At 45.6% G+C, this 121,896-nt stretch overlaps 5 protein-coding genes across 16 annotated transcripts in view; 2 read left to right on the top strand and 3 right to left on the bottom strand.

Annotated features, from left to right (window-relative positions):
- Positions 1-2,009, bottom strand: part of DRG2 (developmentally regulated GTP binding protein 2) — a 13,669-nt gene extending 11,660 nt beyond the window's left edge. For 2 of the 5 annotated variants that reach the window (XM_043493673.1, XM_043493672.1), the window contains exons 1-2: positions 1,676-1,870; positions 135-295 (exon numbers count right to left, since the gene is read on the bottom strand). In XM_043493673.1, the coding sequence (XP_043349608.1) occupies positions 135-295; positions 1,676-1,739 (225 nt within the window). In that variant the 5' untranslated portion in view covers positions 1,740-1,870. Of the gene's footprint in view, positions 1-134; positions 296-750; positions 872-1,675 lie in introns of those variants that run through there. The other 3 variants (XM_038420171.2, XM_038420173.2, XM_043493674.1) reach the window with 3 other exon arrangements.
- A 5,341-nt stretch (positions 2,010-7,350) lies between these two features.
- Positions 7,351-21,995, bottom strand: GID4 (GID complex subunit 4 homolog). The gene is given in 9 exon segments (XM_043493922.1): positions 7,351-8,204; positions 10,161-10,291; positions 11,066-11,169; positions 13,036-13,104; positions 13,107-13,140; positions 14,175-14,236; positions 21,646-21,747; positions 21,750-21,805; positions 21,889-21,995. Coding segments are annotated over 9 exon segments (729 nt in total). The 3' UTR covers positions 7,351-8,140.
- A 100-nt stretch (positions 21,996-22,095) lies between these two features.
- Positions 22,096-34,468, top strand: ATPAF2 (ATP synthase mitochondrial F1 complex assembly factor 2). Its single transcript, XM_038418585.2, has 8 exons — positions 22,096-22,844; positions 27,499-27,543; positions 27,959-28,104; positions 28,733-28,830; positions 30,498-30,578; positions 31,154-31,266; positions 32,963-33,078; positions 33,730-34,468. Exons 1-8 carry the CDS (start codon positions 22,715-22,717, stop codon positions 33,865-33,867), a joined length of 867 nt encoding a protein of 288 aa, XP_038274513.1. The 5' UTR covers positions 22,096-22,714; the 3' UTR covers positions 33,868-34,468.
- Positions 34,469-35,990: 1,522 nt separating this feature from the next.
- On the bottom strand, positions 35,991-55,080 carry DRC3 (dynein regulatory complex subunit 3). Of its 6 annotated transcripts, none has more exons than XM_038418583.2 (14): positions 54,789-55,080; positions 54,406-54,471; positions 53,836-54,012; positions 52,071-52,187; positions 49,312-49,478; positions 48,286-48,432; positions 47,828-47,947; positions 46,417-46,529; positions 44,778-44,952; positions 41,850-41,981; positions 40,599-40,669; positions 39,518-39,641; positions 36,540-36,671; positions 35,991-36,281 (listed from the first exon to the last, which is right to left on the bottom strand). In XM_038418583.2, the coding sequence occupies exons 3-14, from the start codon at positions 53,993-53,995 to the stop codon at positions 36,168-36,170; spliced, it is 1,572 nt and encodes a 523-aa protein (XP_038274511.1). In that variant the 5' UTR covers positions 53,996-54,012; positions 54,406-54,471; positions 54,789-55,080; the 3' UTR covers positions 35,991-36,167. The 6 variants fall into 6 exon arrangements, with proteins under 6 accessions (XP_038274511.1, XP_038274509.1, XP_043350333.1 ...); XM_038418581.2 differs by having other exon boundaries at positions 54,771-55,080; XM_043494398.1 differs by having other exon boundaries at positions 54,406-54,459; positions 54,765-55,080.
- A 291-nt stretch (positions 55,081-55,371) lies between these two features.
- Positions 55,372-121,582, top strand: TOM1L2 (target of myb1 like 2 membrane trafficking protein). 3 transcript variants are annotated; one of them, XM_038419475.2, is made up of 16 exons: positions 55,386-55,603; positions 79,513-79,597; positions 80,372-80,450; positions 82,599-82,748; positions 86,994-87,128; positions 88,258-88,416; positions 90,425-90,541; positions 93,228-93,361; positions 96,949-96,997; positions 97,531-97,654; positions 99,659-99,776; positions 102,374-102,449; positions 104,957-105,022; positions 111,176-111,235; positions 113,523-113,559; positions 115,718-121,582. In XM_038419475.2, exons 1-16 carry the CDS (start codon positions 55,552-55,554, stop codon positions 115,864-115,866), a joined length of 1,590 nt encoding a protein of 529 aa, XP_038275403.1. In that variant the 5' UTR covers positions 55,386-55,551; the 3' UTR covers positions 115,867-121,582. The 3 variants fall into 3 exon arrangements, with proteins under 3 accessions (XP_038275404.1, XP_038275403.1, XP_038275405.1); XM_038419476.2 differs by lacking the exon at positions 104,957-105,022 and having other exon boundaries at positions 55,372-55,603; XM_038419477.2 differs by lacking the exons at positions 104,957-105,022; positions 111,176-111,235 and having other exon boundaries at positions 55,406-55,603.
- The last annotated feature ends 314 nt before the right edge of the window (positions 121,583-121,896 follow it).

Raw genomic sequence — 121,896 nt, forward strand, 5'->3', positions numbered from 1 at the left:
TTTGGAAAACAAAAGTAGTGGAAATACAGAAAAAGCCAGAAACATTAGCAGTCAGATCACAAAAGCATATTTCAGAAGACCGAAAACAAACTTAGGAACTGCAAGTGCTAGAGTCAGCTCTGATAGTCACTGACCTTACCCACAGAGGGAAAGCCAATCAGTGCCACTCTGGCATCTCCAGATTTCATCACATCAAAACCTTCTCCTTTAGCAGCAGCAGATTTGGAGGGTTCTAGTAGCTGAGCTCTGTACTTGGCAAGCTTTGCCTTCAGTAGGCCAAGATGGTACTCGGTAGCTTAAACAAAACAGCAACAACAGTTAGTAACCAAATAGTCTGCAACAGCATCGGAACATACACCTATTTCCCTATTAGTTCAAGTGTCTTGTTTCTAGTTTAGGAATTGCAGCAATTAGGACATTATTACAAATTAACATTGTAGATCAAGTTTGGTGTTTTTAAGTATTTACTCTTTATGCCTGATGTGGCACAAAACACCGGAATAAAGGTAGCTCCTGCCTTAGGAGTGTCCACTCTGACAGAGAAGGGAGCGGATTCCTAGGGAGAGAAAACAACAGGGTTTTGTATTTTCTCCCCCCTTAATTTCGTTATTATACACTCCACTTGCATCTGATGAAGTGAGCTGTAGCTCACGAAAGCTTATGCTCCAATAAATGTGTTAGTCTCTAAGGTGCCACAAGTACTCCTTTTCTTTTTGCGAATACAGACTAACACGGCTGCTACTCTGAAACTTCTTGTGGTGTAAATTATGCCTTGACATTTAATCTACTTCCAGTAGCATATCAAGACACAGGTATAGACCACGCATGAGGTGCAAATGGCATTTCTTTGCCCCAATATGGCATCCTGAAGGTGTGTAGAACAGGCACCCAGTGAATTCTCTGGGGTGCAAATGGAGCCCCCCCAAAAAACAAAAAAAATCAGTGTAAGGGAAGAGGCTGACAGAATGGCCCCCTGCTTCCGGCCCCCCCGCACCCCACCTCTGCCCCACCTGCACCCCACCTCTGGCCCCCACCTCTCCCCGCTTCCGGCCCCCCCCCCGCACCCCACCTCTGGCCCCCCGCACCCCACCTCTGGCCCCCACCTCTCCCCGCTTCCGGCCCCCCCCCGCACCCCACCTCTGGCCCCCACCTCTCCCCGCTTCCGGCCCCCCCGCACCCCACCTCTGGCCCCCACCTCTCCCCGCTTCCGGCCCCCCCCCGCACCCCACCTCTGGCCCCCACACCCCACCTCTGGCACCCACCTCTCCCCGCTTCCGGCCCCCCCGCACCCCACCTCTGGCCCCACCTCTCCCCGCTTCCGGCCCCCCCGCACCCCACCTCTGGCCCCCCCTCTCCCCGCTTCCGGCCCCCCCGCACCCCACCTCTGGCCCCCACCTCTCCCCGCTTCCGGCCCCCCCGCACCCCACCTCTGGCCCCCACCTCTCCCCGCTTCCGGCCCCCCCCGCACCCCACCTCTGGCCCCCACCTCTCCCCGCTTCCGGCCCCCCCCGCACCCCACCTCTGGCCCCCACCTCTCCCCGCTTCCGGCCCCCCCCCCGCACCCCACCTCTGGCCCCCACCTCTCCCCGCTTCCGGCCCCCCCCCGCACCCCACCTCTGGCCCCCACCTCTCCCCGCTTCCGGCCCCCCCCACAGAAGGACGGGCCGCCCCTGACCTTTGTTCTTCTGGGTGCGCGCGATCTCCTTCTCGATCTCCGAGATCTTCTCCAGGATGCCCATGGCGCCGGCGGGCGGGGGCGCAGCCGGGCCCTGGGGGCTCCGAAGCGGGCGCCGGAGGCCTAACGCGCCGCCCTCAAGCCACCCCGGCTCCTCGCCCGGAAGCTGCCGCCGGCTCGTCCGCCGCACTAATCACCCCCTCGGCGTGACGGCGCGGCGGCCGGTGCCCTCGAGTTCCAGTCCGGCCGGGACACGCAGCGTGCCGGCCCCCGCTGCAAGGGTTCCGGGAGCACCAACGTCCCCTGCACAGTGGCCCTTGGAAAGCGCCGGGTCCCCCTCTCGCTCCCGAGGGGCTGGCCCCGCTCCTGCAGCACCCAGCCGGGGCTGGCCCCAGCAGTTCCCCCCCGCCGCGACACGTGGGGCAGCTGCTGTGGGGGGGGGGGGCAGGGGCAGCAGCCCCACCCCGTCATTAGCTCCCCCTGCCCGCGAGCAGCTGCCCTTCCCCCGGGAACGGAAAAGTTCTCGCTCTTGGGCTGCGTAACTAGCTGGGGTCTTGCAACGCCCTCCCCCGCACCGTCCCAGGGGGCGGCCTGTTCGCAGCCCCCACTTCGGAGCACGCCCAGGCCCCCAAGAGAAGGGAGACGGGGAGCGGACAAGCGAGGCAGGACTCGTTTAACTTCCACCGCTCCTCCTGCTCCAGCTCAGCCAGGGGTGACGCTCCCCTTACAGGGTTCAGAGGAGCAGCCGTGTTAGTCTGTATTCGCAAAAAGAAAAGGAGGACGTGTGGCACCTTAGAGACTAACACATTTATTAGAGCATAAGCTTTCGTGAGCTACAGCTCACTTCATCGGATGCATGCAGGCTGTAGCTCGCGAAAGCTTATGCTCTAATAAATGTGTTAGTCTCAAAGGTGCCACAAGTCCTCCTTTTCTTTTTAAGAATATCTGAGGAACAGTGGGGTTTCATGGTCTCTGTGTGTGTATATCAATCTCCCCTCTGTTTTTTCCACCAAATGCATCCGATGAAGTGAGCTGTAGCTCACGAAAGCTTATGCTCTAATAAATGTGTTAGTCTCTAAGGTGCCACAAGTCCTCCTTTTCTTTTTGCTCCTCTTACAGACATCGCCCAGGGAAAAGGCTGCCGCAGCAGTTTAGCTTGCCTTGCACGAGTCTTGCCTAATGCCAGGTTTCAGAGTCGCAGCCGTGTTTCCACCAAATGCATCCGATGAAGGGAGGTGTAGCTCACGAAAGCGTATGCTCTAATAAATTCGTTAGTCGCTAAGGTGCCACAAGTACTGCTTTTCTTCTTGCACGAGTCGCATCCCTTGGTCCCAAGGCCCGCCGGGGATGGCAGTTGGCGGCTCCTTCATGGAGCCGTGAGCACGGGCGTGTACTTGGCGGGGTTCACTTCAATCCCAGACACCTGCCCCTTTTGCGGCATGAGGGATACCCTGGCACATGTATACCTGGAGCGTGGCAGGCTGCAGCCCCTATTCCCGCTCCTCACCAATATTTTATTACGTTTTTGGTTACACTTCTCCCCTCACCTTCTCGTTTATGCACTCCCTGTTCGCGGCCCCAGAAAGCCACGGGAGCTCCTGGTCAACCTCCTCCTGGCCCTAGCTAAAATGGCCATCTACAAAACCAGAGTGAGGAGGTTGGCCGATGGAGTCTCCTGTGACTGTGGCGCCTATTTCCAATCCTCGGTCCATTCACGTATCCAGGCAGAGTTCCTCTGGGCGGTGTCCTCTGACTCCCTTGACGCCTTTGAGGAGCAGTGGGCGCTGTCCGAGGTTCTCTGCTCGGTGTCCCCGTCTGATTCCCTTCGTTTGACCCTTTGACCGCACTCCTGTCCCTGTTATTTCATTAGTTGTCCCCTGGAATTTTTTGGGTATCTAGGTCCTGTGGATCCCCCTTTTAGGCTGGGGGGGATCCTTTAGCGGTGGATGGGCTTTGCCCGCCCACTTCCCGGATCCCAATAAGACGAGTCGTATCCCCCCACCCTTGCTAAACCAGAAGTTTCCCAGTCTTATCAAGCAGAAAGCTCAGGCTTCTGCAGTGGTTTGTCCTTTTAAGGTGCAGGCTGATTTCCTTAGATGCATTGTTCCGTTTGCCATGCCCTTAGCTACAAGGGCTCTGCGATTCAGTCCACAGATTATTTTCAGACAAGAGAAATGGCCACTTAGGTTAATTATATAAAGCAGTGGTGATTTTTCATTTGTACAGTAGATAAAAGAACAGAAGGGGCATTTAAATAATTAGCACTTAAGCAGATACATCAAAGCCATTCCACAAAAAACTCTTCTTGCCCTAGTCTAGCACAGAGGAAGATACTTTTTATACAGACTAAGACTGATGATTACTAGAGGAAAAAAGTTGATTCTATATTATCTATTGGGGGAACGCCACAAAATGGTAACAAATCCTACCTCCTTTCCTAATGCACTAAGGTCAAAATATATACTCATGCCATTATTACCATATAGAGCCTGTAGCAAAAGTACAGATTGAGCATGCCAGGAAAGTTGATTACAAATATAACTACTTTGATTGTTGCTTACAACACTAAGCCTATTTAGATTTAGACTTGCCAAACATTAACCCCTATGTGTACATTGTCAGATGCGTCCTTCAAACAACATAGCTGTACTCCAATATGATGAGGCTATACAAGAACTAACCTGATTATGAATGCATTAAAATTAAGTCTTTTTTAACTGCTAAGGGTTTAGATGTTATCCCATTAACATCTGGATTCAGTCACAAAGCTCTGAAACCTTAAACAGGATGCCATGGTGGGGGAAAATCAACATTTATAGGAAAAAGAAAAGGAGTACTTGTGGCACGTTAGAGACTAACAAATTTATTTGAGCATAAGCTTTCGTGAGCTACAGCTCACTTCATCGGATGCTGAAGTGAGCTGTAGCTCATGAAAGCTTATGCTCAAATACATTTGTTAGTCTCTAAGGTGCCACAAGTACTCCTTTTCTTTTTGCGAATACAGACTAACACGGCTGCTACTCTGAAATTTGTAGGAAAGTGACCATGGGCTTCAAGAAGATAATTTGTTAGCACATCTCCCCACAACCACTAGAGAAACAGCAAACCAAACAGATTGATATTGTTATACTAGTCAGCAAACATGACTCCATTCCTAAGATGAAGGAAAAACAAAACAAAACAAAAGCCACCTATCCAGGCTTTCCAGGAAAGGGGAAAAAAAATATTTAAGCCAAAACAGCAAGACATGTAAACTAACCACAGAGCAGATTTTCCTGAAGTGGCCATGTTCCAGGTTTGATGTGTGGTGCTGTAAGAGCTGTGTTGTCAGTATTGTACCTTTAAGGCCTGGACCACGCTGTGTGGGAGGGGTCAACAGACTTTTCAGCTGCCAGTCAGCTGCTACTCTGAAACCAAGAAAGGAGGGGGCTTAGGTGCTCTGTCTAAAGCTAACAATCAGAAAGAGTTTTAGACAGAACTTTCTCATTATAATTTGATTGTTAGCTTATTTTCTGCTTGCCATTCTATTCCAATTAAAGCCAGGGTAATTCACTTAAGACAATCAGTAGCTTATTGGATTCTCCAGCCATAAAGCTTGATCAGCAAGATGCAACTTGCTGTTCCTATGAAACAAGAATTGCTTTGATTTACAAACACACACACAAGCGCTCCTTAAAATACATTTCTTTTTAATTTGGACGTTGATAGCTCTGCAAAATACTTCTCCCTTTTCCACAATTAATCATAAATATACTCACTCTGCACCCACATTAGGTTTTTTTTTTTTAAACTTTCACAAGACTCAAAGATCCACCCTCCAACTTACTCTCCCCAAGAAGTCTCACCTTGTTAGTTTTCTTTCACCACAATGAAACATAATTAAGAGCATTTCCTCTTAGTTTAAACAGTTTCAGAAGAAAAAAAAAACCCAAGCAAATCAAGGCATTAGAGAATAAAAGCTTCTTCTTTTCTGAATGTAAGACAATCCTTTAACATTTTTTCATTCCTTTGCAACTTTTGGATATCAGCTGAAATATGCTTTATGTGAGGGGGAAAGAAGCCCCTTCCGTCCCAAATCCCTCTCAAAAACATCAAGTCTCAGTGGTTTAGGAAACACATTAGGAGAGCTTCCTGATTATTAGATGACTCCAGGGACCTCCTGCAACCTGGTTTCTGCATGTGGCCACCACAATGTTTAGAAAGTTAAAGCCTAACCATAATTGTCACAAAAAAGTCATAGTGAGGGGTCGGGTATCAGTGACAATATTGCACACTGCTCCAGAGGCACAGAAACAACTAACAGATTAGAAGTATTTGCAAATTTAATTTTTGTTAAAAGGGTCTAAGGAGGCGTTAGCACAGATGGGCCTGATAAGTTTTAGTTTGGAAAACTGAGAAAAATGTTCCATTCATATTTTGTGGCCAGAACCACCACCTCTGAAATAGGACAAACCGATCCCAGTGCACAGGAGTGAGCCAGCAGCCCTTGTACTGCCAAGGTGCCTTATTCAAGTCATTGTGTCATCAGAATAGCAGACCTAGACAAGACACCTCTCACTTTCCCCGTCCTCTGGCTGTTATCGGAGATCATTTTGGCATTTGTCTTCTAGCCATTTTTTAACTCCATCATTGCTATCAATCAAAACCTATAAGAAGTTAAGTTCCCTCATCCTTCACCTTTTTTAATACACCGGTGGTTTCCCATCTAACCTTTAAGATGGAAACTGACTCCTTTCCTGTTTAGGCAACTTTTCCCAAATTTGTCTTCAAGATGAGGTACAGCTAGGATAAATAGGGCCACAGGACAAAGCTTTGAATACTATGTCATCGAGCAGACTAAACCGGTACATTTTCTTAAGCAAAATAAACCAAGTTCCCAATGTGGAATATACAAAGTGATCCCATTGAGACCTGAATGCTTTCCCATTAAGGCTTGAACAATCAACTCAGCCTCTGCAAAATACAATACGGACACTGTGAAAAGGAAAAGTTAGTTAAAAAAAACAGCTTAGCACTCAATAAGTGAAGGGCTTTGCTTTTTGATTGCAAGTGGCAAACATTCTTAAAAAATGATCTGCTCTCTTGGTACAAATCTCCCCTTAATAGCTTTTTTTTTTCTTCCATAAAACAGCCAGAAAAAAGCATGGTAAGTTGTCCCACAAAAGCCCTGCACGCATAGAGCGTCATATTAAATATACAACTGATGCCAACTTTTAAAATGTCTTTAAAAAGCCTCCCCCCACACATACACGCACACACTTTGGCACACAAGCCTTAAGTTATTTCACTTGAACGTTTCAAAGTTGTAGGACAGCCACTGTTCTTTTTGTTGTTTTTTTCGTTTTGCCTGGTATAAAGGTAGCAAGCAGTGATGTTGATGGAGCACGAAGAGTAGGTACAAATGCTAAACAGTTTACTAGCATCATTTCTGCAATGCTGCTAAACACTTGTACCAGGATGATTTTTCCAAAGCTGCTGGTTGAATACATTATAATTATATATATATATATATATATATATATATATATATATATATATATATATATATATATATATATATATATATAAACAACTAATGTAGACATTCACTGTTTTCAATGTGAAAACAGTAAAATGTAATTCTGAATAATTGTGCATTTGCCATAGGGTCCTTGGGAAGAGGAACCATAAAAATATTTTTTTTTATTAAAAGTCTTTTTTATTTTTTTACCCTTAAGTAAAGAGCAAATATACACTTAGTAAGCAGAGCTCAGATCCACTTCTACTGAGGGCCTGGAAGTCTTTACATTTAATCTATTCCCCATGGCATATCGAGACAAAGGAACAGCTTGCAGCTCAGGAGTGGCTAGTGTTCCTGAGAGATCTGCAGCTCCGGCTAACCTCATTAGCCAGTACGAGCTGGAGATTCATTAGGTCTTCAAGACTTGTCTGTTTCAGCCAAATGCTTCTGTAGACGACTCTCCAGATCAGCAGTTCTCTCCGCTAGGCAAAACCTTACTAATGCATCGACACGCCCAGGTTCTGGAAGTGGCAGAGCGACAAATGTGAACGGCCACAGTTCTTTATATTTCAATCCATACTAGGACGTAACACGAAACCAAAAGTGCTGAGCTTATGTTTTCTTATTACTCAGATGAAAAGGTCTTGATTCCAGCTAGGACCAAACTTCCAGAAGGGGGTCAGGAGGAATTTCAGTGATAAAGAAACTAGCTGTGCAAAAAGAAAGTGCATTTAAAGGTAGCTTTAAAATCAGATTAAAGATCAAATTGCCACTTGGCAGGAGGGAGACTCCAGCTCCTGCAGCCATGCTCCTCGGATGGGCTGACATTCATGCTTTCTTTCACAAGTCCGTTGGGCACAAGAGAAGCGCGTGTCGCCCCCACTGCGACAGGGACACATCTCTTGTGGCAGATCACGCTCTCTCCTGCCCGTGTTGTTTTCACTTGGTATCATTCTGTCCACCTGTCATCGGAACTCATAAATGGGTGCACTGTGCTCAGGGACATGAGTTAGATTCAGAGACTGATACCTGAGAGGAAGGAAAAGAGGGAGATAATGACAAGACACAATGAGCCATTTCCCCTTCTGACCTTTCCCTGAACCTGGCATCTGTTCAGCTGGTTACACGTTTTAAGGATCTGACCATTCGACTTTCAGAATGGAAGCAAGCTCTAAAATGTGCCTCTTCGATTTAATCCTAATTTTCAGCCCCATCACTTTGGATTGTCTACAGCTGGTTGTATTTTGCTGCAATTCACAAAACGCTTTTAAATTAACATCTGATGCATTCATTATATCCAGAGAGAAAAAGCTGCATCCGCATCAAGGTCTCTCAAACTCTTAGACCGTTCCATTCATCGCTGTGCACACTTCCCACCCATTCACAATCACTTAACTGCTCTGGCCATTGCTTGCTTTCTTAATATTGCTAAAAATACAGGGCTAATAGTCTTTTCAAGCTATCTAGCAAAGGAGAGCCAGCACTCTTGGACGCACCATGGGTCCTTGGCAGAGGCTCTGCAGACTGGGAAGCACCGACCTGAATGAAACCTGACTGAAGGTTGTAACAGCAGAACTGTGAGTTACGAGAACACTCTTCGCTCTCTTTTCAAAAGGTCCTCCTCCACAGATGCCTGCTTTGCAGTTCGTCCCACACAGGGCAGATGATGAGTGTTGGGTGCATGGAAGCTCAAGTTAGAGGAGACTAGCAGAACAAGAAGTATAGGAGAGGCCAATTCTGCAGTGGTGTTACTGTACTACTGTTCCCCACTCACACCGCCCCCCCACTCCCCAACCTCTTTTACCCTAGCTTGGGAGCAAGTATGCAAGAGGCTTGTGACTTGCTAGTGCCAAGGACACAATCTGACCGAGCCCACAGGCAGCCTCTGCCCCACTGCTCAGGAGAGCACCTTACTCTGCACCTTGCTAGAAGCACAGTGGACCAAGGCCACAGCAGTGCAGCACAGGCATGGCCAGCAGTTTGGCTCCGGAAAGAGCCCCTTGCACAGTGGTTCCTCTATTCCTTCCTCATGAGCTACAGAGATTTCTTGATAGTAAAGATGGAGGGGGGCTAGCTGTTCAGGAAGCCCACACCTGCTGTATGCGTGGAATTACTGAAGGGGTCAAGTTAGCAGCTACTCACCACCAGGCTTGACATCAGTTATTGGGATGATGTTACCAAGATGGGGGTATTAATGTAGGGACAGCTCTATAGCCAGTAAGAAAACCCTATTCACAGTACCTAACTGTGCCCCCAAAGCCTCAGCACTGAGCAAGAGCCAAGTCCAGGAAGCAGCCATGAGCCCACGATTTTGACCTGCTGGTGAGCCTGCAACTAAGTGACCAACACTGGGCTTCAGCACATCATGCTAACAGGGCAAGTGGGGAAGGGAAAACATCCAAAAAGTCAATCCTGAAGAGGTTAAAAGTGAATCGCCAGCATCACCAAGATAGTATTTTAATCTCAAGATGCCAAGTGTTCTTTGCTATACTATCATGCGTAATACAAGTCATGGCTTCCTCTCAACAGCCGGCAGCTGAAGAATGAGTCACTTGTGTAGCATACAGTAAGTATGAAACAAGCAGAAAGAGGGAAAGAAAAGCTTTTGACATGTAGCAATAGTACTTAGCAGCAATTCACCAGCAGCTGCCTGACGTCTCCACTTCAGATCTTTTGACCTCGATTTTACCATGCTCCATGGCTAGTGACAGGTATGTGAACAGGCAGAGCTGTCAGACAGAGCAACAAATGTGACGCTATTTTTGGTGCTGGCACCTACAGCTGACCTAACCACACACTGTATAGAAACTCTCTCTCCACGCCAGCCTGAATTTCAGATGCCAGGGGCTGTGAGTAGGGCTGGTGGAACATTGTTCTTTCATAGCACAGTAAGGTCCCACATCCAATCCCAGGGCTGTGAAGTGACAGAAGCCCAGACACCGCTAGTATCCTTCAGCCTGTAGAAGGGAAGGAAGCTCCCCTTACCATTCTGAACTCCTGTGGTAGTAATAGCCCTCTATAGATGCTGCAGACTTCTGGAAGCTGATGTAATAAAACCCAGCAAAGGAAGCACCACTGATGTCTTTGATCGTGTGATCTGGGACTAGGAACTGCTCCTGCACAAAAGGTAACAAGGGTTTGTATTTAAAATGGGTTTGAACCTTTGCCTCCCAGAAGTCCTGGGGTGCCGATTTGCACTTGTTATAAGTCAGAGGGGTCAAGCTCTGGAAACTCAATAGAGAAAGATGTCAAGTGAGTATTTTATAGCTGTGAACTCATGTTAGTCATACCAATGTGGACCAAAAGGACTATTCAGCAGGTATATAGTGACCATTGTACCCTTTCAGAAGATCTCCACTACAACGGTCTTAAAGGGACATTGTCCATTTGCAACCCAACCTTTTTTAAAGAGCACATTAGAAGTCATTTCAGCTTTCACCTGCCAATTTGTGGTTTGACAATCACAATTTGTGGTTTCCTATTTTTAAAGACAGTGGTTTTCTCCCCCTGTAACAGCATGAAAGACCCACATAAATGGGAAGAAACAGATTTAGCTACCCAGTGGAAACAATGAAATTGGCTATACAGTGCGTCAAAAAAAACAAAAACAAAAACAAAAACAAAACACAGCCCAAAAAGTCTCTCTTATTCCTTCCAGCTACCTACATGTGCGAGTGGTGCAGATACTCAACAGAAGTGCCATTTTAAAGATGTTTAGGTCTCTCTCAAGCAAGGAGGGACAATCCTTAGTGCCGCTACAGACACCCCCTTCCCGGAATCTCATTCTGTATGCAGTGCCCATGCATTTCATGTTCTAAGTGTTGGCAGTTTCAGACCAGCTGGCTGGGGAGGGGGGTGGGAGGAAACACATCCACAGGGAGTTTTTTTACCTTCCACCTCATGAAGACATAGTCCCCATTCTTCAAATCCTCGTAATCAAAATCATCCGAGTTAAATGTTTTCGCATATTGGTAAAAGGCCTGGAATTTTCCCCTGAAAGCACAGGAAAAACAAAAATCAATTCCTAGAGCACAGCTGGCTTCAGTTAGCAGAGTTTATGAAGGGAAAAACATGTTAGCAGGTAAGAATCTCTGGGAACTGCACCCTGCATTGTCAGAATAGGAATTGGATGATCCAGTAGGATTTTTGTTTTATCTCCAAGTTTGGCAACTTATGATTTCTACGCTATTGTGTGATAGATTCAAGCCAGACTAACTAGCCAGCTTTCCTTTTTCCAGGGCAGGTATCCATATCAAAAGCCACCACTGCTACTGGGCCCTCTGCTGGCAAGTCACAGCAGAGGCACGAGGGATGGAATGGGCCATGGAATCTGAACTCCCCGTGCTTTCTCTCAGAGGTGGCTGAAGATCGTACCCCTACAGCTACTCCTGTAACTGTTCTGTTATTAAAGCAGTGGTCCCCAAACCTTTCAGGGTCAATAGCCCCCTTGCCCCTGTCTGACTCCCACCCCAGCCAGAGATAGATAGGAGTGGGGCCACAGTTTCCAGGGTGGGGGAGGAACATGTACAGGGGTAAGGGGGCTGAGGCTGGGGGCAGGAGCAGGGCTGTGGCCTGGGCTGAGGGCAAGGCCAGGTGCGGAGCCACACCCTGGCGCAGGGCAGAGTAGGGCTGCGTGGCGCTTTCTCCCTACAGTCTGTGTGGGCTGGCCTGGGCCCCGCCGCTCCACCCCAAACATTCCTCCACACCCCCCAGTTTTGGGGGACCTCTGTATTAAAGGTTCTCAGTTTCCAGGTCTCTAGTCAAGCCAGCATCTATTCATCAACAATTGAGAATATTTTTAATGGAAGAGTTAAGGACAAAACTCAAAAAATACTTGACTGCAGAATTCCAACGTCCCTTCATACCGCCTACAGGGGACAAGCAGCTCCAAGTCTAAGGCCTGCCACTGTTTGTGAAATTACTTCAATGACCCTGCAAGTGAGACTTGGGGGTATAACCAGCTTTGGCTGCGAAACACACAGCCACTCCTTATACTCGTTGGGTAGAGACATGCCACTCGCTGCCATGAAGACGGTAAGGGATTGGTGCCCAAGAGAGGTACACCAGCATACATGTGAAATCCACGCTCGGTGAGGAGAGAGAAGCCTCCCCACACAGTAGAAATCCCCTATCCTAGCTCTCCCTCAGCACAAGTACTATGTTCCATTAGGAACCGAGAGGCAGAAATTCATCCTACTCAACAGGTATCTGTGTTGGCCTCTTCCACTCCACTCCCCCTCCCTCCAGGTGTGGCCCCATCAACCCAGAAGATCATATCATTTGTTCTCAGGAACAGATCAGAGATTTTGACTGGCAGCACCTGTAAAGTCTGCAAAGAAATCCTCTAGCCAAGCCACGGAAGGTCAGAACTGACATTCCTGATCTATGGGATTGTCTATGTGGGTGATTCTTGCATGAACATAGCAGCACAGAGGTCACTGAGGGGGGGGGGGGGGGGGGCATTGGCTGTAAATCACTAGTGCTGCACTTGGGTAAAGAGTGACTTGTGCCAGAGGAGCTTCCCTAGTTTCAAACCAGCTGAGTCATGCTGGTGCCAGTCACTTTTTTCACCAGTACAGTGTGTGCACACCAGGGCTTTGCACTGGTGCAGCAACATCAGTGAAGCTACATTAGTAGGGGTGAAAAAAAGCAAAGGAAAGAATCCTACAGGAGAAAGCAACCAGGAGAAAAGCCAAAAGAGAAACTTTCCAGGCTGTCTTTGTATATCAACAACAAAGATATACCACAACAAGCCTTAATTGTTTCTTTTTTAAAAACCCTCCGCATATCCCCTTTAAACAGGTAATGTGTTTGGGGTGGTTTTAGATCTCTAGTTGGTTGCCAATATGTTTAATTACCCAGTGTTTACGATCGACGTCTTCATCTGCATCCCATTTCCGCGTTAAGAAGGGGTGCTTTTTACTGATATTTCCCCCTCAAAGAAAGTGGTAAGGTCGGGTTATTCCTAGGAGGAGGGGTAAAAAGGTTAAAGATTAAGAAATTTTGCCAACAAAAAAACCAAAAACCTGGGCCTTGTATAGGAGAGGACCACGCAATCAGATACTGTGCTAGCAATTTTCAGCAAACAATGACACATCAGCACCAAACCCCCCCAAAGTGTCGGAGAGTTCCGGTCTGATGTCCCCCCCCTCTCTGCTTTGCACCTTATTTTATCCCATTCCATACCGTCTAATGGGTTTGCCCCCTTCCCATCTCTCTCCCATAGCCCATTTCTTCCCTTCATCTCTCCTACATTGGTCCCCTTGCCTGCAATCTGTCTGCTGACTCCCCAACACCTTTAATTTGTTCCTTGAGAAGGGAGCAGAGGCTATGGTGAAATTAAAGAAAAAAGGTGACAGATCAGCCAAAGACATACAGAAGAATTAGGCTGGATGGGCTTTCCTTGCTTGCGTACATTGAAACTATGATCTATTTAGAGTTCCACTGCGTGGAAACACTCAGTAAGCCTCTACAACAGTGGAGAGCCATCGTGTATCATCAGCTGAAAATAAGGAGCCTGTGTCAGCAGAAGCTTGTGAGGAAAGGAATGCAGAGGTAGAAAGAAACCTGACGATCTGCATGTTAAACCAGTCATCTTGCTTGAATGCCTGAGAGGTCAGCTGTTAATACAGGCAGGGTCCTACAATGAAAGTGTGGAAAGAAGAACTTCAGGAAGATCCTGGCCTTGTCTGGAGGTTTGGGGCATAAGATACACGCATAGCCAATTAACTGGTGATGGCAAACTCAGGGCCGCTTCAGCTCAGCCCTTATAGCGCTGTGATCAAGTTAAAACAATGTTTATAATTAAAATTGGCTTACAAACCCATTTATGATATTGGTTTACACTGTCGTGTAAAAAAAAACAAAACACAAACATAAGGAAAGGGATGAAGGTACCAACGGTCCTCTTAATTATGGGCTCAACTCACAGACCTTCATACTTTTAGCCAGAAATAGGAGAAAGGAGTATAGAAAAGGAGTTTAGTAACAAGTGCTCACCTCTGTAAGGCCTTTAATCTTCAAGTATCCACAAAGATAGGAGTTTTCCATATCTACGTGCTAGGATGGAGAGCACAAAAATCTGTAAGTGTGTGTATCCAGAGACAAGATACCCAAATTGGCCCAATGCACTTTTGTGCATTGGGCCTTAAAGTCTCAGCTCTGTTAAGGACGATACAGAACTGCATTGCCCAGCTTTGTTCATAGGTCATTTGTGTTGATCACACAGTGGTATCTGGACTCAGGAGAGAATCATTTAGAGGTATCCACTTTACCTTTTCTGAAAGCAGGCTGGGGAATGTCTCGTGTGCTTTCAGCTAATTAATAATATGTTCTACTTGTATAGCACCTTTCACCCAAGGATCTCAAAATGTTTTATGAAGATGGGTAAGCATCCCCGTTTTACAGAAGGGGAAGTTGAGTTGCAAGTTAAGTGATTTGCCCAAGATCACAGCACATCAACAGAGCCAGATCTCCTGATTTGTCTGTCACCTGTTCTAACCACATGCTACAAGCAATCTAGACATCTGCGAGTGACAAGAACAGAGGGAACATCCTCAAACAATCAGATCTTTCTCCCTCTCCACCTGAAACTCTGGTTTCATCCTTGGCTTTGAGGACAACTGTTTGTAAATCTGTCTCCCACCACTTCCATAACATGACCTACCCCAATGAGTTCTCTCTACTTATCTGGCACTAAGGCCTGGTCCCTTCTAAACAACTCCATCACTGCTGCACACAAGAGTCTTCTCTGGAACGTTTGCCATCTGGAAAAGTCTGCGTGTACCTCTCTTTAAACTGTATCTAACAGATATCTGTCTCCCAATGCCTTTGTTTCTCCCCCACCCTTTTTTTGGGCTTCTGACAGAATGTTCCATTTACTTGCCATGCAGTGTCTAATCACTGGGATACTTCCATTTCTAGAAACTTCTGCTCAGAAACCCACCAATCATCAGATCAGCTCTCAAAACCAAACAAAGAGTTTGAAAAACCCAGACATCAAAGGTAAAGATGCATCTTTCCCATCTGTAGCAAATTAAGTGCAATCTTTCACTGCGCTTATGCAGAATAATTGTAGTTAATACCACCTTTCAGATGACATGCAAAACGTCAGGGTTTAAGCTAAAAGACTGGGTAGTCTTTGGGGGAAGAAGAGCTGTAATGAAGCTGATCACCCATAGGAGGACTCCACTGACACTAGCTGTTCCAGGTGCTCTTGTGCTGTTGACAAATGTAGCACTGTACGTGAAGACCGACAGTGTGGTTTAAATGCTACTCATGTCTGCTGACCTTAGGACTTTGACATTGTTCCACAACACTGATCAATGCGTCAGGCTTCATCATCAAAAGCCTCCAGATCTTTTGCAATCCAGCTGGAAACAGAGCTGTAACATGCAGGATGTTTTATAGCAAGAGTGTATCAGATATCTGGCTTGCCACTTATACACGACCCTACATCTCGCAGCTCTGTCCAAAGTGATCATGCCAGTGCCTACAACTAAAAATAAAGCACAGAGAAACAATCACTCTAAATAAGAATGGGAGGGCTGCAGAGACAAGTACTCAGTTAAAGAGATCCCTGCAGCACAGCTGGGCCCAACAGCTGCTCTTGCTTCATTCTGTTCCAGGACCAATTGCTTGGATTTGCTCTAATGCCTGGTCTACACTTACAATTTATCAACCTAGCTACCTCACTGAGAGCTGTGAAGGAATCACCCCTGAGCACCGTAGTTTAGCTGACCTAGTTCCCAGTACAGAAGCAGCTAGGCTGACAGAAAAATTCTTCTGTCGGCTTAGGCTATGCCTATACTTAAACCACTACAGTGGTATGTTGCACTGTTTCACTGTAGACACTCACTACATCGATGGGAGGGTTCAATCCACCTCCCTGAGTGGCAGTAGCTAGGTCAATGGAAGAATACTTCCATTGACCTAGCACTGGGGATTTGGTCAGCTTAACTACATCTCTCAGGTGTGTGGATTTTTCACACCCCTAAGCAACACAGCTGGGTTGACCTAACTTTTACTATAGCCCTGGCCTCAGCTACCGCTGCCCGCAGAGGTGGATTAACTACAGCAACAGAAAACACCTGTCGGTCGCAGTAGGAAGGGCCAACACTCTAGCACAACGGCACAGCTGCAGCGCTGGAGCTGTGCCGTTGAAGTGTCAGTAGACACGGCTGTTGTTCCCTCGTCAGCATGAGATCCAAAGGCTTCAGAGCCAGGAACTAGACATGCACGGATTGTGAATCTCAGGGCTGGAGAGCTAAAGTCCCAGCGTGAGCCCCTCAGGGACAAACCACCTGTGGTGGCTGGAAAACCTGATGTCTGGGGCATCTTACGCCCAGATGACTAGTATGGAGTAGTTTCCTCCCCAGCCTTCCTCATGCAGGCTGGCCTGCCATGCAACTACCCACTCAGCCTATTACCCACCCACCTAGCCAATCCCAGCTGCTTGCTTCTTCCTCGACTGAAGCTGAGGGAAGAGCCTCCAGACTAGCAAAGGGTTTTGTTCATTTACTACTAGTTCTACCCCACTGCTCCATGAAGGATGAGGGGAGACATCATTTGCTGAGCAGATTTGCTCTAGCTCATGCCGGGGCAATCTGGGTTGGGGACCTGGTGGGTCCCAAGAGAGGTCTCACCTGCCTCACCCAGCTCAGAGGCTGTTCTTGTCTGCATTACAGCTGCCCTTGTGTTGCAGGCCTGGATTGGGGGAGCCACCTGCATCACCTCCACCTCGCAGATGCTGCTGGCCCAAGGTACATTTAGAGCCATGAAGACCTTCCCAGGGTGGGAAGGGTCCCTAACCTCCCCTGGACATCCACCTCACAGGCACTGCCAGTGCTATTTGGCCTGGGGTCCCCTCCTGATCTCTGAGAATGAAGAGTCCTACAGGCAGGGGGCTTCATGCAGAGGTCTCAGGAGGCAGTAGGTCCAGATCTGAGGAAAGGGGTGCCCTGGGAGGGGGGAGTCGCATGGGTGCATGAGTGTGTGTGTTTTGGGGACAAGGTAGATCCCAGTCTCTCCTAGAGAAGGCATATGAGAGAAAGGGGTCCCTGTGGAGATCTCAGGGAGCGGGGGTCCCCATCTAAGAGAGGGAGGTTCTTGAAGAGCAGATATTGCATATATAGATGTTGGATCCTGATCTCTGTGAAATGGGGGGATTAGGGAAAGAGATCCCCATGGCGTCTTTGGGGGAGGGTTCTCAGGGGGCAGTGGGTGCCTGGGCTCAGGGGGCTAAGGTGCATGGGGGTCCACACTCTGGGGGACAGGCATCATTCTAGGGAGGCCCTGGTGGGGCAGGGTGCTCAAGATCCCCAAGAGGTGGTCTAGGAGAACAGGAAGGATCTCAGGAGAAAGAACCCTAAGAGGCAAGACAGAGTACCAGGGCAGATCCTGGGGGCAGGCGCTCAGGAGGGTATATGGGGGCACTCTAGGGTGAAGTGAGGGGCCCCAAAAGGATGATCCCAGGGGCGCTCTCAGGAAGAGGTCTCTGGGAGGGGCAGAGGGTGCTCTGGGGGACCCCTGTGGGGAGGACCTCAAAGAGTGCTATGAGGGATCCCAGAGAGGGGGCACTGTAGGAGGACCCAGGGGAGGACCCAGGAGGGGGCAGGGATGCTCTAGGAGGTCCCCAGAGAAGGGGTGCTCTGGGGGATCCCCAAGGGGAGGAGTCAGGAAGAGGGCAAGGGGCGCTCTGGGGATATCCAGGGAAAGACCCGAGGAGGAAGTGCGGGGAGCTCTCTAGGGGGGTCCCAGGAAGGGAGCAGAGGGTGCTTTAGGAGGCCCCTGGGGAGGACCTGGGTGGGGGTCCCAGAGAGAGGATGCAGGGGGGCGCTCCGGGGTGGTGTCCCCGGGAGAACCCCAGGAAGGGATGCAGGGGGCCGCGGTCCGGCAGCGGACCCCTAGAGGGGCCGCGGGGGGGGGGCGCGGTCCGGCAGCGGACCCCTAGAGGGCCGCGGGGGGGGCGCTCTGGGGGTAGGGTTCCCCGGGAGGACCCCAGGAGGGGCTGCAGGGGGGGCGCTCTGGGAGGGGGTCCCTGGAGGACCCCGGGAAGGGATGCAGGGACCACTGGGGGGTCCCCTGGGAAGGGATGCATGGGAGTGCTCTGGGGGTCCCCAGGAAGGGATGCAGGGGGGCGGTCAGGGGGCCCCGGGAGGACCCCAGGAGGGGCGCTCTGGGAGTGGGGGTCCCCAGGAGGGGAGCAGAGGATACTCTATGGGGATCCTCAAGAGAGGTTGCAGGGGGCACTCTGGGAGGGGGATGGTCCCCAGGAGGACCCCAAGAAGGGATGCAGGGGCCGCTCGGGGGGTGGTCCCCGGAGGACCCTGGGAGGATACAGGGAAGCGCTCTGGGAGGGGGATGGCCCCGGGAAGACCCCAGGAGGGCTGCAGGGGGGCGCTCTGGGCGGGGGGGTCGTCCCCCGGAGGGGAACCGAGGATGCTCTACGGGGATCCCTGGAAGAGGGGGTCCCGGGGAGGACCCCAGGAAGGGATGTGGGGGGCCGCTCGGGGGGGTCCCCTGGGAAGGGATGCATGGGGGTGCTCTGGGGGTCCCCAGGAAGGAATGCAGGGGGGTGCTCTGGGGGTCCCCGGGAGGACCCCAGGAGGGGCGCTCCCCAGGAGGGAGCAGAGGATACTCTATGGGGATCCTCAGGAGAGGTTGCAGGGGGCGCTCTGGGAGGGGGATGGTCCCAGGGAGGACCCCAAGAAGGGATGCAGGAGCCGCTCGGGGGGTGGTCCCCAGGAGGACCCCGGGAGGGGCTGCAGGGGGGCGCTCTGGGAGGGGGGATCGTCCCCGGGAGGGGAACAGAGGATGCTCTACGGGGATCCCTGGAAGAGGGGGTCCCGGGGAGGAGCCCGGGAAGGGACGCGGGGGGCCGCTCGGGGGGGTCCCCGGGAGGAGCCCGGGAAGGGACGCGGGGGGCCGCTCGGGGGGTCCCCGGGAGGAGCCCGGGAAGGGACGCGGGGGCCGCTCGGGGGGGGTCCCCGGGAGGAGCCCGGGAAGGGACGCGGGGGCCGCTCGGGGGGGGTCCCCGGGAGGAGCCCGGGAAGGGACGCGGGGGGCCGCTCGGGGGGCCCGGGAGGAGCCCGGGAAGGGACGCGGGGGGCCGCTCGGGGGGTCCCCGGGAGGAGCCCGGGAAGGGACGCGGGGGGCCGCTCGGGGGGGTCCCCGGGAGGAGCCCGGGAAGGGATGCTCTATGGGGATCCCCAGGAAGGCCTGCAGGGAGGGGGGTGGTCCCTGGGAGGAGCCCGGGAAGGGACGCGGGGGGCCGCTCGGGGGGGTCCCCGGGAGGAGCCCGGGAAGGGACGCGGGGGGCCGCTCGGGGGGGTCCCCGGGAGGAGCCCGGGAAGGGACGCGGGGGGCCGCTCGGGGGGGTCCCCGGGAGGAGCCCGGGAAGGGACGCGGGGGGCCGCTCGGGGGGGGTCCCCGGGAGGAGCCCGGGAAGGGACGCGGGGGGCCGCTCGGGGGGGGTCCCCGGGAGGAGCCCGGGAAGGGACGCGGGGGGCCGCTCGGGGGGGTCCCCGGGAGGAGCCCGGGAAGGGACCGGGGGGCCGCTCGGGGGGGGTCCCCGGGAGGAGCCCGGGAAGACGCGTGGGGCCGTCGGGGGGGGTCCCCGGGAGGAGCCCCGGGAAGGGACCGGGGGCCGCTCGGGGGGGGGGTCCCCGGTAGCCCGGGAAGGATGCGGGGGGCCGCTCGGGGGGTCCGGGAGGAGCCCGGGAGGGATGCGGGGGGGCCGCGGGGGGTCCCCGGGGGAGCCCGGGAAGGGTATCTCTCTATGGGGATCCCCAGGAAGGCCTGCAGGGAGGGGGGTGGTCCCCTGGGAGGAGCCCGGGAAGGGACGCGGGGGCCGCTCGGGGGGGTCCCCGGGAGGACCCGGGAAGGACGCGGGGGCCGCTCGGGGGGGCCCCTGGGAGCCCGGGAAGGGACGCGGGGGCCGCTCGGGGGGGGTCCCCGGGAGGAGCCCGGGAAGGACGCGGGGGCCGCTCGGGGGGGGGTCCCCGGGAGAGCCCGGAAGGGACGCGGGGGGGCCGCTCGGGGGGGTCCCCGGGAGGAGCCCGGGAGGGACGCGGGGGCCGCCTCGGGGGGTCCCCGGAGAGCCCGGAAGGGACGCGGGGGGCCGCTCGGGGGGGGTCCCCGGGAGGAGCCCGGAAGGGACGCGGGGGCCGCTCGGGGGGGGGTCCCCGGGAGGAGCCCGGGAAGGGATGCGGGGGCCGCGCGGGGGTCCCCCCGGGAGGAGCCCGGGAAGGTGCTCTATGGGGATCCCCAGGAAGGCCTGCAGGGAGGGGGGTGGTCCTGGAGGAGCCCGGAAGGGACGCGGGGGGCCGCTCGGGGGGGTCCCCGGGAGGAGCCCGGGAAGGGACGCGGGGGCCGCTCGGGGGGGTCCCCGGAGGAGCCCGGGAAGGGACGCGGGGGGCCGCTCGGGGGGTCCCCGGGAGGAGCCCGTGGAAGGGACGCGGGGGCCTGCTCGGGGGGGTCCCGGGAGGACCCGGGAAGGACGCGGGGGCCGCTCGGGGGGGTCCCCGGGAGAGCCCGGGAAGGGACGCGGGGGCGCTCGGGGGGGGTCCCCGTGAGGAGCCCGGAAGGGACGCGGGGGGCCGCTCGGGGGGGTCCCCGGGAGAGCCGGGAAGGGATGCGGGGGGGCGCTCGGGGGGTCCCCGGGAGGAGCCCGGGAAGGGATGCGGGGGGCCGCTCGGGGGGGTCCCCGGGAGGCCCGGAAGGGATGCTCTATGGGGATCCCCAGGAAGGCCCTGCAGGGAGGGGGTGTCCCTGGAGGAGCCCGGGAAGGGACGCGGGGGGCCGCTCGGGGGGGGTCCCCGGAGGAGCCCGGAAGGGACGCGGGGGGCCGCTCGGGGGGTCCCCGGAGGACCCGGGAAGGACGCGGGGGGCCGCTCGGGGGGGGTCCCCGGGGAGGAGCCCGGGAAGGGACGCGGGGGCCGCTCGGGGGGGGGTCCCGGGAGGAGCCCGGGAAGGGACGCGGGGGGCCGCTCGGGGGGGTCCCCGGAGGAGCCCGGGAAGGGACGCGGGGGGCCGCTCGGGGGGGTCCCCGGAGGAGCCCGGGAAGGACGCGGGGGCCGCTCGGGGGGGGTCCCCGGGAGGGGCCCGGGAAGGGACGCGGGGGGCCGCTCGGGGGGGGGTCCCCGGGAGGAGCCCGGGAAGGGACGCGGGGGGGCCGCTCGGGGGGGTCCCCGGGAGGAGCCGGAAGGGACGCGGGGGGCCGCGCGGGGGGGGGTCCCCGGGAGGAGCCCGGGAAGGGACGCGGGGGGCGCTCGGGGGGGGTCCCCGGGAGGGGCTGCAGGGGGGCGCTCTGGGAGGGTGTCCCCGGGAAGGGAGCAGAGGATGCTCTACGGGGATCCCCAGGGGGGAACCTCTGGGGGTCCCGGGGAGGCGGCGCTCTAGGGGGAGCCCGGGGGAGGGCGCTCGGGGGGGGGGCTCCCGAGAGGCGGGGCGGGGATCCCCGGGGCTCACTGCATCACCACCTCCACCTCGTACGTTGCCCTTTGCGCTGCTGGCCGCGAACTTGGCACCCGCTGGAGCAGGGAGGTGGCGACCCCGGGCTGCGCCGTGTTGATGGGGGCGCGGCACCAGTGGCGGCGGCCCCGCGGCCCCGGGCTCCCCCAGGGCAGCAGCTCACTCATCCGCACCCGGCATCTCGGGGGGGTCCCCGGGCGCCAGCGTGACACGGGCGGCGGGAGCGGCCCGGCCGCCTTACCGACCCGGGAACTCGCCGGCTACCCCGCCCGCCTGCCTCCGGGCCTCCCAGCGGCGCCTCCGCACATTCTGATTGGCCCCGGGGCGCGGCGGGGGGCGGGGCCCCATCCCATTGGTCTAGTGGCGTCACGTGGGGGGCGGCAATGCCCCCTGGGACTCGTAGTTTCCTTAGATGCGAGTGACGGTGCCGTCGGAGGGACAAAATAGCGATTATGATGCTGATTGGCGGGGGTGAGCAAGATGGCGGCGCCCAGGGGCAGGGAGTTCAGCGGAGCCGCGGGAGTGAGGGGAAGGCGCTGTCCTCCAGCCGCGTCCGTGCGGCCCTATAGGGAGCGGGAGACGAGCCCGAGCCCTTAGTATACTCCATAGGGTCGTACAGGTGGATTCCGTGGGTTCTGTCCTCCTCTCTTCGGGGCTCTTGGGGGGGCGTTGATCCAAGCAGGGGGGCTCTTGGGGGGGCGTTGATCCAAACAGGGGGGCTCTTTGAGGGGGGCGTTGATCCAAACAGGGGGGCTCTTGAGGGGGGCGTTGATCCAAACAGGGGGGCTCTTGGGGGGGCATTGATCCAAGTAGGGGGGCTCTTTGAGGGGGGCGTTGATCCAAGCAGGGGGGCTCTTGGGGGGGGCGTTGATCCAAACAGGGGGGCTCTTGGGGGGGCATTGATCCAAGCAGGGGGGCTCTTTGGCGGGAGGCCTTGATCCCAGCCTGGGGTTCTTTGGCGCGGGGAGGGGCGCTGATCCTGGTGGGCGATCCTGAGTCATTAGGAGCCCAGGTCTTTAACAGGGCCCGGTCGTCCCCGTCTTGCGGTTGTTTGCTGCCTCCCCAGAATGTGGCGCAGTTGTCAGCGGCTGTTCTGCGCCAGGCCACCCCAGGCCCCACGGCTGTGCCCGACCCCTCCTGTTGGGGGCCCGAGCCTTTCACTGCCGGGCACGGCACGGACATACACACCACCAACAGGTGAGGACAAAGCTGGACAGCGATCCTGCTGCACACACGGCAAATTTCAACGTGGTTATTTCCAGGTTGCAGGGATGTTCATCGGTGGTGGATTTAGCCAGTCCTAAAAGCTGGCTGTGACCACGGTTTATGAGAGGGGCATGATCCCCTACTTACAGAGCAGGGCGGGCCCAACATTTGAAGCAGTAGTTGTGGAGACCCAGGTATTTCAAGCCTGATGATGAACATTTATTATTCACGTATGTGCAGGGCACTGCAGAGGCAAAAGAAAACCACACCCTTGCACCAGAGAGCTTGAAGCCTCATGCCTGTTGTTGACAGTGTGTGAGTCTGCTGCTCTGCCTGCCTATGGCCTCATAGCTGCAGCAGTTAGCACGTGCTGTCAGTTCTATTTTAGGTTCTGCTGTGACCTCAGTCACCACAGTAGCTGAGTACCTCACATTGTTTAATTTATTCCTTCTTACAACCCCCCTGTAAGGCTGGGCAGTGCTGTGATTCCCCACTTAAAAGACAAGGAACAGAGGGACAGCGAACCTGAGGTCACACACAAAGTCTGTGGCAGAGCAGCAAATCAAATCCAGGTCTCCTGAGTCACAGGCTAACACCTCCACCACTAGTCCATCCTTTCTTAGTTGTAGAAGCGGTGCTTTAAACATCTTTCCCCTGTGGTTTCAGTAGTTTGTACAAGGATGGTGAAATTTGACCCTTTGTTTCTCACAAGCCAACACCCTGAACTTGCAATGAAGTGCATGTCCTGGACCCCCATTAAAACAGGACTAGGGAGTGTATCTTATTGCAGGATGAAGGCTGTGGGCGCATGCTCTTATAGTCCTAACAACATGGCATTCTTTAAGTCCCTTGATCCTGCAACTGTCTTGGTCTGGGCAAACTCCCTTTGCCTTCACTGGGACTCTGGAAATCCAGGGACCTGCGTGTGCCGTCAGATGTAGGAATGGAGCCATAGTCCAGGCCCAGTTTGTCACTACCGTAAGGGCAAGGGTTTGGAGAGGTAGCCCATTCTCCCTGCTTTGTGTGGGAAATGGGGCCAGGTGTCTGTCTATCTCTGTAAGTGGCCCAGTCCCCGTGTTAACACAGCCTCAGAACTGGATCCACAGCACAGGCATGTAGCTCCCAGTTTGGAACTTGTTTACCTGCTGTTGCTCTGCATGTCCTCACAGAGCCGGTCTTCCTATGTTAATTTATTACTCCATTATAAAGCCAAAAGGAACCACTGTGATCATCTAGTCTGGCCTCCTGCGTAACACTGGCCCTAGGATTCCCTTGAATTCATTCATTAACGTTGCCCGTGGTTTTTGTTTGGGGCAGGGAATACTGTGGGTGTGATGGCTGTGCAGGGATCTAGCTGTGTTACGTGTGGGCACAGTCAGGGAATTAGTAGGTGCCATTCATGCCATTTCGAAGTCTAATGGTTGAGCCTGGCAACAGTGCAGGTGCCAAATGGAAACTGCTTCTAAAACCGGGGCCCTGTAACTCCTAGCAGTAGATTTGCTATTGCACCAGATTGGCAGACGGGTGCAGATTGGCACCAGATGAATGCAGCTGGGAGGGAGATCCTCAGTTTAAAGACCTGGGGAAGAGCAAAGAGATCATTGCTTCCCCAGTATATTAAATTGCACGCTGCAATATACATCTACATGAACGCAGGTTTGTGCGTTGTGGGCAATGCTCCTGAATTCAGCCAGAGGGCATTCAGGGCAGAATGACAGGCTAGCTTGTTGCTGTAATTTAGGGGCTATTTTAGACTCAGGCACATCATCAGCTTCCATCTGAAATCACACCCGAGGGAGCTGTTTTAAAAGCTGGCTGGATATTGGTGATCCACCTAAACGACATGGGAGTTTCAGAGTAGCAGCCGTGTTAGTCTGTATTCGCAAAAAGAAAAGGAGGACTTGTGGCACCTTAGAGACTAACAAATTTATTGGAGCATAAGCTTTCGTGAGCTACAGCTCACTTCATCGGATGCATTCGGTGGAAAATACAGTGGGGAGATTCATATATACACACACAGAGAACATGAAACAATGGGTTTTATCATACACACTGTAAGGAGAGGGATCACTTAAGATGAGCCATCACCAGCGGGGGGGGAGAGGGAGGGGGAAGGAGGAAAACCTTCATGGTGACAAGCGAGGTGGGCCATTTCCAGCAGTTAACAAGAACGTCTGAGGAACAGTGTGGGGGGTGGAGAAATAACATGGGGAAATAGTTTTACTTTGTGTAATGACTCATCCATTCCCAGTCTCTATTCAAGCCTAAGTTAATTGTATCCAGTTTGCAAATTAAGTCCAATTCAGCAGTCTCTCGTTGGAGTCTGTTTTTGAAGTTTTTTTGTTGAAGGATAGCCACCCTCAGGTCTGTACTCGAGTGACCGGAGAGACTGAAGTGTTCTCCGACTGGTTTTTGAATGTTATAATTCTTGACGTCTGATTTGTGTCCATTTATTCTTTTACATAGAGACTGTCCAGTTTGACCAATGTACATGGCAGAGGGGCATTGCTGGCACATGATGGCATATATCACATTGGTAGATGCGCAGGTGAACGAGCCTCTGATAAAAAGAAAAGGAGTACTTGTGGCACCTTAGAGACTAAAGGTGCCACAAGTACTCCTTTTCTTTTTGCGAATACAGACTAACACGGCTGCTACTCTGGAGCCTCTGATAGTGTGGCTGATGTGATTAGGCCCTATGATGGTGTCCCCTGAATAGATATGTGGACACAGCTGGCAACGGGCTTTGTTGCAAGGATAGATTCCTGGGTTAGTGGTTCTGTTTTGTGTTGTGTGGTTGCTGGTGAGTATTTGCTTCAGGTTGGGGGCTGTCTGTAAGCAAGGACTAGCCTGTCTCCCAAGATCTGTGAGAGTCATGTTAACTTGACATCCTTGTTAACTGCTAGAAATGGCCCACCTGGCTTGTCACCATGAAAGGTTTTCCTCCTTCCCCCCAGCTCATGCTGGTGATGGCTCATCTTAAGTGATCACTCTCCTTACAGTGTGTATGATAAAACCCATTGTTTCATGTTCTCTGTGTGTGTATATAAATCTCCCCACTGTATTTTCCACCAAATGCATCCGATGAAGTGAGCTGTAGCTCATGAAAGCTTATGCTCAAATAAATTTGTTAGTCTCTAAGGTGCCACAAGTACTCCTTTTCTTTTTACATGGGAGTTGTAGCTCCTGCTGATTGGAGTTGCTGCATCTCTCCATCAGGTGGAACAGCTTTGACCAGCTGAGAAAAGCTCCTGACAGGTCACATAACTTTTTTTCCAAGGCAGTGTCCAGAGAGCTGATTGACTGACCCAGGGCTAGTTTAATATTCAGTCCGGCAAAGAAGGGCTTGGTGGTAGGGATTGCACCAGCATGTATTCCAGCCCTGCTCTGTGCCCCGGGGCCTCACATCTGTTTAATATTATCATCCATCATGTTTATTACAGTAGTGCCTATGGGCCAATCAGGGGTTGGCCCCCACTGTGCAAGGTGCTGGACATACACAGAGTAGCAGATGGTCCCTGCCCCAAAGAGTTTACAGTCTAATTAGACCAGACAGATGTGAGCAGGACAGGTAGAAAAATCAAGCAGAGTGGACACTGGGGTGACAGCAAATGACATGTTAGTGCCATGTTTTTGTTTGTTTGTTTTGTTTTTTGTGGTGGGTTTAGTTAGGAACTGATCAGCTAACTGGAGAGAAAAGGGAAGGGGAGAAGAGGGGCCGATGTGGAGGGAAACAGGTGAAGAGACTGGGAGAGCTGGTTGGAACAAACAGTTGATCAGCACTGGGCACAGATAGTCCAGTCAAAATTGCTGCAAATTCTCTGAGTGTCCTGCTTTGGCTTCTTCTGCCCTGATCAGCTGCAGTCTCAGGCTGCTCCTCCTCGCAGGTGTCCCCCAAGGCCACCTGGTGTGGGGAGGAGAAGCTGCACCTGGTCCTAGTGCCCCAGAGTAAACAGCATTTGAAAGCTGTATGTAGAAAAAGATCTGGAGTGTGTAATATGCCGACACCGTATTCCTCTGTTGAAATACATGGGACAAGGTTTGCTTTGACATGGGACAAGGGGGGAGGGAGGGATGGAGGGGAAGAATGGTGCTATAAGTTGGGTGTCTCCCTTCTACCTGGGCACAGTTGGCACTTAGAAAGTGGGTGGGGGGAGGGGTTAAAACTAGAATGGATGACCAAGATGCATCTCTGGGGTGACTCTTTGGCTTCAGTGGGCTCACAGCAGGGCTGAGCCTGGCTCGTTACTAAGCCAAATGAGCCATAACACCCTTGTCAATGTCATGCCTATTGCTTTGTATATGGGTGCCGCCCAACAGGCATGAGACTACAGCTGGGCCCAGCATGCTAGAGGGAAGCAGCTGCTCTGCTTAAAGAGGGGCCCCTGGTTCACGGTGAGCCCTCTCCCAGGACAGGCCTCGCACCACAGCCCTGAGGCAGGTCCAGAGGGACTCAGGCACGGAGGCTAGTTTAGAGGGACTCTGAACCAGCAAGGTTCCGAGATGGGGAGGGAGGCCAGCTGTGCCATGCTCAGCATTGCTGAGGAGAGCCGGTATGTCAGATCTGCAGTGGGCGGGGATGAGGAGAGGGGCTTGACTGTTTTTCTTCTTGCTGCTTTCTGAGTGTATGTAATTTCCCCCCCAGAAAGGAAGAGGTTTTACCAGAACGTTAGCATCTCCCAAGGCGAAGGTGAGTGCTTCTGCCAGGAGTCTGGCCGGGTGTCCGATGTGTTGCCGTTTGTGTGACAGCCGGGCACAGGGAAGGGTGGTTATGGAATGCGGGCCCTGCCTCCCGGCAGATGCTGGCCAGGCCTGGAAACCAGACCTTGAGAGCCAGCTTTGTCACAAACCTGGTTTGCCCTTTCCCCGTTGGGTGGCAAAACCATGGGAAGGGAAATGGCTTCCAAGAATGGTTCTTGGAAATTCTTTTCTGGTAGAGCGGGGCCCCTAAAACCTTCAGTGGGGAGACTCCTGGGCCAGGTGTGTCACTGGCATTGCCCGAGGATGAGTTTGCCCCCTTCAGCTTTATCTCTGAATCTGCCCCCTGCCTGGGGGTTGCACATGAATCCCTCCAATCCTGCTGGGTTTCTAATCTGATCCCCCAGGTGGCTTTGAAATAAACCTGGACCATAGGAAGCTGAAAACGCCCCAGGCCAAACTCTTCACCGTCCCCAGCAAGGCCCTGGCTATTGCAGTTGCTACAGAATGGGATTCCCAGCAGGACACCATCAAGCCCTACACCATGCATCTGGTGAGCGCTGCGGGCTTTGGTGGAAGGGGAGTCTCCACAGTGAGCCTCGAGGTGGGAAGGAATCTAACAAGTGGTTTCACTGGGGCCACTGCTATGGACAGCCTCATCTTGGATAAAGATGGAGCATAGCATACTGGGAGCTGTAGTCTGTGCAGGCCCCATCGCTGAGCTAAATACATAAACGAGATTGATGTATAAAGGGGCTAAGTCTAGTAATATATTTTTCTTTTTTATACACTTTCTTGGCTTTTGCCTGACCCACAGTGCTGGGGCAAAGCGCACCTCACCTGTTAGCAGCTATTGGATCTAACCCCAGGGTTAAAAACTTCCCCCTAACATGGGCCAAATTCCCATGTGAATGGGACCTGATTTGCAGCTGGAAATGCTTCTCATCCAGATTATATTACCACAAGGCCTCCAGCATGTTCCCGTACTGTCACTGCTCACGGGAGCACTGTGTTTATGGGCCTGATCCAAAGCCGGGAAGATTCCCATCATCTCCAGTGGGCTTGGACTCATTAACCTCACGGGCTAGGCTTTATCAGTCGCTAGCATAAGGATTCTTCACCTGTTGTCTGGGACCTTGTAAAATCAGAGCTGGCTGGTGTAACTGCCTTTTGTTTTGCAGACCACATTGTGCAACACAGCTTTGGACAACCCATCTCAGCGAAACAAAGATCAGATCATCAGAGCAGCTTTAAAGTTCCTGGAGACAGATACCATCTGGTAGGAGACTGTCTGGGCTTGCATTTCACTAGGGAAACCTCTGGCTTAGAAGCTAGGGCAGTCTCATTGCATTATTATGGAAAAAGAAAAGGAGGACTTGTGGCACCTTAGAGACTAACAAATTTATTTGAGCATAAGCTTTCGTGAGCTACTTTAGTCTCTTAAGGTGCCACAAGTACTCCTTTTCTTTTTGCGAATACAGACTAACACGGCTGCTACTCTGAAACCTGCATTATTATTGCATCTTCCAGCTGAGCAGACCGGAAGGGTGTCTAGAAGTTTGGAAACACATTAAGCTGGGTGACTAGTTGGCACAAATGCAGCCTTTGGGATAAACGCCCCGGTTTGAAGAATGCCTCTGCCCTTCTCTTTCTGTAGAGGTGAAGCCCCGGCAATGACTCCAGTGTGTAGTACGTCCTTGAGCCCAGCAGCCAACGTGGATCAGAGGACGGGCCCCTTCTAAAAGGGGACCAGCACAGAGTCACTCCTTAGGGGTAGAGAAGCACAACGCACTTACAGTGTCAACATAGTGCCAGCCCCTCGCCTCCAAACTCACAAACCCCAGGGAGATTTCACCCCCTGCATGGGGGGGCCAGTTCAGCCCAGGCATGATGGGGTTCAGCTCCATTGAGACTTTATCCTAGGCCTGAATTGCTCCCCACAAGATGTTGCTCTCTGTAAGTATTTGGCTGTGCAAGAGCCTTGGATTTAGCTATGTGGAGCATGGCAGTTTCCATGCTGAGCCTTATCACCTGCTTTGCTCTAGAATTCCTTTCTATTGTATTTTATTTTTTCACTGAACCCATCGGCCTGCCCCGTTGAACTCCAGGAGCTCTGACTAAGAGATCAGAACTGTCTTTGGCCTTTAGGGGTATGTCTACACTGCAAAGAAAAACTTTGGTGCCGAGTCTCTGAGCCCAGATCAATTGACTTGGGCTCATGCTGGGGGCTACAAATAGCCGTGTAGTTGCTCAAGCTGGAGCATGGGCTCTGAGACCCTTTCCCCTTGCCAGGTTTTGTGGAAGTGTTTTTTAAAACAGATAGCTAACAAGTTTGTGCTTTAGGGGTCAATGCCCCTGCTCTGACCACTGGACAGCACTTAATCCCACTGCCAATTTAGGGCCTGATCCAGTGCTCACTGAGATCAACTACTGGCCCATTTGATAGTGGACAAGTCAATGGCCTTCCCTGTGCCTCAGTTTCCCCATCTGTAAAACTGACTCACCTTTGGTCAATGTGCTTTGCAGCTTGTGGCTGCAGAGGTCTCTTGTGGTGTGAAGCAGAGCTGTAGGCCGGCACTCCGCCCCCACGGTTATTTCAGGAGGGCACAGGCACAGACCTGGAAGTGATATCATAGCATCAGGCCCTAAATGTGGGCAGGGCTGCGGGAGCAGAATCCCTCCTTACAGGGATCAAGAGCTGGCCGGTGGTCTGTCCAGCAGAGGGCTCTGGATCTGAGGGAGGGTCATCAGTGGAAGCTCTTCCTTTCCATATCCAGCAGCATCTGCTCACTTGAAGCTTATGGTCGGTACCTGCTTTTCAAATACTGGACTCCCCTTGCCATCTCCGAAACAGGCTTAGCTTGCCCGGTGGGTTTGCTCCACGTACTGCGTGAAGAAGGCCAGTGATTTGTTGGTGAAGGCTGTTTTCTTGTTGCAATGTTCTAGCTACAGGGTGGAGGAGCCAGCCGGCCTAGTAGAACTGCAGAAGAATGAGTGGGATCCTGTGATCGAGTGGGCTGAGAAAAGGTAAGAAGTCAAAGACTTTTCCCTTCTTGCTGCTATCTGCCCTCTCTGTGGTATTCCGAGGGTGCTCGTCACTGCACTATCTGAAAACCAATCATGCTGGTGACAGTTTAGTTCACGAGCTATTCTGGGGCCAGCCCGTTGGGCTATGGAAAGAGGCATTGAGGAGGCTTTGGAGGGCAGAGACTGTACCTAAGGGGTGTCAAGTCTCCAGCTGCGACGAGCTGCTGTTGGCCAGTCTCCAGTGTGATATCTTGGTGATCCTTCATGGTGTTTCTCAGCCCATTGAGGAGGAAGGGAATTAGGCTTGTAAATTCCATAAGCAAGACCAGATGTTGCTGCACATGCAACATTGCACTGACTGGCTCTGTGAATGAATTAGAGCAGCGCAGTGTAGTTAGAAAATGTCCCCACGTAGACCCCGAGGGACAAAAGCAGGTGCAACCCCAGCCGACATCAGTGAGGGTTGGATCTGCTTATGCCAGGGCTAAATTTAGCCAGAGTCTTGCTTCATAATGATACTGAGGCTCACATCTCAGCGACTAATCGTTTGTCTGGTACCATCTAACTCATTTCAGGTACAACGTGGAGATCGGCTCCTCTACTAGCATCATGGGACCCAACATCCCAGCCAGGACCAAAGACACGTTCACCAGCCATTTGGCATCTTACAACATGTGGGCACTGCAAGGTACTGAGGACAACTTATCTGGTGTGTCCGTCCATCCAGGGTACACGAAGCACCGTTAGCACATATGCCTTTTCCTCTCTCGCAGCAGTGACCAGCACAACACAAACATTTGGGGGAAGGAAGGGACACTTTAAATCAACAGGGGGAAAACAAAGGGGGATTGTAGTTTAAAATAAATGAATCCAAGCTAGACCTTTAGTTCTAGCTCTGTATGGCAGGGGCTCTCTTTGTTGTACAGTGTCTTGTTGTATTAGGCCCCGATTCTCTCAGAACTATTGATATCTATTTTTTTCCTTAACATGACATTTTCAGGTGATTTCAGTCCAAAATTTAGGCTTTGTTACCAAGAAAAGGGGTTTGAAACCCCAAATGCACAGAAACGATTTTACCACCCCCCCCACCCCCGTAAACAAAAACCCCTTGAGTTTAAATTTAAAATGTAAGAACTGTGGTTATTGGCAGCCGAGCTGTTCTTTTCTTGTGAAACTGAAGGAGATCCAGAAAGTGAATCTGACTGGAAATGAAGGTGAAACTAACTAATCTGTTCTCATTGCTCATCCTCCTTGAAGCACAAGATGTGAATAAACAGCAAAAATGGTGAAAAGCGCCCAAGACTTTAAAAATTCTTTCAGTTCAGTGGTAAATATTTTAAAACTGATTTTTACCCCGACATGTCCCTTCTTTATTCCTTGTGTCGTTCTCCTTTCAAAACAAAAATGTTTTAAACAAAGTCTATTAGAAACAGCTTTGGAGCTGTGCTCAGGCTCCAGTCCAGCTCCAGGCAAAAACCTGCAGCTCCACTGCTCTGGAGCGGCTCCGCTCCAAAGCCCTCATTAGAAACCCACCAGAATCCCTGGCTACCTTGTCAGAAGACAATGAGACACTGAATTCCTAGTAGAAAAGTGTGCTCTCTATTCTGATTTCAGGGCCTCCCCAATCCTTCCGGCAAACATTTCTGGTCGCCTTTTGTTTACAGCTTGTGTTTAGGGCAAGGTTGGGGGGTGCTTCTTTTAGTTGATTGGTTGGTATTTTGGCACGTCTGTCTTCAGCTGGGGACGGCAAGGCCACAGGCACCAGCTGTTGTATTCCTGGGCAGTCAGTTGACTATCAATCCCAAATCTGGCCTTGACTCTAACTGATCACTTAGCTCAGATTGAGCATGAATCATGCTTCTTTGTCTCCTCCCCTTGCCATATACATGGGCCTGATTTTTAGTGGCGCTCAGCACCTCCAGCTGTCAGAAATGCTCATCATTTCTGCAGATCAAGCCTCTTTTTCTCTCTTTCCCTTTCCTAGATGGTTGTGTGTGTTCTCTGATCTCATTCCCAGCTCTTCAGTGATAGGATGTGAGCTCTGCCATTCTTCAGAAGGGAATCCTTCCAAATTTGTATCCAGTGGTGTGGCATTATTACGTTACAAGGGTGTGTTTCAGAATGAGAGAAAGTGATTTGCAGTCAGAGATGCAGCCATTTGCATCACAGTAACCATGGATCCTGAGTAGCAACAGAAATTTCATGTGTGTATTAACTGTGGACTTGACTCTGTGAGTGCATTGATTCAAGGTGTGGGGGATCATCTACCCATCTGATCCTTCCGAACACGTTATGCCCTGGCTGCACCTTCAGAAGGTGTGAAGAATCCAACGTGATTTTGTATAAATACTGTGGTTCATGTTTGCTATTTTTCCCCCTCCCAGGTATAGAATATGTGATCACACAATTGAAATCTCTGATTCTGTCCATGGGACTGATTGACAGACACATTGCGGTCGAAAAAGCTGTGCTGTTGTCTCGCCTGGAGGAAGAATACCAGGTAAAGTATGTTCCAGAGCAACCCTATAATTCAAATAGCGATAATCTCAGCAGGACAACTGATCTCCCAGCACAAATGACTGGCCACAGAACTGCCTGCTATTACAGGAGACTGTCACTGTGCCAGGCTGCCTCTGGTCAATACAGTTTGAGTGGTCAGCCACTCAAGTCACATGATGAGCAGCCGAAGGCGCTTTGAGTCCAACCTGCTGAGGGCTGTGGATTTCTTTTGCAGAAGCTGGACGGCTGGTTTTTGGCCGTCCTCCAGCGCAAAGCCAAAGAATGGTCTTGATTCTTTGTACTGGCCAGGCCTAAGCGTTTTGCCAAGGACTAAGCTAACGCTAACGCAATGGTTGTGAACAGGAAAAGCTCTGTCTTTGCACGAAACCATCCTTGACCCAAAGTCCAGTGAAGTTAATGGAAGTCTGACTTGAATGAGCTTTGGATCAGGCCCTAATACGTTGCCTTCTGCAGCCCCTTTCACCGGAGGGTCTCCAAACACAGGGCAGGCACTGGTTACTGAGGCTTTGTGCCACTCCTGGGAGGTATTATCTCTGTTTTACAGACAGAAAAATGGAGGCCAAGAAGTTCTGAAGTCCAAACCCCTTTCTAACCAACTCTTGAGTGAGCTGATTGTTCTCTCTTCTCTCAGATCCAGCATTGGGGCAACATGGAGTGGGCCCACGACTATGACCTGTATGAGCTGCGTGCCCGCACAGCCGCCGGGATCCTCTTTGCTCACCTTTGTTCAGAGAGCTCAACTGTAAAACACAAGCTGCTTCAGGACTGAGGCTATGGGGAGCGACGTGTCAGGCAGAGCTGGAGAATGCCCAGTACAGATCACAAATGCAGCCTGGTGAATTTGACAAATTTGGCCGGCAATCAGCGCCTACCAGCGTGGTGACTTAGCACTGAGAGGGCCATGACTTTATAATGATTCCTAGCAGAGGCATTTCTTCTCTAGCTTGGCTAGTGCTGGAGGGTGCCAGTGACTCTGAGCAGCCCTGACTTTTGTTACAAAGGAAGTACAGTCTGAGCTCCCTTCAGCCCCAATTCAATGCCCTGTCCCTGGCTGTAGCTCAGCCAATGTTTATGATCACTCAGAAGGGTCTACATTCTAGCTAGTCTACATTCTACCCTCCAAGGCTCCCAGCCGTGGGACCAGCACCCCAGCAAAAGGACTTCGGTAAGGCTAGGCACATACTCTAGCATAGGTCCCATCTTGGCATCTGCCTGCCCATGGCCCACATTTGTTGCTAAAATCTAAAGTCATATCCCTGGAGACAAGACCCAGCTGTATCTGTTCCTCACGCAGTAATCTGCTTCTGCCCCTGTGCAAAGCTGGGCTCAATCCCAGTTTGATTAAAGGCATCTCTTGCTAGGTACTGGAAGCCAGTGCATGTGGTCAGTTATTTTGTACTTAACCACCGCACTGTGGGATGTGCGCTGCCTCTCTGCCCAAGAGCGCCCACACAACAGCAGAGCCATCTGTTGTGGACACAGAGCCAGCGCTGATTGACCTGTCTGCTTCCTCGTCTGTGTCCCTGCCTGAGGATCTCCATGCTCTGCTCTGTCGTGAGCACCGGCCTGCCCACCAAGGACCGGATGGGAGCTCCCCCTCGTTTTTGGGCTAATTCTAACTCCCCAACTGTCTGAGGCCCTGATCCTGCAAAGGGTTATGCACATGCTCAAGTCTGACTTCAGTGGGACTCCTAATGCATAATATGTCTTGAGCAGGCACGTATGACTTGTGGGATCAATGCCTATGCCTCACCCAGCAGGCCTATGCTGTAAAGTTCTGATCTTACCTGCCTCTCTCCCCGACGTTCAGGGGTGTTTGGCCCCTGGGCTTTCATTTAGGCTAGTCTCTGAAGACTTCAGACTCTTAAGGGAAAAGAAAATATCAGCTGGGCAGTTGTTATGAAAACCTCCTATGAGCACGACCACCTCTGGAATCCTCATTTAGAATGAGTTTCATTTCCAGTTAACACTCGGGGGAATCAGTAGTGCCAGCATTTTCATAAGTGACCACAGACTTGGGGCCCCTTCATTTCCGGGTGCCCAACTACACATGTAGGGCTTGACCTTCCAGAGGGGCTGAGCACCCACAGAGCCCATTGATTTCAATTGGAGCCACGAGTGCTCAGCTCTGCTGAAAAGCCAGAGCCCATGTGCAGCCAGTTGGTGCTGTTTCTCAGTGAGCAGGCATGGTGTTAGCAATGACCAGAGGAGAGCTGTTCTCAAACAAGCCCAAGGGAGGATAGTGTTTTGTCAGCTGAACTAGAGCAACTTCCATCAGCCCATAGGAAGGGCTGGAAAATTTGCCAGGAAAGGAGGCGTGGAAGTCTTGGGGTATTTGGCCCTTTCCCAAACTGCACAGCCACATCCGTTCCACAAGCATGGGTTTCCCTTCTTTCCTCCCTTCAGTGCCCTGCCTCCAGCAAGAAAGGAGTCCAAGCTCCCTGCCAAGCAAACGGAGCAGCTGCTGCTGAGCGAGGAGGAAAATTAATGACTCAGCCCTGAGAAGCCACGGGTGAGCTTCTGCAGAATCACTGGTCTTCCTCCCTGCTGGTCAGAGGCCACTCTGGGCATGCTGCAGGAAGCTGCCTTAGTGTGGGGCAGAGGAAAGAGAAGGCTACCGGGGGTGCAGAGCCTCAAACCTCAGGCTTCCTGGGCCAGAAACCCACGCTTGTTGGGGAGGTGGTGGTTAGTCCAATGGAGAGTGTTCTCTTCCCCATCACAGTCTCGTGCCAGCTGCTGCATGAATCCCAGGCTCCTAACGCTGCCTTCCAGGCATGGCCTGGTGTTGGAGAATCGCAGCTCAATCAGGGACCCAGCTGTTTGTGAGCTGGCTTTGATTTGCACCGTAAGTCTCAGAGGGCTTCAAAGCAAAATCCTCAGCTCCTTTTTAAGAACTTTTCCAAACAAAAATGGTATTTTTATTTGCAAATGATTTTTTGGGGGGGGAGGGGTTACACTCCAGGATGAAACATCCCCATCAGTGAGTATTTACACGGGAGCTGTCAGAAATGGTGAGGCGCACCTGTTAATCACCAAGGTCTGTGTCCTAACAGGGGAGCCACTGTTGGCCTACTCCACCTGTTCCAGGCTTTCCATGTTGTCCAGCTCCTCCTGCAGATGGTCAATGTATTGATTAATCTCTCTCACACGGTTGCGGTTTCTGCTGATCTCGTTCTTGTGAACCTGAGGAGAGTGCGATCAGACAGTGGGTCCTTGGGCTTATTTCAAACCTTCAGTCACCTGCGGTAGCCAAAGGGCCCAGCAGAAAGTTAGGAGATACCTCCCCCAGCCCTTCTGACTCCCTGCTACATTGGCTGGATCCTGGTGCATTTCTGCCTGCTGCACTAGGAAGAAGCTGCAGGCCAGTATGCTTTCATTGCCTTGCTGCTTGTCTTTTCCCTGAACAGGGTTTTGCTCCCCGAGCCGCAGGGGTTTCCTTACCTCCTCAATCACCGAAGAGGACCAGCTCTTGGCTTTGGTGATGATGTCATCCTCTCTGTTATCGATCTTCAGCAGGTGGATATCGTGGGAGGCGTTCACTGCGTTGACGATGGTGTCTTTGTCCACAAAAAGCTAGGAAGTGAAATTGACCGAGCGATGGGAGATGTGGATTTTACATATAAATGCAGCAGGTCTCTGAACTAGATGTGGTTCAGTGCGGCACTTGGTAGCACCATCAGAGAAGAAAATAAAAGCTGTCTCTGGTCCATCTCATGCTTTACCTGTTCAAAGCCCTGTACAAACTTAGCCTCACTACAGCGTTGTGTAAGGACTATTTTACAGATATGGAAACTGAGGCAGTGCTGAAGTAACTTGCCAAAGGCTGCATAGCAAGCCAGAGCTGGAAGTAAACTCCTAACCCCATGCTTATTCCTCCAGACTGTGCTGCCTTCCAGCATATGGCAAGCCCATCTTGGCAGTTGTCAGTCCCAGGGAAGGCTGCATATGCTCCAACATGCCTCTCCTAGCAGGTATGGAAAACTGCACTCAGAAGAGGTCGCTTTAATTGGTGTCATTCACTGTGTATCTTTGTTCTGGCACCACAACTTGGAACAGAAGCAGTAGCTTCCCCCTGAGATTTTAAATATGAACCATATTACTATCCTCCTGCAGCCAAGCCTGCCTGTTAAACACCTGAAGATTACTTCTCTGTGGAGATGGCCAGGAGTGAGGAAAACTCGGCATGGGGCAATGGTGCAGGCTGCACTCATAGTCCATAAAGCCGGTAGCTGCCCCTGCCCCGGAGGGCTATTTTCTGAACGCGTGGCACAAAAGTCACTTATTTCCTTCTGACTTTCCCTCCTTACAGCTGTCACTAGTTCTGGAGAAATAATTACCACTGCCTGTCACACCTGGTAGGCAGGGCACCAGCTCAGAGAATCTGCCATGCTAGGCTCTGAGCTGGCAGGGTGTTGTCTCAGAGGGGCCTTGGGCAAGCAGGGCACTGGCTCAAAGGGACACTGACATGCTGTTTTGGATGTGTGGATTTCCCTTACAGAAGCTTCTGCGCTGAGCCAATCCCTAAAGAGTGATAGTAAAATTGGGACTAGATATCTCCTATGAAAGCGTGAGAACCCCATTTGCTCCTTAAGCACCTGGAGACATTAGCAGTGATTGGAATGGATCTTAATACAAGTGGTGGAAGCCTGGATCTGTTTATTTTTTAGCTGTAATAGAAATGTTAGAGGAGCAGTACATCTGCTCAGTGCTAAAAATGTGGATTTATTTTTTCAGGGGTGGGGGTAAAGATGGGGAAACCCAGACTGACAAGTGTTAAAACTCTGGGACAGGTAAGGTGTAGTACCCACATTGGGAAGGTAGTCCCTACTATTTCAATCCCCACCCCACCAAACTCCATTGGCTGTAAGAAACTGTCATTTGTTTAATAGCAGCAAAAGGCCCCAGCTAGATGGTAGGCTTCTACCGACATTAAATGGAGAGCCTTCCCAGGTAAGCTTTCTGAGGGGCCAGAATCCAGAAAACTGATATCTGAGCAACATCCCACCCTGTCTGTTCATCTGAAAAACAGATCTTGCATCTGCAAACCTCTATGAAATCTTTTCCCATAATTTTTTTCCTTTAGTTATAAACCTTGGTAAAGAGAGTTGAATAATGTTAGACTGCAAGCTGCATTATGCACTACCTCCATCCACTGCCACTGAAATGCAGCCACCTGGGGCAAATTGCAATAGCAAGGAAGGGGGAGATTTTGGCTAAGGATACCAGCTATAGCACTACACTCTTACAAGTGCACCATGGGAGCTCTACTATTCCCGTAGAGCAGACAGGACCTTGGTTTGTGAGGTCTCAGACCTATGACCTATGTGGAATTCAATGTATCTGCTTCAAAAGGATTGATTGATCTCTGTAGGGATATGAAACAGTAGGGCCAAATAAAACCCTAAATAAGCAGGTGCAACTCTACTGACTTTAAAGGAGTGACAGCCAGGTTACATTTAGCCCACAGGCTCATGGGGTTGGGAAATCTACCAGAAGTGGGAATGGAGTAGTGCATACTGCCCCAAACTCCTGCTGTGTTGGAGGGCTTAGAGATCAGCCCGAGAGAGTCATGCTGACCGGGGAGGGGACAGGGCTAGGCCAGTCAGAATAGACACCTCTCCCGGGCAGCTTCCAGCAGCAGAGCTCTGGCCAGAACACAAACAGGTCTTCATCCCTGGTGGAAAGCTGCAGTGCCATCAGCATCTTTCCTCCCCCATACCAGCAGAGCTGCCCTTGCAGGCCCAGGGGTGAAATTTGTCTAGCACAGTTGCTTTATGGGTACAGGTGTAAGAAAATTCTGGGCTGCAATTTTATGGTCACACACACTGTAACTTTTTAACTCGCGTAGCAACTTTTTATAATTGCTGCAACTTTGAGTGGCCCTATGACCCTGTGCGCCAGCTTGCAAGGCCCCTCACTCAGCTTTGGCATGGCTGCCCCTCCGTCATGCTTGCCTTCAAAAGTCAAGGGGTCTCTTCCATGCCCCTACCATGCTTTGGAGGGGAGGCTGCATGCCTTGGAAGAAGTTGCTGGAGCAAGGGTAGTGCTACTTGGGCAGGTACGCAGAGGGGGTCTTCATTCCTTATCAGGAAACAAGTTGAGGGGAAGTTTGAGACGAGGCTTGTGAGACTCCAAGGGAGTATCTGTCTAGTGCCATGCTGCTGTCTGACCATGCCAAAACCACAACTTCAGCAAACTTCAGCTACAACCTGTGAACCGACAAACCACAACTTCCTTGCAGCCTTTGGGAGAGGGGTTGAAAGGAAACTACTTCTAGCTTTGGCAAGATAATTCAAAACGATAGTGGGTCTCTGAAACCCAGTCCTGATTGGGAACATGCTGAGCTCCCTTCTTCCTCCACACTCGGGATCCCTGCTTCCTAGAAGAGCCTAAGCTGCATATGCAACTGGGGGCCTCACCAGTCGAACATCATCTGGCATCTCCTCATCAAACTCGCTCTTGACTATCTTCTCCAGCATGTTGATTGCGATCTCCAGCAGTTTCTCGTGGTGATGATTTTCTAGATCCCGGCATTGAGCCATCGTATGGAAGAAGGTTAAGAAACAAAGAACAGTGGCATTTGACTGGCCTCTGACAGGCTGGACCTAGTGCTGAACATCATCAACAATCTACAGAGAATGACGTTCTACATAAACAAGCACTGCTAACCCTAAAAGGGGATTAGTCCACTTCCTGTGAAGCAGGTGACCAGTAAAAACTCTGCTTCCTTGAGTTTGCATTGCAAACCCCCAAAAGGAATTGAGCTGACTGGTGGAGAAGGTCTCGGAGTGTTCAAAAGCAATCCTTCCCCCTCACTACCCTCATTGTTACGTTATCCAGAGCTGACACTGGGGACCGTTTGTACAGGAAGCTCAACGAGGCCTTTGTTTGCATGTACAAAACTCCTGAATGTGATAAGCACTTGCACAGGGCTGAGAGGTGTGTGTGTGTGTATATATATATATAAAAATCATTTCACCTGCCACTGCAATGCAACCATTTCTGAGATGGAAGAGGGCAGCTGTTCTAGAGCACGCAGCTGCACAATCTAGGGCACAAAGAGACAGTACAGGAGTTGTTTCAGGTATTTCACCTCTTAAAATGGCAGCAATACACAGTCAGATTTACCAAAAGTTTGCTCAGAAATAGAAGTGGACTTTCAAAGGCACAAAGGGCAGCTAGGAACCTAACTCCCATTGACTTTCACTGAGAATTAGGTACCTAACTCTGTAATTTCATTACATCCTCATCACTGAGTTGTGTAGTAGTTCCTGTGTTGTCTTGCTGAGAATATGGTAGAGAAGTATTTGAACAGAATCTGTATTTCATGAACAAGGAAATGTTCCTAAGAATTAATCAAAGCCTACAACAATCCATTTCCACACAATGAGTGCTGACTTCCAGCCCTTGCACTAATCTTGTAAAGTGAAGCAATACCTTTGCTGTGGCACACGTTTATATTACACAGAGTTCCAGGCCAGTAGACTGCCAAAAGGATATATCCCTTGGACGTTCTCAATAAATGATGACACCTGGTCAGCAATGTTTCTTTCAAAATCCTTTATTATTTCCTTAACAGGAAAAAGAAAAAGGAAAATTTACCAAGTACTCAAACACAGTACAACACAGATCAGAACCAGGGAGGAGCCTAAAATGCAGTATACTTTTGATCTGATCTACCAGTTTTAATCAGCACTGCTGAGGACTGAAGGTACCTCAGATAAATTAATTGTGCTGAAGTACTGAAAGGCATGTGCTTTTCTGCACTGGTATGCAAATCTCAGGGAAGATTAGACTCAATCCTTTTGGGAAGAGTTGATGGAGCGATGCATTTATAAACAGACTCTGGGAAGTTCACTCCATCATATCACTTCGAACCTTCTATGTACATTATGACTAGAGAACATTTTGTCTCTGATTAGAGACAGGTGTCGAAGTTTCTCATTCTGTTTATGAGGCTGCAGGCTTCTCGCCTTCTTGAAGACTTTGCCATCAGGAGCATAAGTAACAGCTAGGATTATGAGAGCTTTTGTTTAAATCCTGGAAGGTGGGTGCTGCTTCTTGCTGCCTCTCTCAAAAACAGGATAGTCTCTTAGAGCTTCTGCTTTCCATAACATCCCTAATAAAATGTTTAAAACATTCCAGTGCCTCAAACAGGGCATGTGAAAAAGCACCTCTGATATTTCTGCAAAATCTGTCGGTAACCATTTAAATAAATAAATTAGTCCCCTCCCCATCCCAGATTTGCTAAGCATCCGCTTTGAACTCCGCTACAAGCTACCATACTCATGCTCCCAGTGGGGTGCTCAGGAAAGTGGACTAACTTGGGGTTGGGGCATGAGTGTAATTTTTTGGTCATAGCAATGATCCCTTTGAAAGAATCACACCCCTAGAACCTTAAAAAGGTGTCTTATACTAGGGGGCAACTTCCACAGTCAGGTCCACAACATGGCCCAATAACCTCCCAGATGATCTTTTAGCCAAAGCCGATGCCTTCATCCTCGGGAGCAGTGCGTGAATAGTAAGTTCCAATGCAACATAGAAATACACTGGGTCCAATTCTCCGCTGCCTTGCGCTTAGTGTACTCACTCCTGTGCGGAGTGAGAATAAAGCCAGTGTCAGACATTACCCAGAATGATAGAGTTCTACGCTAATTCTGCACAAGTGGGACTACGCAAGGTGTAAGGCAACAGAGAATCAGCCCCAGTGTTCTCTATCTGAAGCTTAGCAGATCTATCCCCTTGCCTTACCTCTAGCTGGTCAACCGTCTGCATTTCCAGGGTCATAAGTGTGTCTGACAGCTGACTGAGGTCCTCATTGTACTTTACGAGTTTAGAGTCCGCAATCTCAAAATTACTCATGTTTTGAATGACGTCCAACAGCTAAACATAGAGAGACATACAATATCATTTGTGCTCACCATTCCATTGCAATTTAATTAACTGTTAAATACATGAGAAAACTTCTGGCTCACAATTGGCTGAAATGAAATGTAATGGCTTGCTAAGTGGCTGTGGTTTACATACACAGAGGTCAATAATACTGAGGTTCTCTACAATGTTAACCTACAAGATTCCACTGCAGCAAGTTGTGTGAAAATTCTAATTTATTTGCCAGTCAGCAAATGACTTTTCCTAGACCTTCTACTTCAACTCACATGTAGAAAGTTGATGTCAAAAGGAAAAACTATAAGCCTTCTGCAATGCATGGCTATGGGGAAAGACTTCCAATTACTCCTTATTAAGAAATGCAGGTTTAAATCCTGATCCCTTGGAAGTCAAGGAGAATTTTGCCTGACTTCAATGGGCCCAGGATTTTGCACTCGGAAGATATGTAATAGAACATCACAAGTAATGAGTTCTTGTTACACTGAACGACAATAAATCGTGCTCTTCAAAGTTAAATACTGACATCAGCCTCACAGCGGTCAATAATCTTAATATTGCTGAGCAATGTATATGCTAAGCAAAGGTTATTTTCAAGAAGCGTCTTGGTAATAAATCTCTCCTACTGAAATCTGAGCATTAAAAATATATTTTGAAGGAGCCTAATGCACCTCACAGTTGGAGCCAATAGAAGGGGCTAAAATTAGGCAAGAACCATTGCAAGAGAGCTATCTGTAAATCAAATAAAATTATGCAGACACTATAATGTTAAATGGGCATGTCTTTATATAATTTAATCAAGCCAGGAGGCCCCAAGCAATTACAACCAGGCTCCTGTTAGCAACACCTGCTGCTTTAGGGCTTTGGCATAATTCTTTGCTCCTTAACCAGCTTCAGAGCAAGCTACGCTGTCTTGCAGTTCATATAGACCTGTGTGATGGAATTATAGCTAGGCAAATGCAGCCTAGCAATGGTTTATATTTTATCACCTTCTAATCTCCTCCCACCCATTTTTAAACTGGTATTACTAAGCCTGCAAGATTCATTTATCAGCATTTCTGACTGACTCTGACTCCCTCTGTCACCTTGACCAGCTCACTTAGGTCAGAATTTTTCATATGCAACAAGGTGCCTACATTCAGCACCTAAATCCATATCTAAGCTTGTAAGCAGGCAGAATTCCTATGCTGCTCTGAGAAACACACAGACATATTGCCTAAAATCCAGACTTATCCCCATTTTGAGTGTGGATTTATTGGTAACTCAAATAAAAACACTTTTGGGCTGGGACTGTCTTTTTGTTCCGTTTGTACAGTACCCAGCACAACGGGGTCGTGAACATATTCCTAAGTGTTCTTCCCCCACGGTTGTTTTTCCTCCCCCCAGGATTTCCATTCAACACCTCTGAGGCCTCAACCCGACTTATACCCTGACTGGAGTTAAGTCCACTTGCTCATCTGAGTCAGTGTTAACATACACTGTGCCTGCACACAGGATTCAAGCACTTGGTAACAGAATGACTCAGCATCCTGCCACCTTGTTACAAAGCACCTACATAAAAGCAGCCTGTTTTCAGAGGTGCTGAGCACAGGGGATCATGAGCGGCTTGTTCTGTACAGCTGACAAAGCCCTTTACCAGGGTTTAGTCAAGCTGATATTTCCATGGATCTCTAGAAACAATAACTGCCCCGCTATTTTAAATGGTTAGAAAGGGATGCTGCTCAAAGCTATGACCTTGCCTTCCCCAGTGATGTGGGCTGCAGCGCTCTGGAAAGCGGAGCTGGTTGGAAAATGGAATTTGCTGCCAAAATATTCAAAGAAAATGAACTTTTTTTTTTCTGTTTAAAAAGTTATTTCGTGGATTCTTTTTTTACAAAATGAATTGAAACCAAAATGATTTGAATAAATCATTGTTTGCAGCGTCGTTGTAGCCATCTTGGTCCCAGGATAAGGAGACAAGGAGGGTGAGGTAATATCTTTTATTGGACCAGCTTCTGTTGGTGAGAGACAAGCTTTCGAGGTTCCCTGTTGGGAAGAAGAGCTCTGTGTAGCTCGAAAGCTTGTCTCTCTCACCAACTGACATTGGTCCAATAAAAGACTGGTCACTCATCTTGTCTCTTGAATAAATAATGATCATCTTATCAGATTTTCCCTTTCCTTCTCCTTTTCCAGTGGAGGCAGAGTACATGGGTATGGACCAAAAAGCAAAGATAAAATGAAAACTTCTGAATCAAAAATTTTTCATTTCAGTTAGTTTCAGAAAAAATTTGTGTGACCATTTTCATTTTCTTAAAAAAAAAAATCACTCATTTTTTGGTGGAAAAAAATTTCAGTTAATCTTTGACAGCTCTCTTGCCATGCCTTTAAGAAGAACCATTAACATGAAGACTTGTCTGTAGTAGGAAATGACTTTGTGTTATCATTACATTGAATACACAGAGACAAGGACTTTCATGTTTTAAAACCACATCAGCTGGTGTGCTTAGTTCCAAAGGCCAGGTTTAACCACTTCCAGTTGATCTGATTTTAAACACACCAGTCCTTGTCTATACTGAGTGCTAGGTCATGCTCGATATTATGTTAGTTAACACAATGTCAATCCCTCCAGTGTAGACAAGCCCCTAGAAACATATACAGTAAGATCTGGGGCCAGATTCTGATTTCCCTTACCCTAGTGTAAACCTGGAGTCATTAAACTGATCTCAGTGGTGTTACTCCATACATCCCTGAGATCAGAGTTTGGTCTCTGATACATAGAAATCATTTCAAGAAATAAAAACTGTAATCAAATACCCCCTGGTTGTCATTTTCAAAATCTAGGATTATTTTTGTGCCCTGCTGTTGACTGTCCTGCATCGCTTCTTGAAGGCACTCGTAGAAGGTTGAGACTTCAGCTTGTCGCTTTTCATGCTCTTTCAGACCATAGGCAAAGAGGTTCTCACAAATTAATACAAATTTACTCTTGTATGTGAAACCAGAGTCAAGGTATATAATCTGTAATAGTTTAAATGAGTCAGCACACTAAGCATGGCTGCATGATAATCAACACTGCTCTATTGTATCCAGCTACTACCAACCTAAATGCAAGGCAAAGCATCTTGACAGATAACTTCACTGAGCTCACTGACAGTTGAGGTGCTGAGCTGAGCATTTTTCACCTTGAAGGCTTGGGCCACATCATCTTTTCGCACTGGGGTTTTGCTACCTTAACTGTGTAGAGAGGGCAACATGGTGGGCACAAAAGGAAACCTGTGCATTTGTCCCTGACCCTTCTGCCATTCAAGTAGAACGGAGCATCTGACCCTATTTATCTGTCTCCATAGCTGTGAGTACAGGATTTGTAAAGTTAATAAATCCTGCTCCAGAGCCAAAAGCCAGAGCCCCAAACACACTGATTTGGTAGCACCACAAAGATAATGGCTATTGTGGGGAAGGGTTGCAAGTTGCTTGGCAATGGAATTGTTTCAAGTCTATTATATTTAGTCTCTGATGAACTTTCCTGACAACAGTGTCTAGCAATCATAAGCAAGGTCACATGTGGAGCCTTACTAATGTTCAATTAATCTGAGCTAGAAAAGGAAAGATACAATGATCTGCTTTTTGATCATTGTCCAGGATCAGTGGTTAGAAAAATGTACCAGCTGTGAATGTTTTTGTATTGGTCCTACAGGGTTAGTGTTTCTAAATGGCAGATTTTGAGTTTATAAGATCAAAAGCTTGTTTCTCTGACCAATAGAAGTTGGTCCAATAAAAGATATTACCTCATCCACCTTGTCTCTCTGACATCCTGGGACCGACATGGCTACCACAATACTGCAGAAACCAGCACGTTGTGAGATATTGCACTTGAATAATCCTGATTATTCTTACTGTGCCCTACCACTTCAACAGTAACATGACTTTAGTAATTGCTATTGCACAATCTGCTGCAGATCGTAAATTAAATCTCTATGCCATGTGAAAGGTTGGATGCATTCTGAGCTTTAAGAGACTGCAAGTGCCCTGATTTCTAGAGGTTCAGAAGGCATTGGCTTTTAATAGCAAGTCTGATTCAAGTGGAGAAAAAGCAAGATGATAATGAGAATGATGTGATTGTAAAACTCTGAAATCTCATGACTGTCAGCATTGGAAGCAAGCCTTTTATACAAATGGGATTTCCTAATTTGGGGTTTCCAGTTTGCCAATGGGACAAAGCATTTGTTTATAGCCCTTGTGTTTAATGAAATATCAGACCTTAAAACTGTCAATGGTCTCACGTCTAGCAGTACTTTTAAGGCACTGGTCCAAGACTGAATACAGCAAGTCTCCAATCTCAGATCAATATAGCTTTCAGTTCTGCATAAAAAGAACAGATGAAGTGTCCCTGTTGATGCACATCCTTGTGAACTGAAGTCATCAGCTTTTATCACTAGATTTTCTAACAGAAGGATATGTCTCCAGCAGGTCAGCCATTCCAGGGAGGTAAGCCAGCCTGGCAGCTTCTGTATCTTCTGTGTACATACTCTCAAATAAGAAGGATCCATTCAGGTGCTCGACGTAAGCAGCCTTTGGAGAGAATCAGTACAATATTTAAAAAAAAAAAAAAAAAAAAAAAAAAACACACACCCACAAAGAGCACCAACTTGCTGCAGAACTTATGTAACACCTTGCTTCTTCTTACAAAGTGCTAAGGACGGTTTAGTCAGGCTGAATGGCCCACTGAAATCAATGGCACCTAAATATCTTTGAGGATCTGGGCTGACATTATTAACTCTCCAGTTCTGAATGACGGGTGCCTCCTGTTGTGGAATGTGAAGCTCATAACAATGGACCAGATCATTATTACTATGTAGTGGGGGGAGGTTTTTTAAGCTTTCCAAGGAAAACACTCTAAAATCGTTGATAAGTCCTCTACTGGAATTAGACAGTGGCTCCTTCACCAAACAATGTGACAGAGCAGTTCAATTCCACTTTGTGGTCCTGCAATATGCTATCTAAGCTACTCAGGCATAAGCGGGACAGATTTTGTGAGACCCTATGCAAAGGAAGACATGAAGGGCTCCATGCAGGTTCCTCAGCACCTATTACCTTTCCTCCCTGATTCTATCTCCATGTATTCGGCACTCTTCCATGTCAATTTTAATGCACAGGGATCTATGTCATTGTGGGGATGGCACAGGCCTCCAACAGCCACCCTGTGGAAGTGCTCCTCTGATCGCCATCTGCTCCTTGCTCTGCCCATGTGCTTTGAGAGGGGAGCAATGCTGATGCCAAGCAGAGTGCGTGGAATAAGCAAGTGGTGTGGAAACAAACCTGTAGCACTGCCATATTGCCAGGAGATGAATGGAGGCAGGAGAGCACCACTCAGACAGCCTGGGGGTAGCTGAGGGCACCACTCTGCTCTATCCCATTCTCACTACATACCTTGACAGTTTCCCCATTGGGATCTTGCAATCACTCGTAAGATTAAATTAATACTGCAATATTATCCATTCACTAAGTCTGAAGGGGGAAAATCACTGCACTGTGAATAATGCTAACAGCTCCATCAGATCGGATATGGTGTTAATCTAGCATCAGGCTGACAAGAAACCAAACTATGATTTACTCTGGAGCTTCCCTAGGTCTGTCATGTAGGTTTCGTTGTTCAGCCTAATGAATTATGTTCCTCCATATCATGCGTATGACATAGCAGCTTCAGTTTTCATTCAAAAAGGTGAGATTTACAGACCTCAGAGATTAACACTGACTGTATTTTTATCTCAATCAATGTTAACCTCCCATTAAATCTTCTAACGGGTAAAAGAGAAGCCATTTGGTTTCTTTGCAGTGCGGTAACAGACAGTCAGCCCCAGAGAACGTACCTTGTGATGCTCCAACTCTTTCTGCTTAGCCTGCTCTTCCACCAGCTTAGCCAGGGCCTGAGCTTCACCTTGCTTTAGCTCATCAATGACATACTGATATTTTATTTCTGCAAGTTCTCGCTAGGAAATACAAACAAAGAAAACAATTGGGGTAGATTACCCTGTCTCCTAATAAATCTGGGTCAGATACAGCTCTCTGTGTAATGTACATCCAGACTACTGTTGCTTTCCTATGTTAAGTGTAATCTACATCCTGTGCATATTAAAAATCAGGCCCAGGGAGGACATTTCTGATGGCTCTTATTTGTCTAGGTAGTATTTCAGTAAGACAGCAACTGAAAAAAGAGTTACTCTAACCCTCTGAATGCTGGTATATTCCCAGAGTGCCAGCAAGATGAATGCTTTGGAAAGTGTGTGTCTCCAAATGGTTAAATAAAGGGGAAGGTGGAAGTACTTACTGTGTTGTCATCCACAAGCCTGAAGTCCAAGTACACCAGATCTGGAAGGTGAGCGGCAATAAACATTGAATACTGTTCATTTTCGCAGACAGGGTTCCCAGTGAGATTCAATGTGCGTAGGTTTTTAAATTTCCTGAGATAGACCACCTATGCCAAAAGAAAGGAGATGCTGCATTCCCGCACGCCATGGGAACAACAAGCAGCAATGCCTTGAAATTCATGACATTTATCATCTCCATCCTAGCTCAGGACCTTGCTCACATCTCCATCCTTCAGAAAGAGCTGGCACAACACATTGACTGAATGTCTAAGCACAATTACAGGTTTAAAGCAGTAGCTTCTAGCACAGTGTTGAACCGTTTTATTTGAGAAAGAAACTGCTTTCTATATGGTTCTTATACATACAGTATAACTCTTATTGTGGACACACAATCTGTGGGCTTAGTGATGCAGCCTTTATATGGATGGATGATAAGCTTCCAGGGGTCTCAGACTAATAAAACTGCCCTCCATAAAGGCTCAAGCATAACATTAAAGCACCCAAAATAAATCTTTGCCTCTGTTTTCTGTTCACATCAGCTATTTCCCCTTTTTCGGTTCCACTGGAGTCAACAGGAGTTTTGCCATTGATATCAATCGTAGCAAGATCTGGCCCAATGAGTAAATAATCCAAAAATGGGAAAAGGTAGCTGAAATAAGTATTTCCTACTTGAATATCTTACTAGAACCTTACTTTAGACTATACAGAAAGTGACACTTTCAAGAGTAAGTCGCCCCTCTAAAAAGGTGTTCCGATTCAGTGAGAGGTGGCAATATAAGAATAACAGAGAGATAGAGGATATGTATGAAGGTGTGTGGATATATTTGGGGAGAAAGAGATGGATGGACAGATAATGGATATATGGGGAAAAAGGGATGGATGGACAATGGGTATATATGGGGATGGAGGAAGGGGAAGACTGATATATGGATAGATACATTAGAAAGGAAGGAAGGAAACGATGGCAAAAACAATGGGATTCTTACGTTTTCCAAAGCAGTTAGATTATTGTTTCCTATAGAGAAGACCTGTAGTTCTTGAAGTGTGTCCAGATTCTCAATCTTAGATATTCTATTATTGTAGAGGCTCAAGTCCTGCAGTTTAACCAGAGCTTCCAGACCTTCAATGACTTCAATATTATTGAAGGACAAATCTAGGGGAAAAAAAAAAATCAAGAAGTTTTACAAGCAAATTGTTTGATCTTCAACTAAATATCATTGCTTGGGGCCTGCAGTTCAGTTTGTACCTTTCATCTAGCATATATAAAGTGTTTTTCCTGACAGTGATCAGTATTGCTGATGAAGCCCTAAGAAGGGCTCTGCATAAAACCACCACTCTTTTGGAAAAGAAGAAATAGATGCAACTTTTTGTACCACTTGTCCATGCAACTCTTAAATCAGACAGAGGAGTCACTGAAGTCCTCCTCTACCCAGAGGTTGTGTGCATGACCAGCACGTGGCTCCTAACTCTTAGTGGCACAGAGAGCAAGAGATATAGAGAAGAAATCCATCTATGTCTCTTTTATGGAAGTGCATAGCACAGGGGAACAGGTTAGGAAATGCATAAAGAGATGCAATTTACAAGAAAATTTCTGCAACAAATTTGAGAGCACCAGCTAGCTTTCTTTCCCTTAGACTGTTACCTGCATCACAAAATCATCACCCCAGTGGTGATGCACCCTGGGCCAACTCCTGCTCCCGGTTCATGCAACCCCAATAAAATCAGTGGAGATACACCAGGGAAGAGTTTGCACATTGTGGCTATTTGACTCACGGATACTTTCACTCATCTTATTCTTCAAGAACATCCCATTCAGTACCTAAACTTATATAAAGATCTAGAGTAAAAATTTCAAGTGTATAAGTGATTTAGGAGCCTACTTCCCATTTTCAACAGACTTAGACACTTGGGAGCCTACAGCCTATTGACTTTCAATGAGACTTTGGCTCCAAAGTGCCTGAATCACTTTTGAAATTGGGACTTAGGCTCCTAAGTCAGTTAAGCATTTTTGAAATGACACCCTAAGATGAGACTTCCTAAGACAGAAGATAGACAGAGATTCTTCAGGCAGCTTTGAAAATCTCAGTCCCCCCAAAAATGTTTTCTTAAATATATATTTTTAATACTTTAGTTACAAACAAAAAGATTTTATGATATTCATGTCCTCTGACATTTGACAATCAAATTGAGGGGCACTTCAGAGAGCTGATTATATCCCTGGGGAATGTCTCCCTTAGCAGTGTTTGAGAAGGGGCATAACATCCTGTTTTCATTGTGGAGCTGCAGATGGTGAGAGACGCTTTTGTTCGGAGTAGAACTGAGCTCCACTGTATTCAAGTTCTTCGAGCTGCACGATGACATCATCAGGATGGTTTTTGTTTTATTTCAAAGAGGTTGATATGCCCAAAACAACACTCTTTGGAAATGGATTCCTGATGCTAGTAAAGCAGCTAGATCATGAATGGAAGCTAGAGTTCTAGGACGCTACTGGCAGACTCAGAATAGTGGCCAGAGAAGGACAGATCTCTAGATCTTAAGAGTTTACTCTCTCTATATTAATTACTTGGATGCTACCAAACATAACAGGCATATCTGGCAAAATGCCCCGTACTACAATACCAGATTTATCAGGTGCATCCTCCTGAACATACCAGCAAATGACTGAGTCTGGGGTAACAGCAATGAAGGTGGTCCAAACCTCTCCTCACAGTGTCACAGCCTGGAGCGTACATTCAAGCAAAACACCCGTTGATTTACTTCAGTGGGTCTTTGCCTGAACAAGGACTGAGTAAGCAGGGCTGGGCTGAAGGCCAAACTCCAGCTTCACCCTGGTGTACCACCACTGAAATCAATGCAGTAGTGAATCAGGCCCCAAGTCTCTTTGTCATGGGCCTGAGCCAGTGGAGCATCTCGCAACATGAGCTCGCCTAGTCTTACAGCAGTCACATTAATATTTGACTCCAAATGGCCAGCTCTGGGGCCTTACATGCCACAAAGTACAAAACAGGCTTTTGTTGGCTCAAACAACAAAGGCGCAGTCAGAGTTCATCCCTGATCAGGCCTGGCTTCTTGGGTTAAGCCAGATGGACCTCATTCCTCCTCTGTCCCAGCTTTACTCAGAACTAGTCCCTGGAAGCAGCCAGCCCTTTTTATCCCACCTGCTGGGCCCTGATTAGTTTCTGGCTCCTCCTAGTCCTTCTAGCTGCTGGAGGTCCGATTTTCACTGGTTCCACCCACAGCTGATCCCAGGTGGCCTTTCTTAGCAGCTCCTGGAGATCTAAACTCTGTGCTTTTTTTCCCCAGGACACTTTCTTTGGGCAGGGTGCGCCAAGGTCGCAGGGTCTTCATCTGGAGGCAACAAATAGCTGGTACATCCCATCATATTCTATAACTCTTCCCCATGCTAGCATGGGGTGATTATTGCCAGTATTTCCTTCCAGACACCATTACAATGGAATTTAATATCTTGTGTAGGCATTTCAAAGTACAATTCCATTTCATTCTAGAAGTGCAGCATACCCAATCTACAGACACCAATTTCATTTCAACTATCAAGCAAAATACATACAACATATACTAAAGGCTGAGCCATCAATCAACAGTACCACTAACTGCCTTTTTTCAGTTATGACATGGACCTGAATCTGATCTCACTTACACCAGTGTAACTCCACTGATTTCAATGGAACTACTCCTGCTTTACACCAGTACAAGGTGAAGCCAGCCTCATACCCTAAGCTCTTACCAAGCCAGATTAGGTGAACCAGATTATCCAACGCCTCTATCTTCTCAATGATGTTGTTGTCTAGCTGCAGCTTAGTCAGATTCACAAACTGCCAGAGGTTATCAATCTTCAAAATATCTAAACACACCGAAAAAAAATACTGCGGTTCACACACCCCAGACTTTAGTTGCAACACACACTATATTGTACTAGTGACACATACCCAACATTACCTCTCTGAGCAGATTATGATGGTGCACTGGTGTGTGAAGAGCACCGTGGAGACTGCTAAGAGGTCCTTAGGCTAGATGAGAGTTTAGATTGAAACAGCTGGGATAACCTCATTGTCTTACACCACTGCTAATCAGTACTACCAGGAAGTCTTTGAGGGGATGCTGACTGCAACACTGCAGTCAAGAGTTGCTTTATGGATTCGCTACAAGAAGGCCTTGACCTTCACTTTGATTTCCAACTTAAAGAGTGAGGCTTGGAATGAGACAGTACTTTCCTCTGAAGTTGCAGGCTACTGGTGGGTAGTGGCTAATTGTAAACAGCTACCCTATCACATTAGAAAGTTACACTGCATTCTGTAATGCTCTTCACCTGCTGAGGTTATGGAATCATTGCATGAGAACAAGGTGGAACTACTATGAGAATTACAATTCAATTTTTACGCATCATATAGCCTTCTGTCTGGAGTGAAAACAAGAGTTATTGCGTTTTGATTTTTGGAGAAAATTAGACACATGAGGGCAGGCTGATATGGATTACAGCAAAACATTGGGGTCATGGTGATGGAATGCATAGGAAATTCTCGTTTCCCTTCTTTTTATACGAATGGGAGTTGAGATAAAGAGTAGGAGTAGAAATACAGAAGTGGAAAACCACATAAAAAACACGCTTTGACCTCAGACAAACATGGCATGATTTTTTTTAACGTTAGGCATGCAACGGCATGTGAAAAATGTGCACACAACTGCACACTCTGCTTGCAAGCAAATGCATGCACAAATCAGGAAATGGTGTGTGCAAATTACCAGAAGTCATCAATTGCACACACAGTTACCTCATTGGCATGCACACAATCATGATAACTGCATGAACAAACTAAGTGTACATTTTGCTCATCAACTTATTTTAATTTTTGTGTATTAATTTACTGTTGGTTTGACAGTACTAGGGACCAAATTCCTATATCCACACAGTAATGGGGCACACTTCTCCCACACCTCCTCTAGCATGTACCTAAACCTGCAATGGGAAGGGCAAGTGGGTAATTCAGTCTCCTTCAGCAATTAAATCCTTGGCCTCTTTGCTGAGCCCTTCAACAAAGCTGTCAATCAGTACCAATTGTGGTGATGGGATATTATTTTAATATAGATGCTCGTCCACTCTGAAATGGACTGTGTCCACCATAAGCTACTAAAGTTCCATCAGATGAGGACAACTTGTGGTCACCAGAAGATTGGGTTGGATTTGATTTGGCCTACCACAACAGGGCCAAGCTTGGTTGTGGCCATTAGGTGCCACCACAAGATAAATATTAAATCATAATAGTAATAATTAATAATAACAGAGTTGAGAAGCTTTATAGCACATTACCATTCAGCTAAGCCATCCTGCCCCTAATATTGTAACTATTTCATATGGCTACAGCTAAAAATGTAAATTTAGTCACTTACTATTTACATGACAAATTCCAGGCTAGTCAAGATTATTTAATGACCAGTTTGTCACTTCAAACATACTACTATTATCCTTTAATTTAAAAAAATCTGATACTTACTTCTAAAATCAAGCTGTAGCTCTAAGACATCTTTATAATCAATGCCTTCCCTTTTGGCAAGCTGTCCTAATTCCTCTTGGGGCCCTTGCTCTTCCACAGCTTTTTGAAGCAGCTCTTCATCAATCACATTTGGCTCTATGGTATCATATAACCGACTCATTTTCACACGAAACAGGCCTTCAAGAGCAGAACAAATGGAATCAGACAGTTACCTTTTTCAATGTGTTCACTGAACTGCACGCAGTATACAAAGAAACAATAGCACAGTGGGATATTCTGAGAGTCCAATCCTGCATCAATCAACTCAGACTTATTAGACTTTACTAAACAGCTACCCAGTGCAGGGCCAGAAGATTATCAAACTCATGAGCCCAATCATGATACCATGTAGAAACCCTTACTTGAGTTTAAGGAGATATTTCCATGCAGAAGAACTGCAACATTGGGCACAATGAGTCTGCCCACAAACATCCATGAGCAGTTGCAACAGACTTCCATAGGAGCAGAAGAGGGCCCATCCCACTACAAGATTCCATGGGTGAAATTCATCCTAGTGGAGAGGGCACCTACCAGGCTCTATGTTGGGCCTCCACACAGGTGAATTTTACCTCCGAATAAGACTCGGAGGTATTGTACCTGTCAAAAGATGGTATAATATGCATGTGAGAATTACCAGTAACAGGTTTCTAAACTTTAAACGCCCATCTGACGCTGCAAATTCTGGCATCACTCAGACTGGGGGGGGGGGAATCTACACACGCGCGTGAGACTAGCCTGCCACTCAGCCACCTGCCCAATTGCCACCCGTTCTGCCATGCAACCAGCCACTCACTTGCCACCCAGCCATCTGCCCAGCCTATCCCGCAGCCACCTGTCCATTCAGGCTGCCCACACCCCCGCCCAGCTTGCCCCACACCCACCTGCCCATCACCCACCCAGCCTGCCACTGCCACCTCCCTAGAAGCTCAGCCCGCCCTGCAGGCGGCCGCTCAGCCCGCTCGCCAGCCAGCCGGAGCCCAAGATGCCCAGCAGATGGAGGCCCAGAAGAAGGCGGCCACGCGATCCCCCGGGCACCCAGCCCCAGGGACACTCGGGGGCCCGGCCAGCTCGCCCCACACCATGGGCACTAGGGCTCGCTGCTAAGGAAGCCCGCGCTGTTGCTAAGCGGAGTCATGTGACATCAGGCGCAGGGCGCCCTCGGCGGCTCTCTCCGTCACGTGACAGACCGCGCCCGCCAATCGCAGCTCAGTTCGGCGGTTGACTGAGGAAAGCGGGTCTGAAGCATTTACACCAATCAGAACGCAGAGAAGCAGTGTCGGCCAATCAGAACCGGCTCTAGATCAGGACGGGCTGGAGCGTCAGCGGACTGGTGTGGCCGTTGCCCAATAGCATTGGAGGCTTACCGGAGGGTTGTCCAATGGCGGGTATCGGTAGTGGGGGTTCCTGCCGCTCTTATGTCACTCAACGTGTGAGAGAGGGGGCGTAACTCTGGGGCGGGGGCGCTGATTGGCGGAGAGGGCGTGGAGGCAGGACTGACAGTGATTGGCATGGTCTGCCCCCAATGCAGTCGGGGGAGGTGGGTGGCCAGTGGGGGCTCGGTGGGCGGGCTGTTGACGGCGGCGGAGCCCCCGGTTGGGCAGTGAGGGTGCCGATCAGGGCGAGGAGGGGGCCGCCGCTGGATCGGAGGCCGGGCCGGCTGTTTGTTGTCATCCCAAGATGGAGTTTCTGCTGGGGAATCCGTTCAGCACCCCGGTGGGGCAGAGCCTGGGTGAGGGGGGGCCGGGGCACAGCCGGGCCTGGGGAGGAGGGCGGGGAGCCAGGGGCCGGAGGAGTAAGTGGGGGCAGACCCAGGCTGGGGGTAGAGCCCCAGGGGCAAGGGGGGCCGGGGGAGAGGAGGTGGGGACCGGGGAATAAGGGGGCGCAGAACCTGGGGGAGGGTGAGAGGGGGCCGGGGGAGTAAGTAGGGGCAGAGCCAGGCTGGGTGGGGGGGGAGGAGGAGGGTAGAGCCGGGGGACTAAAGGGGGCAGAGCCAAGCTGGGTGGGGGAGGAGAGAACAGAGTCCGGATGGGAGGGTAAAGGGGGCAGAGCCAGGCTGAATGGGGGAGGAGGGTGGGTAGAGCCTGGGGGGCGGGGGAAGGGGGCAGAGCCAAGCTGGCTGCGGGGAGGAGAGGACAGAGCGGGGGGGGGGGTAGAGCTGGGCTGGAGGAGGAGCCATGCCTGCGGCAGAGCTGGGGAGGGGCAGATCCACGTAAATGGGACCCCAGCCAGTGGGGTGAGGATGGGCTCCAGTAGGGTTAGGCTTGGTGGAGATGGGAGTCCCGCCCCAGAAAAGGGTGGGTGATGGGGGACCCAAGCCCTGGTGGGATCCTGGCACCCTGAGGGTGAGAGCTTGTGGGGTGGGCGGAGGCACTGGCCAGGTAGGGCCTGTTGAGGTGAGTGCTGGGATGCTCATGGGCCTGTTCATTGCAGTGGTCCGTGTTTCCCAGGGTTGTCCCCAGGGCATGGTTTGAAAGGTACAGGTGCCTTACTTCACAAACAAAATTCTGCTGAAATCCCCTTTCTCCTGTGGGTTTCCGTTGACAGCTGAGGTACTATACTAGCACCTGTGCTGTCACAGCAGGGATATAACAGGGCAGGATACCCTGATGCTGCCAAAGCATCATGATGCAGTGGTTCTGCAAAGGGGAACAGAAGTCTCACCTAAGGATCTTGCCCCACTTCAGTCTGCATTTCTAAGCAACCGGTATTATGGTGTCCCAGGAAGTCAATTCCTTCCTAGACCCAAAAAACCTGTATTTAGGCTGCTGCTTCTTTCCCCTGAATATCTGCTTTGGGGGTTGTATGTTTATATTCAAGGAAGGCTGCATAGTTTGGAGGCATAAGCGCAGGCTTAGAAGTCAACAAGTTCCAAGTTTTAATCCTGTCCCTGCTCTTGACACTCTCTCTCTCTCTCTCTCTCTCTCTCTAGACCCTGGCCAAGTAAGTCATGCAGGCTATGTATTCATGTGAGAGGTAGCCCAGGGTGTTGCCCCAACCATCTTCCCAGTGTGTACACAGTTTTACTGATGTTTTTAACCTTGGCTAGCTGGGGTCTGCATTAAAGCCTAGGTTCTACTTTCATTTGGGCTGTGAACTTGTTCGCCTTGCAATGAGGACACAGACTAAGTGCTGATAGTCCTCCAGTGCCTTCCCACAATTCCCCTGTGTGCCCAGTAGGACAGACACGTTCTTCCACAAGTCACTGGGAAAGAATTATAGAATGGCTTAGTTTATTGCAGCACAAAGAGCCATGGGGTATATTCCCAGAAGTCCTAGTGACACACACAGGGGACCACAGCCCAGTGAGGGCACAGTAACTTGGGTAAGGCTTTGGTGTGTAGCTGCTCACCCCTGGGCTAGACTAACCCTGGTGCACACAGGGGACCACAGCACCAGTGAGGGCACAGTAACTTGGGTAAGGCTGTGGTGTGTGGCTCCTCACCCCTGGGCTAGACTAACCCTGGTGCTCAGACCCAGGTGCAGATCTTCAGGGAAAACCTTAGCCTTAACTACTCTGTGTCTCAGTTTCCCCATTTGTAAAATGGGGATAATACTTCTCTACCTTGCCTGGGGGTTGTGTAGATTGTGTGAGTACAAAAATAAAAATACTTTATAAAGTGGCAGTTCTTGCCACAAAACCAGAAAGTTCCTATACTTTACCTTCCTCCTTCAGCACCCCTTACTAGAACCAAAAGATGTGATCAAACAGATAAGTCTTGCACTGTGCTTTTAAGATCACTGAACTCTGACTTTGGCAGAATACATATAGCATATGTATATCTGTCAAGTCAGCTGTCAGTACAAACCTCCCCAAGATTGCTTTCTTCTAGATTATGGTATTAAGTGTTGAGGGTTTCTGGATATAATAATGGTGATGAAAGTTAAATGTGATCTTAAAGTGGATTTGCTTTGTTGTATTTATCCACCTGCTAAGCATCTGCAAGGGCAGCTGTCTGCTTAGCTGCTTGGATAAGGTAGCTACAGGAAACAATGTTAGAGAAAGGAATAGTGTCTGATCTATTTATTGTCTGATTCATTTAACATCAGTAAGTGATGCAACAGTGCCTTCTTAAGTCTTAGTAATTTTATAAAATAAAATCTGTGTTCCAGCCTTCTTTTTCCTCTGCTTCTCCATCTCTTCCTTGTAATCATGCTCAAGGCATTTAAAGCTTCTTGTTAGTTCTTTCATCCCCTTCCTGCCCCTTGTTCTCTTGGAATTAGTAATATACAGTCACTGCCTGTTCAAAGTCTCTTATGACAGCAAAGCTTTGAGTGAGCTATATTTAAGTCAGGTTTCAGAGTAGCAGCCGTGTTAGTCTGTATTCGCAAAAAGAAAAGGAGTTCTTGTGGCACCTTAGAGACTAACAAATTTATTGGAGCATAAGCTTTCGTGAGCTATATTTAAGTCAGTTATGCAGCTTTAGTGATGTGTACATACTGTAAGATTCTGTTGTATATGAAGAATTTTCCTCCTCTTTTGGCGGAAGACCTCAGCAGATTTTGTTCTGGAAGAAAAGCTTTGCTGCCTGTCTTATAATTGCCAGGCATGCCTTTCCAAGGTAACAATAGAACAAAAGCAAGACTTTCTCTCAAAGCACTGCGATTGTCCCATGTTCGGCGGTTCTGCTTGAATGAGCTTGTGAGATACAATTATTTGTTTGTTGTATTATTTCTATTTCTATTGGTGATTTAAATAAACCCCCATAAATAATTTCGTAGTTCCATTTGAGCATATTGGGTTGAACACTGTGTTTGTGTTTGCAGTCAAGGCCTGATGCTTACCGTATTAGAGAACTGTAGAAAATTATGGAAGGCCGTAAGCGCATGAAGAATGTGTTTTCTCTCTGCCAGGAAGCAGTGGTGGTTCACATGAAAATTTAATTAGGAGCATACAGAATGTCTTCAGGTAAATGTCAGGTTTGAAAAAGCAGATTTCAGAGGGGGTTTTGAAGAGCGAGGGGAGCTAATACAAAGCATTTTTTCATCTTTCCTCTGAAGCTGGAGTGACCTTTCCAATAAACTGTTGCTTGAAGTATGGTTATGATTAGGAAAATACTATTATTTGGATTACTAGGATGGGACTCTGATGGATGCAGAGGTTTAGTAATGGGGATATATATGTAGCACCTTTCACATCTAAATTGGCCGATCAAATTCCAGACAAGTTCATGATGTGTGAAAGTTATTAACATCTGATTTTTGGCAAGTCCCTTCTTTCCAAAACCACCACGGCTGCCACTAACTGAAAACCACAATGGAAGTGTAGGGGGCGAGGCTATGGATTAGATGGGCTATAAAGAAAATGGACTGTGAAGATCGAGCTATCTTCTCATCTCTAAAAATGGTCCCCGCAGAGCAGAGCTGAGGTGTGTTGGTAGGGCGTTGTGGGGAAGCTTATTCTGCTGTTGTGATACAGCTGGATGCTGTGTGTAAATTTATTTAAACAAATAATACTTGGTTCATTTAGTAATGCTCTTCATCCATACATCTCCAATGTGGGTAAGTATCATTATTCCCATTTTATACCCATGTTTTATGGGTAAAATAGAAGATTACAGTGACCCCACCAGGCTATTAGATGACGAGGAGGTTGTGACCCTCCCTTGTAGATGTGGTCCTCACCAGTTTTCTACATCTTAGTAACATTCTGGTTGGATTAATGCAGTGCACTTAACACAGAGCTACTCTTGAAGATGACCTGGAAAGTTTGCTTGTTCAGAATGTGGCCTCTCACATACATACTTAACTGTTTCAGAGTAGCAGCCGTGTTAGTCTGTATTCGCAAAAAGAAAAGCAGTACTTGTGGCACCTTAGAGACTAACAAATTTATTAGAGCATAAGCTTTCGTGAGCTGTAGCTCACGAAAGCTTATGCTCTAATAAATTTGTTAGTCTCTAAGGTGCCACAAGTACTGCTTTTCTTTATACTTAACTGTGCTTCTGGCACAGAGCATAACATTACAGCTGTTGGACTCAAAGCTATAATACCCTTTTGTGATTTCGGCTCTGTATATCACTGCTTCTTACCTCAAATTCTACTCCTGTAGTTGAGACCAACTGAGTCAAATGAGCTGATAGTGTCTAGATTTGTAAATCTAGGACTGGTGGCAGAGTATTAGTGAAAGGCACTCGCCTGTGGAATTTACATCTTCTCGTGGACTAAAAGAGCCTAAATGTGTTGACCTTCATGGAACAATGCAAAATTTGTCTATCCAGGTTTTTCTGAAGGGGCTAAGCTAAGTGTGTGGAGGGGGTCTCAATGGTTGCAGAATGGCTTAGTGTTGTAACATCTGTTCGGATTAATTTTAGGTAGTAAAAGCAAACCTAAATTTTTATGATAGGCTGACAGAGTAAATTGGGGAAAACAGTTTTATGTAGAAGGATGAACTCCAGGTAAATCTATACTCTGAGAATGCAAAACATTGTTTAAAAATACTGCTGACCTGAGAATAGGAAGAATACAGAAAGGTGTGTAGTAAAGTGGTGAAGATAAGAGCTTGGAGACAGGTCCCCAGATGAGACTACATTTTCCAATAGCAAGAGTCTGTGCGTCCAGGTTGGGCATCCTCTCTTTAAATTGCATGTTCAGTTTTGCTTGCTCAAGAGAATCATCTTTAAAGGGTCACTGCATGATTAAAGGTTATTAAAACAAATATCCTTTCCATGTGTTGCTAAACTCATTTTAGATTATTAAAACTATTGAATTACAAGAATCTGAAGTACAGTTGACCTTTTTGTTCATGCTGCTTGTGTATTTTTTGCTCTTCATTCTGCTTTTACAAAGAAATCAGTTCTATTTTCTAGATCCCCTGAACTGGTGAGATTTTTGTAAACACTGCAGGAGAATGTTTAAATCTGAATCAAATCTTGCTGTGTTGAATTTTTGTTAACTTCCTCAAGTGCAAAGGGTTGACGCTAAGCAGTGATCTGTGAAATGGGCTCCTCACAGGTAGAACAAATAGGGAATGTACATATCCACCTTTGGAAACAATGAGGTCCATCACGTGAACTGCTTCAATCAGTCCTTTTCAACAGAGACCTAGGAGGCCTGATTGGCTGTGACTAAAAGGCCTTGCCAGCCCAGGTCCAGGATAAAACTTGAATGCACAATTACAATTACCTAAAACTTGCAGTCTGACAACAATGTACTAGAAATGGAGAAGGGAGTTCTGGAGCGAAACCTCTCGCTATGCCCAGAGTAATTTTGGAAGTTGTTTTTCTAATAACCAGGACTCCAAATGTTTGGCACTATAGTACCTTTATGGCTGTCATGCTGCATTTATTAGTCAAACACCAACTGATTCTAAGATCTTTGCCTGAGGAAGGAGTGCAGATTGGATCCTTGCCCGGGAATCCTTTTTCAGAGGAGGCAAAGTGCTAACTGTTGTGATTTACTAAATAGGATTGTTTAAGGAAGTTACGAAAGCAGTGTTTCAGCAGAGGCTACAGAGGCACTTTATTGAAACAGTGAAACCAGACAACCTTTCAATCGATTTTTATCAAAGCACTCAAAGTTTCCATTTCAAGGCAGTTAAAGTGATGATGAATATGGTGCAGAGAGAATCTGTAGAGCTTTTTCATAAAATGAAATATTGGTGCAGGCTTCTTGGCTCTTAACACCTTTTATTTTCCCTTTTTTTTTCCCCATGGGAAATATTTCGATGCTTCCTTGAAATATCCTCTAACATGTTTTATGACAGACTTAAACACATTTGTTCAAGAGCTATTTTTATTTTTAACAGCAAATGCAGGACTAGAAAAATGTATTATGGTGGACAACAAATACTAAAAATCTAGAGAAAATTAACCATGTTTCATTGTCCATGTGTGCAATGTCTCTAAATTCCTTTCAGAATAAATGTTTGCTTTGTTGTGGTGTAAACCTGATAAGATTCACTCTTCAGGAAAATGCCTTTTCCCAAGGACAAAATCAAGGCTTTAAAGAGCACGTTATTCTGCTTTAATAGTAAAGTGTTCCATTCTCATGACTTCTGTTGTAAACCCCCCACTCCTCCCGCTTAAAAAAAAAAAAAAAAGCCAGCATATGTCTTGGGACTTTATACAGAGGCATGTATATTCTGTGCACTGTTTTGAAAGTGGATTGTCCTCCACTAGAAAATTGGAATAGCTATTTAGTGTCAGATTTCTAGACACAATATATGGTACTTGAATAATCAAAAAGATGCATGACTTGTCAGCCCACTGTGAATGGGATGGAGATGCTATTCTCTGTATAGGTACCTAAAATAACATGGACTACAGTCAAAATCCAGTCTTCCAGTGTTCATACAGAATTATGCTAGTCATGCAAAACACAGTCTGATGATAAAGTGCTTTTAGTTTTACAAGATTACTTGGATCTGCTTTCACTTCATGATAATGTATTGTGGTGCAGAGAAAATCTCTTAGAAAAATGAATATCCTTGCTTTTAAAAGGAGCAAATAAATACTAAGTCATGAATCTGGTAGCTTAGGGAAACTACATATATGTGAGAAGCTGGATAATTACTATAATACCATTTAATACCAGATTCCTACGGCTGGATTGATTTTTATAGTCACAAAAGCAGATTGCTGCTCATGAAAGTATTAGCCTATTTGTTTTTGAGTCATGTAGTTATATCTGCTGCAGCATAACATGCTTAAATGTATATTCTGTTTTTTTCTAAATATAAACCTGTATGTACCAGGTTACAATCTGAGGATGGCCAGCTCACAGTTTGATATTGCTTTGTCAGATATCTTTAAAAGCATGCTAAAAAATTAATGAACACCCAATGTTTGGTTTTGGTTTTTAAACCTCCCATTGATGTGTCTCTTTATTTGAAACAATTTGCTTGTGATATTATTTCTTGCTTTCTCTACATATGTGTGTGGAGTGCTGAATTAAAACAACTTTTATAAAAGGAATGTTAGAATAATTTGAATTCTTAAATTGGGATCAGCCTTTAATTAAACTTTCATTGAAGGTGAATAAGGCATTTGAAATGGCGTTTGGTGATACTTCTGTAAAATGATCTCTTACTGGGAGGAAAGAAACTTTTAGTATTTGGAGAGAGTGTTGTGTCTGGTTGGGTGGTGTTGGACTGGCCAGCACTTCTGCCAGAGTCTTAGTGGGTCACCTTGGGCTAGTCACTTAATTCTATGTGCTTTGGTTTCAGAATCTTTACAGCCTATAGTTGATGAGAGGCTAAAATGTTTGTAAAGTGCTTAGAACTCATTGGAAGAAAAATTTGTATAGAAGCCCCAAGTATGAAATGTACTCGAGGGTGAGCCTGTTTGTGGTGGCCAGTGTTTGGTGTAATATCAAAGGGATTTTTGTGACGACTGGTGCTGTGAACCTGCACAGGTCATGCAGTACTAGCATACAAACACAGCTTTCTGCTTGCATCCATGCAAACATCTTAGGAAGTATTACTTCTCTGCATTTTAAAAACTGGTTTAATGTGGGAGGGCAATAACCCAATTCTCTCTTAAACAGCCATGTCTACTGTGTTTTAGTCACATACTATGCTGCTGGAGGATCTACTTTATTCCTGATTATTCTGTTTATTCATTTCAGTTAGTCTTCCTTGAAAAGGATTCTTTTGAAAGAGGCTGGTTCTTGTGCCCAAGAAAGCATTAACCTGAATGCCTAACTATGTCCTAACCCCTTTTCCCTTAGGAGCAGATGGTTTACTTTAGTTTAATGAGTTGCTTCTCCATGGTTCCAAATCTTTCAACCAAATCAATCACTGAGAACAGCCTCTTTTAAAAAACAAAACACTACATTACAACTGTCCTGTACAATCTCGAGCAGTATGATGAGCAATGCAGGGATCAAATGCTATAGTCAATAGTGTAGTAAAGCATCCCAAAAATCATTAGTTTATGCATTTATGCAACCCTTGAAGTGTATTTGTATCAAGACAATGCCGAAGTCAGAGAATCCACACTGGACCATATTTGCCATTGCTTCTCTAACTTGGGAATCGGAGTAACCCAGGAACCCTCCAGGGGCTCAGCATATGAACAGAGCCAAACTATGCCACGAGAAGCAAAGAGGAGGCTGACGAGTCACAAGCAGTGTCAGGAGACCGAGAAGACAAGTAGACATTCCAGATAAACCTGTTGTATGCTTTGGATAGGAGCTTGTAAATCTGGTTATTGTAGGGCAAGCATGTTGCAGACTGTTCTCCCACTTAGCAGTCAGACATTTTGTCCTAGAAAGAGTGACTGCCTGGGAAGAGCTAATCTGTTCAAATTCAGGTCAGAAGATGCCATGCCAAATGAGAGCACATAACTGTTACAAACTTGATTAAAATGTTTTGCCACACTTCTAGGCTATGTCTACACTTAAAACGCTACGAGACAGCTGCAGCTATGGCACTGTAATGTTTCAGTGTAGATGCTTATCCCTCCTGTTACTATGGGTGACCTGCCTCTCTGAGAGGTAGTAGCTAAGTGGACAGAAGAATTGTGTTAACTTGGCCATGTTGCATCCTTTGTATTTTTATGGGATACATCTGCTGAGAGAAGTGTAGTGAACTTTGCATTTGACAAGAATAACAGAAATAAAAAAATCATATTCATGGCATTGCTGAGTTAACATGGCAGAAGGGACTTCAACGCTGACTTTTGAGTGCTTGTTTCTCAACTTTAACCTTGCATTCATTACAGCTTTCTTCATTTATTTTCCCAATGGGTTTTTTTATTTTTTTTAAAGAAAAAAGACATTCCCCTCCTCCCTGCTGCCAAAAACCGAACAACTCATGATTAGACTTACAGAAATTGCAAGCTCTTAACAGCTTTGCCAGCGGAGCTTGAAGGTTCCTTTACGCCTCAAAGGGTTGCAGTCCTGCAGCGCTTAGTAGTTCTGGGCCACTTTGGCTTCCCAAGCTAACAAATGCATCTTTAGGTCCCCCGTTCATAACGGAAGCATCTTACTTGCATTCTGAGAACCAAATACTACTTTTAATGTGGAAGTATGAAAAAAAATTTCAGCATTTGTAATTTTAAAAAGACTGATCATGATGATTTCAAAGTTGGCCCTTTAAGTCTCTATGAGAACAATCCAAGAGGGAAAGTCTGAAGTCTCTACTATCAATCATTTTTGATCTAGAAAAGCCGAATAATGATTGTCTTTTCCCGTTGTATTCGTATAACTCAAACGATTTAATTGGTTCCTTGTGGACTAAAATTTTGCCTGCTTGATTTCAGTCCAAAGTGTTTATTTTTGGAGCTGTAGAAGATGCATTGATGAGATAGTGGTTGCTGAAGATTAAAATGTAATGGTGTTAAGAATGTTAGGCAAAAGAGTTTGCACTGAGTCCTAAGCCATCTGGAGTTTTGATTGCTTAGTATCTATGAAAGAGCACCCCTGTTGCTTGCTAAATTGCTTATCTGTATATTAAGCAGATGTTGACCCCTACATAATTTGGCTACTTGATTTTCATCTCACTATTTAGACTTTTAGGCTCTGCTAGCACGTTTTGTTTATAATCTAGAAATCTGTCGTGTATCATTGTGAGCAGTTATAATCAGAGTGTTCTGGAGTATTTCCCAAGAAATCAAGTACATGGCAAGCGATGTCACAATAACAGGGTCACAAGCAGAAGAAAAGGTGCAAGCAAGGAACAGGATACATTTGATTTATGGGTGCCATTATGTCTTGCCACTAGGGCCTGATGTGGAATAGGCTATAATAAATAATTTGGTTGATTTTTGAACTGCCTTCTATAACAGTGACATTTTAAGTTCTAAGTAAAAGGGTATTTTAGGGAAAAGAAACAGCATACCAGCAATATATTTTGCTAAGATTTGGGAAATACTGGTAAACATCAAATCATTTATTAACCAAGAAATTATTGTGGCAGCCATAAAATGGGTGGCTAATCAGAGTAAGATCAGTTTTTATTTACTGGCATAACAAGCAATTAAATTTGAGCAGCTGTCAGACCTGGGAAGTTCAACAGAAAACAAAATGGGTCAGCATGCAGTTGTGATTGTTTTCTTGACAGTGTAGCTCATTTGTGTGTGTGTGTGTGTGTGTGTGTGTTAGCTATATAATAAGTAAAGCAGCCTTTAAAATCTCTCTCTAATGCAGTGGCTTACACAATGAGTGAGTGGTGAAAATCTGGTTTCCAACAAAGTTCCCTGGAAGCATTAAAAAATTTTTGATGCAGCTGGATGATTTGGGAATTTTTGTATGGACCTCCTCTGGGGACGGGGGCAGAGTCAGGCACGTTATTTGAGGAACAGACTGTGGAGTGGTCTGTGAAGACCTTGACACCGTATAGCTCCATCCCAATGGAAAATGATGACTTCACCCACCTACAAGACATCCTTTCTAACACATTTTTTAATTTCATTGACCCAATCTGAAACTTTGTGTGTATTTTTTTGGTTCATAACATCTTCAGGATTTTGGCTTTTTGTCCTGATTTGGGATGGGAAACTTTTTTTTAAGTTTGAATTTCTGCAGGACTGGAAAACTGTTTCCTTCCCATTTCTAATGAAAATTGCAAAGAAATTTTCCAGATATAAAATGTAGCATCCAAGCTCTATTTTGGCTTCATGGCTAAACATTGCACTGCCACATGAAACCCAAGGGTTTGGAAGCAGAATTGAAATGGTTAACCCTCGGGTCAATAGAGACTGAGGAGCTACATTTTGAAGGCAGTACAAGAAGGGTTACATGTGAACATCTTGTTAACCATTGTAGGATTTATGCCCAGAACTTCCTAACAAGTGTTTTGAAAATGTAACCCCCAAGCATTTGCCCTGCTAATGAGCTTGGCCTCTAGGAAGGGGTGGCTTACAACAGACTACCCCAATGGAAATGGCTTTAGTGCAAAATTATTTCTTTCACCTGATAGGGCTTCATTGAATCCAACCCCTCACTTCCATATAAAGGAAAGCTTTAAAACTAGTGTTGGTGCTGTACTGTTTAAGCCACAAGAGCTTGAGTGGGGCAGAGATTGTTGCCTTTTAACGAGGTCTACTGTGTTCTTTTTAGCGGCGTGAAGAAAGGCTATGGATTAGAGAAGCAAATTGATGCACTTCCTGGTGTATATTGCAACTTGGCTACCTCTAAAAGCTACATATATCTGACTGCCTTGTTTTCTGCTTCTTGTTGGGTAACCAGCTTCTTTCAGAGGGCACTAAATTCGAGGTTTCTGATGCACAGAAATATTGGAGAGAAGAATGAGGGGAAATGTTACTGCGCAATCATAGTAGTGCATGATTTGTTTGTAACCACAACATGGGTGGGTGGAACCAGGCATATATTTTAATGGTTCCACCCATAAATTATTAAGTACATCATTGTTTTTCTTGTCAATCTGCGGTAGTACTATAGTTGTGAAGTAAGTCTGTTTTTATAACTAGTTTCTGTGTGGGAATGACAGTTTGCTTCTCTTTCTTACTAAGTATAATTAGTGTTTAAATTTATTTTGAACAAGTGAGAATGCAGGCAATTGACTTAAACAGTGTCCTGCAAAAAATAGAATACTAATTAGGGGTTCTGCAAGGTGAAAAAAATCCAGCAGTTTGTTGTTTGCGGCAAATAAAACTTGTTACGAGTGGGTGGGCAGGCGGGGGAGTTTTAAATATGAGAAGGTATTTTAGCCTTTGAGGCTAAAGTGGTTTGGAAATTCTAAGAACATTTCACCCATGGAAGGTAATTAGTTTTGTTTTATGAATATGAAAGACACATCGCTTGTAAGTACTGGAGTGAAGTCCCGAATGAGTTATTAGAACTTGCTTTGTTCATGTAGTACAGAATTAGACATCAAGCACCGATGGATTTCAGATGTAGTTCACGGACACGCTGATGGTCCATAATTTTCATAAAGGCTGCTTCTTTACCAGTAATTGTTTGAAACTAAACACCCTCCAAGGAGGGCAAACAAGGAGCAAGGAGGTGACAGAACTGAACACTGATACCCATCCTCACTCCTATTTGTGCTTTTTTTGTACATTTTTTGTACACTACTTTTGTACATTAAGCTTGTCATGTAATGTAACTAGGCTGTCAAGCTCCAGAACTCTTAAATGTAATGTAAATCCTGACCTGTGGTATATTCTCCCCTCTTCCATACCTCATGGTTTCATCTCTTTGGTCTCCAAGGAAGTAATTAGTTTACTTTGTATGCATGGTGTCAGTCCACCTGTACTTTTTAATGTATTTTAAAATACAGCTTGTTTATATAGTTTTTTCTCTGCCATCCTATGAAATTTTAAGGACAATATATCCATTATATAGAGTATTTGTATATGCCTATTAATTGGAAAAAGGCCAGGTTGGAAGATAAATCCTTAGCTTCACCCCCTTAGAATTTTGGGCAAACAAATGTTGGAAGTTCAGTTGTGTTTTCTATCAGAAGAGGAAAGTTTCATGAAAGTGAGTAAGAAGCTTATTGAGGCTTTCATTGGAGCTTTAATATGGACTTGTCTTTATTGGTAAGGACAATATTTTCTGGCTATTAAAGTACATACTGGAAAAGCTTTTCAGGATTTTTTTTTAAACACTTTTTGTGTTAGATATTCAGATCTCCTGCCTTTCCTGAATCATAAGTAATTTGTATATAGTCAGTCTTTGAATTAAGCAATCGTTTGTTCCCCTAAAGGAGAACACACACCATGCGGTTAAAACACCATGTGGTTCACCCTTGCATAACATGAGGAATCTGGTCTGCTCAGTTATCTAAAACAGATTGACAACTGAAAATTGTACAAAAAATGTTTTGGCCAACAATTGGTGGAATGTGTACACTAGCCAACCAAGATGCATGACTGTAACTTCGTGACATCTGTACACAAACACAGCTGCCTTGTTGTGATCAGGGGAAAGAGTGAAAGTCAATTGATGTATCAGAATGGATTTGGATGACTAATCTGAACTCAGCAATTTGCTAAGACAATTCTATACCTATCAACCAGACTACTCAGTCACAACTGTACTTTGTTGAGTAAGTCACCCCTTAGTACAGAAAAGGCAGATCTGAGGGAGAACATTTTGTTATGTTTATACCATCCAGAAGGTTTTAATTTATGCTTCCTTTGTCACTTCCATCCACAAACAAAAGATGGACACTCAGGATGTGTTAATATTAGAGCACTGGAAGTGTTGCTTAATAGATCATAGGGGTTTGCACACTGTAATAATATATCAAGACATGAAGTTGTCAAAGAACTTGATTTTTAGAGGAGGGTGTAACCTGTCATTTTAAGAGTATTCTAGTTTATTGCCCTCATACAGTGAACTGGACAAGCATTACTTTCTGTATGAAATAACACAGTAAACACCTATATTCAAGTAAATCCATAGAAGGAGAACTGTGTGTGTATACATACATATACACACCCCTGTCCAGAATTCTGATGGAAGGTTTCATCTTCACTGACTTCTGACATGAGCTGGAACTCACTAGCCAATTCCAAAGTAATAGACGCTGTTGGAAAAGTGCACAACACTTGCAGTACTTCAGAGTCATGGTGAGGTAGGAATTTTGCAGAGGTCATCACTGAAAGAGCTAATGTAGCATATTGGTGCAATATATGCTGCTTTTAAAGTTCCTAGTTAAGATAAATGCCTCTGGATTTTTGAAAGTGGCTTGATGTGGCAAGGAAACATTTTCACTTGACCTAGTTCTGAAGGACAGCTATTTACAGTACTTGGGTCAGTGCCTTAGCTTTAATGAGGATACAGCACGGAGGCAAGGGAAGCTTTTTATTTTCTGAAATGAGTGAAAATCCACTAGATTTCAAATGTTTAAAAACAAAAAACAAAAAAAGCTATGGCCTCCTGCTTGTCCCTAGCATGAAAGACAGACAGGTGCCCATACACACATTGCATCCCACCCTCAGTGAAGCATGACATCGCCAGCAGTAACTTCAAGCTGATGGGAAGCTGCAGTGAGAAGATTAAGTAAGTCTGCTTGGGGCACAGACTCCACTTTACCTCTTGGGGCAGTGCATTTAAACCATCAAGCCACACCAGAAAAACTTGTTTTTAATTACCCGTTTGGTGTGCCTAGCCTCAAATTTCAGCATTCCTTAAGAACATCAGCTTTAAGTTTATTCATAAAACTGGATTGTTGGTGGCTTGAAGTGTGTGTGGTATTAATCCTGGAACCCATATTTAAATCCAGGTTCTTCACTCTCCAAGCTCTCTGGTACCTATCTATAGATACCTCTATAGGAAGCTGTATGGCTCCCACCAATATCTCTCTTCCTCTGCCTGTTGGAGAGAGAGAGCTTAATTCATAGGGGTTTTGTTTGCCATGTGTGGAAAAGAGTTTTGCATTCACTGCTGAAAGGGGTGAGGACTCTGGTCATTCTTATTTTATGTGACAGAGTTGCTGTGTCTACGTCCAGCTCCTGTGACAGTTCTGTCTCCCACGCTCATGAGCCCTATTTCTCAACACTTTTATTGTTCCAGTGGAAGATAGCTGTCATGGGAGGTCATGGTCATGAAGGAAGAGTAGTGGTAGATAGTATTCAGAGCCCTCTGTGAAACTGGTCCTGAAACCTTAAACTGGGTTCTGCCTTGGTTGGGGAGTCAGTGCAGAGCATGAAACAGCAGTTTCAAGTTTTGTACCAAATGGGCATTTCAGGGCATGATGTGACTTCATTCTGAGATGAGTTTTGATCAAGACTAGCAGTCACAAATGCCTGGTTTGCTACCTGCTGATCTGTATCTTTCTCCCTGCTTTTTTTACCTTGATTCCCAGTAAGGATGTGTCAATTGGCAGGGATACCTACCTGCTCATCAGGGGCAGAGATCATTGACCCCTTTTAAAGGCAGCTGTTCACCTCTCCTATTCTGACTCTGTGTTGATGAGAGGAGTCTATGTACACAGGAGGGATTTTACATAAAAGTGGCTTTCTTAAAACGCACATCTTTACAGTTTGAACGAGATCTGGCTGCCAAGGCCCCACTTTTCATCACAGTCCAAGATTGCCTTGTTGGAGCCCAGCCTATATGAGTTCATACTCCCAGGTTTGTCAGGGTTTTATACACCTGCAAACATGCTGTGATCCTTATGGGATCTCATAAGCTAAGCCAGGTCAGGCTGATTAAAGAGACCTTATTCTGACATGTAAGTATGTCTATTTTATTCTTCCCCTTGTCTATTGAAATTGTGATCCTAATATAGGCACAAGGTATTCTTAGTTCTATATAAATATTAAGTTTAATTAAGTTAATTATGTAATTTAATTTGTATACTGATCCTCTTTGGCGTGGATATGGTAGGATTTGCTTCTTGTCCTAACTGTCTGCTGTTAAACAAGTGCTGTGTTCTGCTCCAGAAGTAGCTGGATTTCAGTGGTAGTTTAACAGTACGCTTTATATACTGTACCTGTATCACAGGGATGTTGAAACAACTGTTCGTAAAGCACCTTGAGATCCTCTTAAGAGACACAGTGGCAGAGCATTGTTTGTAGCAATGCACTGTTTATTTGTAATCAGAGTCTAATGCCATATGGTGAGCAGTCTTCAAAAAGAGAATCAGACTGTTCATTGGCGAAATGACTGTTCCGAAATAATTTTAACAGACTTCTTTCAAACTTGGCATGTGGGCTAAATATTGTTAAATTTGAGTCTTGAGCACGTGCCCATTCTTTTGCTATTTTGGTGTTTAGTAAGTCTGTGGGTTCAGTACAAACTGATTATTAATTCAGAATGACAAATGTGCATGGTGCCCTGGAGACAAGACAGTCAGCCTGCCCCAAATAGCTTTCAACCCAAGCGTTGCTAAAACATGACGTAGAGTGACAGTAGGCAGGCTGCAGCAGTCCAATTCAAATAATTTTTTTCTGAGCTGATCCATTTTCTTTGGAGAGCCAAGCTCAGCAGTTTTAGAATAGGGAGAGCAGAGAGAGAACAGAGAAAGCAAGGTGGCAGAGTGGAAAATGTTGGCCTTTGTCTCTCAAAGAAACTGACCTCCTTTCTGAATGACTTACTTAAAGATACCCTCAGAATTGCTCTCTGACTGCAGAATGGTGGTTCATATTCAGTTTTAATAGCAGCACTTTGATCAGAAATTCACATCAGCTACAGTGATATCTAATGGTTTGACTTTAAAAAATAATAAGCATGGAGGAGGCAAGATTGAAGATGCAATAGAATTTGTTTGTTAGCCCTGGCATCTGAGTTTCCCATCTAGGTGCTTTGAATAGGACCATGTCCTAAGCTCACCTGGGCATGAACTCAAATGTGCTGAGCCTCATGATGTCAAATCATAGAACTGGAAGGGCCCTTGAGAGGTTATCTAGTCCAGTCTTCTGCACTCAAGGCAGGACTAAGTATTATCTAGACCATCTGTGACAGGTGTTTGTCTAGCCTGCTCTTAAAGATCCCCAATGATGGATGTTCCATGACCTCCCTAGGCAATTTATTCCAGTGCTTAACCACCCTGACAGTTAGGAAGTTTTTCCTAATGTCCAACCTAAACCTCCCTTGCTGCAATTTAAGCCCATTGTTGCTTGTCCTATCCTCAGAGGTTAAGAAGAACAATTAAGAAGAACAAATCCTCTGATTCAGCAGTGTATATCCACTTGTGGGGTAACTTGCATAATTCTACACTCCGTTCAGAAGACTTGTAGTCCTTGAAAGATCTCTGTGTATGCTATAAAACCATTACAACTGGCCCCAACTTGACAGCCTTGGCTTATAAAAACTGAGTAGGGGTGTGACCAGTCAGGGTTAAGGTGAGTTAGGAGAAGCTATGAAAAGGAGCCTGCCAATATTGTAGCTAGTTTTAACCATGATGACTGCTGTAATGACAGGGAGTGAAAATCACACTGCTCAAAAGTTTAATTTGCTAAAATCAGTCTTGGATCATTTCATTAAAGCACTGCTATATCTATGACCACTGTAGACTAGAGAGTTTTGAGTCCTGCTACCTTGTGAACTACCAAGGATAGAAATCAATGCTTTATACCATTTGAAAGCCAAAAGAGGGTAGTAAATTTGATTCACTGGGGACCTGGGCTTGATTTGAAATAAGAATTTCTTTGATTTCTCATTTCTGGAACAAGGTACACCTATATGCATTTATCTTGTGTGCACCCAGGAGTTGCTCTTTGGAACAAACCTCTTGGCTCATTTGTTAGTTTGGGATGGTGAGATTATCCATGTACAAAGAAATCCATGGATTTTTCACACCAAGGGCTTATCCAGCTGATGTCAGAACATAAATCCACATAGCAGAATGTTTAGTATTCAGATGGGAGACCACACCTACATAAACACCAGTGTCCCTTTCTCTTTCGTGTTAATTTGTATACAAGGCAGGACTTAAATGTCCTTGAGCAATAGCTGCTGCGTTTGCCCAATACTGGCATTTCCACTTGAGTCTTCCAAGTATGTTGTGCAGCACAATGACTCTTGCTGCCTGATACTTGTAGACAGACTAACTGATTGAAGGAAGGGCGCAGTGTTCAGAGAGCTCTATCCTAGCGAATGTCTTCACTGCAAATGAAGGTGTATTCTTAACTGGGGTTGGCTAAGATGGGTGAAAATAGCAGTGAAGACATAAATCAGCTTTTAACTCGGGTTAGCAGCTCAAGTTAAAGCCTACAGGGGAACCTGGGATTGGACTCTAGTGGCTAACCTGAATTAAAGGCTACATTGCCTCTGACCTTAAAGTATCCAAGTCTGAGTCTTCACTGCTATTTTAACCCATGGTATGAGCACGCTTTTTTTTTTTCTTCTTCAGTGTAGACATGTTGCCTTGTTGCCTGCATGCTGTCACCATTCAGCTAGGGCAAGTTTCCATAGTGCTTCCTAAAACCAGCACTTAATTCTCCAATCTAGAAACATGCATATGGTACATGTATAAAATACAGTTCCTACCTGAAACCAGTCTTCTCAGTTCAGATCCTGTTGAAACTGTTCATCAAAAAACATACAGTGGCAGCTGGCAGCTTTATTAGCAGATGCAACAGAGGTCAGATTGAGTATGGAGATTGAACTACCCTCTTATTCATCAGTGGAGATCTCCCAAGTCAGGGTTAAGGTGCATTGTCAGAGCAGGGAGAGGGAAGCTTTCACTGCTGTTGCTTCTGCTGTATCTGTCCTGTCTCCAGGGCTCTCCGGCCAGTATCTTTAATCTGTACTGAAATGTAGCTTTAAAACAAAAGTACTAAGGACCAAGTATGAGAGGATTGTGTAATAGCTGACCGTTTGTGCATTCTGTGTCAGCTTTCATTTGTTAGGATGCTACTGAGCAGAGCTTGAAAGGAATGCTCCTCATGAGGGCAAGCAACTGTTGTGTCTTTGCATTTAATTAAAATAAAAGAGCACTTTCTACCTCTCCTACATAGCCTGTTCCTATGCAGTTTCTGGGCACTATTTCTTAAGAAGGAATAATCAATTGCACAAATACAAAAAGTTGGAAATGACTGCCTGGGAAAGAATACTGCAGAAAAGGACTGGGGAGTTATAGTGGGTCATAAACTAAATGAGTCAACAATGGAATATTGTTGTGGGCCTCCCCTGCCCCGAACATTATTCTGGGATGTATTAGCAGTAGCGTTGAAAGCAAGAGACAAGAAAAGGAGTACTTGTGGCACCTTAGAGACTAACACATTTATTTGAGCATAAGCTTTCATGAGCTACAGTTCACTTCATTGGATGCATTCATCGGATGTAGCTCACAAAAGCTTATGCTCAAATAAATGTGTTAGTCTGTAAGGTGCCACAAGTACTCCTTTTCTTTTTGTGAGTACAGACTAACACGGCTGCTACTCTGAAAAGAGACAAGAAGTGATTCTTCCACTCTACTCGGCACTTAAAGGCCTCAACTGGAGTATTGTGACCAGTTCTGGGCACCATACTTCAGGAAAGATAGGGATAAATTGGAGAAAGTCCAGAGGAGAGCAACAAAAATGATTAAAGGTCTAGAAAACATGACCGATGACGGAAGATTGAAAAAATTGGTTTTGTTTAGTCTGAAAAAGAGAAGACTGAGGGGGGACATAAGTCTTCAAATATATAAATGGTTGTCATAAAGAGGAGGGTGATAAATTGTTCTCCTTATCCATGGAGGATGGGACAAGAAGCACCGGGCCTAAATTGCAGCAAGGGAGATTTAGGTTAAACCAGGAGTTCTCAAACTTCATTGCCCTGCAACCCCCTTCTGACAACAAAAATTACTACTCATGACCTGTGGGGGAGGGGGAGATGGGGACCAAAGTGTGAGCCCGCCCAAGCCCTGCCATCCCAGGCTGGGTGGCCAAAGCCCAAGGGCTTCATCCCTGGTCAGGGAGCCTGAAGCCTAAGCCTGAGCCCAGTGGTGGGGCTCAGGCTTCACCGTTGGGGCTCAGGCTTCAGCTTTAGCCCTATGTCCCAGCTCTGGAGAGCCCATTAAAATAGGGTCATCACAACCCACAGTTTGAGAACCGCTGGGTTAGACGTTAGGAAAAACTTCTAACTATCAGGTTAGTTAGGCACTGGAACAAATTACTTAGGGAGGGTGTAGAATCTACATCATTGGAGGTTTAACAGGTTAGACAATCACCTGTCAGGGATGGTCTAGATAATATTCAGTCCTGCCTCAATGCAGGGGACTGGAATGGATGACCTATGGAGGTCCCTTCCAGTCCTACATTTCATGATTCTATGTCTAGCTTCATTTCCTTATGGTGACCTCATCCCGGTCATACTTTAGAAAGGGCATAGGCTTGGCTGGTAGATGATGTCGATGAAGATTGATGCACAGGAGACATTCTCAGTTGAGCAGCACCTTGTCCGAGTGCTGTAAAATGGGCAGCACATAGGTGATAAATTTCTGTAAAAGTGCTAACAACCCACTGAGGTAGGATGGTATTAACTGTCATTTTACAGCTGGGCAAACTGCTTAACCCTTTTGCCTCCATTTCCCCAAGATGTCAGTGGCAGACTGGAATTAGAACTCCAGAATTTATGGCTGTGTCCTGTGACTGGACTTCTCTGAGATTTAATGTTCAACAGCCCTGAGCGCCTTAAATGAAAGGTGCTATAGAAGTGCAAAGTATTATTCTTTCTCATCCCTGGCCCTGGGAACTAGAGACTTAAGTTAGTACAAGGTGTTGTTTGTATGTTGCCCAATAAAAATGTCCCAGAAATTATTCACTTTTCTTCTGCTTGCTTACTTTGTCTTGTCTAGGGTGGGTATCTGAATTAAGATGCCCTGCACTATCCCAGAGTTGTGCTGACTGTGTCTCCAAGTCCTTGTGCAAACTAATGCTAATTGACATGTGCCTCGGACCTGTTGTGGACAGTAGGGGAGTTGATGCTTTCTAATGTATTTGGTGCACCTGCATAAGGGAAATGTGCCATTCTTCCAGGATTCTGGCACCTGCACTAGGTGTTGGAAACAGTTTGACCCTGTCAGTATTATCAGCCAACTGTTTCCTGTCCAGTTTGAGAGGGAGTCTCAGGGAGATGCATGGTTGGCACCTATCAGTTTTTCCAGCATTTTAAAACATTTCTAGTGTTGCTAGTTAAGGTTTTGCAGTTTCCCGGGCACAGGATGGGGATTCTCTTACTCAGAGAAGCATGCTGCATGACCCCTAGTTTGTACTAATAGCACTGTTCTGATGTGTTTCTTGGGGAGCTGGAATCTATCCCTGCATTGTTGGAGCTACTTGTGAACATGGTTGTTGCTAATACTGTTTCAGTTTTGGTGTACATGCAGCTTTAACGTAATCAAGGGAAGTGCTTTCACAACTGTTAGATCCTCTTGTCCATGTAACGTGTGCTGCTTTTGAAGTCTATTTGTATTTAAAATCAGAATCTCAACACTCACTGTCAGAAAGTCACAGCCTCTTCTCCATGCTCTGAGGGGAAGAATGATCACTGAAACAGCAGGAACATACTAGCACAGTGCCACCGGAGAAAATAGTATGCCTTAAATATGGGGTGTTTCTAAGCATGGGCACTTGACATTCTTTGTAAAGAAAATCCAAAAATGTGCTAAAGAAAATTGTGTTCCCCATAGCTCTTGCTCAGTCCCTGTCATGATGTCAGCTTTCATACTATGTGACTCAGTCAAAGGCTTGACTTCTCTTCAGAAATCATCTGGGAAAATGCTAACCCTGCACATGGCAATGCCAGCAGCCAATTCATTCATTGATCTTGTGATAAATATATGGCCATGGTTTATTTTGGCAAAATCTCTGTGTGACACGGCTCTGTCACTGAGAATCGTGAAATCTTTTGAAACTCTTTCTCCATTTAGTGCAGCGCTGTCTCCACTTGTTGGGTGATGTTACTGGAGGTAGCAGAGAGGTTGGCCATTCAGTTAGGGCCACCAACAATTTGATTCATGTGTTGTTTGTTCTCTTGTTGTTTTTTTTTTGTGTCCAAGCTGGAGAAAATGGATAATGTTGTGCCCCTTTAAATGTTTGGTTACTGACTCTGACTATACTTTTATTTTACAGTTTGGATATTTACTTGGCATAATATGTGATTCAGGGCTTGTGGTCTGTCTGTCTCTTTTTCTCTCTCTCACACACACTGACACAGAGTTGTAATTATTTAAAAAAGCCTTCCTGAGGAATACTGATTCTAGAAACAATTAGAAGCTAATTTGTTTGTTCATCTTTCCTTATAGAAAAACAGAATACAAGTTATTTTTGTCATCCCTAATCCTTTGTCTGTTTTGGTGCTGCGACCCAGATTTGCTGCTGTGATGCTTTGTGAAGTGCAGCAAAGGGGTTAAGTTGTTGGAAAGAAGTCTCACAAGTATGCATCTGGTTTGTTTGAAGAACAGTATTAAGCTTCAGTGAATAGAAAGCACCTTGAAATCTTAAAGAATGCTACTGTTGGTCAGAACACTGTAGGTCGTAGTCTCTGAACTCCCTCGTTGAATTGCTGGGGAATGGGAGTACTTCGTATGTGAATAGATTTTGTGCTACTTTGAACTGTACCATGAGTTAAGGTTGACTGACTTTTCTGAATCTGTGTCCCATACAAAGATGGGGCTATGGCTGTTTTGTTTTGTTTTTCTATTCCTCCTTGACCTGTGGGACCTGCACAGAGATCCTTTGAGTGCCTTTCAACACTCCTTATGGGCTGAAAGTGTCACTGTTGAGAAATGGAATGATCTCACTTTCCCTATGTTCCTCCCACTCTGGGATTGAACGAACCTCTCTTCAGAGCTTCTAACTTTGGCCATAGACTCATAGAATCTCAAGGTTGGAAGGGACCTCAGGAGGTCATCTAGTCCAACCCCTGCTCAAAGCAGGACCAATCCCCAATTTTTGCCCCAGACCCCTAAATGGCCCCCTCAAGGATTGAACTCACAACCCTGGGTTTAGCAGGCCAATGCTCAAACCACTGAGCTATCCCTCTCCTTATGTCATGCCAGTCTTTTTTCTCAAGTTGCTACTGTTGGTGGAACTGCCGTGGTGGGAATACTGGTTGCTGACATTTTAAGCAAAGTGTTATATGGCCCTTGCTTTGAGCTGGCACTTGGTCTGTGCTAACATTGCCACAGTTACTGCTGGCAGGGGAGCTGTATCCTTGTCTCAATGGTAGGAATTTTTTTGGGAACAGTGTTACCATAGATGCAGCTTTCTTGTCCAGAAAGCACAAGGCAGAATTATAGAACTGGTTCAGTCTCCTAAAAGTGAATCCACCCTGTTCAGGCAATTTTTTTCATTTGAGACAAATGGGTTTGATTTGGGGAATTTGATATAAATAATTCAAGGTGACTACAAACTGCACTTCTGCTGTTCTTGCTGCTTTAATATATAAACTATGTCTGAAAGATTTATTTAGGAAAGTTTTGTTTGTGAGTTGTACTTTTTGTTGATTGGTTGGGTTTTTTGTTTTGGCCTTTTTTTTTTTTTTTATGTCAAAAATTCAGGTCTTGTTTACCCTGTTTTCCCGGAAGAATGGGAAGCTAGTAGTAGGTCTGTAATTTCAGATGACAAGGGATCTGAAGTAAAACCTGATTAACTGAGGAGGGAAAGTGATGTTTATCCAGACAGCTGAGAGCCCTTTTTGTTTGTAAGCATATTTAACTCAAACATCTAAAAACAGATGGAAGAAAACTCCTCTTGTTAAAAATTCAACACTACCACCCTTTCCATTAAGGTCTGCGTGCACTCCCAAACTACATCTCTGGGTCCTCCAAAAGACCCTTTCCACAAAATAGGGAAGGCAGGAATTTTACATTTGACACTTCTAAGGTAAAAAAACAAGCAAGGGAAAACCCTTAGTGTACAAAAAGGAGCCAGGTCTTCCCCATGAAAAGAGAAATACGAATTCTGACCCCACAAAAATAGGGAGGGTTGACAGAGGTGTTCAAATATAGTAAATTAAACTTTGAATGATTAACCCCTTCTCCCATCAAAATATCAGAGCTAAAGTAGGGTGTTAGCTAAAAAGATAGGGCAGGAATTAACTGACAGCCCTTCTGTGGTCTGTGGATATTGAGTAATCAAGCCCACAGGATTGATTTTTACTCCGGAAGCTTTTAGATTGGTCTCTAAATTAGGAAAAACTGTATGATGTTGTCCAGAGTCAATAGGAAAATTTGTCCCTTCCTGATTTGGGAAGTGCTTAACTTGTGTACAAGGCACAGTAATAGATTGAAGATAAGATGGACTATAGTAACTTAATCATGGAGAGGTGACAGAGATCTTTGTGTTGGCTTCACAGAAAAGGCGACTGATGGCTCCTTGCAGAGTGAGGATTGGACACTTAACATGGAGATCTGTGACATTATCAACGAGACAGAAGAAGGGTATGTGCTATTATAGATAACTTGGGTGGTTCACACGTTTTGCTGACACTGATCTTTGTTCTTCAACATGCTAGGTGGTGCAGTGGGCTAATGCACAGGTGTCCTCAGATTAAATCCCATTTTTAGGTAGCAAATGAGTTGTTTGGTCTCCTTATCCCAAACTGACACTGATCCACTTCAGACAACCAGCACATCTCATGGCACTTGCTAGTGTAAGACCTCTGCTCAGGAGAGTTGAAAGGTTAGAATAACATGGGATGTGGCATGTCAGGATTGAGATTCATTAGCAGAGCTCTATGTTGGCCCAGCACCAAAATGACAGCACTAGATTTTCATGGTGCAATATCTAATTCCTGGGTGTATCCAAAAAGCACATACTAAATGTGTTACAATAGGGATTATTGATCCTGTATTTTTAGGAGAAATGCTTGTAACTTCCAAGCCTACAAATGCTGCATTGCTACCAGATCCTAACATTTGAAGAGAGGGACCTCTCTGGTATCATCTGCCACTTCAGCACTCAAGCTGTGTTGCTTGCGCTACACAGCAGGCCTATTCTCAATGGTGTTATGCCTTTGGCCTCTTCCCAAGTGGCTGTCTGCTGTCTCATTCATATATCGCCCTTGTATCTGCGTTCACATGCTGAGCTTTCAGTGATCATAGCTGGGTTATCTAAAGTGAACGCAAGTGCTCCTGCCCTGTCAGAAAGGGTTGGGGAACACCGATGTTCCCACCTTATGAGGAGTGAAAATGATATGTTTGTTTCTCCTTCAGTCCAAAGGATGCTATCCGAGCACTGAAGAAGAGGCTGAATGGAAACAGAAATTACAGAGAGGTGATGCTGGCTCTAACGGTGAGTGGGGTGAGCTGGGAAAGTGCCAGAGAAAGCTACCACAGTATCGTTTACCTTCAGAAAGGGGAACTACACAAAAATGAGGATGCTAGTTAAATGGCAATTAAAAGGAACAGTCACGAGGGTGAAATGCCTGAAAATTGCATGGAGACTATTTAAAAACACCATAATAGAGGCTCAAATTAAATGTATTCCCCAAATGGAAAAAAAGCAGTAAGAAGACACTCCCTTCGCCCCCAAAACGCCATTGTCACTAAATAGCGGAGCAAAAGAGACAGAGGCAAAAAGGTATCCTTTAAAAATTGGAAGTCCAATCCCAGTGAGGGAAAATAGAAAGCAGCATAAACTCTGGCAAGTCAAGTATAAAAGTATAAGGCAGGCCAAGAAAGAATTTGGAGAGCAACTAGCCAAGGGCGCACACAAAATTTTTACTATTAGTTTTTAAGTACATCAGAAACAGGAAGCCTAAACTAGATCAGCATAAATTACTACATTGTGCATTTGCACAGCCCCACTAGAGTGTGAGGTAATTTGGCAGTGTTCTTTCCTGTTGATCATGGTAACAAGGCTATTGGTTGAAAAGGGCCTACTGGGTGACATGGCAGATCAGAATGTGTTTTGGTGGGTGAAACTTGCACTTCCTGAATGTAAGGGACAAAAACTATTGACTAGATCAAGGCATAATGTTGTAGGTAGGTGATCTGCATGTTTCCCCTGCACTCTGCCAGCACACTTTAGTCCTCCCTTGCTATATCCCATGCTGCTCCCTCCTGAGCATAGATGATTGCCAGTTGTGCTGACCTGTGAAGTGGTTGTCACTTGTATGAATATGACTGTTCTAAATTCTTTTTCATTCTTTACCTATCTGGCTTTGACTCAAAGTCCTGGGTTGTCATTCAGATAGCTGCCAGTTAAGGGGTTTGTTGGAGAGAATTAAAATAAGGTGCTAGTGCCCCAAGGAGTAACATTAGACTGGTGTGTCCATCATAATGTGGATATGGAATTATACATTATCTTGAAAAGAGGCTGAAATCTGGACTTTCAGGCCTCAATGCCCATGTCATCAGGTGTGAGGACATCACTAGGAGCAGAAGCTCCTCGGCTGTGGGGTCATGGCAGTTATTAGCCATGGTTATATGTAAAAGCTGTGTGTTGTATTTCTCTCCATGTACATCATGTTCTTCACAGAAAACAGTCAATAGCTGCTGTTCCATGGTAATTGAATTTCTAAGTGAGAATGACTCCAGCTAAGTTATGGTGGAAATGTGGATATAGCCTGTCAAAGAATTCAAAAGCAGAGTGTTTTGAAGGATTTAAGGTAATTTGGCATAATCCCCATGTAAAACTTTATAACGTGGATTGTAAATTGGGGTGTCCTGGTTCAATCACATTTCAGGAGCATGGAAAATGGGTGTCTCTAAACCTGACCCTGTGACAGGATGTCCATTTGACATGTTCTTGTTGTAACAACCTATGAGCTGAAATTTGGTGTACAAACAGCATAAGTGTGCAAACTTCAATGAAAGTGGCAGAAACTTTATTTCTTCACCTTGATAATAACAAAAGTTGGATCACAAAAGTCTCTGGGGTGTTAATAATGGTGATTTATTTTATCACAAGACAAAAGGTATCAAGAAAGGAGAAGACTTTAATATGAATCGCATTTTGTCAGCATCTTTTGGTGCCCAAGGCATTATTTCTAGTGATATTGTCTCATCAACTGGATTACCCCCTCACTGACTAATGTCCAAAAGCAAAGGTCCAAAATTACTAGTGAAAATTATAATGAGAAAGGGCTATATGTTTGATCCAATTAAACGTCAGGGTACATCTAAAGGAAAATTGCTACACTTTGGCTATTAACCAATCTACTGGTTTGCATGGTTCCTGGTAAAGATGACTGAACATATAAATGAATTCCTAGGGTTGTATATAGAGGAGGAAGCTCTGTAGGTATACTGGGGATGGTGCACAGGGGAAAGAAGCAAGAATTGGGTACTAACCCTCCTCTTCCCCACTCCTTCCCCCCCTTGCCGCCCCTCACCCCCCCCATCCCCCAGTGCTGACACTTTGTACCAGGAGGACTCTTCCTGTTGTGGATGTGATCAAGCTTTGTTCCATCAGAGGTTCTTTGTGTTTCTTGTGTAGGTATTGGAGACCTGCGTGAAAAACTGTGGCCATCGCTTCCATGTCCTAGTGGCAAACCGAGACTTCATAGATGGTGTTCTGGTGAAAATCATCTCGCCCAAGAACAATCCTCCCACCATTGTACAGGATAAAGTACTAGCCCTGATTCAGGTATGCAAGTCAGCTCTTCAATTCTGTACGACATCTCTGAGATGGGGGCTGTCTCTCTGAGCACTGTATAGTGCTGAGCATGCTGTTAGTGTTAAATGTATAATGTCAAACCCACAATGATATTGGAGACACTAATATAAGAACTTACCTAAGGAAAAAATGCCTTCTCAATTCTGAATACACAGGATTCTTTAAAGTCATCACTTTGGTAATGAGTGTTTGTTTTTTAAAGGCAGCACATCTACTGGTTAGACGGGCGACCTAGAAGTTGGTGACCTATATTCTGTTACCAACCCTAATTGACTCACTGTATGAGGTTAGATAAGTCATTTTAGCAGCACATTCTGCTCTCAGTGAAATAAATGGGAAAACTCCTGTAGATTATTTTTTTAAATAGTGTGAGGACAATCTCTTAATTTCTCTCTGCTCCATTTCCCTGTCTGAAAATGGGACTACTTTCCCATCTTTAATAAGCCCTTTGTACTTCTGTAAGTAACGTTCATCAAAAGATCTCATTTCCTCTGCTTGCTTTGAAGCAGCAGTTTACTCTCATACCATTTCCTGAACTGTCAGCTCCTTGCCCAAAGTGGTAAAGGTCAGAAGTGCACATCTGCCACTTACTTGTATGCTGTACAGCAAGGTAAACAAAGCCATGCTAATTTCATGTCCCATTAGAATTGCATGAAGAAACGTTGGTGCTGGAGGAAACTTGACAGTCATAGGAAGCTTAATTTGCAAGCTTCTACTAGGCTATTGCAAACACCAGACAGTTAAAAACTCTGTTTATTAAAAACTATATAAAGGTCCTGAGTTGGTTCTTGGTGGGAATAGGTTTACAGGCACATAATGCAGTTTTCAAAACATATTTTTAATTTGAGCAGGGAAATGGTCTACTTAATTTCCAGTTGTTTCTTGGGCACACAGGTTTTAAAGGGCACATGTATTTAAAGCATATACAGGAACATAAACGAAGCCACTAACACTTACTAAATAAGATATATTTTATTAAAACGGGAAATAAACTGAGTGGAAGACTTAGGAGTGGACTGCGTAGGAGCTCAAGGAGCCCCTTCGCCCTCCCTTCCAACCCACTGCTTCTTCCATAAATAATGCAACTTTAATAGAACTGTTTAAAAGAGGCTCCTCTTAGTCCAAGTGAACCTTCAGACGTCCCCTCCTTTCGGTGGGAAAGCCGATGGGTGAGGTCACAGTACAATAATCTGTATTATGTGCTATTAATAGAAACATCTTAACACCAAAGTGTGTTTATTTCCTTACTAAGGCTTCTACAGTGGTTTTTTAGGATGCTGGCTAACTTGATACCCAGATTCACGTCATTTCCACCCATTAATAGAACTAGAGTGGAACAGTGGTTGCAACATTACCGTGAAGCCAGAGTCATTGCTCTGTATAGTTACATATATTTATGTCTGACTAGATCTAGTGCGGTGGGATTAAAAGCCTTCATTGGTTTAGAATCCAAAATGCCTTTAGGCGTGAACAGAATGGAAATTGTGAAGAGTTGCCTGCGGTTGGCCCCTCTCACAACGTCTTTGTTTTGTCAGAGGTGGTGAGTGACTGTTTTCTAGATTCTGATAATTCAGAAAAAGGGACTACAGAAGTACTTCTTAGCTCCCTGATGGGGGCACACAAACATGGAATATCCTGCATCTCATCCAGCTTTCCTCAGCTTTAAGACTCTGCTCTTCTTGTTCTCTGATCCAAGGGGTTGCTGTCTCTTCTCAGCTCCACTCTATTATAGCGTTTTAATGGCCCATGCTTCCCCTCTTCTGTAGACTTATGATTAAATAATAGGGAATTTTAATGCCTATACAAGTGAGGACTAATAGCATAAGATAGAAGTATGGGAATGTGCTGTGCAAACATCTCTTGAAGCAACCCTCCCTGTTATACTCCTGTCTCTTTCCTGAGTGTGGATTGTGGCGGGATGGTGGCTTTGTGTCTCCATCTTAAAACTAGTTAGGTAGTTTGTGCCCCCTACTGCTGTTGGGAAGCTGTTCTAGAGCCTCCCTCCTCTGATGGTTGGAAACCTTCTTCTAATTTCTAGCCTAACTTTATTCATGGCCAGGTTTATACCCATTTGTTCTTGTGCCAGCATTGTTTTTTAGCTTAAATAGCTCTTCTTTCTCCCTGGTGTTTACTCCCTGATGTATTTGTCAGCCTTCATTTTGCGAGGCTAAACAAGCCAAACTGTTTTAGTCTCCACTAATAAAATTGGCTTTCCATTCCCCCAGTCATCCTCCCAGCCCCTCTCTGAAGATTTTACAGTTTGAATCCATCTTTCTTGAACACGTGTGACCAGAACTGTACACAGTATTCCAGATGAGTTCTTCTCAGTGCTTTCTACAATGTCATTAATAGTACAACCAGTATTACATTACCTATCCCTGTCAATGCTGGAAATAGCTCACCTGGATGCTCTAGGTGGTACAGTAATACAAATAATGTTGTACTGACTAAGTTGACCATAACAAGTAGGTCATGTAGTATGGCCTCTTTCGTCAACCAACAGATTTCACAACTTTTTTAATTTGTTCATATAGTGTCAATTAAAACTGTATTTTGGAAATGTGCTTATAGAATATGGCTCTCGCCTGGATCAGGTGCTCACAAGTTCAAATCTAGCAGGGTTATGGCCTGCATTATGCCACACTACAACTTTTGGAAATAGGAGTTCAGTGGTTCAGCTATTTGGATGTGGGATGAACCGAAGTTCCTTCTGCCCAGCTGTGGCACTGTCCAGGTGAAAGCTGGACCCCTCAGAAAAAACAGAAACTCAAATCAAAAGGCAAGATTTAAAGACTGGAGATGATTCAATGGGGAGGGAGATCCACACAGCCAGAACAGGACAAATGAGTGTGTGTGTCCTTTCTGTAGACGTGGAGAGTTGCAGAGGAGAGGCCAGATTAACAGGTAGAAGAGTAGGAAGCCACAGAGCTAGGGTGATATGAGCTCACTGATTTTGAATTGGATGCAGAAATAGCTAGAGGAAGCCAGTGAAGCATGGGTGCAACTGTCTCTCTTCCTGGGGAACCAAACCATAGTAACAGCTCTGTACAGCAATCCGGTGCCCATGGGGTGGTACTCAGAGCATGAGTCATTCTGTGCAATGGCTAAACAGAGCTCACCTGGGACCACTTCAGTTTCACTCTATTAGTTAATGGCCAATAGAAAGGCAGAGTGGAAAGTGCTATTCTATAGAAATGGGTTTAAACTGCTGCTCATGTAAATTACATACATCAGGACAGTACAAGATTAGTTACTTCTGCAACAAGGATGTTTCTGTTATAATTAAGGAAGCTTCTTTGAAACTGACCTTTCAAACCTGAATGGCTCTTCTCAATTGGAGATAGTTTCTCCTGCTGAAATGGGATTGATGGAACTCCTATTGCTTCTGAACAATCAATGCAATTAATTTACTGTAACAGTACTGGGAAGCAGAACTGTTAGCACCCAAGAAATGATGGATTCTTCCCGAGGTATATAGGGTACTAAATACAATTTCCTAGAAGTGAGCAGAGTAAGAGTGTAAGTAAAATACTTAATCTTATTTTTAATCTATTTTATCCTTAATTGACATGATGGCTGAAAACTTTTTTTGGGTGAAAATAGTCAAAGTATTTTTTTCAGAATATGATTACATGATGAGCATTCGTGAAGAATTTATTCCAATCTTACCCACATTTCTCTGAATAGCTCTCTAATTTAACAGTAATACTTTACCTTCCATGTGACTTCTTTCACGTGAAAAGCCATGTGGACCAAACTTTTAATGAAAGCATGGTCTTTTGGAATATGACCTAAGAGATCTTTATGTGTGCACTTACATTTTCCTTTTCCTTTATTGCGAAACATCTTTTATTACATTTCTTGGGAATTTTACTTAAATTGCTTCTGTCTCAAAGTTTATTGCAGGACTAGAGTTAAGTATGAGGGCTGATATCAATGTACCACCAAATATAACTAAATGAGTGAATTACCCACTTCTGCCTATGTAATTGTTATGTGGGACTGCTATACACTGTGAATCCCCATTTATTTTCTGTTTGATGCTTGACCATCTGGTAGAAACCCAGAACCTTTCAGATCAGCTCTAATATTGAAAGTCTCCTTTGAGCCTGAAATGCATGAATGAGTTTCTGGTTTGGATCCGAGTCATGTGGTAGAAGGGAACCTGCAGATCATATGGAAGTCTTATGAATAATCCTGTATGTTGTTTTCCAGGCTTGGGCAGATGCATTTCGAAGTAGCCCTGATCTAACTGGAGTAGTGCATATTTATGAAGAACTCAAAAGGAAAGGGATAGAGTTTCCTATGGCAGATCTTGATGCTTTGTCTCCAATACACACCCCACAGAGGGTAAGCTGCAGTGAAGGATTTTCCAGGGCCATATGAATAATTGGATTCTATTCTTCTAACTTCTGCTCTTTTCCTCAGCTGTTGATTTATTAAAGTTGCCCCAAACTTTCTCAAACCTGGATGGCCTTTGTAATAGTAAAAGGGAGTGGAAAAGAATAAGGGAACTGGGTTGACAGGCTGATAAACTACTGGCATCCCCTTGAGACAAACATCAGCTCAAGAACAGAATGAGTCTGAAGGAGTTTTATGCACTTGTTCTGTACTGAATATTGTGATCTAGCACCAAACTGCCACACAAACATAACTAATCTGCTCAGGACCAGCCCGGGCAGGATCTATTGTTGAGTTAATTATCTCTCCCCCAAAGAGGACAATTGTTTCTGTTGATGGTATGACAGAACTGCCTTCAATGAATCTTGTGCAGATGAACAAAGAAGGCCTGGCTTTCAAAGGTTGCTTAGTACGCAAGCCAGTGTTCTGCATTTTGTGTACTTTTTATTTTGCTTTACACAATTCATGGGGGAAATCACAAGAAACCAGTAGATGTCCCCCACTTTCAAAGGTGCTAAGCAATCACAGCTCCTGTTGACTTTGTGTGAGCTGCAGGTACTCAGTACCTTGAAAAGTCAGGGCTTACAAACTCGGCTATTACTCTTGGAAAGTAAACTTACTGATCACAAATATTCAGACTGTTCACTGTGAAACTATATGGCAATGCAATAATATAGCTGTAAATTTAAATACACAGAAAAACAGGAAATGCGCTTAGGATGTGACAGCAAAATAAATTACCTACAATGTGTGTGTAGCAAATTATTTTGTAAAATGTGACTTCATTTCTAGGCTACATTTTTCACTCTCTGACCCTTGTTTTTATTTTCTTTCTTGCCTTTCTTGTGGAGGAAAACTGTAACTAAAAGTTATGGATTGGGATAGAAAAGATGAACATAGCTTGTCATTGCTATTCCACATTTGTGCTCTGATATGTCAGTTTGTATTCCATAGCAAAAATTGACCTTTTCCTGAAGGTGGAGCTATGGTCTGTACTTAAGCATATTGCCTTAGGGTTGATGCAAACAAAGCACTGTCAGCATTCAGCATTGAACCCTTTCTTTTTATGATGTAACAGAGTGTTCCTGAAGTAGATCCAGCAGCAAATATGCATGTGTCCCAGTCCCAGCAAAAGACGAGCACGAGTTCCTATTCATCCCCAACTCCAACAGCATATTCAGCTCCTCAGGCCCCACCTCTGAATGTGACTGGTCCCATCACTGCCAATTCTGAACAGGTACTGGGATAGAATTCTGGTTATTTCAAGTGAGTAGATGAGTAAGGCTCTTAGCTCAGTAAATCAGCTACTGAGCTGTCGTCATAGTCATCTGTTTTAATTTTTCTAAAGGTAAAGTTTCAGTTGCAACCGAGACCTGGTTTTGTCTAGTGACCATTTCTCCTGTTGTGGATTGTGAAATCAATATGCCTTTAAGGCTGTAAGAAAATTGTGATTTTTGTTGTTCAAAAGTTGTGGCCACAATTGGTTAAAGTTGCAGTTCAAGGCATGTAGCCTGCCTTCCAAAGCAGGGCAGCAGCACAGAAGAGACGTCATGTGTCCTGCTTGGTTCTTGAAGGCAAGCATGACAGTGGTGGAGTGGGCCGAATTTGAGTGGTGGTGTGATCCTGTCCAATAGGTTGTGACACTGCTTGCTCAAATTATGCCTAGCCATCCTTCTGCCATGACGGGAAGGGAGGGCAGGCCTAAAGTGATGAGTGGCTTTGCAACCTGGTTCAGGGGATTGTAGCATCACTCAAATTTGCAGCAGCTATAAAAGGTTTTAAAAGGTATTAAAAGTTGTGGTTTCCACAACAAAATGGTGGGCTGCAATTTTCTTACAGCTGTATCTATCTTAGATACACACAGTATCGATTGCTGTAGTATCTGAGCATCTCAGTCTTTTAATGTATCCATCCTCCCAGCCCTTGTGTGGTAGGTATGTCTTACTGTTCCCACCTCATGGGTGGGGAACTGAGGCACCAGAGACAAAATAACTTGGACAAGGTCACAAAGGGAGCCTGTGCCAGAACTGAGAACTGAATTTGGGGCTCTCAAGTCCCAAGCTAGCACCCTAACCATTGGCCCATCCTTCCTATGAGATGCAATGAATGCAACTCCAAAGTGGAAATGCCCTGATCCAGAGGTCATGTCTCCTTTTCCCCTCATCCATATGCATTTTGAGAGAAGAGAGTAATGTTTTATAGCATAATTCTGTTTAATTTAGCTGCTCTTCTTGTTTACTTCCATGTTTCCATCTGAGTGTTAGCACAGCTGGCTTTGTCATGGTGATGAATAACTAAGCTTGGCAGGATTTGATTTCAATCCACAAAGGTCAGTAAACGTTGATTTCCGCTGACACTGAAATTGACAAAAAAAAAAAATCAATTGGTAACAGTTGGTGCGCCTGCAGGGAGAGGGTGTCCCAGCCCTGCAGCTACACAGGGAGCTCTCTGCAGTCATGGGAGTGAGGGAGCAGGGCCCTGGCAGCAGAGCTGCTGAGAGCTCCCTGCACTGCCACAGGGCCGATGAACCTGGACTCTGCAGGTGCAAGGTGCAGAGAAGTCTGCTGTCCTGGCCGAGCAGAGACCTCCTGGCCAAGACTGCAAGGAGGAGTTGTCCTGGGCCACTGAGGAGGCAACCTTGCTGCTGAATGGCTCCATCCCCAGGCAGGAGCTATTCAGCAACAGGAATTCCTCCCCTACAGCCAGGAACTCTTTGTCGTCCTTGTAGCTCTGGCTGGCGGTGTCTGCTCTGCCCGACCAGAACCACAGCCTTCCCCACACCTTGTGCCTTGTGATTCCATGTCACCAGCCTTTCGGCAGTACAGAGAGCCATCTGCAACCCGGCTATCAGTGCAGCCCTAATCCCAACCCTACCACCACTTAATTTCGAACAGCTGTAAAACTTCAAATTGTTAAAAATAAAAAAGTCTTAAAAATAAAACTGAATATTTAATTGTTGAAATTAGAGAAAACAAAAATCGAATTCTGCCAAGCCTGTGAATTCTGCCATGTCCTTCATAGCTTCTTTCTTCATCACCGATCTGAAATGTTACTTATCTAGAGTAATCTATCTTCTTTATGATGAGATGTAGTAGCCTCTCTGTGATCTCCAATGACAAGCATCAGATTTACTATTCCCAAGTCAAATCGCAGAAGCAGGGGAGTTGCAGAGCCAGTCCTTAAAAATGTTCTGCTTAACACTGAAAAGTAATATGGTCCTTGCTTTCCCTCCTCCCCAAAAATAGATTGCCCGGCTGCGTAGTGAACTGGATATTGTTCGTGGGAACACAAATGTGATGTCTGAAATGTTAACAGAAATGGTTCCTGGACAGGAGGATTCATCGGACCTTGAGTTGCTACAGGTAAGTGTGTTTTCCAGCAAATCTGTTCCTGGAGCTTGGCATGGTTTCCTTTTCCTACACTCCACTTCAGTTCCTTGGTTTGTCTGGTTCTGTATTGGAAGTGTGGTTGTGTCTGGACTCCTTAACTGGGCAATAGTCATGCTTTTTGGATGCTGTTGTGCAATTGAGGTATGTGATGAAATCCTCAAAACAACTTCAATCCTGTTCTGTGAACTTTGCTTGCTCCTTAATCTTTCGCTAATGCTGTGGTTTGGAACCCAAAGAAAGAATTGAAATTGGAGGAAGGCCAATGCAATCTGTACTTCAGCAAATACTTAGGATCATCTTTATAATGGCAAAAAGACCCCAAATCCTGACCGAGCACAAACCTATTCTCTGTTCCAGGATGGATTAAATTTTACCAAGGGATACTGTCAATTCTTCGCCACTTGAAATCTTTAAATCCAGACTGGATGTCTCTTTCTTAAAGCTACTCTAGCTCAGCCAGAAGTTATGGGCTTGATGTAGGATACTGTTCGTTGTTCTCTGGCTTGTGCTGTGCAGGTCAGACTAGATAATCATAATGGCCCTGCTGGCATTAAAATCTATGAACACGTTGAATCAACAGTATTCCAGATGAGCCAGGCTTAGTGGGACTAAGTTCATCTCCCAGGCTTCATGTCTTGTTCCCCAAGCCAGCAATGGCTGAGGGGGCTACTGGGGCAGTGCACTCAGTTGGGGGCAGGCTGGTAGCCATTCAGCAACAGGAATGCTGAAGTAGACAAGGTCTCTGCCCTGAGAAAGTGATGAGCTGACTTTCCAGCTTTTGTCCCTGTTCCTTACTTGCCTTCTCTTCCAAAGTCGGCTATCGTCTCATCACTGGGCCAGTGGAGGATGTGCCCCCCCTCCCTCCAAGTGGCACAGTGGGAGCAAGGCAGGGAATTGCTTTCTGTGATGCACCAGAGTTTGAAATTGGTCCAAAAACTGCTCTCTCTGATGCAGCAGCAGTGTGTTGTCTCAAAGCCATCATGGCAGCTGATGAGAGACTTTACAATAGATAAAGAGCCTTTCAGCTAGTAAGCCATTTGGATTGGATTGATCAAAACAAAAGCAGCTTCCAGGACACCATGGCAGACCAAAACAGCACAGAACCATTTGTTTACATTTATAAACAAGCACGAAAATCCTGACCCAGTGTAATGCCAGTCTAGCTCTTAGAGAAATGATCACACAGTGAAGTGTGACAGTAGTGATTCTTTATTCAGACTGGTTCTTTCCAGCTGATGCAGCCTAAATCTGGGTCACCGAGGAGAAAGACAATTTTTGACTTTAAAGATGGAAAGGTGTGAGCTGGATACTTATATGTGAAGGACTGCTTGCTTTGAGGTTTTATATCGTTGTGCTTCTTAAATAGTTCCTGACATTTTCCTCCACAATTAAATGTAAACAGCAAGCCTAAGAGCCAAGACTGAGCAGAATAGATAGAGACTGTCAGACCTATCCACTATGGCAGCAAGCAAACCTCTGAAATGTCACAATCAGCTTATAAAGTGATTGGAATCAAAACTGACATTGGAGAACATATTCCTCAAGCTGTTAAGGCAGCTGGATTGCATGAAGTGAAATTTATCCAGAGCTTAGAATGTCAGAGCAAGCAAAGAAAACAAACACATTTTGCTTTCATCCCAAAGGTTATGTACCAACAAGTCATCCTTATTTAGTGCTGAATTTCCTCTCTAGGGAGGTGTGGGAGAAGAGGTGGGACATGATTTGGTTGAAAAGCTTATTCTCATTGGAGTAAAACTGGGGTCTCGCCAGTGGCATCAGGCAGCTCTCCTGACATGTCAATTTTAACCTCTGGTCCATACAATTGAACCCTGTACCCTCTGAGACTGCCAGAGGTGAAAGAGTATACCCATTAATTGGTGATGGCAGAAAAAGCAGATCACCAAACTAAGGCAAACTTGAACCCATATCTCTTGGGGTGAAAGACTTCTACAGTGCACACCTCTATGCAGTCTAGCCTTAAGGTTCTCTCCTTAATCACTCAATGCCCTGGGTTACATTTTAGCAGTGGACACACTGACCACGGTGAGACTCTACTATTTGATGTTGTGTAATACTACTATCCAGAATGTTTCCACGTTTAGTTCTGCAATGTGTGTATTTTGTATTTGTTTCCATAATACATGGTCACACTTCGTGCTGTGTGCCTCCACTTTCCCAGCTGCTGGGGTGTTTTTTTTTTCACTGTGTCTAGCCAAACCAGTGGCAAATACCAGTGATCGCTTCCCCGTGCTCCGAAGCCCCACAGGACAATACCTTTGGTGCTTTGTGCGGGTAGGCAGAAAACCTGGGTGTCTCCATTCTGGGAGGCCCTGGCTGTAGTATGCTTACTCTCAAAAATATTTATGAAAATAATCCATAGGTATTTAATTTTTTAAAAATCTTTGCCATGTATTTATGATTAAAGAAGAACTAGACACAAAATCATAAATGGGCCCTCAAGGTTTTAGGCCATGGTCCTTCTGAAATGTGTGTTCTCTTGGGTGGCATTTAATCTTCCGTAATCCACATTTCATTGGTGCTTCTCATCTGATTGAGAACATTGAGCCAGTGATGCATGTGGCTGAAAACAGAGCCCAAGAAAATATACTTGTTCTTCACTGGTTATTATAATATATGTGTGTGCAATTTATTTCCTTAGGAATTGAACCGAACCTGTAGAGCTATGCAACAGAGAATTGTGGAACTTATCTCCCGAGTGTCCAATGAAGAAGTCACAGAGGAACTGCTGCATGTGAATGATGATTTAAATAACGTCTTCCTCAGATATGAGAGGTAGGATTACTGGAAAAGGTGTCCCATTTATTCCCACATTTTGGGTTTTCTCAGAAATGCAGGATGAATTATTAAGCAACCAATAAGATGAAATGCAAAGCAAATTGGAGGAACTGGACCAAGAAACTGGTATGAAGAATTCATATGTTCTCCATTGTGATTGGCCTTAAATTCATCTGTGTCCCCAAGAAGGCTTACAGATTCTGGTTTTAAAACCTGCTGAGATTTTTTTTTGGTTTCTTTTAGAATTGAAAAAAAGAGAACCGATTTGAATGTAGCTATGACTTCTTAAAGCACTGGCTTGTAAAAGTTGCAAATAAGGGCTGGGCTCCTACCTTTTAAATGCAAAACCGGAAATGTGTTTTAAAATTAGGAGACTGATTGCTGTTACATTACATATCCTACTAAATGTAGCACTCTTGGGAAAGTTTAATCTTTCCTGAATGATTGGTGCAGGAGGCAAACCTATTAAAAAAAGGGTGCTTGTCTCCCCGACTGATAACACAAACCTTGTTTATAAAAAAAAGCTTTTTAAAAATAAATTAGATTCTAGCTGTGTGATTTTTGTGCTGTCACAGAAAAACTGCACATTGATACAAAAAATCCATATCCCCCACTCCATTTCACCTAGTCTTTTGCACCAGACTCTTCACAATTTCCAAACGAGAATTGTTCCTCATGCTATGAATTGGGACAATTCAACACCTGTGAGCAGGATTTTACAAGTAGCGAAGTGTAAATGTCTCTGCTTAAGGCTCAGAATGAGACCGATCACCCATAAAATGGTGAAACTTGAAACATTTTTCTCTATCTCAAATCTCACTGAATGGGGTTAAGCTTTATTATTGCGTTTTACACCTAAAGGTCAGCTGCACAGTTAAAAAAAAGTTTGAAAAAAAGCAAATAAATTGCAGAATCACGGCATAGGTTTGAATATTTCAAGCATGTGGAAACCAATTTATCCTCTTCCTCCTTTACCTCCATTACTCAGAGTTCAAAATTCCAGATGTTGCTTTCTGGTGCCACTGATGACATAAAATACAATCAGTGGATGCAAGCAGGAACTGACTTCTTGAATTTGGAGCTTGTTGGTTCAGAGGAGAAAGTCGCTTGTAAATCTGAGTAGGACACATTTCTCAATACAATGGGGATGCTTTCATTTTTGGGAGCATGCAGAGTGGGGCTTGATATTTCAGAGAAGCTGAGTATGCACAGCCTCCACAGACACTTACAGAAATTTGGACCTGAACTTCCCTTTATATTTGCTCTTAATTAACAACATAGTTTCCACTGTTAGTTTAAGAAATCTTCGCAGTTCACTCTGACATTGTCCTGCTGGCAGAAGGCCCATGGTATTGAATGAACGTGCACAGGTCCTGACTTTCATACTGGGTGGAGGGGGTTGGAGTTTCTAATTGATCTTTATTCAGAAACAGGCTGACTTTAAAACATTTTGTTGGACTTCATAAGGAAAGAGGGTGATAGATGGCTTTTGTAAAGGGAAATCACGCCTCGCCAATCTATTAGAATTCTGTGAGAGGGTCAACAAACATGTGGACAAGGGTGATCCAGTGGATACAGTGTACTTAGACTTTCAGAAAGCCTTTGACAAGTCCCCTCACCGACGGCTCTGAAGCAAAGCAAGCACTCATGGGATAAGATCGAAGGTCCTCTCAAGGATCGATAACTGGTTAAAAGATAGGAAACAAAGGGTAGGAATAAATGGTCAGTTTTCAGAATGGAGAGAGGTAAATAGTGGTGTCCCCCGGGGGCCAATACTGGGACCAGTCCTATTCAAAATATTCATAAATGATCTGGAAAAAGGGGTAAACCAGTGAGGTGGCACAATTTGCAGATGATACAAAGCTACTCAAGATAATTAAGTCCAAAGCAGACTGCAAAGGGTTACAGTGGGATTTCACAAAACTGTGTGACTGGGCAACAAAATGGCAGGTGAAATTCAATGTTGATAGATGCAAAGCAATGCACATTGGAAAACATAATCCCAACTATACATATAAAATGATGGGGTCTAAATTAGTGGTTACCAGTCAAGAAAGAGATCTTGGAGTCCTTGTGATAGTTCTCTGAAAACTTCCACTCAATGTGCAGCAGCAGTCAAACAAGTGAACAGAATGTTAGGAACCATTAGGAAAGGGATAGATAAGACAAAAAGTATCATATTGCCTCTATATAAATCCATTGTACTCCCACGCCTTGAATGCTGCATGCAGATCTGGTTGCCTCATCTCAAAAAAGATACATTTAGAATAGGAAAAGGTACAGAACAGGGCAACAACAGTTAGGGGTGTGGAACAGCTTCCGTATGAGGAGATATTAGAAAGACTGAGATTTTTTCAGCTTGGAAAAATATAAAATCAGGTCTATAAAATCATGACTAGTGTGGATAAAGTAAATAAAGTGTTATTTACTCCTTCTCATAACACAAGAACTAGGGGTCACCAAATGAAATGAATAGGCAGCAGGTTTAAAACAAACAAAAGGAAGTATTTCTTCACACAATGCACAGTCAACCTATGGAACTCATTGCCAGGGGATGTTGTAAAGGCCAAAACTATAACAGGGTTCAAAAAAGAACTAGATAAATTAATGGAGAATAGGTCCATCAGTGGCTATTAGCCAGGGTGGCTAGAGATGCAACCCGATGCTCTGAGTGTCCCTAGCTCCAGTTTGCCAGAAGCTGGGAGTGGATGACAGGGATGGATCACCTGATTATCTGCTCACCTGATTATTCTCTCTGATGCATGTGGCATTGGCCACTGCCAGAAGACAGGATACTGGGCTAGATGGACCATGGATCTGACCCAGTATGGCTGTTCTTACGTTCTTAGATCTGCACGAGGGCAACCCTAGAGAGTAGGGAAGATCCATTTTTAGTGACTGTTAAGGCTGTTCTGGGCCACAGACATGCAGCTAGTGGAAACAAATGACCCTGCCCAGTGTTTTTCCTCTAATCCATCTATTTTAGCTGAAGTGATTCATTTTGTGCTTGGGGAGTGTCTGCCTGGGCACTGGCCCTGAGCAGCTGCCAAGAACCTGGGAGTGTTTAGACAGGGGGACAGACCCATGAAATGTTGAGAGAGATGAGGTGTGCAGAAGCACTGTAGCGGGCTCCTTGGGCAGAGCTGTGCTAGGGGGGTGCTCTGCAAGGTGGGAAATGCTTGGGGAGGGGCGTGTACAGAAGTTTTTTCGGGTGATGGGGAGTACTCAACTCTCTGACCAGGGGCATTACCCTTCTGGCTCCAAGTTCTCCTACCCCATTTCTTCGGAAAATCCTGTCAAGTGGCAGTTTATGAAGAGAAGCTGTGCAGCCTCCTTCACACTGCAGACCCTGGATGTACTGGCCTCCATGTGCTGTAAGAGCAAATTAGTCAACACCATCCCTGCCGGAGCCCCGGAACACAACCTCTGTAATAGTTTTCTTTCTTCCTTCAGAGCAGCTGGGATATCCCACCAAAAGCCAAAAAAGCTATCTTCACCCCCACTGACATATCCTGGCTTTGTCTTGAACTTGACTTGCTCAGAGTGCATGTGTGGGTTTGATAGTTTCTTTTGTTTTATAACAGGTTTGAACGGTACCGATCAGGCCGTTCGGCACAAAGCGCCAGTAATGGAGTAAGTATCCAGTTCACCTTCTACAGTCGTGGTACACTCGGGAGACTTCTGCCAAACACACTCTGAGTGTCTGCGTTGTAATGCTGGCTATGGTGAAGAACGTTTGCATGACTGATTGGTATTGAATGTACAAAATGAGGTGAAAGATAGAGGCCTTGTGGGGCTCAGCTCTTACCATTACACAGCTCCAAAGCTAAAGGGGGTGAGGAAACAGAAGACAACTTAACTAATTCTGAGGTGATAGGGGAGACGTGGGAGAGATTTTTCAAGGGTGTGTTGGATGGGCTAATACCATAAAAGCAAGCCAGATGTTGAGCCTATACTGCTTTTTGGACAGTGACCAAGCCAAATAAATATCTTTTCTGTCTACTTGTGTTGCATTCATAGTCTAAAAGCCTAATTAAAATACTCCCATTTGCAACGGCTTTCCACAGAGGGCTTTTTTAGGAAGCATCCATCATTCTCATTTTATTTTGTCTCTGTTATAATTGCTCTGCAGGAAGTATAACCTACCATCTTGACTGTCCCAACAGGTGCTGAGTGAAGTGACGGAGGATAATTTAATAGATCTGGGCCCTGGTTCCCCAGCTGTTGTGAGCCCAATGGTGGGGAGCACAGCACCTCCAACTTCACTTTCCTCGCAACTTGCAGGGCTTGGTAAGTACCTAGTTTTTAAAGGGCAGATCAGCATGGAACAGCAGCTGCATGTGACTTGTCCCAAGCCAGTCTGTGGTGAGCCTGAATTTGGGTCACTGAGTTAACAAGTGCCTGTGTTTTATTTGAGGTAGTAGTTACTGGTAACAGTCTGGTGACATTAAGAAGAGCTGTGGGTAAAAAGCATTGTCCAGCAGTTAGAACAGTGGAAAAGGAGATGGATATGGGTTTAGTCTGTCACTGATTCACTGTGTAACCTTGGGTTATTCGCTTAACCTCTGCTTCCATTTTCCTATCTGTAAAGTCAGGATATTACTGATTTACTTGCTCCAAAAGGATTTGAGACTTAGAAGCACTTTTACAAACTTTAATTGAAATCCTCAGATGAATGGTTCTATCCAAGCACAAAATCTTGTGTTTTACAATAGATGAAAGGGCTCTTGATCTGGTCATTCCTTTTGACCTGTGCATTGGATTCCCAGCCAGTTTAACAATGGGAGAAGCACAAGAACTAAGAACTACAGCTGAGAAGACTGGAATCCTTGCGCAAAATAGCTGTCCTCTTCTTAGAGACAGAGGCTTTATGGCAGGCTGCCTTACTGAATAGTAAATATTTCAGCGTGAGCATATTTCAACAAAGAAATGCCAACATTTGGAACTTGGTGTTCTGTATTAATTAAAGGGACATTTGGGGTTTTAAACCAATTAAAATTTAAAAATTTTAAAACATGGTGAAAAGTTTTAAAAAGACATCCCCAAATCATCACTGATAAAGTTGGCAGATGACACACATGTTGGGGGAATGGTAAATGAAGAGGACAGGTTACTGATAGAGAGCAATGTGGATCACTTGACGGAAGCAAACAGTATGCATTTTAACATGGCCAAATGTAAAGTCATACAACTAGGAACAAAAAATGCAGGCCATGCTTACAAGGTTGGGGGACTCTCTCTTCTGGGAAGCAGTGACTCTGCAAAAGACTTCGGGTCACAGTGGATAATCAGATGAACATGAGCTCCCAGTGTGATGCTGCAGCCAAAAGGGCTAATGTGACCCTTGGATTTATAAACAGGGGAATATCAAGTACGAGTAAAGAGGGTCATATTACTGCTTTGTTTGGCACTGGTGCAGCTGCTCCTGGAATACCGTGTCCAGTTCTGCTGTCCACAATTCAAGAAGGATGTAGGTAAATGCATACTGAAAATAATGCACACATTTTTAACAGGCTAATTAACCATTGAAATGACTTAATAAGAGTTGTGGCAGATTTCACCATCACAGGCAATTTTTAAATCGAGACTGGATGCTTTTCCAAGAGAGAGGCTCTAGTTCAAACAAGAACTAATTCTGGGAAGTCTTTTGCCCTGTGTTACACAGGAGGTCAGACTAAATGATAGGAGTCCATTCTGGCTTTATCATCCAGGAATCTATGAAAATTGTTTAAAATTAGCTATGTGGCTGTGATTGCTTCTTTATCACTGACAGAACCATGTGAAACCAATTGAATCTCAGTGCAAATTCATAATACAGAAAAATGCAAATGACTTTCTCTCATTCCATTAACTTTCTTCTTCTCCTCTCCACTCACTTTCCTGCGTTTGTTTTTCCTCATTCCCTCCCTACCTGGGTTCTTAAAAACAACAAAAGTGGAGGCTGGGAGGAGAGAAGGCAGCTTTATACTACTTAGGAGGTATAGTCTATATCATGGTTCTTGAGCGATGGGAAATCTCTATCCAAGTTACTCAGGGTAAAAATTCTGCTAGCAGCTACCATGTATAAACAGGACTGTGGCTAGCACAGTTTCAACCCTCTTGTGGACTGGGTCCAGAGGATGTCTCCTATACACTTCTTCAGTTCTCAGTGCAATATTATGGCTCTCATCTACTTTTCACTATAACTATCCTATATTGCTGCTGATTTCTTGTGTATCCTAGGTATTTCTGACTGGTACTTGATCACAGTTCGCTATTCTATTGGTCCTTTATTCTCTGTTGTTGTTGTTGTAGACTTGGGCACAAACAGTGTCAGTGGAACACTCAGCTCCCTTCAACACTGTAACCCTCGAGACGACTTTGACATGTTTGCACAGACAAGAGGCAGTTCCTTGGCTGACCAGCGGAAGAGGTAAGTTGGCATTTGGTTTTAAATGCTCTTTATTCGTAGGGAAAAAAATTTGAGGCCTCTTCAGATCAAAGTGATCTTATAGCTCAAATTACGTGGATTTTCATCCTTTTACCTTACTTAACCTAGATTTTCTCCTGCTGGATTTCATTGGATTATTTGGTAGGTGGAGAGGTCGTTTTTATAGGCCAAGGTCCACTGTAGATTGGTTCAGTAATTTCAGGTGCCATCTCGTTTCACCTCTGAATTTCCAAGTCACCTAGAAACTTAGGAATTAAATCACTTAAATTCTTTTTCTACATAGTGGGTATGGGAATTAACCTTCCCCTAAATAACCCTGAAGGTATCCGAATATGAGAGCAAACTTTGGAAGACTAGCAATGGCTTAGGGTAAGTCTATACTGCAGTTAAAAACTCGTGGCTGGCCCATGCCACCTGCCTTGGGCTCGGGCTGGGGTGCTATTTAATTGCAGCATAGACATCCACAGTCAGCGTGGAGTGCGGGCTCTAGGACCCTGCAAGGTTGGAGATTCTCAGAGCTTGGGCTGCAGCCAAACCAGAACGTCTGCACTGCAATTAAGTGGTCCCGTAGCCTGAGCTCTTTGAGCCCAGTTCAGCTGGCCTGGGTCGGCTGCAGGTGTCTAATTGCAGTGTAGACATGCCCTTAGTCTTTCACCTATAGGTCATGGCTTCAACATGCACAGGTCTGTAATAATCAATCGTTACCACCTGAGCCTGGGAACTGAATTACCATCTCACCCTTAGGGCTGGTTCCTGCTGCTCCAGATCAAGGTATGTTGGCTGGGCAGCATGAAGAAGGGAGGATTATTGTACCTTCATTAGCTCTTATGCTGTTAAAAGAGAGTGAAGCAACTCCCTAGAGACTTGGCTGTAGCTTATTCTGCTGCAGAAGCAAGGCAGAGAGGTGCCACAAGGACTCCTCATTGTTAAGGCAGAGATTGTGGATCGCAGGTACTCAGGCTGGTAGAAGCAGGCATGCCAGGGAGAGGTGTTTCACCAAGTCAGGCATGTAGCACCACCCAGTGGCTAATTTACAAGTAGGTGTTGGTATCTACTTGAAAGAGTTGATTACTAGCCCTTGTGCATGAAGGAGAAGTGATAGTAGTGTTCCCTTAGCTAAATAACTATGGTTATGATCCTTTTCAATAGCAATTTTGCATATCTTTTTAAATACCCAGTAAACAGGCAGCAGATCTGGTGAACCGAGCTAGTGTGTTTTCCTACATCTTTGTTTCCTTATACCACTTGTTGATTATTGTGGCCACCTCCATCATGGCCTTCTCCATAACTGGTAGGACCTTCTTCCCTACCCTTTATTTGATGAGGTCATATCTCCCCTTCCCTCCACTGGCTCCCCCTTCACCACATCATGTTCAAGCTTCTTGTCACCACTTTTTAAGGCTTCACAGAAACTTAACTGGTCTCTATCCAGTCCCAGCATTTTGCGCCCCCTGCTCTACCATTGATGCCAGCTTCCAAGCCCCATGTGCCTGCTTCTTCCCTATCATTTTCATGCATTCTTCTGCACTGTCCTCTGCATTTGGAATGCCCTTTCTGAGCGGACCTCCAAAGCCACCTGAAGGCTCACTTCTACCATGATAACTGTAAGAAACTTAACGATTTAAATCTTATTCTGTCTCAAAAAAAAAAAAAAAACAACAAAACCCCAACAACCTGTTTGCTCCATTGTGCTATGCCCTAGCCTTCCATGAGTAACTTGGTCATCATATTTGATGCCTGTCCTGCCTCCCCACCCGCTCCCTACTCTGTCTCTTACACATCCCATATTGCATCAGATCTGAAATCCATTTGTAATCACCTCGGGTCAGAGAATGTGTTTTTATCTGTACTGAGAGGCACCTACTGCACTCATAAAAATGATAAAAATTGGAAAATGTCCAGTGGAGGGCAACAAAAATGATTAGCAAAAAGAAAAGGAGTATTTGTGGCACCTTATCTCTAAGGTGCCACAAGTACTCCTTTTCTTTTTGCGAATACAGACTAACATGGCTGCTACTCTGAAAAATGATTAGGGGACTGGAACACATGACTTATGAGGAGAGGCTGAGGGAACTCGGATTGTTTAGTCTGCAGAAGAGAAGAATGAGGGGGGATTTGATAGCTGCTTTCAACTACCTGAAAGGGGGTTCCAAAGAGGATGGATCTAGACTGTTCTCAGTGGTAGCAGATGACAGAACGAGGAGTAATGGTCTCAAGTTGCAGTGGGGGAGGTTTAGGTTGGATATTAGGAAAAACTTTTTCACTAGGAGGGCGGTAAAACACTGGAATGCATTACCTAGGGAGGTGGTGGAATCTCTTTCCTTACACGTTTTTAAGGTCAGGCTTGACAAAGCCCTGGCTGGGATGATTTAGTTGGGGATTGGTCCTGCTTTGAGCAGGGGGTTGGACTAGATGACCTCCTGAGGTCCCTTCCAACCCTGATATTCTATGATTCTATATGCTCCATGCTAGTCTCAAATAAAACAAGTGGCAGACTAGTAGATTAGTGCCTAATGCATTTGTTCTGGCATTCAGGGGCGGCTGGATTTGCATTAGTTCTGTTTGTTCCTTTGTTTCAGCGTGACGTATGAGGATCCGCAGGCTGTCAAAGGACTGGCATCTGCTCTGGACGTTCGAAAACAGAACACAGGAGGGGTATGTCATTGCTCTGAATTGCTGCCCTCTGAAACAAGCACTCCAGCACAAAGCTGGGAGCGTGACATGCAATGCTGCATTTGTGTCTGAGTTAAACTTTTCATTTGATATCCCACCAATGATTCAGAAGTAGCATTGTCCATTGCATTTAGTGTGGATGCCAGTGAGGGCTATGTTGAAATAAATATAAAAAGAACACATACTTGCTTGGTAACCATTCCTAAAGAGAATTGCTACTTAATGTATTCAGCATAAATAACATCACAAAAACACAGTGGATGAATGTTTCTGTAATCTTGCAATCTGCCTGGATGTCTAGCTTTCTGGAAGGAACCACTACAGAATTGAGTGTGGGTAACCTTCTATGAACACTGATTAATTCTTGTCTATGAAAGTTAATATAGTTGTTCAGAAGGAACACAATCTGTCTGAAGTTATAACAAACTAGATAATTGTGACCTAGAGTGAGAGCTCACACTGGGGATGCCTTTAACTCCTTTGGCCAGCCCCATCTAGGGATGTGAGCTGAGTAAGGAGCAAGTGAAATTCCCAGATATTTCCCCAACCCCTTTTTACCACTTTGTACATTCATGGTTGTCACTATAAGTCTAGTGATGGCTGAAGGAGTTCAGAGCCCCCAACCTGGCTCTGTATTGACCACTAGGGAGCATGGAAGAGCCAACGCAGCACACATCCTTCTCCATCAGCTGAGTTGCATCTCCCCATCCCATGTTGATCCCTTCTCGATTCTCTCACATGCTGGCAGGTTGCAATATATTCTGAGGCATCTGGCCAGCCCAGCGAACTTTCACTCTGAGCCAGTGAGAAATGGGAATGAATGTTTGTGGGTGAGTCAGGCCAGGTGTGCCCAGCTGCTTGCTGCCACTTAGACTGTTGAGAACAGAATCTTTAATCCCTCCTTTTTTGCTGGCTAACTTTGGAATTACCAATGGTGAGTGCTGTTGTGACATGCAAGCCCTTGGCAATGGGGGCTCTATTCCACTGGTGGCTAAGGGCTTTGTATCCTTATTCATTAGCAGTCTTGTTCTTATTTTATACCTGCTTCAGGCACTGCCACCACCTGTCACTCACACCAGATAGATGTTACTCTGCCTGAAGCGTTGTCAGTTCAAAGGAACATGTCTGAACTGATCTGACTGGTCACAGTATTTGAAAGCAGTCACTCTTCTGGACTATTGAATTTGGGCTGTGGGATGTCATTACAGCTCAGATCTTCACCCTCTTTTCAAAGGTCCTGGTGACTGTACCACGTAGTCTAAAATAGCCCATTTTATGATTGGATAACATAAGCACTGCTTGTCTGGGAGGAAACATAAACCCTGAATAGCTAGGAGACAAAATACACTTTACAAAATCATGCAAGGCTGTTGGGCACTACTGCTTAGTGATGATAAAAATGCTAATAACATCTAAAAGTTATCAACCCCTGTTGGTGTAGTAGGAGTAAAGTTGTTGGTAGCTTCTTGTTCTCTATAAACTAATGTGTGGCTTAATTAGGACAAGGCTTAACTGAAGGATATTTCACTTATAAGTAATCCAGGGAGGGGCCAAAGCCTATTACAGCACATTCTTCTCAGACTTCTCATTTTAATGAGGTTCTCTTATGTTAAAATTCTTCTCATTAAACTGAAGTAGTGCAGTTGTTCTCAAACGGTGGTCCATGGTGAGATGGCTGGTCATAGGCAGTTGACTATCCTTGCTTCCAGCTGCTAAATCATATGATGACAGCTAAAAATATATTACTTTTACCTTTCCGTGTTGGGAATTGCTGTAGTTGCCAGTGAGATGTTACAGGATGGCAACTAGGAAGGGCAGTGCCCATGAGATAATCTTTGTTATCCACACTGTGGAGAAGTTGAGAAGATTGAGTGATTCCAGCTCGTGATATGTTCCCCAGCCAAACTCCTGAAATGAGATGTTATGGTTTTGGTCCTCTTAAACTGTGAAGCCCCTAAAGATGTGCAGTTTGAAAGGCGCCAAACTATTTCATCCAGCGATGATTATTTGCTCTCCCCCAGCCACTATCATCGTGTCCTTTGTAAGGTTGTCATTGCCAGGCTAAGCCTGGACAGTCTCTCTGGAGACCAAGAAAAATTGGAGGAAAAATAACGTTTGATGTGAATTATCACCCCAAGAAAGGGAAGTTCCAGAATGGCTTAAACATAGGGATTTTTGTGAGGTCCGACAGATTTCAGTGTCATCTAGTCCACATTCTGACGACTTTTAAGAAAAATAGAAACGTCAGCCTCACTTAGAAATTGTGAGTTCTGTAACCTGCCCAAAGGAAGCCAAGAGGCCAGGTCTCCTGTTTCTGATGTACAGATCGCAAAGAAGGGTGACAGAAGCAGGTGGTGTCTTTAAGTGGGTATTACCAGAAAGGACCCTATGCGTAGTATATGCTTCTGTTTTACTGCCGTTGTATTATTACTTTATCACGGGTGTTGCTGTGGTTTCTTTTTTTATGGGCATTTCTGCTCTCAACGCAGAGGAGAGGTAAAGGTGGGAGCTCAGACATGGAGCCCATAGACAAGTGGCTAATTACGCAAGGAATGGTGAGGATTTCACCAATTACAATGAACCCTGTTCCCCATTCCTGTTCCTTTTGTAGAATAACCATCTTGTGTTTTGCCTCTCACCCAACCTGCTGAACTACCACAAATCAGACAGTACAAGGATTTTATTCCTGCCCTGTATAATTGTCTAGGGGATGGGGAAAGTTTAATATTCAGGGGGTAGGTCTCCAAAAATTCCTTTTTATATTGCCCAAAGACCTGCAGTCCCATTAGTCTCTTGCTGGCACCAGTTGTAGCAGTTTCTACTGTCCATCTTCACCTTTGAAACAGGGCTGGGGATCCTGTTAGTTCCTTTTACTGTCTCGATTTATATATGCAGTATCCACTTTTCAAGCATAAACACAAGTATTTAATTCAGGGATGGGTCATTTTCTTGGCTCCTTTTCGAACTCCTTTAATAGCAGCCCACTCCTGCGGCACTTAACTCCATGGCGAGCCCAGCACATGAAGTTTGCAGGACCAAGCCTAATTGGATTGAGTAGCATAGGAGAAGGGTACTTCTATGTGTCTTTCTCTTTTTCTGCTTATTCTAAAACAAGGGAACCTGAGTGTGCTAGCTGGATTGACATGTTCCATTGGCACTGGCAAATGTCCCATTTAAGGAATATTTCCTGCATTAAGGCTTTCAGGATTAGACTTTATTGGGAGGACCTAGTGCAGAGTTTCCAACTCTGGCAGTTTTATTTTGAGTCTCGTGATACTGGTGTTTTACTTAAAGCATCAGGTCCTGGAGACAGCTGAGCACGTGAGAATCTCAGCATTCATTTAAATAATAGTTCTGTGCTCTGTTACTTATGATGAAAAGTTTGAAAGTGTGACCTGAGTGTACCTTAAAGGCTCAGAAACCAGAGGGAAATAAAGAGAACTCAACAATTGTTTTAAAATAACTCATTTTTAAGTCAGTCTTGATTCGGGGGAGGGAGGAGCTGACTCATTTTTTTAATGTTTGAGGTTTCAATACTGTTGTGACCTGCTTTCAAGTATAACCACACATATCTTTAGGAGGAATGGTCAAAGTCCTGACATGAGACTTACTGCAGGTTTGTAGGTGTGTGTGTGTGTGTGTGTGGTTTAGATTTTTTGAAGGGGCGGGAAGGGGATTTTTTTGGAAGCAGGCTGAGGCTTTTTACTATTAAACTTTAGAGCTGGGACTATCGAAAGAGCTTACAGGGGCTGGGTATCCAATTCCTACTGAAATTCAATGAGGTACCCAACTCCTGGAGGGGACTTTGAAGATCCCAGCCTAAAGGGGACATGTTGGGAGAAAAATTAAGATCTGGAAAGTAAAGGGTATATAGCATCAGAACACATCCCTGAAATTAAACTAATGGATCCTAAATCGAAAAGTATAATACAAGCCCAGGTTTTTAAGTGAGGTGTGTGAAACTGCACATCACCTGCAACATGCATGCCAGTGCCCAGCAATTGGGTATTTGGACATGTACATAGCCAGTAAGGTGCCTGACTTGGTCACATTCATTTGCAAATGCCTGAGTGCGTGCTGGGTTCTCTGCGTGTGTCATGGGCACACTATGTGCCCAGCTGTATGCACCTAACTTGGAAATGGAACTCTGGTTCCCAGTGTTTCAGACCCACAATTACTAATATAAGCTCAAAAGAGCCGTAAAAGGAATGGCACCTGCTTCTCCGCTGATGCCTTTGGATGCAGTTCCCTGTGACGCTGGCTGGTGTGTGGAGCTGTAGCAGCCACTGATCTATTCCATTTTGTTAGAGGCTCATCCATTATGAATAATCCTGTGATTGAGTTAGTTCCCCGTGTTTGCTTTTCCACTGTTTACAAGTGCAGGGAAGCATGAAATTGGTGCCCCTGCTGTTCACTCCACTCAGGCCACTGCCTTATTGAAAAACCAAACACAATATCTGCTTATTGGCTTGTGGTTATTCGGCCTGGAAAAAAGGATACTGCAGCATTCATGGAGGCATACAGATTTTGGGGGGGATCTGGCTGCCCTAGTATGAACTAGGTGTCAGTTTCTGCCCTCATAAGATGCTCACCCTTGTTCGTATTATATTCCTAAAATAAAACAGGACTAATCATTAACTCAGTTTCTCTCAACCGGCTGTAGTTCATAACCATATTTATTAATTAATTAGTATTTACAGTGTAAATGGAATAACTAGCATCCTAGTCCTGAACTACTGGGTGTTCAAATTCTTTGGAAACTTTTTGTACTGTTGAGATGTGGAAAAGAGGGATGATATTGACACACCTCTCAGCTGTGTCTCTACAACGTTAGGGATGTTAAAGGGGAGGGGTTTTGTCTTTTTAAAAAGTTGCCAGAGCATTTAAACTTTTTCATGAACCGGCACTTGACTTCTTTCCAAACTGTGACAGCCTTAATTTAGGTTTAGTTCCTCTCCCTCTCTCTCTCTCCCCCACTCCCTTTGTGCCATACCCGCATGCATAAGAAATTCACTCTAGGACTCTGTGCACGCTGTTCTAGTGAATTTGGCACTGTTTTCTCCTGCTTATGGTGCTAGCCCATTGGGGGCACCAAGCAGGAATATTTTGGGGGGGCCTCCCCACACAACACACACTAATAATTAATAGGTGCCCACCTTGAGCTGCATGGGGCCCTAAGCATTTGCTTAGTCTGCTTATGCCTTGCACCAGCTCTGACTGAAGGTAGGGCCACAGTACTTGAGGGCACATAGTTCCAGTTTCTCTCTCCTAGATTGGGACAGCTGCCAACGTGTAACGAAAATGTTGGTTTGTCTAAATTATTTACATGCTACCTAGCAGCGTGCTGGCTAGGTGCCTGTTGCATAAGTCAAAAGCTTACATCTCATAAACCACCCACTCTACTTTAGAATGCAAAACCGCCACTGTTGCCAGCAGGTCAGTGGCCCAATTGTTTGGGATAAAAAAAACAAACCAGAATTCACCAAAAGCTAAAACAAACTGCTCTCCGCTGCGCATCCTAAAAGACACCAAACTGGCAGGGGAAGGGGCAGGTTCCTCTCAATAATTAAGATACCTTGATATACTATCTTTATTGTTGGGCACTAACAAATTGGAACGCCACCACATCTGCCTGGGAAAAAGGAAGACATGGGACAATTGAGAGGTACATCCTCTTCCCAGAGATAAAATCCTCTTTCCCTGGAGCCCGGTCTTCTCTTCCTTGTGCCACAGATGAGCTAGGGAAATAAACTTTTGGTGAATAGCTTCAGACGTGCGCAGATGAACTCTCTCAGCCAAAGTTTTTGGATATCTTTTGGAGATCTTTATTTCCCTTAGTGGCAGGATCCCTCTTCCCATCCTCAATACACCAGGGCCAGTTGAGTCACTTCCTTCTGAAGACAATGTCAAGCTCATTGTCTGTCATTTCACTTTCACTTTTCCAGGGATTCTGTAAAGTGCTTCATACAATGTTCTGAAAAAGTTAATTCCCTGTACCCATGTTGGCTTCAACTGCCTGGGCTTGCCCGACCTATAAGATGTTGCATCTTATTTACAATGTCTCGGGCACAACAAGCTGTGTTAGTGAACATATTGTACATGAGTTAAAATCTCCACTGCAGTATATGCAATAAACACACGCAGTTACAAGTTGCAGACAATCAAGTAGCTAATTAAATTGTTTAAAATTAGGATACGCTTTAGCTGCATGAGGGTCACTGCAGCCTTAAAAAGACAAGATTGAAGGATTCCTCTGAAATAGGTGTCTTCACACGTGCCTTAGAGCTCTACTGCTACCATAATATATCCTATGAATAATTTTTGATCACCAAGCGAGGGAAGAAGTGAATAGCAGCCAAGCAAGTATTGGTGTCAGTTGTATTAAATATCCAGAAAGGAATAGAATTAGCTAAACCAGTACAAGGCTGTAGTCTAGCGACAAGTAGTATGAACCTTGTTGGACAGACACTCTAAGAGCATTAATGAGTTCACCAAGAGACTCGAGGTGTCATTTCATAACTGTTTCTTTTCAAGTGGGATCTTATTGAGTAGAAACATAATTTGTGTTATTAACAATACCGCAGGGCCTTTTTAAGGGTAGAATATTGGATGTTATCAGTACTAAGGAAATGGCTTGGCAATACTTTTTTGGTGGGGTCTTTATTGCTGATGAAACCACAAACAAAAACTGCCTTCAAATAATGGTGTCTAACTTTAATTCCAAGTTTCCTTGGATTTTATGGATTGAAGGTTCATCCTCTGTTCTCTTATCCCTCCTTTCTCATCTTTCCCGATTTGGACAATCATTTGGACAGATGATCTCATTAATTTTGGAAAAACCCTATGAAATCACAAAGAAATCTTAACAATCCGTCCTTAGTTTTTGAACTGAAGTCTATTCTTAATGTTGCGTGAATGTTTTATAGGTTAATTCCCATTTTCTGTTTGTGTATAGACTTTTGAAAAAAATGAATTGCAATAGCTTTATAAATTACCCTCCTTTAAAACAAAACATCATAGGGGCCACATAAATACATGAGAGAGAGAGAGAGACAGCAGTTTAAAATTCCTGTGATTTTAAATTGCTGATGGCTGAATAATTGCACAGCTGGGGCTCGTGTCTGAAGTCAGTAATCTCCAAAGCTATTAAACCAACTAGTCAGCTCTGCAAGACACAACTTGTTCGTGGAGGCTAGCAAGTCAAAAACTGTCTCCAGAATCTATCCTCCTGTTAATGGCCATTTTTGCTAGTTCTCAGCAACTTGGAACCACTGCCTTCAGCATCTTACATGCATGATCCAGTTTATCCTTGCAAATTAAAAAGGGAGACTTGTCCTGCACAGAAATCTGGCCTGTTCCAATCTAAACTGCAAGTGCTCCTGTGGTGTTCGGGATCTCCATATCATTACTGTCAGTTACTGGGCAAACTGCATCTCTGCCCCCTCCTGGTGCACCCTGGCCTCAACCCTCTAGCCATCACCTGTCTCTGCATGGAATCACATGATTCTCTCACTCTGACTGGGCCTATCTTACCAGACGTTTTACCATCATTCACACAGGGATCCTGGTAGGACTAACTTCCCTGAGCCTCTTCCATGGTGCTTTGCCCTGTCACCTTGTCTCCCCCCCGCACCACCCTTCAGAGCTTCGTGACCTCTTCCTGGACAGCCCTTGGCAACTCACCCCCCTTCTTTTCCTCCATAGGCTCTAATTGTTTAGTGTTTAGTCTCCCTGCCTGACAAAACAGCTGTGTCACTTCAGCTTAGAGCCTGCAAGCATGCCATTGTCTTCCAGGTGTGTGCTGGGGTGTCCTTATTTAGGTCTATTGTGTTACTTTCCTCTTTGCTCTTTCCACAGCCCCTCTGTTAAGTTGGATCCATACAGTCCTACAGGAACTTCCCCTCGCTGATCAATCATGCGCACCATTAACACAACAGTTGCATCCAAGTATCCATAACATTATTACAGATCAGATCTATGTCCATAACCATTACAAAGCAGGAGATGGTGGTTTTTATCATAATGTGTTTGAATAAGTAGGAAGAGAGCCAGAAACAATGAAAGGAGTGCTCTTTAGGCAAACTATCTTAGCAAGGTTCAGGGAGACTCTCCTGTGGAAGAAACATTTTGGTATAATTACTTCTGATTCTGAAGAGTTTATCCTGAATGTGGTCATTCTGGGTTACTTTCTCTCTGGAAGGACTGATCAAATTGGCTTCATTTGCCTGTGGGAAGACTGCAGTATATGAACCCCTTTGTTATGTTTGTTACTAATCTTAAACAATGATTAATGTCCATTAAAAACAAAAACAAAAAGCTGTGGGGGGGGGGTGGTTCTGAAGTTAGGTATTTCAAAATATAATCCATATCCAATATTCTATCCTCGAAAGTGTTACGTGATCCAGATTAGAGCCATCAGTCCACATTGATGGCTTTAATATGTAATCAAAAAGTTCTCACATCTGGTTACATTCTCCATAATCTTTGTTTTGGTTTTGTTAGCCTCACTGTTCATAATTTAAGTGTTGCTTTATTTGCATGCTATTTGTATTTTGTTGCTTTTTCAGTGCATCTTACAACTTATTTTGTGGTTTTTTTTGTTTTGTTTTTTCCATCTTATTTCTGGCATTTTCCATCATTCTGTGGCCATGATTGTGGATGTATTTTGGTTTTGCCTGCCTTGCTGTATCTCTTGCTGCACTCCATAGATCCCCGTTGCACAGTCCTCTGTCATGGATGACATTGAGGAGTGGCTCAGTACCGACTTGGTGAGACTTGACTTTTTATATTTCGTTTTTCATGTAGGAAGTAGGACTTGTGCATATGCGTAACTTTTAATGCAAGCTATTGTTGCTCCTCCGTGGTTACCTATACGGGGAGGGAATGACACCTTATAAAGCATATATTTGGGGGTTTTCCCCAGGGAAGGAAATAAATAAGTACATGGACTTATAGTTGCCCTTTGCAGTCACCTCATCCTTTCTGAGCTGAAAGAAAAGGAGTACTTGTGGCACCTTAGAGACTAACAAATTTATTTGAGCATAAGCTTTCGTGAGCTACAGCTCACTTCATCAGATGCATTTGGTGGAAAATACAGTGGGGAGATTTATATACACACACAGAGAACATGAAACAATGGGTTTTATCATACACACTGTAAGGAGAGTGATCACTTAAGATGAGCCATCACCAGCAGCGGGGGGGGGGGGGGGGGAGGAGGAAAACCTTTCATGGTGACAAGCAAGGTAGGCTATTTCCAGCTGTTAACAAGAACATCTGAGGAACAGTGGGGGGTGGAGTGGGGGGGAGAAATAACATGGGGAAATAGTTTTACTTTGTGTAATGACTCATCCATTCCCAGTCTCTATTCAAGACTAAGTTAATTGTATCCAGTTTGCAAATTAATTCCAATTCAGCAGTCTCTCCTTGGAGTCTGTTTTTGAAGTTTTTTTGTTGAAGGATAGCCACCCTCAGGTCTGTAATCGATTGACCAGAGAGATTGAAGTGTTCTCTGACTGGTTTTTTGAATGTTATAATTCTTGACGTCTGATTTGTGTCCATTTATTCTTTTACAAAGAGACCGTCCAGTTTGACCAATGTACATGGCAGAAGGGCATTGCTCAGGGACTGCTGAATTGGGGGCCGAAGTTCTTTACAGTTAAACAGTAAATCTTACCTGTCTCCGTTTAAATTGGTGTGACAGCAGTGGCACACTTTCACGTACTTTTAAATGTCTGTTCTCTGCCCCTGCACCCCTCTTCTTTTGGCTAATGTCATTTTATAATCTTGAAACTTCACTTGGGGGAAGAAGGGGGAGTTTCTCTGCTGATTTTTACTTTTCCCTATTTTGACAAATGCTTAGTTCAGCCTCCTGTTCCCCAGTTCAAGGGAGCCCAAAGTACGTGACTAGGCCTTGTCATGGAATACTTCAAGGAAGTAACATCAGTACAGCTCAGTTGATGACACGGTAGAGCAAGCTATAGAGTTATACACTAAGCCCTGGCTATGTGCGCATTAAAAAAACCTTCTGTACAATAGAATGATATTTACACCTTACGTGATGCTTAATCTTCAAAGTGTTAGTCTTCCCAAAACCCTGGTAAGGCAGGTGGTATTCCCATTTTACAGATGGGGAAAGTGAGGCAGAGAAGTTATTCCTCACTTCCAAAGGAGACTAGATTTTGGGGGGTTTAAAATACTTGACAGTGTTATTTTTTTTTCATGTGGTAATTATTTGAAAATTATGTCACCTAGTTGGGATTTATTACAGTTTCCTTATTTAATAATTGTGAATTCTCAAATCCTGGTGAAACACATGCTAGATGTCTGAAGGTAAAAATGTACTAAACTTGTGGTATGTTAACCTTTGTTACTTCTCCTGGACAACACACTAGCTTCCTATCACTTTATTTCAGCCTACCCATCTTATTCTTGTCTACATTCATGGCAACACCTGCTTTACAATCAGCGCTTTTTTTTTTTCTTTTCTTTTTTTTTTTTTTTCCATAATCATGAATTCTAAATCCAAAATGAACCATCCATTTATTCAGGAAAAATACGGTCACTAAACATTTCATTAAGATTAAGCTTTTAAATAAGATGCACTATTAACGAAAGCCACAGCCATGATGTCCTAAAGGAATTGTAAACAGATGAGGTAGCATTTCCTTTAGCTATTCAGTTTTGTATCAGGTTGTGGCTTCTCTTGATAAGAAAAGGCCTGCTGTCTTGGAAGTGGAGAAGATGGAGATTAACTGACTGTCACTCAGGTCTAATGGGGAGTGCACTGATAATGGATGTCGCCAATAATCAATAGCACCATCATTTGGACTATTTCTCTTGCTCTGCAACACGGAGAAATACTGGGTCGTTCGTCTGCTTCCTGACATGAGCATCATGTGACTCATCTAGGTCATCTTGCTCAAATAGTAACTGTGGTTAAGCAAAGGGGCAGAGGTAATGAATGGTATGGGTTACTTGTAAACATGCTTAGGGTGAAACTGAAAGAGAAGTGAAGTACATGTGTTCATACTTGTTTCTTTGTTCCAACTGCAGAAAGGAGAAGAACTGGAAGAAGGCGTGACAAGTGAAGGTAAGCAGAGAAGCCCCTGGCTTTCACAGCGGTCTCAGTCCAGTGCCTTAGAGTAGACTATCCATATTGCTTTCTTCTGATACAGTCACCCAGCAGAGATCCTCTTCTGATCCACCAAACTCCTGGTAGCTGATGTTCCATAGTGCATCCTTCTGGAGCATCTTCACTGAAATGGGAAATGGTGGAGAATTTCAGGAGGGAACTTCAAAAAACCCACTTGTTTGTGCTGGTTACCCTGGTAGGGTTCTGTGCTTCACTTCATCTTCACTGTAGCTGTGCAGTGCCTCCTTAGCAACATACGAGCCACTGAACTCCCTAAGCACTTGGAAATGATTGTCCTCTGTTATTTCAGGATGGGATGTTTCTATTCCCAGTCTCCAGGACTCTTTTCTCTCGCCCCTCCTGCCTCCTGGTGGAAGGAATTGAGTTTTCTCTTCCTTTTCATCTCACCACTTTCCCCTTTTAGTTCCAATCTCCCTTCTGCTGACCTAGCTGCCATGTGGCACTTCCCTGGCAGATGGACGTAACCGTGTAAATTTATCCTTCTTGCCTCTAACAGGAGGTATCAGGCACTTTGAGCAGCTTTCATTAGTTACTTTTAGAAAAATAGATTAATCAAGAGCTGTGTTAACATCCCAAATGATCATCTTAAAATGAGCTGTTTAAAAGGGTTAAATCGTGAACACAGAAAGCTCCTATTTTAGCTCCTATTAACAGAAAAAATAATTCTGCAAAAGCAGCTGCGCTGGCTTCGAGGAGCAGGAGAAGGCAGGCAGACAGACAGCAGGATATATCCAAATAAGAGAGCTAAATTAAATTTAATTAAAAAAAAAAACAAAAAACCCAACAACCAATGCAGTAGCCATATCCTAGCAGTAAGACATGTTGGGGCATATTCTATTGGTTCTGTGGGGGTAGATGCCATGCTTTCAGGGTGTTAATCCTGATGTAAACAGTGCATCTGATTTCTGAACTTTAACGAGACACCACAGTTAAAGTATAGGTTGCGGGGTCAATGAAACATGCCCCGGCATGTCATAGAGCTGTAACGAGCTATGCATTATATAGTGCTCAGAAAAAAACAAGCCCAAGAAAATGCCCTCCAACTTTCAACTCTTTTCCCCCTTGCTGCGATTTTTCACTTTCCCTGGACGTGCCCCACTTGTACTGTGTGTTCCCAGACTTTATTCCTGCCCAACATGCCCATATGTGTTGCTCAGAAACCAATCCTGGCACGTAATGTGCCTATGTGCTTTGCTTAGTATGAGTGTGAGAGAGAGCAAAGCTCACTTAAGGGATTCGAAACACCATAAGAATGGTGGGGGAACCTAGAAAATATTGAAGGCATGACTCAGATACCATCCATTGGAGTGTGGGGAATGGTCATTTCCTCCCCCTTTCCCCACCCACCAGAATAGCACTAGATGGTATTTCTCCCTAGGTTTGGGATCGCACCCTTGACTGGCATGTGAGTGATGATCCACTCTGCTGACTAAACTGTATTACTGTGATGCTTCTTTCTTAGGCCCTCTGTGCCCTCGTGAGGAAGTCATATTTGTGCATGTGGCTTGTGTCTATGAAAGGTTGGCTCAAGGGATTGACAGTGGGGACAGAGCATGGGTTCTCAACCTAGGGCTCGTAACCCCTTATTGACAGCATTCCCCCTCCCATGTAGCAAGGTGGGAGGAGGTCGTTCCAAAGTGGAAAAAATTGAGACCCACTGGTAGAGAGCCTTTCACTTTTGTCAGCGGTTCAAATCTATCCCAGGTTGGATTTGACCATAAGTTATTACCATCAGATGGCTGTATCAGGGACCTTATGTGAAATGAGTTTGGGTCTCTGTACTAGTTCTGGTAGTGAATTCTCTGGTGTGGATACCTGTGCTCTGGGAACTGGACTAGCTGCTCCCTTGTTGGCAAGCTCAGCAAAGGGGTAAGAGGTTTTGATGGCCCATGGAGACGACTCTTATCCCTTGTGGGGTCAAGGATGGAACACACTGGGGCAGGGGGCAGCATGAGGAAGCTTTCAGTGATACTGCATATGCTCTGCCGGTCCTGTGCATACCCAGAGAACAGTCAATGCACTGTTAGGTTCATGCAGAGGATGATCCCTGGTTCAACCCTAATTCTGATTCTTCTCAATGTTTTTTGCTTTGCAGAGTTTGACAAATTTTTAGAAGAACGAGCCAAAGCTGCTGAGACAGTCCCAAATTTACCTTCTCCTCCGCTTGAGGCCCCCACTCCTCCTACGAATCCTTCAGGCAGGAAGAAGCAGGAACGCTCAGAGGATGCCCTCTTCGCACTGTAAAGATCGCTCTTGGCTACCTTCCCCATGCTCTGCAGAAGAATGTCTCTGTACAGTCACATTGTCCTTTCATAGTTCTTGGCTAACCATGACCCCCTTGCTGTCCTGGTTTCATCAATTGCTTCTCTTGCTGATCTTTAAAACACCCTCTCTTCCCCCCTTCCTCCCCCTCAGTTGACTTTTGTATTAAAGGCCAGCTCTGCTCCTGCCAGACCACAGTTCTCCAGCACTAACTTAACCTCCCCCCACCCCCATTCCCATCCAAGCTGCATAAGAGCAGCTCTTAATGCCGAAATCCCCTTTAAAAATGCATGAGTATTTCTTTACCTTGTTGATCTGAAAGTGTAGAGAGAGCGGCCTTGCCTTTGATTTACATAGGGACCATCCCCTTCTGCGGGTAGGTGCTTCCGAATAGGCTGGTCTGAATGTCAATCCGCATGTAATTGCCTGAAACGGAATGGAAATATATTTTAATTTTAGATACAGATGTCAAGGTATCAGCTTCTAATAGGTTTAGACAGCAAAGAACAACAGCTTTTCTCTTTCAATATGTACTTCACAAGTTAAAATTCTCCTCTTGCTCCTCCTCCCCCCCAAAATCTCCTAGTACCATGTGGCAGTTGCTGTTCTCTACTCTGTGGTGCTTCCAGTGTGTAGTCTCATGGGATTTTTTTTCTCTGAGTTGACCTAAACTTGCTCTGATTTGAAAGCAATTTGTTAGCTTTGTCCAGCAGGGCCATGAATGGGAGAATGCTGGGATAAATGGCTATTGTAACACTAGAGATCATACAAAGTATTTCACTCACTGTGGGAGCTTTTCCCCTATAGTATTTTGTCTAGAATGTGTGCCTTTTTAAACCGGTTACATTTCTCCCTAGCTTGAGAATACTTCTCCAATCATTAGCTCTGATGCTAAGCAGGCTCTGCCTTCATCTCCTCAACTGTTTGAATAACATCCATGCAAATGGATGGGACTGAAAGACGTAATGGGTGAGACTGGCCACACTGGAGGGGCATGTTTGCTGAATGTCCCCGGTATGCCCTCTAGCACTGGAAGGTAAAAACAGAAATGTTGTTAAGAGGTAGGTCATCAGAAAAAGGGGCCAGAGTTGCGATTGCTTGTAGGAGACTTCCTAGGCAAATGGATACCGGGGGAAAGATTTTAACCGGCACTTTGGCTGTAGAGATGCAGATACTGGAGATGCAGCTCTTTATTTTCCTGCTGGAAGGTTTGGGCTCAAACGCTGGCTGGCTGCGGTCATATTGTATGTAATGTGAAATAGACGTAGAGTGCCCTTTGCAGTCTGTGCCTCCTTACAACCATCTAGTGCTATGAGGCGACTGTCCCCACCCCTTCCGCCTGCGTGCTTGGATTCTGTTCCCTTTGCTTGTCAGAGGAATAAAGTAACAACGCTGTCCTCCTGAAGGACAGGCAGCCCAGGGACCGGCATTTCCAGTATAGTCCTAAACTGCTCTCCCTCACGCCTGCCCCCTCTCTCATACCCTGCACAGATTCCTGGGTAGCAAGCCAATGGAGCAAGATGGAACAATAGAGGTGAGAGTCCATACACTTAAGAGCCGAGGTAACAGAAGTGCTGTATCAGTTAAGCACACTTGCATCTAGAACGCTGTTTCTCCCAACTCACTAGTCGTCGTTCCTGAGGGCATAAGAATTTTTAGGCGGTGAACTGCTTCGTTTTGATTCCTCATGGCATGACTTCCCTGTGTACTGCTATGTGTGCATCATTTTCACCATCTTTAAACCACTAAAAGTCTCTCCCCTGTGCCAGCTACCTGAATGTTTATCTGAATTGGTTTTATTCTGGTCAGTCTCCATTAGCCTGCATGTGTAGGGTACTTCAGGCTTTGGCTATGCCGTGATATATGCATGAAGCATGGTCCATCCCCTAATGGCTCACTGCAGCGTGTTTAGTCTTTTAGAGAGACAGCCCTGAAGCAGAATTGTCCATGTTGACTCTAAACAAATGTAACTTGCCACTAGAGGCAGACCTCGGGACCTTAGAGCATCAGCTATAGAGGGGACGGGGAAGTGCCATCTCAGCCTGCGTTTGTTGTCACAGAGCAGCCTGCGTGGTGTTAGGATCTCTGAAACAGGCCAGCTGGAGACAGGGCTGTTCAACAGCGAGTCTTGGAAGAGGACCAAAGCAGGAAGTTTCAAGAGAATTGTTGGGGGGGCAGGCGAGGGGAGAGACAGAGCGGGGGTTGTCAGTGATGGCAGCTGAAGGAATGTGACTTGTAAGTCTTGTTGGATAGAAGGCCAGGCAACATGTGATTGGTGAATGGGCTGCCGAGAAGGACTATACCAGCTTGCTCAAAGACTTTGGGGGAGTGTGCGGTATGATCTCCAGTCATTCAAACATGCGTGGTTTCCCACCCTTTCATTCTCCAGCTGCCACCTCGGCCCTCCCTTGCCCCTGGCAGCCCTCTCTTCCACTCCCCCTTTTTCTCTCTGCCCCTCTCCTTCCATTGCTTCACTCACCCTTGGTTCATTCCTCTTCGTTTAGGGGCTGAGATTGTCCTTCCAAACCCCTGCACTGGTCTAATGTTCCTTCCCTGCTTGGATATGCCTGTTCTCAGCCAGCCCTGTGCTGTGGAGAATGTACGTCTGCCTGCGGGTGGATTCAAAACTGGTGCCAGGACATGTAGATGGCTTGATCGAAGCAGGGGGAATGAAACCACCCTTTGCCTCTTCTCTGCCACCCCACCCCCAGCTTTAATTCTGTGGCTTGGGAGCAGCTGTGAGGGCTAGATGTGCTGTGCTCAGCTAGAAATCTGGGTTTTGTACAGAACTTGAGTTACCTGAGGAGGGGAGGGCCAATGGGATGGGATCACTGTGGGGCTTGGAGATAAGCTTGGCATTACGTGATATTGCCATTGGAGATCTTCTGTGGAGTCCTCTTCCTCTAGAGAAAGACAGGTAATCTGCCTGTAGTTGTCCCTGACCTGCAGGAAAAGAAGGGGTTAAACCCCATTAACTCTCTACCATGCATAAACTAGAGTTGCTTCCTTGGAAAGAGACTGGTCCCTTGGGCAAGATCTTGTAGAGCTGCTACTTGGCTGACTGCAGTCTCTGATAGGGGAAAAATAAAATGGAATGAAACCGGTAAGGCTGAGTGGAAATGTGTTGCGGGTTGCTGAGAGTCAAAGGGTCTCTGAGCTGTGCTTCTAACCTTACGAACCTCAGTCTCTGCGTTCCCCTTTATCATCTGGTATTATCAGGGAGGCAGACGTAACATTGGTTTCAAAGGGTAGCAGGTGCTGTAAGCGAACATCCGTTAGCTAATGGAGTGGGCTAGACATTAGCTGGGAAAACACCCCACCTTGGGAGAAATGAGCGCACATGCTAGAGGAGATTGTGGCTAGTGAGTTGCATTTTGATAGATTAATTATTTAAGAACCACCAGTTCTCTTGTGCACATTCACCCCACCCCCTAAGGAGCCCTGCTATCCAGGCAGGTCAGATCTGGAGCCTAAAACGCTGGGGCCCGGCTCAGCGTGCTGAGCACTCGTGAGGGCTGTAGAAGTCAAAAGGAGCTGTGAGAGCCCAGAATGTTAGCCCATGGCCTCTGTTGTAAACGTCAGAGCTACTGCTGGAGCTTTCCAATGTCCTGTAACAGGATCTCCCATCTTCTCCGCTCTGTTCCTTGTGATTTGCAAGAATGGGAGCAGTTGAATCCCTTTGAGGAAAGGAATGGCTTGTTCCATTGGTCCTTGGAAGATGGTTACCTCAATTACTCTTCCACCCCTTTATTGTAAATGCTTCCTCTACACAAGTGAGGAGAGAACTGAGACAGCTCTGGTATTTGTGGGTGAAGGGGAAGGATGTGTCAGAGGAGAGCAACATGGCTCAGCAGAAAGCGTTTCTCATCGTGCTTAGATATCACAGCTACGTACTCAGTGACACTAAATTAACATTGGGATCCGTTGCAAGTTCTAATGATGCTTTATTCTAGGTTCTAGTATTTATTTTGTCAAGATATGCTTTCCAATGTGTTTAACATCAACTGTCAACTACTTGTGTGCTGGGATGTAAAAAATGAATTTTCTATTGAAATATACCTCTTTTGGTTTTAAATGTTGCGTGTAGATTTCAGGTGCATCTTTGGTGAGTGTAATAGATAACAATGTGCTGTACAGACTTTTGGGATATTTAACATGTATGCAAGGTTCAAGGGAGAAAAAGAAAAAGAGCTCATAAAAACTTAGTATGGTCTCTCTTAAAGGGCAGAGTATATGTATGCTAAGTGGTCCGAGTTGGACCATCATGTAGCCTCCAATGTCCCTTTCTCCTGCCAACTTTAATAACCCCGTCCCCCAAATTACATTGACCAAATCAGCTCGGGTACCAGCATTTCAGGTTTATTTTTACACTTCCAGGCAGAGGGAGTTTTTAAAGAATGAAACTAGCTGCTTCCACCTTAAATGGAGGCCTTTACCCAGCCAGACACAGTGAAGAGACTTGGTTTCCTCCAGTGGTGTAGCCGTAGATCTAGACTGGGGCTTCCAAGTGCACAGAGGGAGTTAACTGCCCAACTTCTGTTGGATTTTAATGGAAGTTGTACACCTCCTCGACTCCTTTGATAGCTCCAGACAATGTGACCTGTATCTGCTGCTTCCCATTTGCTACTCTTCTGTTTCCACCAGTGAGGATGGTACATATGGTGGTAGAAGATGGGAGCAGATTTGCTCTTGTACCATTTTCTGTCTTTTTTTTTTTTTTTGGCCTTGTAAATTCTAGGGCCTCCTGTGTTGCTGGGATGTGCTGTGGGGCAGGGTGATGCTGGTTGGCTCCATCCCAGGGCTGAACTGATCGAGCTTGGTCTGTATTTGTTTACCTCCTCAGTCCCAACTCCAAGGCTTGGGAGGGAAAAAACAAAACTCAGGACAGTTTTTTTTTCATGGAAATAATGAAGTAGCAATTGGTGGGTAAATGGTATTCTTCTTGCAGGTAACCCTTTGACTGCCATCCTGTTGGCATCTTCCCACTGCCTTTGTCTGACTGGCCCAGTAGAATCAGTTTGCCCCCATGCTCACCATCCACAACTTCCCACATGTAGCGGGTTGTCCAGATGACAACAGGCCCTTTGACATGGGATTTAAAAACCTCTCCACTCTCATCCCCTGCCTCATACAAGCAGCAGCAGCAATTTCCCTGTCCATCTGGGCTAAGTGCAAGGCTCCATTTGACAGTGAGCTGGCTTTGGTCCCAACTGGTGATTTACCCACCCATTGCTCCCTCCTCCTGTCTCCACCTAGTCAGTGGCAAGCTTATGCCAAACACACTCCTCCTCCCCCGCTCAGTGTTTTTATAAGCATGAGTTCTTCCTCATTCTGTAATGTTGTTATGAGCTACCATTAACACTACAAATGTAACCTGTGTAATAGCATCTCTCTGTATATTAAAGCTATAGGCTTTCCAGATAAAAGTGGATAATATTTATTTACTGAAGATATTTTTTTGTTTGGGGGGAGGGGGGAGGGAAAGGGGACTTAACTGTTGAAAAATATTGACTATGTAAAAACAGAAGAAACACACACTAAATAAATGTGTTGCTGTCTTTATGTAGAAAGCCAGTGCGTTTATGTAAGGATGATCCAAGTGTATTAATCTGCCATCAATTAACTTACAGAAATCATCTCTCTAGTTTGGCTCTTGCATGTGCAATACTCCAATAAAGCACTACTAGTGTGAACTGTACAGTGATGGCTTTGAATCTGTGTCTTAGATACACCTGGTGTCTTGCTTTCCTTGCCTCCTGCTCTTCCTAACCAGACTGCTGATACGTTTATTTTTGTCCATAGCTACCTCGAGTTGCTCATCAGCCCACCAAGACTCAACATATTTCCAGTGTTCCTTTCACATGATGCTCATTATACAAAGCCGTCTTTCAGGTATCTTGAGCACTAAGTCTCAGACTTGACCCACTTTTAAAATTGTCCACTGGTGGGAGATGTTCTCTGCATTTGTGTTGAGGTGGATCTAGTTCCTGTGGGGTGGATCTAGTTCCTGTG

The sequence above is a fragment of the Dermochelys coriacea genome, chromosome 10, assembly GCF_009764565.3.
Source record: "Dermochelys coriacea isolate rDerCor1 chromosome 10, rDerCor1.pri.v4, whole genome shotgun sequence".
NCBI lineage: Eukaryota > Metazoa > Chordata > Testudines > Dermochelyidae > Dermochelys > Dermochelys coriacea.

Excerpts from the sequence above, each read along its gene's own strand:
- TOM1L2 (XM_038419475.2), top strand. The coding sequence starts at position 55,552 with ATGGAGTTTCTGCTGGGGAATCCGTTCAGCACCCCGGTGGGGCAGAGC. Across the intron at positions 90,542-93,227 it reads CGGACCTTGAGTTGCTACAG|GAATTGAACCGAACCTGTAG; the intron begins GTAAGTGTGTTT and ends TTATTTCCTTAG. Across the intron at positions 105,023-111,175 it reads GGCTAATTACGCAAGGAATG|ATCCCCGTTGCACAGTCCTC; the intron begins GTGAGGATTTCA and ends TGCACTCCATAG.
- DRC3 (XM_038418583.2), bottom strand. The coding sequence starts at position 53,995 with ATGAGTCGGTTATATGATACCATAGAGCCAAATGTGATTGATGAAGAG. Across the intron at positions 46,530-47,827 it reads AAGAGTTGGAGCATCACAAG|GCTGCTTACGTCGAGCACCT; the intron begins GTACGTTCTCTG and ends TTCTCTCCAAAG. Across the intron at positions 36,282-36,539 it reads CCTCTTCGGTGATTGAGGAG|GTTCACAAGAACGAGATCAG; the intron begins GTAAGGAAACCC and ends CACTCTCCTCAG.
- ATPAF2 (XM_038418585.2), top strand. The coding sequence starts at position 22,715 with ATGTGGCGCAGTTGTCAGCGGCTGTTCTGCGCCAGGCCACCCCAGGCC. Across the intron at positions 28,105-28,732 it reads AGCCCTACACCATGCATCTG|ACCACATTGTGCAACACAGC; the intron begins GTGAGCGCTGCG and ends TTTGTTTTGCAG. Across the intron at positions 30,579-31,153 it reads ATCGAGTGGGCTGAGAAAAG|GTACAACGTGGAGATCGGCT; the intron begins GTAAGAAGTCAA and ends AACTCATTTCAG.